The sequence below is a fragment of the Dendrobates tinctorius genome, unplaced genomic scaffold (genome assembly GCF_039654945.1).
Source record: "Dendrobates tinctorius isolate UK_male_01 unplaced genomic scaffold, ASM3965494v1 ptg000143l, whole genome shotgun sequence".
In the NCBI taxonomy this organism is placed as follows: Eukaryota; Metazoa; Chordata; class Amphibia; order Anura; family Dendrobatidae; genus Dendrobates; species Dendrobates tinctorius.
Genome location: NW_027361810.1, coordinates 31,226,241 through 31,370,419, shown reverse-complemented (window position 1 = coordinate 31,370,419; position 144,179 = coordinate 31,226,241). Strand labels below are relative to the sequence as shown.

The 144,179-nt window shown below is 44.2% G+C and overlaps 1 protein-coding gene across 1 annotated transcript; it reads left to right on the top strand.

Annotated features, from left to right (window-relative positions):
• The first annotated feature begins 44,749 nt into the window (after nt 1–44,749).
• On the top strand, nt 44,750–128,146 carry ITGB6 (integrin subunit beta 6). The gene is made up of 15 exons (XM_073545718.1): nt 44,750–45,878; nt 48,915–48,994; nt 53,705–53,909; nt 56,504–56,750; nt 57,700–57,862; nt 59,842–60,003; nt 61,133–61,228; nt 78,530–78,619; nt 90,317–90,451; nt 91,530–91,938; nt 94,199–94,421; nt 97,110–97,225; nt 98,974–99,093; nt 120,545–120,708; nt 123,960–128,146. The coding sequence occupies exons 1-15, from the start codon at nt 45,818–45,820 to the stop codon at nt 124,038–124,040; spliced, it is 2,352 nt and encodes a 783-aa protein (XP_073401819.1). The 5' UTR covers nt 44,750–45,817; the 3' UTR covers nt 124,041–128,146.
• The last annotated feature ends 16,033 nt before the right edge of the window (nt 128,147–144,179 follow it).

Sequence of the window (144,179 nt, the reverse complement as noted above, 5' to 3'; positions counted from 1 at the left end):
ATGTGACAGATCAGCGATCTGTCACAGGACAGTGATGTCCCACCTGGGACATTGTAATAGAGTTAAAAAAAAAAAAAAAGTGTAAAAATAATTTTAAAAAAATCGCTAAATAAATTAGTAAAAAAAAAAAAAAAAATTCCCCAATAAATTCATTTTTTGAAAATAATAATAAAAAAAACAATAAAAGTACACATATTTGGTATCGCCGCGTCCGTAGCGACCCGCCCTCTAAAACTGTCCCATTAGGTAACACCTTTAGTGAACTCCTTAAAAAATAAAAATAAAAAACAAAGCAAAAAATAATGATTTATTATCATACCGCTGAAAAAAAAGTGCAATAACACGCGATCAAAAAGACGCATATAAATATCCATGGTACCGCTGAAAACGTCATCTTGTCCCACAAAAAACGAGTCACCATACAGCATCATCAGCAAAAAAATAAAAAAGTTATAGCTCGCAGAATAAAGCGATGCAAAAATAATTATTTTTTATATAAAATAGTTTTCATGGCATAAAAGCGCCAAAACATAAAAAAAGACAAAAATGAGGTATTGCTGTAACCGTAGTCACCCGAAGAATATAACCGCTTTATCAATTTTACCGCACGCGGAACGGTGTAAACGCACCCCCCAAAAGAAATTCATGAAACGCTGGTTTTTATTCATTCTGCGCCCCAAAAATCAGAATAAAAAGCGATCAAAAAATGTCACGTGCCCGAAAATGGTACCAAAAAAACCTCAACTCGTCCCGCAAAGAATAAGACCTCACATGACTCGGTGGTCAAAATACGGAAAAATTATAGCTCTCAATATGTGGTGATGCAAAAACTATTTTTTACCATAAAAAGCGTCTTTTAGCGTGTGACAGCTGCCAAACATAAACACCGCCATAAATAGTAAATCAAACCCCCCGTTATCACCCCCTTAGTTAGGGAAAAATAATAAAACTAAAAGAAAATGTATTTATTTCCATTTTCCCATTAGGGTTAGGGCTGAGATTAGGGATAGGGGTGTGTTGGAGTTAGGGTTGGAGTTAGAATTGGGGGTTTCCACTGTTTGGGCACATCAGGTGTTCTCCAAACACAACATGGCATCTGATCTTAATTCCAGCCAATTCTGCGTTGAAAAAGTCAAATGGTGCTCCTTCCCTTCCAAGCTCTGCCATGCGCCCAAACAGTGTTTTACCCCCACATATAGGGTATCAGCATACTCAGGACAAATTGCAAAACAACTTTTGGGGTCCAATTTCTCCTGTTACCCTTAGGAAAATAAAAAATTGGGGGCAAAAATATCATTTTTGTGGAAAAAAATGATTTTTTTTATTTTCACGCCCAGGCGTTATAAACTTCTGTGAAGCACTTGGGGGTTCAAAGTGCTCACCACACATCTAGAAAAGTTCCGTGGGGGGTCTAGTTTCCAAAATGGGGTCACTTGTGGGGAGTTTCAATAGTTTAGGTACATCAGGGGCTCTCCAAACGCACATGACACCCGCAGACCATTCCATCAAAGTCTGCATTCCAAAACGTCACTACTTCCCTTCTGAGCCCCGACGTGTGCCCATACAGTAGTTTTCTCCCACATATGGGGTATCAGCATACTCAGGACAAATTGGACAACAACTTTTGGGGTCCAATTTCTCCTGTTACCCTTGGAAAAATAAAAAAAATGGGGACTAAAAGATCATGTTTGTTGAAAAAATACGATATTTTTATTTTCACGCCCGGTCGTTATAAACTTCTGTGAAGCACTGGGGGGTTCAAAGTGCTCACCACACATCTAGATAAGTTCCTTGGGGGGATCTAGTTTCCAAAATGGTGTCATTTGTGGGGGGTTTCTACTGTTTTGGTACATCAGGGGCTTTCCAAACGCGACATGGTGTCTGATCTCAATTCCAGCCAAAAACGTCAAATGGCGCTACTTCCCTTCCGAGCTCTGTCATGCGCCCAAATAGTCATTTACACCCACATATGGGGTATCAGCATACTCAGGACAAATTGCACAATAACTTTTAGGGTCCTGTTACCTTTGGGAAAATAAAAATTGGGGGTGAAAAGATCATTTTTGTGGAAAAAATATGATTTTTTAATTGTACCGCTGTACTTTATAAACTTCTGTGAAGCTCTTGTGGGTTCAAAGTTCTCACCACATATCTAGATAAGTTCCTTGGGGGGTCTAGTTTCCAAAATGGGGTCACTTGGGGGGGTTTCCACTGTTTAGGCACATCAGGGGCTCTCCAAACGCGACATGGCGTCCGATCTGAATTCCAGCCAATTTTGCATTGAAAAAGTCAAACGGCGCTCCTTCCCTTCTGAGCTCTGCCATGCGCCGAAACAGTGGTTTCCCCCCACATATCAGGTATCAGCGTACTCAGGACAAATTGCACAATAACTTTTGCAGTCCAACTTCTCCTGTTACCCTTGGTAAAATAAAAAAAATTGAACCTGAAGTATTTTTTTGGTGAAAAAAAAGTTAAATGTTCATTTTTTTTCAAATATTAAAAAAATTCCTGTGACGCACCTAAAGGGTTAATAAACTTCTTGAATGTGGTTTTGAGCACCTTAAGGGGTGCAGTTTTTAGAATGGTGTCACGTTTGGGTATTTTCTATCATATAGACCCCTCAAAGTGGCTTCAAATGTGATGTGGTCCGTAAAAATAAAATGGTGTTGCAAAAATGAGAAATCGCTGGTCAATTTTTAACCCTTATAACTTCCTAATAAAAAAAAATTTTGGTTCCAAAATTGTGCTGATGTAAAGTAAACATGTGGGAAATGTTACTTATCAAGTTTTTTGTGTGTCGTATCTCTGTGATTTAAGGGTATAACAATTCAAAGTTGGAAAATTGCGAAATTTTCAAAATTTTTGCCAAATTTCCGGTTTTTTCACAAATAAACGCAAGTTATATGAATTAAATTTTACCACTAACATGAAGTACAATATGTCACGAGAAAACAATGTCAGAATCACCAGGATCCATGGAAGCGTTTCAGAGTTATTACCTCATAAAGGGACAGTGGTCAGAATTGTAAAAATTGGCCCGGTCATGAACGTGCAAACCACCCTTGGGGTTTAATGGGTTAAACTCACCATAAAAGTAAAAAAAATAATCGAAAAAAAAACAAGAAAAACAACACTTTGGAATGGAAAAAATGAGCCCTTGTACGTGTCTATCAGCTAGAGGATAAATAAGTTAGGGGGTCTCAGAAAATGGTGACGCAGAGCAAATTTTTCTCGAACAAAGTTCAGATTATTCTTTAAAAGCTAAAATAATAAGTTTGTTCTCGCTGTGATAGTACTAACTGGGAGAATCATGTCGTCATGTCATTTTTCAAAGAACGCCATTAAAACAGAACCCAAAAATAATGTTCTTGTTTTTTTCATCATTACACCTTACTTGGATTTTTTTTCTCCATTTTTCAGTACATCATAAAGTAAAGTGAATGGTGTCATTCAAAGCTACAACTCATGCTGTGAAAATACGAGCCCTAATATCGCTATGTCAATGGAAAAAAAAAACAGCCTAATGGTTCTTGGCAGAAAATGTGAAATAAAAAAACAACGCAAAGAAAATTGGCCATGTGTTTAAGGGGTTAAATTATAAATGAGCCCAAATCACATCACAAAGCCATTATGCCTTCCACCTGAATATTTCTTCGCACACGCAATTATAGTATTTGCACGAGAAATGAGTGAGGAATTATCAATGTGCAACCTTGTGGCTCCAAACATGAACCCTGACGTCTTGTCTCGTTCTTGAGGAAATTGTAAAAGGACGAAATCGGTGCCAAGATACGCTGCTCAAATAAAGACGTCTACAAGGCCGAGGCTAGGATTATACCAGCACACATGAAACTCGCCTCCACCCACCCAGCTCCTCCGTAAGGTAGACAGTGACTCACCGCTCCAGATTAATCTCGAAGCTGTACCGATCGTTACATGCTTACCTGTGCGTAATCCGTCTCCTCTCGCCACATTTAAAGGGGAACGGCGTGACTTTTTTTTTTACCCCTCCCTTTATTGCATGTATTTAGGGCTCAAAAACATTTTTGCAATTAGGTTTCATTATGAATTTTGCACCATTTTGCTTTCACGAGGTCTTTGCTTCCCTCCGCATTCAACTTTGAAGTGATCTGTGGTCATAAATCAGCTGAGGGGGGCCCAGAAAAAAAGACCATGTTCACACTATAAGTATTTGGTCAGAATTTTACATCAGTATTTGTAAACCAAAATCAGAAGTGGGGGATAAATACAGAAGTGGTGATGGGTTTCCTATGATACTTTTCCTCTAATTGTTCCACTCCTGGTTTTGACTAACAGATACAAATAACTGAGTGTTACTATTCTCCTTGTGATATAGGTGTGTCCCTATTGATAAAAATAATAGTAAGACCCGGATATGAATGTATTTATACATTTCCAGGAGGAATAACAGGGGTTGCAACATTCTGAGAAAGGATTCTCTAGAATTATTTCAAGGTTATTCAAAATATAGTAAGTTATCCCCTAAATTACTGATTCTTGGGGGTTCAACTGCTGAGAACCCCTGTAATCCTGACAACAGTATTCTTGAAACCGGTAACTGAGCTCTGTAGAATCCCACCGTGAGAAGCATGCTTGACCTCCACTCTGTCCACTGTGTGTAGGACTATAGGCAATACCGTTATATCCAGTCCTGTGGATGTGCACTACTATTCCTTACTTTTGCATGGCTGGAGCTTTCGACATCGGAGGAGCTTCCAGCAGTCAGAGATCCAGTAATCCTACATTTATTACCTATCCTGTGGATGCACTGCTGGTCCTCACTTATGGAACTGGACATCGGAGGAGCTTCCAGCAGTCGGACCTCCAGTAATCCTACATTTATTACCTATCCTGTGGAAGAACTGCTGGTCCTCACTTATGGGATCGGGGATTGGTGGAGCTTCCAGCAGTCAGACCTCCAGTAATCCTACATTTATTACCTATTCTGTAGATGCACTGCTGCTTCTCACTTATGGGATTGGACATCGGTTGAGCTTCCAGCAGTCGGACCTCCAGTAATCATACATTTATTACCTATCCTGTAGATGCACTGCTGGTTCTCACTTATGGGATCGGACATCGGTTGAGCTTCCAGCAGTCAGACCTCCAGTAATCATACATTTATTACCTATCCTGTGGAAGGACTGCTGGTCCTCATTTATGGGATAGGGCATCGGTTGAGCTTCAGGCAGTCAGGCCTCCAGATGCACTGCTGGGCCTCACTTATGGGATCGGGCATTGGTGGAGCTTCCTGTAGTCAGACCTCCAGTAATCATACATTTATTACCTATCCTGTGGATGCACTGCTGGTCCTCACTTATGGGATTGGGCATCAGAAGAGCTTCCAGCAGTCAGACCTCCAGTAATCCTACATTTATTACCTATCCTGTGGATGCACTGCTGGTCCTCACTTATGGGATTGGGCATCAGAAGAGCTTCCTGTAGTCAGACCTCCAGTAATCCTACATTTATTACCTATCCTGTGGATGCACTGCTGGGCCTCACTTATGGGATCGGGCATTGGTGGAGCTTCCAGCAGTCAGACCTCCAGTAATCCTACATTTATTACCTATCCTGTGGATGCACTGCTGGTCCTCACTTATGGGATTGGACATCAGAAGAGCTTCCAGCAGTCAGACCTCCAGTAATCCTACATTTATTACCTATCCTGTAGATTGTGCCCTGCTGGTCCTCACTTATGGGACTGGGCATAGGTGGAGCTTCCAGCCGTCAGACCTCCAGTAATCCTGCATTTATTTACTATCATGTCTATAGGTGATACATTTAGTGGAAAAAAAATCCTTTTAAGGCTTCAAGATTTAGAACAAGCAATGACAGACATCCTTCCATTTTTTTTCATCCACCCTCAATAGAATAATCTGTATTTTCAGAGACCGTAGAGTCTGAGATTAGCACTGTCCCTAAATATCTAACACAAATGAAACTTTTGAAAATAAGATTTAGAATATTTCCTTAGGTCCTAAGTTAATACAAATACTGGACGGGCAGACAAATCACATAATTCTTCAGCCAGATGAAACACAATGCATTAGCCGAAGCAATCGCTTATCTCGGGGGACCTGTCAGTCACGACTGTGTATGGCTCTGATGTCTGTAAAGACTGTGTTACAGGACGAAAATTCTCATTGATTTTTATGATAATGGAGGCACAGGGAAATAGATGAGAGAAATACATTAATGTTGAATAGGCACGTCCATAGCATTGATTTATTGTAGTCAGAGCCTACGTCATGGAAGGACAAGCGGAACTGCTGTCAATAGCCCAGGACAATAAGGGGCACGTATTTATTTGTGGGCTGCCACTCACCCACTACCCATTAGTCGCTGCATGGGAGCTACAAAAAAAATTTCCGGTCCCTGTGTAATAGGTATTATAAGGTTTAACCACCTTTCGTAACTTTTTTTTCTTGCTTAAATGCAAGAATTTTGGGCTAAAAATCATTGTTACAATTGGGTTTAATTAAAAATGTTGCACCACTTGTCTTTTACCGGCTCTTTGTTTCCCAGCATATTCAACTATAATGTGTTCTGTGATCATAAATCAGCTGAGAGGAGCTCAGAAAAAGACAGATAAGAGACTTGCAAACACCGTATCAGACCATCAGAATGAGCTCACTGATGGATCCTCAGTGAACCCATTATGAAGCCAGAAATGGACAGTGCAGCATAGAAGCACCAAAAGGCAAACGATGCAACATTTTTCATTAAACCCAATTGTAAAAATGATACATACATTAAGTAAAATGTTCTAAAGATGGACAACTCCTTTATTGAGCAAATTTGGTTCCCAACATGGTGCCATTTCTAGTTATTATTCCTCCCCCGTAGACCCATTAAATGTGGTATAGAGGCTGTAAAAGTAGTGTACTAATTAGTAATTCATTTCAACATCAGTGAATGGGTAACTACTTTCCTCAGCAGCCCACTAACTGTATTCAATGCGGCACAAGAAGGAGATTCATGCACTTAAAGGGAGTCTAGAAGGAGTTTTGATCCCTCAAACACAGAGTTAGACAGAGGATGGGGAGAGAGAGGTGTAAACGTATTTGGGTTGATGGTCATACAGGATCATGAATTAATTTTAATGCCTCTTGGTGCCATGATTGCAAGTCCCCAGAAGGTAGTCTTTTTAAAGTGAATCTGTCACATATTTTTTCACATATAAGATGCGGCCACCGCCATCAGGGGCTTATCTACAGCATTCTGTAATGCTGTAGATAAGCCCCCGATGTAACCTGAAAGATAAGAAAAATTAGTTATATTATACTCACCAGGGGGGCGGTCTGGTCTGGTCCGGGTCCGATGGGTGTTGCAGTCTGGGTCCTGCGCCTCCCATCTTATAGCGATGACGTCCTCTTCTTTGCTTCCCGTCGTGGCTCCGGTGCAGACGTACTGCTCTGCCCTGTCGGGGGCAGAGCAGAGTACTGCAGTGCGCAGGCACTGGACCTCTCTGGCCTCTTCCGGCACCTGCACACTGTAGTACTCTGCTTCTTTCAATTTTATGACTTATTTCCTGTATTTTTCACCAGTTTTCCCTCTCTGCAGCCTTTATCACCAATTTTCAGTTGTCTCTGAGCTAGTGCTTGCTGACTAGCTGATATGACGTCTGGTAAACACAGCACACACAGACATGACTGTGTCTGGTACATATTCAGAAGGAGCAGCAGCATGAAGGACATTATGCAGCAGTACTGAGCAATGTAGCTGTGAATTCAGCACTCGGGTGGAATAAAAAATAAAACAGAAAGCTACAGAACTATCTGTTTTTCTACCTATTCTGTCATTCTGCTCCTCCCCCTCCCTTCTCCAAAAACTTTAATAGGCAGTTATAATCTGACATCTTTTTTGTCCAAGATGATTATTTTTCTGTATTTTAAAGTGCATGATAAATTCAGAAGACAAGGGGATAGGGGTAAAAATGGCTCATAAGTGAAGAAATAAGTATATTTTTCTATTTTTCTGATATAGTACAAAGCTTCTTGTATTATTGATTTATGCGCCATCTGTTGAAGCGGAAGTGACCGTTTAAAGGGTTTATCTGCGATAACAAAAACTTGGCTACTTTCAGGCTTAAAACAATCCTCTCCGGTCTATCAGCTATGTAGGAAAATGCAGATTAACCCAATATAGTCAACATGCAATACTAAACACAGCCTGCAGACAAAAGTGGCGCTGTTTCTGTATAAAGCAGTTATGTTTCTATATGTGTTTGTTTTTACTCTTTTCTACAACTTCTTTAATGTTTGGAGCTTTTCTTTAATTTTCCTATGAATCCCAGAATTCTGGTTGTAGAAATGAAGGCGGTTTACGAGACCCATCAAGCTATTGTAAATCCTTTTGCTATTTTTTGCATCTTCTTCTATATTCCCACAATGCCAACAATTCAGGTCGACAAAACACTAAAAGCGCCGAGACCTCTGTAGTCATTGACTCTGACAGAGAGATATGGGACTGTAATGAAATAGGGGGGCCGTTATAGATGAGGCTCAGACAGGTAGACTGCTCTTTAGCCGCATACTTATTCATGAGCTGGGACGCCATTTCCCTGAAGTGTTTTAGAAGACTGATGGATCGCAGCAGCCATTTCTCACATTCTCCACTCGTAATGTTGTGGTCAGATCCATTGATTGTCTCTTTAGCAGTTCAACGATGAAAAAGAAAGGTCAAGGCGACGCAGGCGGCAGCACATGGAGAGGACATGTCTACAGTACAGTAGTGCTTTCACCAAATGAGGAGGCCAAGAAAAAATAGGGAGAAATATGGAGATCAATGTCTTCAAGAAAGTGTATGGACTTTAATTAAAGACATTGCCCAATAAACATTTATCACCAAGATGAAAAATCTATGAGCGCTCCGGTTCATGCAGATGCTGAGAATGGGAGTCCAAAGTCACCTGTGTCAATGTGTGACCAACACTCCTATAAATGGTGGTTGCACATGCTCAGTATTGCTCCATTCTTGGGATCGATGGGAATCTCAATGGTTGAAGTCCAAGTGATCATCCAAGAATGGTGCAGTAATGAGCATGTGCAACCCAAGCTCCAATCACAGTCTATGGAAGTGGTGGTCACACATGCTCACGACTGCTATACTCACACAAGTGACTTTGGATTCCCACTTTTGGGATCGGTGGGAGTCTCGGCAGTCAGCGCCCCAGCGATAGTACATTTATACCCTATCTTGTGCATAGGTGATGTATGCTGTTTATCATTACTCTTTGCGTTGGTGTATAGGACTTTGTTTTGTTATGGTAACCATTATCACAAAAAAAAATACAGTCCGGTGCCAGAGTAATGGTGCACAACTAATAGTGTCCAAATGGGGCCATACACATTAGATAATGTTGGTCAAACCAATTCGCCCAGATGTGATTTATTGACCATCTAAAGTGCATGGCAGCCTCTCACCTCTCCACCGCATTCCCCCGATGGCAGATGTGTCAAAAAAATGCAGTTGGATTTATTGCATTAGAAAAGCTCCATTTTTTTTGTGAAATGTCCTTCAGTGACGGCGTTCCAAGTCAAATGTACATGACCACTGCAGCCAATCAATGGCCTGAGTTATGAGCGCGGTCGGCAAACGACTGGCTGCAGAAGCTATTTTCGTTTGGTCCGTATGTTTTCTCGTCAAGACAGTTCACAAAGAACTGCGGTACCACCAGAGTGGTGGCACTGGAACAAAGGAGGATTGAGCAGTTGAGTATAAATGATGTTTTAATACATTTTCTGCTTTGTGGCCAAAGATGCTGGGACTAGGCCTTCTAAATGCCTGCCTCTTTCTGACCAAGTCTACACAGCAAAGCTGACAACTGATATGCAGAAAACAGGAAGGAAGTCTAAACTTAAAGTTGTTGCTGTTACACTGCTGTGGAATTAAGTTTGACTTTTAAACATTTTGTCCTTTCTCTCTCCCTGTAGCCCAGCTCTGATATTAGTAACCCTTCTCTTCTTCTTGCTCCTTTGTTATTGTTTGTCATCTCTATTTACTTCTGGTTCAGAAGGGTTTTTTTTAACCTCCTGCAGCTGTACAGCTACTGCTACTGTAATTATGCATAGTTAAAAGAATTCAGATCTAAAATAAACCTCTGGAATCTTCATACATGCCTCTAGAATCGAGTTGAAGCTATCTGATGAAGTTTCTAGGTGTGAGTACTGGCTCAATACAGACACCCATGGAAACACTGTCTCACGAGACTCACACTCACAGCCTAGCTATGGAGTTCAAATATTTGTAGTATGTGATTATCCCAGTGTGTGTATTGAGTCTTAACTCAGGGGTAGTCTGACTTCAGGAACTCCATTGAACAAGAGAACTAAGGTCCCCAATTCGCTTGTGTGAATTGATCAGTAGTGTGATCATCGCTCCATTCATTGTCTTTGTGACTGACAGACAGGGGACACTGTGCTTTGTAATCTATGAAATATGGTCTTTACACCAAACACTACAGAAACAACTATCTATCCCACTGAGTTATTAAAACTCAGCAGAATTATGAATGCAGCTCGGAAGTATAATAATCACACAAGATAAGTAAAACAAAGTGTTCACAAAGTAACTCAACTTGGTTTCACAGTTTATATCTAAACATAATCTTTGCATAGAATACTATGGTGGACATTCCCTTTATTACATTTTTGTCTTTGCTTCCAGTGTCTCCAAGTTTACAAATAAAAAAAAAAAAAAAAAAACAAGTCTGTCTGCTCCAAAATCTAATTTCTGGCATCGTCTGTGAGCCTTGTCTGGAGAACAGCTGACACATGTCCATTCTGTTTGAGAAATATTGCAGCAGTAAGGAAAAAAACAAAGTAAACCCGACATGTAGAGTGAAATGTGTACGATTTAGTCACTGATGCCTTACGGCACTATGTTAATATTTGTCTGATTGACGTAGTCATCCAAGTGCATGTATCCAGCCAAAAGCTGTTTCATTTGCCAATAATAAAGTGACAGCGATATTTCTTACCAAAGAAGGAGGTCCATAAATCCCTCAAATAAAGAAACAAGTGTTAACCTCACATATAAACTCATTATTACATAACGCGCAAAAATATTATTATTTAGAACATTATTTAACCCCTTTGTACCTAAAGTAAACTGATACATGTTCTAACAACTTATTTTAAATATAAATGTTTTATAGTCACCAACGAGCGCTCAGCGTTTAATTTTTCCAATGCAGTTTAGGATATTAAAGGGGTTGTCCCATGTGGGTCATTTATGGGGTTTTGATAAGATATACCATATATGTCTGATAGATTTATAGATACATAGATGAGTTCCCACTGAGTGGCAATTTTAAGGGCTTCCCTAGAGATAAATGTCGAGAGCTGCGTATGTGAAGTGCTTTTTTTGGCTGCACAATCCAACTGGAAGCACATGTAAGCTCTGGTCATGATGACATCATCATGGATCCTTCTGCACTTCTAGTTGGTGCCTGCTTACTATTGGTCGGCGTCATACAAGAGGAAGAAGTACACACCCCCAATGAAAACTGCCTAACACCACCCATCTGGAGTTACCTAAAGTTAACTCATTAGGGGCCAAATCTTTGATTCCTAATATCTCAGGAATGGAGAGGTAAAATTAAAAACAAATACAAACATTTTATTCCGCTCTGAAGACACTATTTTATGGTGTGTCCAGTTCAGTATGAAAAATTTGGTGGAAGGTTCTCTTTTTTTAAAGGCGAGCTCTTTTAAGAACTTACAATATAAACGCTTTACATTATGGACTAGATCTCTAAGACCTGATGAGGTTGGTGTACTTACTTTGTAAATCTATGTCAGGCCATCTGTATAATCCAGATATCAAAATGAGCATGTTATGAGTCCAGCTGGAACTTGACTAATAGAACGCTTAATATAATATTAGGCGAGAATACATTACTAAAGAGTTATACAGCCATTCTGACATGGGTTTTGAAAGTAAATGCACCAAGCAACATTAGGTCTAAGAGATCAATGAAATAAATCATGCAGTTTGCAGTGTTTAATTTGATTATAGATCTACCTCCAGACCGTTCAATTGAGAGATGGGGCCTCTATGGGTCGAACAATGTGTCCACAGTTCGCGTGTGCACGGGTGTAAAGCATAGGTGGACATTGAGCGTGATGTCATAATTACAGCTTACAACACGGTCATTGAGGAAGTAATTAGGCAGGTACAGATCTATTCAAAGTTTGAGGTGCCCTTTAAGATACATTTTGTACAAAACATCGGTCATTCCAAATGAGAAGTCCTTGACATGATACTTTTGTGATCGCACCTTTAATCCTCACATCTGTTATGTGCCGTTTCGGGTTTTTAACTAAACATCTGTGTAAACATCATTAATAATGCAGGCAATATTAGATAATTCTGCAAGATAAACATATTTTCCTGTGTCGAATTCCTCAGCTGTAACAGTCATCCGCCCCCAAAGTTGACTTCTTTAATTTCCTTTAAACTTTATGAAAATGTTAAATAAAATGTCCTAGATTTAGAAGAGAGATAAATCCGAGTGTTAGCACAGCGTGTATCGCATCCAGGTACAGAAGATTTAGGTTGCATGCACGGGCCAGTTCTCACAACAGTGAGGAATTTTAGAACTTCAAAACCGCACATTAAAGATGTACTTAAAGTTACAAGGCTGAATCCTGACACTGTTCTTACCCAGTTTCCCCATGACAACACTTCTTGGCATTTGATCTAGAAGCTCAGCTTTGACAAAGGTATAATAGGAAGCTTCGATAAGATTACGTTTCATACGCCAGTCTAAGAATGCATTTAATAGATCTCTTAGACCTGATGGTGTGTACTTACTTTGTAAATCCCTGTCAGAATAGATGTATAGTCCGGATATTAATATAAGCATTTATGAGTGTAGCTGAAGCTGGACTTATAAATAGTTCAGTTTACATATTAGGCAGGAGTAAGTTAATAAATGATTATATGGCCATTGTGACATTATTTTTCAAAGTAAATACACCAGCCTCATCAGTCTAATTAATGTATACACTTTTGTACTGTAAAATCTGGTAATAGATCTGCTTTATGAAATGGATTCAAGCAATGGACGCTGTGGAGGGACAAGACCCGTTCCTCCCACATCACTAATGTGACGTAACTACACAGGCACAGCACTCCGGCGCCCCCTTTGTCTCTCAGGTCAGTAAGGGAACTGCACCTAGAGCAAATGGCCGCCGGGGAGGATGTCCTGTTAGCCGCTGGGTATTCTAAGATTCGTAATCAGAGTAAAAGCATCAGCCCAAGATTAATTTTATGGTTTAATTGCCTTAAGGGCGCACTAGATAATTACAGAAATATACAGTAAGCTATACAATGGAATTACAGTGGATTTGCAGTCAGAATAAAATATAACAATAAGGTTACAAGACTTAAAGATATTAAGCTGGAGGTCAATTTACCAGATTGTAGGTTGCATGTGGGTGCCGGGAGCTCTGCGGTCCACAGGTACAAGAATCTTAGTTGCCGGACAGACCCCAAAGTGTGGCCGCTGCTCCCCTTGGCAGATCTGTCCCCAGTTCCTTCTTAGATCATCATCATCTGGTTCTTCTGAGAGAGAGAGAGTGTCTCTGCCATGTGCTGCTGTTCTTAAGCATGCTGGGTGCCTCCCCCTGTGTCAGAGGGTGGGCTAATAATCTCCACCCTTTAGCTCCCTGCAGAACTTATTCCCAATATCTAAGAAAGGGGGTAACTTTCAACAGCATGATCGGATCAGGACATGAGAGGTACCAGTGAATGCGGTTTGTTTTGCTTGTCGTGTGGAGAGCAAACATTGCCCCATTGGGTCGCTGTGGAGGGCCAATCTCTATATCTCAGGTCCCAGAGCCTTCACCGACTCAGGAGTCACACTGCCAGATGCGCGATTTCCTCAGGGTCATGCGGATATTTTTCATGAGTCCATAACTCGAAAGATGTGCTCATAATCCATGATCCTAGGATGGAGTCAGGGCAGCTGGGAGAGACAATGGATGTGTATTTCTGTGTCTAGCTGACAGGTATATTCTAATTGAAGCCCCCAAGCCCCTTCCTGCCCCATGCTGGCGTGGCACCTACTCAAGCTTTGAAGTTCTGTTTTGGGCCTTATCTCATTATCATACTAAAAGGCCTTGCTATTCAACATTGGAGCACTAAATCCTGTTTTCTTCAATATGCTTACAGGCCCTGGGGGGTAGGAGCAGTTAACTCCTTCATCACAGACACGCGGTACTAGTTTGCACTTGCACTGGTACAAACTTATGGCTGTTCTAAACACAGAAATTGATACATTTGTTGGGTTCACGGTTGCCCCAAAGTCTCCAGTTAAGGGTGCTTTCACACCACATTTAGTGGTCCCGCTGGGGCTTACATCTGAACCCCCTTCAAAACAGGATTTAGGCGTATATTGTCTATAGTCAAGTGGTGGTGTTTGATCCTATGGAATTACCAATATACCGAGACGTTTTGAAAATCAAAGCAAATGAAGTACCATAAATCAAGAGATACAGGTCCTAGTAAGAATTGCACAGATTATAGGAATATACACAAGCAAAAAATCCAAAACATTTAGAGGAAAAGATTCAAGAATTGTCTTTTAGATGCAGATCTTGTATTTTGCGCCAACATTCTGTGCTCCATTTATTTTTTTAATAAATCTTTATAGTGGTTGGAACTCATTTTTGTGAAAGTTTAAAATATTCTGCCTATACAGAATTAAATGATAACATTTTACGTAGAGTTTGCAGATGGAGCTGAATGATAAAGCAGAAGGCAGTGAGCTTAAAAGCTACCCCTAATAGAGGATACAGGCAGTCAGCATTTTATTGTTTAAAGGGGTAGCCTGAAACTAATATTGAGTTTCATCCTAAAGGTCTATTTATTTTAGTAATACAGCTGGAGAAATAAATATTGAACATTTCACAAATTTTCTAAATAAATATTTTTAAAGGTGCTTTTGACATGAAAATCTCACCAGATGTCGGTAACAATCCATCGAATCCACATTGGCAAAGAAATGACCACAGATGGCCATAAATTATGTGTAATATCAAGAAATGACACAGAGAAAAAGTATTGAACACAGTTACTGAAATTAATTTAATACTTTATACAAAAGCCTTTATTGGTGATGAAGGCTTAAGACTCCTCATGTATGGAGAAACTAGTCGCAGGCATTGCTCAGTTGTGATTTTGGTCCATTCTTTCACACAAATGCTCTTCACATCCTGAAGGTCCCTTGGGCTCCTTGTATTAAGCTTTAGCTCTTTTCATAGATTTTCTATTGGATACAGGTCCGGTGATTGGCTCAGTCATTGTAGCAGCTTTATTTTCTATCTCTGAAACCAATTGAAACCAATTCCTTGGCTGTTTGTTTGGGATCATTGTCTTGCTGAAATGTTCATCTTCATCCTCCTGGTAGATGGCAGCAAATTTTTATCAAGAATGTCTCGGTACATTTGTAAATTCATCCGTCCTTCATTGTATGAAGCTCAGTCACCCAAACTCTCTTCCCTGCGCCCCTCAAAAAAGCTACACGTGAAACCCGCGTCGGGGTATCCAGCCTGCACCACATAGGTAATGTGCCTGCACTATTTGCTTTATACTTTCTTTTAGGTTACTTCTTATTTTCAAACTTGCCTTTAACTTTACTGAATCTTCTTTAAGCAATTAGCATGCATTATTTTGCATCACTTATTTAACCCCTTAAGCCCCAAGGGTGGTTTGCACGTTCATGACCGGGCCAATTTTTACAATTCTGACCACTGTCCCTTTATGAGGTTATAACTCTGAAACACTTCCATGGATCCCGGTGACTCTGACATTGTTTTCTCGTGACATATTGTATTTCATGTTAGTGGTAAAATTTCATTCATATAACTTGCGTTTATTTGTGAAAAAACAGAAATTTGGCAAAAATTTTGCAATTTTCCAAATTTGAATTTTTATGCCCTTAAATCACAGAGATACGGCACACAAAAAACTTAATAAATAACATTTCATACATGGTTACTTTACATCAGCACAATTTTGGAACCAAAATTTTTTTTTTGTTAGGAAGTTATAAGGGTTAAAAATTGACCAGCGATACCTCATTTTTGCAACACCATTTTATTTTTACGGACCACATCACATTTGAAGCCACTTTGAGGGGTCTATATGATAGAAAATACCCAAAAGTGGCACCATTCTAAAAACTGCACCCCTTAAGGTGCTCAAAACCACATTCAAGAAGTTTATTAACCCTTTAGGTGCGTCACAGAAATTTTTTGAATATTTAAAAAAAAATGAACATTTAACTTTTTTTCACAAAAAAAATATTTCAGATTCAATTTTTTTTATTTTACCAAGGGTAACAGCAGAAATTGGACTGCAAAAGTTATTGTGCAATTTGTCCTGAGTACGCTGATACCTGATATGTGGGGGGGGAACCACTGTTTCGGCGCATGGCAGACCTCAGAAGGGATGGAGCGCCGTTTGACTTTTTCAATGCAAAATAGACAGGAATTCAGATCGGACGCCATGTCGCGTTTGGAGAGCCCCTGATGTACCTAAACAGTGGAAACCCCCCACAAGTGACCCCATTTTGGAAACTAGACCCCCCAAGGAACTTATCTAGATATGTGGTGAGAACTTTGAACCCACAAGGGCTTCACAGAAGTTTATAACGTACAGCGGTACAATTAAAAAATCACATTTTTTCCACAAAAATTATCTTTTCACCCCCAATTTTTATTTTTCCAAGGGTAACAGGACCCTAAAAGGTATTGTGCAATTTGTCCTGAGTACGCTGATACCCCATATGTGGGTGTAAATGACTATTTGGGTGCATGGCAGAGCTCGGAAGGGAAGCAGCGCCATTTGACGTTTTTGGCTGGAATTGAGATCGGACACCATGTCGCGGTTGGAAAACCCCTAATGTACCAAAACAGTGGAAACCCCCCACAAATGACACCATTTTGGAAACTAGACCCCCCAAGGAACTTATCTAGATGTGTGGTGAGAACTTTGAACCCCCAAGGGCTTCACAGAAGTTTATAACATACAGCTGTACAATTAAAAAATCATATATTTTCCACAAAAATGATCTTTTTACCCTCAATTCTTATTTTTTCAAGGGTAACAGGACCCTAAAAGATATTGTGCAATTTGTCCTGAGTGCGCTGATACCCCACATGTGGGGGTAAACCACTATTTGGGCGCATGGCAGAGCTCGGAAGGGAAGCAGCGCCATTTGACGTTTTTGGCTGGAATTGAGATCGGACACCATGTCGCGTTTCGAAAGCCCCTGATGTACCAAAACAGTAGAAACCCCCCCCACAAATGACACCATTTTGGAAACTAGACCCCCCAAGGAACTTATCTAGATGTGTGGTGAGCACTTTAAACCCCCCAGTGCTTCACAGAAGTTTATAACGCCCCGGCATGAAAATAAAAAAATCGTATTTTTTCCACAAACATGATCAATTAGTCTCCAATTTTTTTTATTTTCCCAAGGGTACAAGGAGAAATTGAACCCCAAAAGTTGTTGTCCAATTTGTCCTGAGTACGCTGATACCTCATATGTGGGAGAAAACTACTGCATGGGCACACGTCGGGACTCGGAAGGGAAGTAGTGACGTTTTGGAATGCAGACTTTGATGGATTGGTCTGCGGGTGTCATGTGCGTTTGGAGCGCACCTGATGTACCTAAACTATTGAAACTCCCCAAAAGTGACCCCATTTTGGAAACTAGACCCCCCACGGAACTTATCTAGATGTGTGGTGAGCAGTTTGAAGCCCCAAGTGCTTCACAGAAGTTTATAACGCCTGGGCGTGAAAATAAAAAAAATATTTTTTTCCACAAAAATGATAATTTTGCCCCCAATTTTTTATTTTCCTAAGGGTAACAGGAGAAATTGGACCCCAAAAGTTGTTTTGCAATTTGTTCTGAGTATGCTGATACCCTATATGTGGGGATAAAACACTGTTTGGGCGCATGGCAGAGCTTGGAAGGGAAGGAGCACCATTTGACTTTTTCAACGCAGAATTGGCTGTAATTGAGATCAGATGCCATGTTGCATTTGGAGAGCACCTGATTTGCCCAAACAGTGGAAACCCCCCAATTATAACTCCAACCCTAACCCCAACACACCCCTAACCCTAATCTCAGCCCTAACCCTAGCCCTAGCCCTAACCCTAACCCTAATGGGAAAATGTAAAAAAATACTTTTTTTATTATTTTTCCCTAACTAAGGGGGTGATAACGGGGGGTTTGATTTACTATTTATGGCGGTTTTTATATTTGGCAGCTGTCACACGCTAAAAGACGCTTTTTATTGTAAAAATAGTTTTTGCATCACCACATATTGAGAGCTATAATTTTTCCGTATTTTGACCCACTGAGTCAGGTGAGATCTTATTTTTTGCGGGACAAGTTGACAATTTTATTGGTACCATTTTCGGGCACGTGACATTTTTTGATCGCTTTTTATTCTGATTTTTGGGACGCAGAATGAACTAAAACCAGAGATTTATGAATTTCTTTTGGGGGGGTGCGTTTACACCGTTCCGCGTGCTGTAAAATTGATAAAACAGTTTTATTCTACGGGTCAGTACAGTTACAGCGATACCTCATTTAGGTCTTTTTTTATGTTTTGTCAGTTTTATGCAATGAAAAGTATTTTATATAAAAAATAATTATTTTTGCATCGCTTTATTCTGCGAGCTATAACTTTTTTATTTTTTTGCGGTTGACGCTGTATGGCGGCTCGTTTTTTGCGGGACAAGCTGACATTTTCAGCGGTACCATGGATAGTTATATGCGTCTTTTTGATCGCGCGTTATTGCACTTTTTGTTCGGTGGTATGATAATAAATCATTATTTTTTGCTTTGTTTTTTATTTTTATTTTTTAAGGGGTTCGTTAAAGGGGTTAACTAATGGGACAGTTTTATAGGGCGGGTCGTTACGGACGCGGCAATACCAAATATGTGTACTTTTATTGGTTTTTTTTTCTTTTCAAAAAATGAATTTATTAGGGAATATTTTTTTTTTTTTACTAATTTATTTAGCGATTTTTTTTAAAATTATTTTTACACTTTTTTTTTAACTTTATTACATTGTCCCGGGTGGGACATCACTGTCCTGTGACAGATCGCTGATCTGTCACATCACAGATCACTGTGACAGATCAGTGATCTGTCACAGGCACTGCTGCAGACTTCCTCATGCCTGCACTTTGCAGGCAGTGAGGAAGTCATCTCCCTACAGGCCCCCGAAGGTCCCCATTGCCATCTTGGATCCGGGGCCCTGTAGGGAAAGAGCCCCCCGCAGCAGCGCTGCACATTGCGCTGCCGTGGGGGGCTCAGGGAAGCACGGAGGGAGCCCCCTCCCTGCCGATGCTTCCCTTTAGCCCCCGGTACACCGCGATCGTGTTTGATCGCAGTGTACAAGGGGTTAACGTGTTGGGGGCGGTCCGTGACCGCCCCTGACACATTGTGCCGGGTGTCAGCTGTGATAATCAGCTGACACCCGGCCGCGATCAGCGGCGCTCACCACGTGGGCGCCGCTGATCGCTATGACGTACTATCCCGTCCCTGGGAATTAAGTCCCAGGGCACATGGATGGGATAGTACGTCTACTGGCAGAAAGGGGTTAATACTTTGCACATGCATAGATTTACTTTATGTATATTGTGAATTGCTGTTTTCTGTCACTAGATCTTTTTGGTAATATATTAATTACTTACCTGGCCTTTGTAATCTTAACAGGTTTGCCAACCCCTGATTTAACCCTTTATGGCCTTTTACTTAACCATATACCTCCAATGACATCTGCTAAAAAAAAATTTTGTTTTGTTTAAAACTATTTTGTACTTTATTGGTAACCTTTTGGCACATCATCGCTTTGGTGCGGCTTTTTCCATTTGCACATTGTGTCCTCATTATTTTATTATGGGTCGTTGTTTTATACAAAAAACTATTTTAAACTAATTTAAATAAAGTTGAAATTTTTTTTAAGGTATATAGCTTCTTTTTCTTCCTTTGATGTTATTATATGCTTGAAGTTACCTTTCCTAGGCGTTTAATACATTTTCGAACTGTTTCCTTCATTATATGAAGTTTGCCAGTGCCGTATGCTGAAAAACAGCCCCACATCAGGATGATCCCACCTTCAAACTTCACTTTTAGTATCGTATTTTTGGGGTAGTATGTAGTACATTTTGGCCTCCAATCATGGTGTGTATTATGGCACCCAAAGAGTTCAATTCTGGTCTCACCTGACCAGACTATATTCTCCCAGTTTTTCTAAATGTTGTTGAGTAAACTTTAAACAAGCTTGATCATGCTTTTTGTTCAGCAATGGAGTCTTGTATGGTGAGTGTGAATACAGGTCATGGAGGTTCAGTGCATTACTTAATGTTTTCTTTGACACAATTGTACCTGCTGACTCCAGGTCTTTCTGTACCACTCCTCAGGTGGTCCTTTGCTCTTGGAAAACTCTTCTGACAATTTTTTTCACTCCTCTATCTGAAATTTTGCTGGGAGCACCTGGTCGTGACCGATTTATGGTGAAATGCTGTTCCGTCCACTTCTGCATTATGACCCCAACAGGGCTCATGGAACCTTTATTAGCTTAGAAATTCTTCTGTAACCAATGCCATCAATCTGTTTTGCAACTATAAGGTTGCAAAGGTCTTGAGACAGCTCACTGATTTTACCCATCATGAGATGTTTCTTGAGTGGCATCTTAGATTAGTGAGACACCTTTTTATAGGTTATCAATTGAACCAGCTGATATTATATTTAACTAAGTGTCAGGAGTGCTTTCTAATTACTGATAGATTTCAGCTGGTGTCATGACTTTCCATGACTTTTTACTCCTCTCTTTCGTCATGTGTTCAATACTTTTTCCCTATGTCATTTCTCATTATTACGCATAGCTTAATTTATGGACATCTATGGTTGTTACCGACATTCTGGTGAGAATTTAATGTCAATAGTACCTATAGAAATATATTTACTTAGAAAATTAGTGACTTTTCGATACCTATTTCATCCGCTGTGTAATAGTTTTTCTGATATGGTTTAATTAACAAATTCCTATCCTTCCCTCCCTAATCCAACTTGCTTTATTTTTTTAATCTATTTCCGTTTTAATGATGCTTTGTTTGAGAATCCCCAGCGCATGCTGGGATACTCAAAAAAGCACATCATCAGGTAGCAGAGACTGCAATCACTGCCACAGCCTCTGTCCCCATCCTGAAACTAACCATCATCAGTACCATCCATTTCCGTGCCAATGCACTCCCTCGCAACCCAGCAACAGAGCTTCCTGACAGTGCACATTGTAAGGAGATTACCAGGAAAAACAGAGACCAGCCCTGCCCCAGTTGACATTGGTTTTGAGGACAGGGCTGGACTCTGCTCACCGGGAAATCTCCTTACAATGCCCACTGACAGTGCTCTTTTTTGCCATCTCATCACTTCTAATTAGAGCAAGCGAGGGAGCGCACTGTCACTGTGCACTGAGAAGAATATTACAATGACACTTTATTTATGCAGCAATGCGAAGCTCTGTTTTAGAAAATAAATATATGCTTATGGATCCAGAAGCAGAGAATTTATCCAATATATAGTTGATAAATAATTATGGCTGGAATACCTCTTTAATCACACAGAGGGTTTATAATATTCAAGTTGTTGTGGTTGCAGGTTATACACTTGACTTAGCATTCATTACATTTTAACTCAACACATCATCATCATACCTTTAACAGTGAAGGTTCTGTTACAGTGGAAATTACCAGTTAAAGGGAATATGTCTTCAGACAATTACCTAATGTCTCAAGCAAGATTTTATGGTAAATGCTTTTTTTTTAAATTTTGATGATGTTTGTTTCACTTTACTATCTTAATTAAAAAGACAATGACCACTAGTATTGGGCTCCTACTTAATGTTCAGCACATGCGCATTAGCAACAATAGACTAACTTTGGTACTAACTGAATTATATTGAAGTTTAATTTGTATTATTTGATCAAAGTTAAATTAATTGTGAAGGGATGGGGAGCAAGTGAGCTGTGATATCGCCTATTGCGAATGGTGGATCCTGTGTTATCTACTGTAGATATAGGTGCTACCTTTCATTTTAATCCTGCCTGTGAAGATAATGAGACTTCAGAAAAGTCTGAACAAAACAGGAAGCGTGAGCCTAGTATAGGGCCTAGTGGCCAGTGTGAAAATTGCAATATTTCTCTTTTTTAATAGGTCTAATTATGAAATAAAGGGGCCAGGAATATGCATGTTCTCAAAACTAATTAAAAGTTAATGAATTTATAGAGAACACAACCCTAAATTGTTTTCTAGACTGGCAGTCCTCTCAAAGACACTGGTGCCCTTTTCAACTAACCTCATAGTAGGTTGAAATTTCAGTATGGAAAAATATTTTTTCAGGTAAGGTTGTTTTTATTAAAAAATTGTCCTATTGAATAAGCAAAGGCGCCCCATCCACTTGCAGAATCAAAATAATACTCCTAAGAAGAGCTCACATAACACAGGCATAGAGTCCTCATATAATTCTGCAATTCAGTCTGATTAATACTACTACTAAATAATATTAAGTGATTTTAGATTGGTCATTGGGATACCCCAAAAAACAGATGTGCCCTTAGGATGTTGAATGGACATCGAACACTGGCCCACTGCATGGTCTCTTGCAGGTTCTGACATTATGGGCAATAGTGATACTTTTACAGAATGGTTTCCATATGTGTCCAGAGTTGCTATGTAGTAGATGGGCTCTTTATTGTTAACGATAGGAAACATCCCAGCCTGATGCCATTCATCTTGCTTCTCATTGTGATATTATGCGGTAGCACATAGTCATTGCTCTTCTCTCACATGGCTTATCCAATATTGTGCAGTTTTTTTTATGAACTAGAACAAGAACTCATTTGCTTGCTCCCTATGGCACCAAACCCGCAATAACATACAGTGTATTACAATTCTTTATTATATATTGAATGAATGAATCAATGAATGAACAGTGCAATCCATAGTTTACATGTTGGGGGACTCTGCATCTATTCATTAGGATTCATCCACTATAGGATCTGTACAGGATGCATCAACCCCCATCACTTAGCCTGTGCAGTGTCTCCTCTCCCTCCCTGCTGACAGTGCCTCCACTCCCGTTGTGCTGCACAGAGTCTCCTCTATCTCCCTGCTGCAGAGTCTCCTCTTCTTCCCTGCTGCACAGTGTCTCCTCTCCCTCCCTGCTGCACAGTGTCTCCTCTCCCTCCCTGCTGCACAGTGTCTCCTCTCCCTCCCTGCTGCACAGTGTCTCCTCTCCCTCCCTGCTGTAGTGTCTCCCCTCCCTCCTTGCTGCATAGTGTCTCCCCTCCCTCCCTGCTGCACAGTGCCTCCACTCCCGTTGTGCTGCACGGAGTCTCCTCTTCTTCCCTGCTGCACAGTGTCTCCTCTCCCTCCCTGCTGTAGTGTCTCCCCTCCCTCCTTGCTGCATAGTGTCTCCCCTCCCTCCCTGCTGCACAGTGCCTCCACTCCCGTTGTGCTGCACGGAGTCTCCTCTTCTTCCCTGCTGCACAGTGTCTCCTCTCCCTCCCTGCTGTAGTGTCTCCCCTCCCTCCTTGCTGCATAGTGTCTCCCCTCCCTCCCTGCTGCACAGTGCCTCCACTCCCGTTGTGCTGCACGGAGTCTCCTCTTCTTCCCTGCTGCACAGTGTCTCCTCTCCCGCCCTGCTGTAGTGTCTCCCCTCCCTCCATGCTGCAGTGTTTCCTCTCCCTCCTTGCTGTGTTATGATTGAGTCACCGTAGGAGGCAAAAGCAGAAATACAAGCTAAGTCAAGAAAACCAGAGAAGTTGGCAACTATCAGATTGCAGACCCCTGAACCTATCAACACAACTAGCAGTAGCCGTGGGGGGTTCCTACGATGCCCTAGACCCCTCGATCACAGCCGGAGAAATACATAGGCCTAAAGAAAGAAAGGGGAAATCTAAACTGCCCCAGAGCAGACCCCAAAGCAATAGGCAGCCCCCAACATATAATGACGGTGAAGCAAGATGAAAATACTAACACAGACAGAAAGATAGACTGAGCAAAGACGGGGCCCCAAAACTACCTAGATAGGAAAGGAAAGGAAGGCTGTTGTCTGCAATCTGCCAAAACCCTATCAAAGACAAAAGCCAACCAGCTGATATGAAAAAGGCCCTGAAGCAGCTAGGCTTCAAAAACTGAATCAGCACTCAGGTATTTTCAGAAGACAGAGCTAAATGAATTCAGCACACCCCAGCAGGGAATGGCAAAATCCAGAAAAACAAAGCAAAAACAAAATCAAAGCACAAAAGCAAAAGGCTGAGCAGCAAACTTAGCTTTGGAGGAGCAGGAATTCAGACTGGTCTCCAAGGATCCCACAGAGAAATCACCCGCAGGGCAGAAGGGCGTCAGCAGCATTATATCCAGTCCGTAACTCCACTCAGCCAGTCACAATCATCAGCCTCAGGTGTTTGACAATCAGGCTCACTACCTTTCTTTACCAGAAGAGGGAGTTCCTCGGGCCTCAGTAATGAAGGGGAAAATGAACTCACAACATTGCTGCATAGTGTCTCCTATCCCTCCCTGCTGCACAGTCTCCTCTTCCTCCCTGCTAAAGTGTCTACTCTCCCTCCCTACTGCACAGTATCTCCTCTCCCTCCCTGCTGCACAGTCTCCTCTCCCCCTCTGTTGCACAGTCTACACTCACTCCTTGCTGCACAGTGTCTCCTGTCCTTCTATGCTGCACGGTGTCTCTGCTCCCTTCCTGCTGTAGAGTCTCCTCTCCCTCCCTGCTGCAAAGTGCCCCTTTTCCCTCCCTGCTGCACAGTGTCTCCTCTTCCTCCCTGCTGCACAGTATCTCCTCTTCCTCCCTGCTGCACAGTGTCTCCTCTTCCTCCCTGCGGCGCAGTGTCGCCTCTCCCTCTCTGCTGCACAGTGTCTCCTCTACCTCCCTGCTGCACAGTGTCTCCTCTTCCTCCCTGCTGCACAGTGTCACCTCTTCCTCTTTGCTGCAATGTCTCCTCTTCCTCCCTGCTGCACAGTGTCTCCTCTCCCTTTCTGCTGCACAATCTACTCTCATTCCTTGCTGCAGTGTCTCCTCTTCTTCCCTGCTGCACAGTGTCTCTTTTCCCTCCCTGCTGCACAGTGTCTCCTCTTCCTCCCTGCTGCACAGTATCTCCTCTTCCTCCCTGCTGCACAGTGTCTCCTCTTCCTCCCTGTGGCGCAGTGTCGCCTCTCCCTCTCTGCTGCACAGTGTCTCCTCGCCCTCTCTGCTGCACAGTGACTCCTCTACCTCCCTGCTGCACAGTGTCTCCTCTTCCTCCCTGCTGCACAGTGTCACCTCTTCCTCTTTGCTGCAGTGTCTCCTCTTCCGTCCTGCTGCACAGTGTCTCCTCTCCCTGCCTGCTGCACAGTGTCTCATCTCCCTCTCTGCTGCAGTGTCTCCTCTTCCTCCTTGCTGCACAGTGTCACCTCTCCCTTTCTGCTGCACAATCTACTCTCATTCCTTGCTGCAGTGTCTCCTCTTCCTCCTTGCTGCACAGTGTCTCCTCTCCCTCCCTGCTGCACAGTGTCTCCTCTCCCTCCCTGCTGCACAGCGTCTCCTCTCCCTCCCTGCTGCACAGTGTCGCCTCTTCCTCTCTGCTGCACAGTGTCTCCTCTACCTCCCTGCTGCACAGTAAACCAAAAGAGGCTAATATGTCTTAGCTCATCCACCACAACGAGAAATGATACCCAAAAAAAGATGGAGTAAGGAGCAATAAAGTAAAAATATATACTTTTATTATTATCTTCCAAAATAAATAATAAAATACAAATAATAAATCAATCAATCAAAAATTACAATATGTGGGGGAATCAGCGACACTTAGTATCCACATATACAGTCATATGTTAAAGTTTGGGCACCCCTATTAATGTTAACCTTTTTTCTTTATAACAATTTTGGTTTTTGCAACAGCTATTTCAGTTTCATATATCTAATAACTGATGGACTCAGTTATATTTCTGGATTCAAATTAGGTTTATTGTACTAACAGAAAATGTGCAATCTGCATTTAAACAAAATTTGACCGGTGCAAAAGTTTGGGCACCCTTATCATTTTCTTGATTTGAACACTCCTAACTACTTTTTACTGACTTCCTGAAGCACTAAATTGGTTTTGTAACCTCATTGAGCTTTGAACTTCATAGCCTGGTGTATCAAATCATGAGAAAAGGTATTTAAGGTGGCCACTTGCAAGTAGTTCTCCTATTTGATTCTCCTATGAAGAGTGGCATCATGGGCTCCTCAAAACAACTCTCAAATGATCTGAAAACAAAGATTATTCAACATAGCTTTTCAGGGGAAGGATACAAAAGGTTGTCTCAGAGATTTAACCTGTCAGTTTCCACTGTGAGGAACATAGTAAGGAAATGGAAGAACACAGGTACAGTTCTTGTTAAGCCCAGAAGTTGCAGGCCAAGAAAAATATCAGAAAGGCAGAGAAGAAGAATGGTGAGAAGAGTCAAGGACAATCCACAGACCACCTCCAAAGACCTGCAGCATCATCTTGCTGCAGATGGTGTCACTGTGCATCGGTCAACAATACAGCGCACTTTGCACAAGGAGAAGCTGTATGGGAGAGTGATGCGAAAGAAGCCGTTTCTGCAAGCACGCCACAAACAGAGTCGCCTGAGGTATGCAAAAGCACATTTGGACAAGCCAGTTACATTTTGGAAGAAAGTCCTGTGGACTGATGAATCAAAGATTGAGTTGTTTGGTCATACAAAAAGGCGTTATGCATGGAGGCTAAAAAACACAGCATTCCAAGAAAAACACCACAGTAAAATTTGGTGGCGGTTCCATCATGCTTTGGGGCTGTGTGGCCAATGCCGTCACCGCGAATCTTGTCAAAGTTGAGGGTCGCATGGATTCAACTCAGTATCAGCAGATTCTTGACAATAATGTGCAAGAATCAGTGACGAAGTTGAAGTTACGCAGGGGATGGATATTTCAGCAAGACAATGATCCAAAACACCGCTCCAAATCTACTCAGGCATTCATGCAGAGGAACAATTACAATGTTCTGGAATGGCCATCCCAGTCCCCAGACCTGAATATCATTGAACATCTGTGGGATGATTTGAAGCGGGCTGTCCATGCTCGGCGACCATCAAACTTAACTGAACTGGAATTGTTTTGTAAACAGGAATGGTCACAAATACCTTCATCCAGGATCCAGGAACTCATTAATAGCTACAGGAAGCGACTAGAGGCTGTTATTTTTTGCAAAAGGAGGATCTACGAAATATTAATCTCACTTTTATGTTGAGGTGCCCATACTTTTGCACTGGTCAAATTTTGTTTAAATGCAGATTGCACATTTTCTGTTAGTACAATAAACCTCATTTGAATCCAGAAATATAACTGAGTCCATCAGTTATTAGATATATGAAACTGAAATAGCTGTTGCAAAAACCAAAATTGTTATAAAGAAAAAAGGTTACCATTAATAGGGGTGCCCAAACTTTAACATATGACTGTAGATAAGAAAGGGTATCCAGTTGGCAAATATAAGGACAATTGCACGAAGATTGGCTTAATATGACATATACATACACATATGATTAAATATATAATAATAATGCAAAGTTGCAAGTTTTGACAAATATATATGTATATATAGAAAAAGAGAAGATTTTTATCTCCAACTAGCTGAAGAGCCCGGCGCTGCCCGGGCATAGTAACTACAGTAACTGTGGTTAGTTATAGCAAATTATAATTATCCTCCATCCCATAGTCCCGTGCCCATATACCCATCATACATATCCACCATCCCATAGGCCCGTGCCCATATACCCATCATACATATCCTCCATCCCATAGTCGAATGCCCATATACCCATCACACATCCTCCATCCCATAGTCCCATGCCCATATACCCATCACACATCCTCCATCCCATAGTCCCATGCCCATATACCCATCATACATATCCGCCATCCCATAGTCGAGTGCCCATATACCCATCACACATCCTTCATCTCATAGTCCCGTGCCCATACACCCATCATACATATCCTCCATCCCATAGTCCCGTGCCCATATACCCATCATACATATCCGCCATCCCATAGTCCCGTGCCCATATACCCGTCATACATATCCTCCATCCCATAGTCCAGTGTCCATATACCCATCACACATCCTCCATCCCATAGTCCAGTGTCCATATACCCATCAGACATCCTCCATCCCATAGTCAACCGTCAACCATTATGACATCATAATGAGCAGCGGGGCTTGCAACCTATGATGACATCAGCATCGCCATGGCAACCATTATGACATCATAATGAGGGGCGGGGCTTGATACACACACACACTTTTTCCCCATTATGTAGATAAGGGCAAAATTATTTGGTGAATTGGAACGCGCGGGGTTAAAATTTCGCCTCACAACATAGCCTAGGACACTCTCGGGGTCCAGATGTGTGACTGTGCCAAATTTTGTGGCTGTAGCTGCGACGGTGCGGATGCCAATCCCGGACAAAAACATACACACATACACACATACATACACACATACATACACACTTTGAGCTTTATATATTAGATAAGAGATTAAAGTGCAATACTGCATAAAGACAATTTGTCCTAATATATCCATAGGTCTACATAGGTCTACAACAAATAAAGCGATCCTGAAAGCACGTTTCCCCCCAAGGAAGCTAAATAGCGTAACGTGCGTTGGGGTCCCGCTCTCCACTATATAGTAAGTTTGGATCTTGGTTTATTTTTTTGGATACATTTACTTTTGCACTTGTGTATTAATTTTGGCTCTATTACAATTAGTAGCCTGATATACTACTATTGGCATATGATTAAGTCCTCTGTTTTCTGATGTCTACATGGCAGATCTGCTTTCAGGATCGCTTTATTTGTTGCAGACCTATGGATATATTAGGAAAAATTGTCTTTATGCACTATTGCACTTTAATCTCTTATTGGAGGTAAAAATCTTCTCTTTTTCAATATATACATATATATTTGTCAAAACTTGCAACTTTGCATTATTATTATATATTTAATCATATACAGTTGTGGCCAAAAGTATTGACACCCCTGCAATTCTGTCAGATAATACTCAGTTTCTTCCTGAAAATGATTGCAAACACAAATTCTTTGGTATTATTATCTTCATTTAATTTGTCTTAAACGAAAAAACACAAAAGAGAATGAAGCAAAAAGCAAAACATTGATCATTTCACACAAAACTCCAAAAATGGGCCAGACAAAAGTATTGGCACCCTCAGCCTAATACTTGATTGCACAACCTTTAGCCAAAATAACTGCGACCAACCGCTTCTGGCAACCATCAATGAGTTTTTTACAATGCTCTGCTGCAATTTTAGACCATTCTTCTTTAGCAAACTGCTCCAGGTCCCTGATATTTCAAGGGTGCCTTCTCCAAACTGCCATTTTTAGATCTCTCCACGGGTGTTCTATGGGATTCAGGTCTGGACTCATTGCTGGCCACCTTAGAATCTCCAGTGCTTTCTCTCAAACCATTTTCTAGTGCTTTTTGAAGTGTTTTGGGTCATTGTCCTGCTGGAAGACTCATGACCTCTGAGGGAGACCCAGCTTTCTCACACTGGGCCCTACATTATGCTGCAAAATTTGTTGGTAGTCTTCAGACTTCATAAGCCATGCACATGGTCAAGCAGTCCAGTGCCAGAGGCAGCAAAGCAACCCCAAAACATCAGGGAACCTCCGCCATGTTTGACTGTAGGGACCGTGTTCTTTTCTTTGAATGCCTCTTTTTTTCTCCTGTAAACTCTATGTTGATGCCTTTGCCCAAAAAGCTCTACTTTTGTCTCATCTGACCAGAGAACATTCTTCCAAAACGTTTTAGGCTTTTTCAGGTAGGTTTTGGCAAACTCCAGCCTGGCTTTTTTATGTCTCGGGGTAAGAAGTGGGGTCTTCCTGGGTCTCCTACCATACAGTCCCTTTTCATTCAGACGCCGACGGATAGTACGGGTTGACACTGTTGTACCCTCGGACTGCAGGGCAGCTTGAACTTGTTTGGATGTTAGTCGAGGTTCTTTATCCAACATCCGCACAATCTTGCGTTGAAATCTCTTGTCAATTTTTCTTTTCCATCCACATCTAGGGAGGTTAGCCACTGTGCCATGGGCTTTAAACTTCTTGATGACACTGCGCACGGTAGACACAGGAACATTCAGGTCTTTGGAGATGGACTTGTAGCCTTGAGATTGCTCATGCTTCCTCACAATTTGGTTTCTCAAGTCCTCAGACAGTTCTTTGGTCTTCTTTCTTTTCTCCATGCTCAATGTGGTACACACAAGGACACAGGACAGAGGTTGAGTCAACTTTAATCCATGTCAACTGGCTGCAAGTGTGATTTAGTTATTGCCAACACCTGTTAGGTGCCACAGGTAAGTTACAGGTGCTGCTAATTACACAAATTAGAGACGCATCACATGATTTTTCGAACAGTGCCAATACTTTTGTCCACCCTCTTTTTTATGTTTGGTGTGGAATTATATCCAATTTAGCTTTAGGACAATTCTTTTTGTGTTTTTTAATTTAAGACAAATTAAATGAAGATAATAATACCAAAGAATTTGTGTTTGCAAACATTTTCAGGAAGAAACTGAGTATTATCTGACAGAATTGCAGGGGTGTCAATACTTTTGGCCACAACTGTATGTCATATTAAGCCAATCTTTGTGCAGTTGTCTTTATATTTGCCAACTGGATACCCTTTCTTATCTATGGTATATGTGGATACTAAGTGTCGCTGATTCCCTCACATATTGTAATTTTTTATTGATTTTTTTATTTGTATTTTATTATTTATTTTGGAAGATAATAATAGAAGTGTATATTTTTACTTTATTGCTCCTTACTCCATCTTTTTTTGGGTATCTTCTCCCTGCTGCACAGTGTCTTCTCACCCTCCCTGCTGCACAGTGTCCCCTCTCCCTCCGTGCTGCACAGTGTCTCCTCTCTTTTCTTGCAGGCAGCCTTCTCCTGACATTCCTCTCCTACCCCTGTGTCTGTATACTGTATACTGGGATGATTTAGCGATTCCTGCTTTGAGCAGGGGGTTGGACCAGATGGCCCAGGAGGTCCCTTCCAACTCTACCATTCTATGATTCTAAGGATGCTGTGCAGCCGGAGACCCATGTTTATTCTTGTTTGATAGATACTGTGATAAATAAACAATGCAAATCTCTTAATTTAGAAATTATGTTTTCTTGCCCCCACAAAAATACGTCTACAGTTACGGACACTCTTTTCTGTCTTACTATCTGCCCACTGCTTTTGTCATGTGTAATACATATCTAGCAGCAGAGTAACGGAGGATTCCAGGAGGTGTAGGTGGGTCTTTGTCCCTCAGCTCCTGCTCTCCTGTCTGTGAAATTGCATACACCTAAGTAAAGCAGAAGCAAACTATTAGTTCAGGTTAGGTAAGCCATTAGGCAGTGACAAGATCAATGCATTCTGGAAATTGAGGGAAAGTAAATTACAGTTCTTATAGTACTGGTGGAACGTAAAGTCGAGACTGCTCACTGAATAGGCATGGATGACAAATAACAACAGTTATAGAATATTCAAAGCACAATACAAAAGGCTGCAACAAACACTAAAATTGGAATAAAAGCCTCTCTATCAAATTTTCAAGGGAGCCAGTTCTATGAAGAAGCAAAAAGTTCACAAAGAACATTGACAGAATAAAATAATGAGATTAGGGTCGCTCAACATTATCACAGTCTGAATGATGTCATAAAAACTCACAGACCACCAACTTTTGTCCTAATTCTGGCGGATCTTCTAAACAGCCAGCATCCTTTTAGAATAGATATTGAATTGTGGCTTTACACTTGGAGGTTGTTTTCAATGTCTAAATTATTATTCTCCAAATAAACTGCTCAATTGTCTCTAAATCAGATTAGCCAAAACATAGTAATCGGCAAAGATTCAGATTCCTCTCCCAGAACCTCCCAACACTGACCCTCCAGGACCTTGCTCTCTGACCCCTCCAGGAACACAGTCTCTCACTGACCCTGGTCACTGCAACACAGACTCCTGTCTGTTACCTACTGGTGTCAGCCCCACAGGTTCGGCGCATAAGATAGTCATTGCATCAATTTAATCCAATATTCAAAATTATAACCATATGCTCAGAGTCCTGCACAATCCAGGGTTTCGCCCTTTCGGATTCTTCTGGGGGTATTAAAGCCAGGATGTTGAGTGCATGGTTATATTTTCTGATATTGGACTAAACTGATTAGCTGAGTATGCTATGCTGCTTTGCAAGTTTGCTAATTGTGTCTTATGACATTTTTCATTGCTGGAGATATTAGACTCCTATGTGCACCAAGAGCAGTTTTATATATTGGGGGATAAGGGCAGCAAGACCGTGCTTTTCCACAGGTTTTGTGTGAATGAGCAAGAGCACTTTGAGTTAAACAGGAGCACCCATTATTTATTATTATTTACATACTTGAATGTTTTGAAGTCCGAGACTGGGACATTTAAACTCTGCCCTTGCAAACACCCCCTAAACCACCCAGGAGGTCCCCCACAATTGCACTTTTGTGTAGGCTGTGCATCTTTACGACCCAAGTCACCGATTTTGTGACGCAGCAGTGATATTGCTAGCGATATCGCTATGTTTGATACCTCCAACCGCTCCCCCGCTGGTTATCGCTGATCGCGCGAGAACATCCTGGGCCGTTTCTCATTGGCTGCTTCCTGCTGGCGCCGACGAGCGACGCGTGGACGCAGACGGGAGGATGTCTTCATCGCCGCGTCTGACAGGTAAGTAACGACCGTCGACCGCTGCTGCATCGCTGGTGAGATCTGCCTGTTTGGCAGCTCACTAGCGACCATTTACTGATGCTCCAGCGATCCTGACCGGGTCGTATCGTTGTCGGGATCGCTGGTGCATCGCTAAATGTGACGGTACCCTTACCCTGATCAAATGGTGACTGTCGGCAAATATTCTTTTAAAATCAGAAAGATGCACATTCATAGAGGAAAATCATGGTTATGCATTTCCGACTATTACAATTTGTAGTCTGAGCCAATTAAGTTGCACATAGTGATCGCCCCCTACTGGCAGCTATGTAAGTCTATGTATGTGTAGCGGGAAGCGGAGAATTTGAAAATATCTGTAAGCATGAAGTACTCTGCTGTCACAGTCTTCCACTTTTAGCAGGGATGTCATGTCACTACTGCAGCCAATCAGTGGCCTCAGCGTTTATGAACTTAACGACGCTGTGTCTACTGATTGCTGTGACGCTTTCGCATTGCACGAGGTAGGAGATAATGGTGCAGCACGGGAGCATTGGACCCATTTATAAAATCAAAACAGAGGTGGATAAGTTCTTTAATGGCACACACTGCACATAACAATATAGCAAGATAGCATTAACAAGTAGCACATATTGTAATGTCTAGTTAATGCTGACTAGTGCGCAAACATTCAGTTCAAGTGCACATTTAGTGTAAGGGCTCCTATATACAGGTGCTCCTCACAAAATTAGAATATCATCAAAAAGTTAATTTCTTTCAGTTCTTCAATACAAAAAGTGAAACTCATGTACAGTATTATATAGAGTCATTACAGAGTGATCTATTTCACGTGCTAATGTTGATGATTATGGCTTACAGCCAATGAAAACCCAAAAGTCATTATATCCCAGTAAATTAGAATAATTAACAAAAAACACCTGCAAAGGCTTCCTAAGCTTTTATAAAGGTCCCTTAGTCTGTTTCAGTAGACTCCAGGGTTAGGGTCAGGGATACAGATAGCGCTAAAATATTGAAGTAATTCTATTAAAAAAGCAAAAAAAATAAATCTAAAAATAATATAACCATGTATAACTTTTTATTTTTTAAATTTGATTTCAGCAAAGCACAGAAAAAAAAAACTAGTGGATCAAAGAGACAAAACTATAATTACTCTACATCAGTATTTTCCTAAAATACAATATATGCGTTTGGGGGATAAGTCTTCAATACTTGACTGGCGGGAGGGGTACAATGAGTGCTTCTTATAGGGCAGCTCTCTGTTTTGGCTCATAGATGGTAATGCCAAGCTGAGACCCTTCTGTATGGTTTAGACAAGCTTTTATTGGGCATATTCACATAGAACTGCAGGAGCATATAAAATTCTATCGGTGACACATGATAATCCATACAATCCCTATCCAGATTGCAACCATGAGCCTTTTGTCTAAAATGCACCTGGTTTGATTAGAGACTCAGTTTGTTGCTTTGTCTTTACTCCTTGCTTTGCACTGCAGCTCAGATTTTTCAGATTAGCTGCTCAGTATAATTCCATAATAACATCATAGGAAAAAAGTGTTGATTTCCATTAGAATATGTACCTCTCAGAGACTCATTTGAGACTCAAGTTGTTGCTCTCCTAGATATTCAGATTGTTTTGTCTGTTCCTACTTCAGGCTTTATGCAGCTTTTATCTTTCTTATTGGAAATAATTAGAATTTTATCATGGGCTAAAAAGAAAAAAAAAGTAATGATTTTCATTAATATATGTATTTCCAAATGTTACTTGCTGTCAGATTACTTCTCTGTCCCTGTGCCATTCTTTACACTTTATCTGCTAACAATATATTTGCAAACAAAATAACTAAACCAAGTGATCCTCATCTTAGAGAGAGAATGTAGAGATAAAAAAATGTTATGAAATAATCTGCAATGTTCTTTATTTTCTCGCACTGTGCGGTAGAGGTGACTTTCTAGCAAGGTTTCACTCAGTGAAAGGTAACTGAATCTCATCCCATATGCTCAGGAAAACCATTAGTCTTTCATGTTTATATCATTGCGATCAGTCTAAAAGGTTTCACAACGTGACTGTCTGTTTCATCTCAGATAGTTTACTGTTTATCAGCTGCCAAAAATGGACGGTCATCTCAAGTGAGAACGCACTTGTCTAAACGGGTTCATCGAAGTTACGTCTAGTTTCTTGCTCCCATCTGTCTTACGGGAAAGACATCAGAATGGAGAAAAACGCTCTGAGGGTTGACACAAGGTATAAAATAATAGGGTAAGATGAAGGAAATCAGGGAGAGTAATGTTGTAAAACTGGAAGATGGATGGTAAAAGGGTTTAAATAATAAATTAAACTAAAGGGAATCCGTCAAGCAGCATGCTGTAGGGGTTAAAGCACAAATTTCAGGGATGTCTCACTTATCAAGCTGTGTGGTTTTGCTTACTTGCAATGATTCTTTTAGCACCAGGAGCTTATCATTGCTGGACACAGCAGCGCCTGCATGCTAGTCTAACACGCCCCCTCCTGTGATGTGTAGCTCACTGTTTACTGTATAAACAAAGCCTGGTGGGGGAGGAGCTAGCTTCCTCAGCTCTGCTATATTGCTAAATCTAAAAACTCTGATTATCTCAGAACTGCTGCACCCAATAAACTAAGTGATACATCAATGGATTCAGCTTCTCTATGCCTACGTCATGCTGCTCTCAGACTAGGTCACAAAAACCTGCAGAGAGATTCTCTTTAAAGGAGTTGTCCAGGATTACTAAAATGAAAATCCCATATCCACCACCAATAAATGGCAGAAAGAGAGGCATAGCTTAAAATTACAACAATGTTTATTACATAACAATTTTCACAAAATTCATATTCAACAAGGTAAGTACACATAAATTAGTGCCATGGGTACATATAAAGAAACACTGTGAGGACAAAATTGTATACAGGACTAATACCAATAATGTCTCAATGAGATTGGAAAAATTGAACAAAAACTTTCATAGGTATTAAATTAGCACCACAAAATATCAGATGCATATTATCAAGAGATTATTTCTGTGAATCCACACTAGATCTAAAACATTTTTTTCAACTGGTCCAATCTCCACATAATGAGAATTAATTGTATCCACAGCACTACAAGCTCTAGTACCAAAAGCAATGTTTCAGATCATGTGCATTTAATTGCTGCAATACAAAAGAAGCACATAATGCAAGTCCAGAAAGGTGAGGGGAATTTCCATTACTGCAATACACTTGCTAGCCACCACATTATAAAAAAAAAAAAAAGTCCTTCACTTACATGTGCAATGCCACTTAGATAAGCGCCCACAGCCATCCCTGACAGCGCCGTTTCGCCAAATAGGCTTCCGCCATGACGGCACTGTCAGGGGTGGCTGTGGGCGCTTATCTAAGAGGCATTGCACATGTAAGTGAAGGACTTTTTTTTTTCATAATGTGGTGGCTAGCAAGTGTATTGCAGTAACCAACGCCAGCAGAAACTTCAACTGGATGTGCATTCACACATGTGAGTAAAGCTTTGGAAATACAGACCTTGGTGCCTTCGTCTTGTCCCCTTTGCAGAAAATCACCCCCAAATTATGATATTTTTCCCCCACCATGCTTCACAGTTGGGACAGTGTTCTTGGGGTTGTACTCACCATTCTTCCTCCGAACATGGTGAGTGGAGTTGATACCAAAAAGTTCTATTTTGGTGTCATCTAATCACATGACCTTCTCCCGTGCCTCTTCTGGATCATCCCGATGTTCATTGGTGAACTTCAAACGGGCCTGGACATGTGCTTGTATGTCCTTATTTTAATCAATGACGGCATAGATGCAGGGGGCTCTTGGGAAAGCCGATGAAAGACACCAGAAAAAAGTCCGTTGTCAGATCACTTTCTCCCAGAAAACTAACATTCTTTCCATCTGCAATCATTCTCACAATCGGATTGGATATAGTGTGGTGCGCTCAGAGGTAAAGGAGATGAAGAATGATAACAAAAAGGGGCAAATATGATTCTATATACACACAGTATAGATGTGCTCTACAGTTACTATAAAGCCTCATTCACACATCAGTATTTTTGATCAGTATTTGATCAGTATTTGTATGCAAAAACCCAGAGTGTCTCCAAAACCCTGAACAGGTATAAAACTTTCAATTATAGTTTTTATCTGTAAGTTCCACGCCTGGTTTTCACATATACTGATTCGGCTTATGCATTTACACAGAAATGAAGTAAAGGGCACCATGTTGGGAACCTCGTTTGCCCACCACTACTCATCAAATCAGACAAATCATTTTACCAGAAAAAATTTCATAGCGCCCATGTAGCATCTCATGGGTAGTGGGCATGTGGCAGTCCACAGGTAAATTTATGCCCCTTGTTTATCAGGGTCCTGATAGCAGTAAGACTTGTACTGCCACGATAATGTCCTTGTCACTATAATATTGAAGTGGAAAATGGGAAGGATAAAAGCACAAAAGGGTCTTTTATCCTGGCAATAAGTGGGAAAAATGTGGGCAATCGTGCTCACCTGTTCAGGTTGTGTGCTCACAACCACTGAAAAAGCTCAGGTTGCTGCAGACTCATAGTATTGGAATTGCAATAGACTGGAAACAAATCAGTTAAAACTGGAATCCTAGATTGCAGTTTATTAGTCAACGCACTTCGAAGTTTCAAACTTCTTCATCAGGACAAACCACGAGGCTTGATGAATAAGTTTGAAACTTCAAAACGCGTCGATCAATAAACCGCAATCTTGGATTCCTGTTTCGTCGTCATGTTTCCTATAGCAGCACAGTTGTAACCCATTTGTTTCCAGCCTCTTGCAATATAATATTGAAAGCTGTTATTTCTGCAATTCCCTCCCATGTTACTGTAGTTACAGAGACGCTTTGACGTTGAGTTTTTGTTTGCTTTACTACATCGCATTTGCAACTGTTTTCACATAAAGGCAGCGGCTTAGCATGGGTGAGGGCAAAAGGGCATTTGCCCCATGCTCCAATGTCTCTGGGGTACAACATTTTGCACACCCACTGTCAAATTAATGATGCCTGCAAGCTCCCCTTTTTGGAGTGGCTAAATGTGTGCCTGCCCAGAGCTGCTTATGCAGACTGAAGCAGTCGAGATGAGTTTGCATCAGCCGCTGCACCCTGCATAAGCATTTACCATGATGACAGACGATGAGCAGCTAATGAAGTCAGTATTGAATCTTGCTCACTGCTGTCTTCAGAGCTGCTTATACTTTTTTTTACACTTTATCCATCCCAACTAGGGTTAGGCTTATGGATAGAGTTAGGCCCAAGGATAGGGTTAGGCCTAGAGCTAGGGAATTGGCTAGAGTATGAGACAAGGATAGGGTTAGGGTTAACTTACGTTAAGGATGGGTTGGATAGGGTTAGGGCTAAGGGTAGGGTTGGGTTGAGTTGAAGATAGGATGGATGTGTGTATATATATATATATATATTGTGAGAATCATGTGGGAATAATGGATGAGGGCAGGTATATCTCGCCCAGATTCCTTTCCTATGTGGCCTAGTCTGGTCAGTATCGCACCTGCTTACTAATGAATAATGGGAGGTGGATATAAAAGGATGCCAGGTGGTTGTGTGAGTGTCTCAGCCTGGGAACACAGAGAGCCTGTCTGTGTGAGAGACACACGTGAGTGAAAGCAGTGCCCACTGCAACTGTGGTTTGGCTGGACGGGAGAAGCCCGCCAGTTGGTAGTTAGGTTGTCCATTGTTTAGTTAGTGCCGGACAGGCAAGGATTTGTTTTATGTTTTATTTCTTTATGCATTGCTTTCACCATTAATAAACCTGACCCAGTGTCAGTTATACCCGAATCCCAGCTCTGCGCCTGAGTTTCATGCTGAACGCACGTGACCTTTGACCCCAGCCAAGGCGATCCCGGAGTGTTTTATCACATTGTGGTGGAGAACGCGGGCATCACATTGCAAGCATGAGCATGGAGGACGTGGTGAAAGCGCTGGTACAGTCCACCGCCGTCCAGCAAGAAGCTAATAGGGTGATGATGGCCCAGCTGAAGGAGTTGGTGGACATGACAGTTACCGATCGTTCGCTTCTCCAGCAGGTGGTGCAGCGCTTGGCAAGCTTACCTGTGCTTAACCTGGAAGCCGAGTCGAGAGTGATTCACGTGAGTCGGTACTGGCAGAAAATGACGACCGAAGATGACGTCGAGGCATACCTGACCACGTTTGAACAGACGGCGGTGCGAGAAAAATGGCCGAAGGCACGATGGGCCGGCCTGATTGCCCCGTTTCTTTCCGGTGAGGCCCAAAAGGCTTATTATGACTTAGAGCCTGAAGCCGCGCAGGACTTTGACAAATTGAAAGCCGAGATCTTGGCCCGGCTGGGAGTGACGACCGCTGTCCGTGCACAGAGAGTGCATCAATGGACTTATCAGCCGGATAAACCACCGCAGTCACAGATGTTCGACCTGATCCACGTGACGAAGAAGTGGCTACAACCCGAGGTGCTGACAGCGCCAGAGATAATCCAGAGAGTCATCATGGACAAGTACCTGAGAGCTCTACCGCCAGCCCTGAGGAAGTGGGTAAGCCATGGAAATCCTACGACGGCAGATCAACTGGTGGATCTGGTTGAACGTTACTCCGTGGCGGAAGGACTCCGAGACGACGCTACCCCACCTCGTTCTTCATCATCTCCACGGGGAACCGGTAAGACTGTTCCAGGGAGTAGGGGAGATGGAAAAATCCCTAAGACAGTGGGGGAGGAAAACGGGACTGCCCGCACTGCGAGGCCGAGAGTAATGAACTATGGTCTAAGCAAGGGGCCCGTTAGGTGTTTCCGCTGCCAAGAGATGGGACATATTGCTGTGAACTGTCCGGTCACTACTGAACCCATGCAGTGCGACCTCACAGACTCTAAAAACCGCATGTCTATGGTTGCACGGGTAGTGAGTGTGAATGCCGGTCAAAAGGATGTGGAAAAACACTTGTGTGATTTAACTGTTGATGGCAAAAAGGTGGTGGCATTGTTAGACTCGGGAAGTGTTGTGACTCTGGTGAAGGCCAGTCTGGTGTCAGCCCCGACTGGACCATCAGACAAATTTTCTGTAAAGTGTGTGCATGGAGACACCTGTTCATACCTCACCACGGTCATATGCATTACTACTTCCTATGGGTCTGTGCAACATAAAGTGGGACTCGTCCCGGCGTTATTGCATGATGTTATCCTGGGCCGGGATTTTTCCCACTTCTGGCAATTGTGGGAGAATCAGTTGATACCCCAGGGTAATAGTGTACATGATTCTTCTCCCAGGGCGCGTGTGGGTCCCGAACCCCTGGAAGAGGTCTCCCCGGAAGACTCTGGGGAAGAGTCTGCGGGAAATGACCTGCAGTTCCCGTTTTCAGTCATGGCGGGTGATACGGAGGAGACCGGGGAAGAGGAGGAGGCCGACAGCCGTCCACCTCCCCGTTTGCCGGATTTAGAAGTTCAGAAAGATGACTTCCAAAGCGAGCAAATAAAGGATCCTACCCTTTCTCAGGCTAGGACAAATGTAAAAGTGATAAATGGGGTACCCGTAGAACCTGGCTCTAGGCTGGCATATCCTTACATGGTTCTGGAGAATGATTTACTCTATCAGATAGAGAAAAAGGGGGAAGATACGGTGCAACTATTAGTCGTGCCAAAACCCTACCGGCGGCAGGTGCTGGACCTGGCCCACGGACATGTGATGGGAGGTCACCTGGGAGTCCAGAAAACCACCGAAAGGATATTACACTGTTTTGTTTGGTCAGGCATGCATCACGATATTCGAGTATATTGTGAGTCTTGTCCTGACTGCCAAGCCTCTGCACCTAAGCCTCGGTTCTGTAGCCCTTTGGTACCCCTACCTATTATTGAAGTCCCGTTTGAGAGGATTGGGATGGATTTAGTTGGGCCCCTTCCACGGTCTGCACGTGGACACCAACATATCCTGGTCATCTTGGATTATGCCACTCGTTACCCGGAGGCCATCCCTTTGCGTAACACGGCCACCAAGACGATTGCCAAGGAACTGGTGCATGTGTTTAGTCGGGTCGGTATACCAAAACAGATACTCACCGACCAGGGGACCCCCTTTATGTCCAGGGTAATGAAGGAGCTCTGCTGATTGTTACAAATCGAACCGTTACGCATGTCCGTGTATCACCCTCAAACAGACGGGTTGGTCGAACGGTTCAATAAAACTCTGAAGCAAATGCTGAGAAAGGTGATAGACAAGGATGGGAAGAACTGGGACTATTTACTTCCGTATTTGCTTTTTGCCATCAGGGAAGTATCCCAGTCTTCCACGGGATTCTCGCCTTTCAAGTTATTGTACGCCCGACGTCCTCGCGGACTATTAGACGTTGCAAAAGAAACCTGGGAGGGTCAGGTCACTCCGTTTAAAACAGTGATAGATCACGTCACACAAATGCAGGACCATATTGCGGCTGTTATGCCTATCGTCAAAGAACACATGATACAGGCTCAAGGAGCCCAAAAAAGAATCTATGATAGGGGCGCCAAGATCCGTACTTTTGCACCCGGGGATAAGGTGTTGATCCTGGTCCCCACGGTGGACAGTAAGTTCCTGGCAAAGTGGCAGGGCCCCTTTGAGATTAAGGAAAGAGTTGGTGAAGTAAACTACAAGGTATACCAGGCAGGTAAACGGAAACCTGAACAGATTTATCATGTAAATCTGATAAAACCCTGGAAAGATCGGTCTGCCTTGTCAGCGGAGCTGGCCTGTCCCGTCTGCTCGCATACCGTACCGGAGGTACGGGTTGCAGAGACTCTCTCGGAGCGGCAAAAGACTGAGGTCAGGCAGTTTCTACTTCACAACCAAAAGTTTTTCTCAGAAAAACCCGGGCAGACTACGCTAATGAAACATGACATCGTAAAGGAACCTGGTGTCACAGTTCACGTAAAGCCCTACCGAATCCCGGAAGCGCGCCGTGAAGCCGTTTCCCGAGAAGTGAAGGCAATGTTAGAGTTAGGTGTCATTGAGGAATCGCACAGTGCTTGGTCCAGCCCGATTGTGCTAATTCCTAAACCGGACGGCACCATCCGGTTCTGCAATGACTTCAGGAAACTGAATGTGGTCTCAAAATTTGATGCCTATCCTATGCCCCGGGTCGACGAGTTAATAGATCGGTTAGGAAAAGCCCGGTATATTACGACCCTAGACCTAACAAAGGGGTATTGGCAGATCCCTCTGGCGGAGGCTGCCAGAGAAAAGACGGCATTTGCTACCCCAGAAGGTCTATTTCAGTATGTGTATGTCATGATCCAGTGTTGGATCTGGCGGTATTAAAAGCACAAAGTGAACTTTTTTTACTTTGGTTAAGTTCAAAGGTGTTTTGACTGTCCCCGGTGGTGGTAGTGGTATTGCACTTTAGGTTTTTGTGCACTTAATTATTTATCAGGTGTGACACCCTATAAAGGTGTGCTAGGGGTGTGCAATCACTGCCTGTGATATTGGGAGATTGGTTTCACTCTGAGTTTGAGAGCCTGGAGGAAGGATGGAGCTGGTGAGGAGTCCTGCGCAGCTTAGCCAGGGGGGACATGTTTTGGCTATGGTGTCTGGACGAAGGGCTGGCATGGCATGGTGGGGTCGCAGTGATGGTGTCAGCGGGAAGTGTCTGCATGGGCTGGTGGAGTGGCGACTATGGAGAGTGGCACTCACCATGTGGGACTTGGCTGCTGAACTGGACTCAAGCATGCTCGACTTCGTGTCAGAAGCTGAACTCATCCTTGTGACTCTGGTTCTAAGCAGCTGCAACTGGTGGTGGACTCTGCTCCAAGGCTGCACTAAGGTGAAGGATCCTGTTATGGTGATGGATCCGGGTGGAGGAGAAGACGCACGCAGGTGGAGGAGAAGACGCACGCAGGTGGAGGGCTCTGTTGCTGGGAGCGCACGCAGCAGAGCAAAGCTAAGTGGTGTTTCCCCTGTATTGTCTCTTTCCTCATGTGTGTTATTAGTGCAGTGGTGGGATTGGTCTCCGCACCGACCCATTCCCTAGTGAGGGTTTAGGGTCAGGGTGAGCAAGGGCGTTAAGGTACGCGTGCGGCGACAGGTGCGGAGCCTGTATAGGGAATGTAAGGAGTGCAGGGACACTGGCTCAGGGGAGCTTAGGAGGTCTCCATGTCCCCATTCCCTATCGCAGGGCCCACCATTGTTAAAGTTTCCCAGGTTCCCCCTTTATTATTTGATTATTGTATGTATAACGTGTAATACCTAAATTCGCCAGGTGGAGGCGGCGTATCCACCTGCACGTTTTATTATTTAAATGCGCCCCACTGGAGGCGGTGTATCCAGGGTCACGTGTGTTATGGGTCCGCCTTGCGGAAACATCTGCGTCCTGACACACTTGATCATGACAGTGTATATGCCGTTTAGACTGCACGGAGCACCGGCGACCTTCCAGAGACTGATGGATCAAGTCCTGAGGCCACATAGGCAGTACGCTTCGGCCTATTTGGACGACATTGTCATTTACAGCTTGGACTGGGAGACTCATCTCCAGAAAGTACAAGCTGTGATTGACGACCTGTGGGAGGCAGGTCTAACCGCGAACCCCAAGAAATGTCACATCGGGCTAGAAGAAGCCCGGTATTTGGGGTATGTAATTGGGAGGGGTGTTGTTAAACCCCAGGTTGATAAGATTCAGGCGGTTCAGGACTGGCCACAACCTGTCAACAAGAAGCAGGCGCAAGCCTTCCTGGGGATCGCCGGCTATTATCGCCGGTTCATACCCAATTTTGCAGCAATCGCTACCCCCCTAACGGATCTTACAAAGGGGAAGGACTCCGTCATGATTAAATGGAGTTTAGCGGCTGAAGAAGCCTTCCATGGCCTAAAACGGGCACTTTGCTCTCAGCCCGTGCTGGTGACTCCGGACTTCCGCAGCGAGTTTGTGGTACAAACGGATGCCTCTGATACCGGTATCGGGGCCGTACTCTCACAAGTGAGGGACGGAGTGGAACACCCAGTCCTCTATCTCAGCAGGAAGCTGAATAAACACCAGCAAAGGTATGCAGTCGTAGAAAAAGAGTGCCTCGCCATTAAGTGGGCTCTAGAGGCTCTCAAATATTACCTGGTGGCCGAAAGTTCAGGCTGATCACTGACCATGCCCCTCTCAAGTGGATGCACTTGAACAAGGAACGGAATAGCCGGGTGACCCGGTGGTTCCTTGCCCTGCAGGCCTACACTTTTACGCTGGAGCACCGCCCAGGGGTACAGATGGGAAATGCAGATGCCCTGTCCCGAGTGCACTGTTTGGCGGGTGTCATTGCTCGACCGGAGTGGTCTGAGCAGAGGGGGGGGGTATGTGAGAATCATGTGGGAATAGTGGATGAGGGCAGGTATATCTCGCCCAGATTCCTTTCCTATGTGGCCTAGTCTGGTCAGTATCGCACCTGCTTACTAATGAATAATGGGAGGTGGATATAAAAGGATGCCAGGTGGTTGTGTGAGTGTCTCAGCCTGGGAACACAGAGAGCCTGTCTGTGTGAGAGACACACGTGAGTGAAAGCAGTGCCCACTGCAACTGTGGTTTGGCTGGACGGGAGAAGCCCGCCAGTTGGTAGTTAGGTTGTCCATTGTTTAGTTAGTGCCGGACAGGCAAGGATTTGTTTTATGTTTTATTTCTTTATGCATTGCTTTCACCATTAATAAACCTGACCCAGTGTCAGTTATACCCGAATCCCAGCTCTGCGCCTGAGTTTCATGCTGAACGCACTTGACCTTTGACCCCAGCCAAGGCGATCCCGGAGTGTTTTATCACAATATATATATATAAATAAAGTAAAAAAACAGGGCAAAGAGCAAAGAATAATTCATTAATGGGTTCAATAATGGCCTCAGGTATAGCTAACGGTTCACAACTTACTTTCCTTGCTCCAGTCGCTGGCAACTTGCATAGATAGAGGGGAACCATGGTATCTATTGTCATACAACTCATTTGGCGGAATATGAGGAAGATTTGCCAGGCAGGCAGAGGCTTAGACTTTCAGTAATTTTCAGTCTGTCATATGCTTGGTATCAAGAGGATCCCTGTGTATTCAGGCAGTGTACAGAGATGTAGATCCTATTAACAGTCGGCATGATGCCATCTTCAGTATAGGACGGCATCTACACTTGGCACATCCACAAAATAAAAGAAAACAGTAAAAAATTCCACTAATCTTCTTTGGCCTATCTGCTTATAAACATCATTTTCTCCTCGGCTCATGCGCCATAAAGTCATCTCGCCCAGAATTAAATTGATCTGCATCACATGTTGGTCTTATTAAATCTGGCACGCACAGAAGCAATCATAATAGATTCATGTGCATTGCCGCTCAGGGCTTGATATAGTAAAAAAAAAAAAAATAAATAATAATAATATCCTTCACCATCTTGGCTAGAGCTTAATGCGATCTTCACTTTTAACCCTTAGTCTTCATCTGAGCACTTAAGAAAACTATGTTTGCAGAAAAGAAAAATCCGCATTCCTACCCGGATTGAAAGTGTAAGAACAAAGTTTTGACTGTGCTGATTGAAATGTGAGCTGCAGTCTTAAGACCGTGCCAAGGGGCAGGTTGACGAAGCACATGTAGACTTTAGGACCGTGAGAATGTCTTTTTACATGGCCGGGCGTCCACACCTTCTTTAGGTAGTGTACCTGGATTCCTTATAAGGAAAACAAGGAAGTGCATCCGTCCAAGTTGAAAGGTGTTCGTACCTGTTTGGAAACTTTCATTCTTTGTACACTTCCATTCTTAGTTCACTCAACCTGTTTTCTTGAGCACTCGTATGTTCTGAAACAAGGAATATACGTAATGTTATTTAGGAACCAGTTTCTGCTTCGAGAATTTATTTTTGCAACATAAAACAATTGAAATTTTTTTTCTTTTCTTTTCTTTTTCCATATCTTTATCCAGCCCGAAGTAAAAACGAATGGGGATTGAATTGATTTGGCTCTTAGCTTTAATTCTGCATGGAAAAACTCACGTACAAGGTAAGATTGGGGTTAAGTATTAAGGCAATATGCTGGAGTTTTATAGCAGAGCTGAAGTGTGATGTGTTTTCTATTTTCTTACATAGGCCACTAAGTTCAAAGAGTTAAAGGGCAAATTCAGCACTGCTACATCTGCTCAATATTACATCTATCTTCATGTTTGATTATCCATCACTGCTACATCTGTATCAATATTAGATCTATCTTGATGTTTGATTACAAATATGATGGTCTAGGAATCAGTGGGTAAAACAGCTTCTGTTCTGTATATATGAGTCTCAGGATGTCACAGAAAGTGAATCGGGCCATGAAACTGCACATGTTAACTTTCATTCTGTTGTCACTCATTTTCAGCCTTATGTAATTATTAATGCAGTAATATTGCGGGATATCTTGGAAAACTACTGTTTAACAAATTTGTGTAAGATAATACCTAGGTCAGGGCTCAAACTCACGATGTTGTAACCTGTAAAAAATACAGCAAGAGCAAATAATCATCGTATTTTGCTCTAAGGGATTACATGCGGTCACAGAGTTGGCAATGAAAGCGAGAAAACATATATGCATACAGTTGTTAACATGAGGATGAAATTCAAACCCCTGGCAAGTTGTCAGTGTTTTTTATGTGTATGTATGTGTATATATATATATATATATATATATATATATATATATATATAATGTGTGCCATAAATTGGTCATAACCTTGTGCAATATACCATTTAAATAACTGTGCCATACAGTTGCTACATAATAGTGCCATACAGTACCCATATGGTGCCATGCATAGCCCCCCAAAAATATTCCTGCAGTACTAACATGAAGATGCTAATGTCCATATAATGAAAAAACAGAAACAGAAACCGGGACGTTCAATATTAACCTAGATTTACATATGGATTTTTTTTTTTCATGTAGAGGAAGTAAATATGAAAATTTCCATCACATCAAAAAAACTGTCAGGACTGGGACACAGAGATTCAGAATACATAAGTAATCTCCGAGTAGTGTGTATGGGCTGTAGAAATCATTGCTAGTGAATAATTAGGAATCGAGATCTAAAAATGTAAATACATTTTTACATAATAAAGTGTCCACATTATCCATATCAATCAGTGCCTTACTTTTCTCAATCTAGTGTAAAAAGTCAAATGAGAGCTCTGATTCACTGATTTGGGCATCTGGAAAACCTTAAGTCTGAGCACAGGCATATTTAAAAGGGCTGCAAACATAGCAGATACTATGGGGCTCAACAAATAAGGCCCCCCCCCACTCAAGGTTAAAAGTGTTGTTCACTAGTGTACAACCCAATGATATTATCTTCACTGCCATCATAAAATAAAAATGCTGCATACTTACCTCCTGGACCAGAGCCATTCCTCCGATTACAGGGCTGTGTATCCCAATAGTCTCATGACATTGTTATGTCACATAACCACTGCAGTAACTCAACAGTTACTGACTGGCTGCAGCTGGAAGAGACAGAGGCGTAGTCAGGTAATGGTCAGAGGTCAAAATACCGGGAGGATGGCGGATCTGAGCAAAGGGATTAAACAAACGGATGGTTAGAACATGGACCAAGCTCAGACAGCGATAGATCAACAAGTAAAACACTAGACACAGAGAAAACAAACCACACTGAGCTGAAGCAATGGCTGACAACTATCTCAGACTGCCAGCCCAGTTAAGTAGCTGAGTAATCAAGGGAACTGGGAGCACCTGAGGAGAGCTCAGCACATCCCAGTCTCAGATTTGATGGCCGATCTGTCAATCAAGACACAGATAGCTCAGCAGGCCCCTGCACTAGACTGGATAACTAAGCTGTCAATCACTAAGTGGTAAGACATACAGAGGAACTACATATACCCCTATGTATGCATTGGACTTGAGGAAGAGTAGAATCACCAAAATGTTATGAATATTGGAGGCCTTACTGCAAAAACATCCCACTCATAAATGAATGCATATATGTTAGGTCTTCTATGATACCCTATCGGGAAAAAAAGGATTGAATAGAGGGGGACGTGTTGATATCATGAATTTGATTTTGCATTTTAATGTAAAAATAAGTCTGAAAGTCTTGTTTCTCTCACCCACACAAAATGATTTTTGTCTTTTCCAGTATCAGCCTGTACTGTATAAAGGTCGACCTGTCAATCACAGTGTGTGGGCGGAGTGAGCAAAACTCACAGACTTTCTCTGCTTCCCAGCCACACACATGGTACACAGTGTATTTAAATTAAAACAACAAATCTGCCAAATACTTTATTTGGGCAGAGGAAACAGGACTCACAGACTTTCTCTATGAATCCAGGCAGTATTTATAGATGATTTTTTTAATCTAAACAGTGTAACTCCTACAATTTGTGCTGTTCCACTAGTTCTGGAACACTTTTTGTTATTCTTCTGTGCACCTCTGTTCCAACGTTTTCGCAACAGTAATAATGGTGCAAATTTTCCTTTCAGCCAATTGGGCGTATACCACAGAACTTCTCATGTGCGTTTGCTTCTTCTGCTTTGATGCTGGCCAATTAAAACACCGCCATGCCCACAGAGAAGTTCTGTGGTATACGCCCAATTGGATGAAAGGAAAATTTGAAAAGATTCACTACAGTTAAAACTCAAAAACTCTGTTATACTCATAGAAGTCAACCGTCCCGAATTTGCCAGGACTGTCACAATTTTTTAAATACAGTCTCACCAAATTTGGCCCCGCTCTGGATTGAAGAGGGCTGTATTTTTTGTAAATCCCACCCAAAAGTGCTGACCTTTGTGGATTGGGGACTTTATGGGATGGGAAATAAAAGGCCCTGTACTGCCAATAGTAATGTTGGTATCTATATCTAATGCAGGGCTACGACTTCTAACACTCGCTGTGGTCACTCCCTCAGGAGTTTTCCCTGGGATACCCCATAAAAGAGTATGATCCACCCAGAGACACTATTGATACATTTTCCATTTATTTCTCTGAAGTTTTGAATGACACTAATATTTTTATGACCCCCATATGTCCCTGTCTTCTGTACCGATATGTAGGCACTTGTTCTCTGGGAAGTACAATGACATGTGAAGACTGCCTGAAGTTAGGACCACACTGTGCATGGTGCTCTCAAAAGGTAAATCTGTGAACTCACGTAGCATGACCCGGGGTGTACTGTTATATTTTGTAACTATAAAATACTTCAGACACTGTTGGCCTCTTTGTTTTTTTTGTCAGCTTTCTTTGCAGCTGTCTTAGGTATTTTTATTTTTGCAGACACGTCCTAGATGCAGCAGGATAAATCGCCATCTACAGCCCTGAATAAGCGTCATATACTGCCAAATGCGTTTTAACATGTTACATATTCACAATGATCATCAGGCGGTTGCTGATTTCTGGTCTTTTTCCTTCCTGGTTTGGGGAAATGCACATTTTCTTTCTCTATGATTGCATAGTGGATGGCCTCTCTTAGGTATCATGTAAAAACTGGCATTCCAGCTAATCTGATATCCCCCTTTGCTGATCCCTCTTACCTCTCAAACCATGTAGGCTTACTGATATCCTGAGGAAGACATACTGCAGCCGCATCCCCCTCCTCTCCATGACTGCAGTGTAGATGAACTCTTCCAAGTATCATGTAAAAACTGTGATCCCAGCTAATCTGATATCCCCTTTTGCTGATCCTTCTTACTTCTCACAGCATTCAGTCTCACTGACCACCTGATCGTGAGATACTGCAGCTACATACCCCTCCTTTCCATGAGTGCATAATACATGGACTCTTTCAGGCGCTATGTAAAAACTGGGGTTCCAGCGAATTTGACACCTCCCTCTGCTGATTATTCTTTCCTCTCACAGCATGCAGTCTCATTGACATCCTGAGGGAGTGATACTGCAGCTGCATCCCCCTCCTCTCCATGATTACTGAGGAGATGAGCTCTTCAACCTTCTTTGCTAAGCCCCCATCCCTCTCACTACATGCATCCCATCCCCCTCATGATCTCAGAGTAAATGAGCTCTTTAGGGTATCATGTAGGCACTGTGATCCCAGCTAATCTTATATCCTATTCTGCTGATCCCTTTTCCCTCTCACAGCATGCAGTGTCATTGATATCCTGATTGAGAGATTCTGCAGCTGCATCCCCATCCTCTCCTTGACTGCTGAGTAGATGAGCTTTTCCAGGTGTTATATTCAAATGGTGATCCCAGCTAATCTAATATGCCCCTTTGCTGATTCCTTTCCCCTTTTATAGCGTGCAGTCTCTCTGACATCCCAAGGGAGACATACTGCAGCTGCATCCCCCTTCTCTCAAAGATTGCAGAGTACATGGGCTCTGTCAGGTAATATGTAAAATCTAGGATTCCTGCTAATCTGATATAACCTTCTTTGCTTATCCCTCTCCCTCTCATAGCCTGCTGTCTCACTGACATCCTGAGGGTGAGATACGGCAGCTGCATACCCCTCCTTTCCATGTTTGCTAAGTAGATGAGCTCTTCCAGGTATTATATAAAAACTGTGGCCCCAGCTAATCTGATATCCCCCTTTTGCCTTTCCCTCCCCCCCATAGCATGCAGCATTGACAGTCTGAGGGAAACATACTGCAGCTGCATCCCCCTCCTCCCCATGATTGCAGAGTAGATGTGCTCTTCTGGGTATCATGTAAAAACTGTGGCCCCAGCTAATCTGATATCCCCTTTTGCCTTTCCCTCCCCCCCATAGCATGCAGTCTCACTGATAGTCTGAGGAAAACATACTGCAGCTGCATCCCCCTCCTCCCCATGATTGCAGAGTAGATGTGCTCTTCTGGGTATCATGTTAAAACTGTGATCCCAGCTAATCTGATCTCTCTTCCTTCTCACAGCATGCAGTCTCATTGACAAACTGAAGGTGAGATACTGCAGCTACATCCCCTTCCTCCCCCACTTCTCTGTTACATTTTTACACTAGCTGAATTAATTTCAAGGGCCTAGTGTGACATCAAAGTTGAGCAACGATGGGTTCCATAAAATCACAAATGTAAACCTCAGCTTAATATATGTATAAATGACTCCTCTGGAAAAAAAAATGGACAAACCTTGCTCATATGGACATCATGGATACAGTAGCTAGTCATGGGATTCTCTGGGAGACTAGTCCGATCTTTGGTTTAGTGACCTGTGCATATATTCCTCTTACAAAATTAAAGTGGAAGAGAGTAGGAGATCAGAGTCACTTTCCCTTCTGGGTCGATGGTGCCAAAGTTACTTGGATGATACCCAATTAATTTACAGTTATTTTGAGATATTGTCCAATATTCACACAGTCCTGGTATTCCTGCCAGTCATCGGACATGAAGTTTTTATTACAGCATCTTTCTGGCTTATATACAGTGAATATCTTCCATCAGACAAAACAGTGGGAGGAATTTGTTTGGCCATTTAAGGGCACTCGCTGCGAGATTCACTTCCTGCCTCAGAAAAAAAACATTCATCTAATACAACAGAATTAAACTTTGAGATTGCTTTAGAGATAAATGGAAAATGAATCAATATTATCGTCTGGGCGGAAGTCAAGGAGTGCCCCCGAGATGTCCAGACCTCATCCACGCAGGATTTTACCATCTCCGCGTACTGCTGGGAAATGAGATATCGAGAGTTAGGATTCCCTATGGCTATATAGAATATGAACATAAAAGCCTATGATCACCGAGGATTGGATTTTTTTGTATGAACCAGTTATAATGTAGGGTGGTTTTTTTTTTTATGGAAGCTCAGAATAACTTTCAGATTTGTTACCTATGTCTATATGCACAAACCTTTTGAAATATCATCATAACTGGGATTAAAAAGCTCTATGATCCAGATGATAATCCGAGGCACAAATTAATAAATAGTCTGATAAGCAACAATGGTAGAATTGCTATGGGAGAGACCTGTCAATCACCTGCAGATGCACTGGGAGGCGCCGTCTGCACTAGTCTGGTCTCTGGCTAGGAGATCTTCTCATTTGTCACTGAAACACTAGATCTTAAAGACGACCTGTTACTAGAGTTGGGGATAAAAGGTTTGCAGGACCCTGGTCCAGTGGCTAATTTAGTCCATGGCCACAGAACCAGAGCCTTTAGAAACTCCTTTTACATGCCGGCGTCTCCGGCTGGACCAGGGTTCTGCAAATTTTTTAGCTCAACTCTCCAAAAGGGGTTGATTACGTGTGAAACCGTTGATCTTCTCACGCCTTTACTAGCAAAAAAGACCCATTTAAATGTGAGCGGGAACATATATCCACTCTCTCAGATGAACAATATCAAGAACATTTACTGTGTTTTACACAAACGGGTTCATCCGAAGTCTGAAGATGGGGAAAGAGGGAGAGGTGACAACAAAAGACTTTCATAATTTCATAGTTTTCAAGGTTGAGGTTAGACTGAAGTCCATTGAGTTCAACCTATGGCGTAAGCCCTGTTTCACACATCCATTTTTTGTGTCCGCCAAACCGATCCGTTTCCGTTTTTTGCCACTAACGGATTCTAACGGATCCGTTTGGATCCGTTTTTTTGACGGATCCGCGGTAGCCGCTAATGCAAGTCTATAGGGAAAAAAAACGGATCCGCCAAAAACGTGGCGGATCCGTTTTTTAACGGAAAACGACGGATTTGGATGGATTTAAAAAAACGGAAGTGTGATCCAGGCTTAACGTGTTGACCACAGAACTTTCTCTCCGCTCTCACTTTGAATCTCCTCCTCCTTCTCCCCTACACAGATACAGAACCGGGAAGTAAAAGTTTCCATTCTGCATTTTCATTCTAAATTTTTGCATCTTTTCATCCTGTTATCTTTGAAGTCAATGATGGACTATAATATGATACCTAGATCTAAGCCTGACCTCTCGCCACGACTATTGTCAATTGTCATAATATCTTATGTACGTTGTAGGCAGTGAAAGTGATGGCCAAAGTGCTGCTTTTTTATCCATTCTACAGTCATGCTATAGCTGGTGGTTCATTGATGTCAGCTGTGACTCACTGATCATTCACTATGGTCACAGCCTTAGTACTCAACAGGCAATATCTTGGTTTTGACATATTAGTGGGTTGAAATGAGAACCTTACCCTAAATCTCTTTAAAAAAAAAAAGTATGAACAATACATGGACCCCACTGTTGCCCACTGAGCTTGCACTTTCATTTCATTGCTTGACATGAATTACTGTTTACATTGTTGCGGTGGGAAAAAAAAACTGGTGACCTAGTTAGATTGAGACTATAATAATAATAATATTATTTCTATAGCGCCGACATATTCCGCAGCACTTTACATTTCAGAGGGGACTTGTACAGACAATAGACATTACAGCATAACAATAATCACATAGATCATAACAGATACCAAGAGGAACGAGGGCCCTGCTCGCAAGCTTACAGTCTATGTATATGCTTTACCTTTTAGTGCCATTACATTACTACACAGTGTTAATAAATTGCACAAGACACTCTTATATATTGTCATTTTATGAGTTAGTAATTAGAGAGGAGATATACACTGGTTCAAGAAATGTAATGTCCCAAACAAGTTACAGCAGAACTGTGCTGCCACCAGAATAAGGACTATAAGATACGAGTATGCTGAGCTGCTGGCAAAGTGACACGGAGAATGTTGTAGTGAGATGGAGTAGCTGCTGAGGGAAGTGTCGGCAGATTGTCACAAGCGTACAGCCTACTGACGCAATTGACTGCTGTGTATATTTAGTCAAGTCATCTGTTGCCTATACTGAGATTGTTCAACCATCAAGCTTGCTGCCTCCTTGTGAGATATACACTTTCTGATGACGTCTGCTTGTCCCTGAATCCTTTCACCATGTGCTTCTACAGAATTTCACTGATCCTTTGGGAGTCCCAGCTCGGTGTGACACTCCTGAAGTGCTGCTATCTAAAGGATGCCTTGCAAACCACATTGAATTTCCTGTATCCAAAGTAGAAACCCACAGGAGGAATCCCCTTACGGAAGGAGCGCAGAAAAACAGTGATCATGTAAGACAGATCACTCCACAAAAGCTTGTCCTGAAACTCAGGCCAGGTAAGCTATGCGTAAGGTGCCCATATACCTTAGATACAGTGTACCTAAGGCTCTTTCGTCTATCGGGTCTCTCTCCCAAACCGTCATACACATGAATGCTTGGTTTTGGCAAAAATGTATAAGTTCTCTAAGAGACGGGTCAGGTAGCGACTTATTTCCAAAAAGAGCAAGAGGACCTGCATTTGATGTAAAACTGTCTGATCCTTTTCTCCTCCAAAATCATCTGTCAGCAGGCCCCATGTATATGAGATGACTGGGGAGAGAAGGGGAAACCATCGAGAGACACATCTAGCATCAGATTACTTACCGGGAGAACAAAAAAAAATATTATACTGTCCTAATCCTTGTCTCCCACCAACATCGGTTGGGACGCCCCCATACACACCACCAAAGTCATTGAGTTTCACCACCTTTAAGGTTTCAAAGGGCTTTATGTAATAGCTGGGGTTTCCGTCACCAGGGTAATGACTTTCGTCCATTACCATTAAAGGGAAGCGATCATCAGAAAATGCCGAATTCTTTAAATCAAGTTTTTGTGATACGTGTATTTTTTTTTTAATTTGGCACTTTTTTTTCTTCATATTATGATCTCTATAAAAAAAGAAATAAAATTAGTAATTGTGCAATTTTCACACTGGTCACTGGGGCTTAATCAGACTCCTACCTCCTGTCCTACCAGGAAGAGTTAACATTTTGTATCAGCAGAGGCAGCATTACAGTAACCACTATCACTTCTATACACAGCTGATCACACAGGGTCCACTAATCAGAATAAGGGTGCATTCTGGCACCCCTTCAGTGGCCCCAACAGGGCTTACTACCAAATCCCCCACCTCCATTTGGTGTATACACCCGAAAATGATGCACTGGCACATCTCACGTTCACTCTATTGGCACCATTGTAGTCTATGGCCCCATCGGCACATACGTCCGAATCCGTTTTCCAGGGGGATTGGATGTAAACCCTGACGGGGCCAAAAATCTAATGTCTGAATGCAATGTGCAAGCACCCTAAGCAATGTCACAGCTGAGCCTGCTCTCCTTTGCTTCACAATGACCTTTGCACACGCTCATTAGACACTTCAATATAAAAGAAGATGTTGGGATCTGACCATTGAGCATAATGTACATGTGTTGTTTTCGGAAATATAAGTCTAAAACAAATGCCCCAGCGGCCAGTATGAAACGTTCTATTTTTTATTTTTCATGCAAATTATGCAATGTAAAATTTAATAATTTGCCAAAAATGTATAAAAAAAATACTTTTAGCAAAAAAAAATTTAATCAATAGGTCATTTTCTGTTGATAGTTTCCCTTTAATATAAATACCCTAGGCAAGACAAACTAGCTGTCTGATACCTGCCGCCCGGCCAGCACCCATAGAGTGTGGCCACCGGCCCATTTTCATCCCTGAATTGTTTTACAATATGTATACACTTTTTATAGTTTTTTCTATCTAGCAGAGTGACTTTTGCGTCCCTCATAAGTAATAGTTAAGTCTTTTCTGTAGCTACAACCCTGATGAATGTCAGTCTAATCACAGTCCGTTATGTCAGCCTGTCACCTACTGGCTCATACGTGGTAGTTGTGACTTCTATGTTCAATAGTCACCTGCATTACAGGAGTTGGCCGAGGTCCATTAATAGTTAAAATTGCAAAGTGCTTATAAAAACAAGCAACTTTGTAACTTACCTCCTATTAAAAAAATTCTTCCCATTCTCAAGAAAGGAGGGAATTTTAATTCTATGGTTTACTGTTAGTTTCCCAGGTTACCAGTCACTTCAGAAAGGACTTGGTTTATAGGCAAGGAGAGCGCACAAACTGTTTGCTATCCTCTTTGCAAGTGCAGCTCTGAAGTTGACTGGGTCCGGTCAGGTTAAAGGGGTTTTGCAGGGTTGCGTGACTGCAGACTAGTGAATCCTCACAGCAAGCACAGTGCGCGCTGTCAGGATTCTCCGATGATAGTGCAGCAAATGAGCTCATGGATGCAATTTGCTTATTTCAGGACACATTCAAGCTAGACGTATCCGGCCTCACTCTGTTCACGTGTATTCAGCAGGCCCTTCATGACTAGTTGGCACCTGACAACAAGTATTCAAATCGTATTCTTGCGTTCACACACTTGTCAGCCCCTGGAGAATCCTGACAGCTGACTGCTCTCACACTGTGAGGCTTGACAAGTCTGCAGTCACATAAGAGTGACTGCTGACTTCAACCCCGAGCCTGGACACAGCCCCTTTAAATGTCCTCCTGCGCTACTCTGATTTTGTAGAGGCGATTCTGCCTCTTCTTGCAGCATCAGAGCGCACAGTTCAGACCACTGGTGCGATTGTGCTGCAGTTCCAAACTTTTATTCGCCGGATTTCCTGCAAATAGATGAAACAACCCCTTCAATCCATCATCCAGTAATCCAGAAGAAATCCTAATCCTTCTGCCTTTGTTTTTAGCTAATAACTTCTATATGACGTGAAATTAACAAATAATGCAAAGTCTCTAGTCCAATTTAAATGAACGATACTGTATTCTCACTATTATTATTGAACCCCAAACCAACACAGATACCAATATTCTAACTCTCCATCCAATAATTCCAGGGAATGCAATTACTTTTCAAGTTGATGTCCGTCAAAGTGAAGATTACCCGGTCGACTTGTATTACTTAATGGACCTCTCGGCCTCCATGAGGGACGATCTGAAAACCATACAACAACTTGGATCTACACTTTCGAAGGAAATGTCCAATCTGACCAGTAACTTTCGCCTGGGATTTGGAACTTTTGTAGAAAAGCCAGTCTCCCCGTATATAAATACTGTTCCGGAGTATATAAAGAACCCCTGCCAGTAAGAAACTTACTCACCCTTACTCATAATGTTCCTAGAACTGCTGACTGTGATTAACCAAAGTAATGCATAACGTGTTACTCATCTGTGACTTACCGAACGATGACCGTATAATGTCCGTAGCCAAAATGACATAACTTTTTTTTCCCCTATAAATAGATCCAAACACACTTTACAAAGTGGAACATAAATGACACATAATTTTTTTGGCTCTATATTATAGTTATCATACAAATAATGTTTTTTTTTTATTTGAAATCTACTGTTGTACTTAAAGGGGTTGTCCACCTTTTGGAACAGTTTTTTTTAACGGAAATAAAAATAAAAATAATTTTGGTAATAGGGTTCGATTAAAAAAATTGGCCTTCTATAACCTTAGTGTTGCACCGTCTATGTCTGGCTGCAGAATGAGTTAACTGAGAATCCCTCAGTCAGCTTGCTTGCAGTTTGACCGAGTGTTTGTTTCTCTTACCTGTCTTTTTATAGGCTCTGCTTAGCTGATTTATGATCACAGACCTCAATGTGCAATGAAATCCAAGTACCTGTAAAAGCCAAACAGTGCTACATTTTTAATGAAACACAATTAAATATATATCTTTTAATAAGTTTTTGTTTTTGTGCTTCAAACTTTTATGATAATATATTTCTTAATATATATATATTTACATGGCCAAGAGTTTTTCAAATCCTCTTAATATCTACAGCTTTGGAATCAAATAATACTTTTCTGCTAGAAAGCTAATAATTTTTTTTTTTATTTTATTTTATTCAATAATAATGTATAACTCTGTATGCAGTAAGCTCTAAAGCTCCCTCTAGTGGTGGCAGAGATTCAGAGGGATTTTACCAGAATCAAAGCTTAGCACATAAGTGGTGATCGTAACTTTAGAAGTAACTTACAATGCAAACATTTTATGTTACTGCAATGTCTGTTTTCGCTTTACCTTAGAGAATACCTGGACTGCTTACCCACCTTTGGCTATAAACATGTTTTATCACTGACTCACAATACAACAAATTTCAATGACATAGTGCAAAAGCAAAGAATATCAGCAAATATTGATACACCTGAAGGAGGATTTGATGCCATTATGCAGGCAGCAGTGTGCAAAGTAAGTGGATATTTATGTTGAATTCTTGCTACACCAGCACTTATGATAGTAGTAGTGGTAGCAAGAGTAGTAGTAAGAGTAATAGTAGTTACAGCAGGAGTAGTAGTAGTAAGATTAGTAGTAGTATTAGTAGTAGCAGCAGGAGTAGTAGTAGAAGTAGGAAGAGTAGAAGGAGTAGTATTAGTAGGAGGAGAAGCAGCAGCAAGAGTAGGAGTAGTAGGAGGAGCAGGAGTAAGAATTGTAGAATAGTAGTAGTAGGAGTAGTAGTAGCAGCAAGAGTAGTAGTAGGAGGAGGAGGAGCAGGAGTAGGAGGAGTGGTAGTAGTAGAATACGTAGAAGTAGTAGGAAAAGTAGAAGTAGGAGAAGTAGTAGTAATTGTGGTAGGAGTATGAGAAGTAGAGGTAGTAGTAGTAAGATTAAGGAGAGGTGGAGGAGAATCTGTGATATTTGAAGGAAATGTCCAGAAATACTCAAAGCAGTAGATATTTCATGTCTTGTAGCTCCTGCAATAGAGCAGCTTTTATGCTACTGTACATCCTCGGTCTGCTCTCTCCATTAGTAATGTTTGGCTATTTCAGTATAAGGCTGTGTTTTTTTAGCGGTTTTGCCAATAAAACCGCTAAAAATAAGCTTCCCATTAATTTCTATGCACTTTTTGTGCATATTGATTCGTTTTTACCGCGAAAAAAACGCATCGCGGTAAAAAACGTAGCATGCTCATTAATTTCGCAGATTTTTCCACATTTCTGGCTAGTTCAATGTGTTTTGAAAATGCGCCAGAAAAAACGCATCAAAACCGTGCGGTTTCTAGGAAGGGAGTCAGGTTTTTGAGCAGAAATTTTCTGCTACGTGTGCACTTAGCCTTATAGTGGGAACCGGACATGCAAAAAAAAACGTTATTTACTTGCAGATAAGGGGTTAATCTGTAAGTAACTAGCTGTAAACTATTGGCTCCTATTGACAGCTAACTGCACAGATGCTGCAGAATGAGTTTTCAATCAAAGTGTCGGGGAATGATTTACAGCCGCTGCTCACAGTGATGTGAGTGATGACTGCAATCGCTTCATACACATCCCCTATTACTGAAAGCAAGCGGTTCCCGGGAGGAGGATATAAGTTACTTTTCTCCCATTAGCCGTGCTTTTAGTAAGGCAGTCTGAAAACATTGTAACGCTATTTACATGCAAGTGAGTAGCGGAAGCGTTTTTCAACAAGCCAGGTTCCCTTTAAAGAGTTTCTGTCCTTTCACATCTTGTCTTGCTGCTCTTATCTCTGCTTTTAGTGCTCATGCCAGGCTAATATGTTCAGGAACAGTCTAGATTCTCATGCTCTGTTATTTGTCAATCACTCTTTTGGAGAAGGCAGTTCTTTTCTAGATCAGCATTCTAACAGCACTACAGGTGATGGAACTTCTTTTCCTTCACTTCCCAGCATGCATCGCTCCTGCCATTGTCCAGTAGCTTCCCTGCCCCAAAGTGAAGGCCCTGCCTCTCTATTATACATTTAGACAAATAGAAGAGCAGGAGTAGCGAGACCACGACGCGCGCCCACTTCCTGTTACCAATCTCCATGCTTCTGCTGCTAGAGACTGAAACCGCTGGATAGAAGGCAATGGGCGTAGGTTTAAAAATTCCTTTAAAAACAAGGAGTTTTTTTTTTATTGTCTTCAATATGAAGAAAATCTGCGGATAATGAAGTGCGCTTGTTTTTTAAAGCGCCGGAGCACGAGAATTTTTAATACTACGGTTATTTTATCCTATTTTGAATGACCTATTTGCTATGTTAGATGTATCCTCTGTCTCCTTGAAGGCACTTACTGCTAATTAACCCAAAATTACACCCAACAAATACAGAGGTAAGCACTTTAATTGCATTTTTATGCAGTTGCTTTGTCTCGGCACCTTGGAGTGACTTTTTGGAGCGATCATTTAAGCAGCTTCTTAGCAGCAATATGTCAAAATATCTTCCTTCCATTGTAGGAGCGAATCGGATGGAGAAACAGATCAATGCATTTGCTGGTATTTGTGACTGATGAAGATTCTCACTACGGCATGGACAGCAAATTGGCCGGTATTGTGATTCCAAATGACTGTCAATGCCACCTAGACAGCAGGAACGAATATTACATGTCTACTATCCAGGTAAAGTCAACTTCTACTCAACGCAATTACTGGACTATTCAATACGTTCTAGTAAAGATGCGGTCACTTATTAATGTAATGTATCATGCAAATGTTCTTGATCCGCAAAACTAAACCTTGGGTTATTCTCATGTTCTCCGTCCAGAAGTGCATCACTTCCCTGCCTCCTCCCAGCTTTCTGCATATTGACTGTAAGTATGGCTGTGCTTTTTCTTAAAGTGTATCTGTCACTAGAATTTTGCTATGTAATCTGAGAGCATCATAATGTAGAGGCAGAGACCTTGATTCCAGCGATGTATCACTTACTGGGCTGCTTTGTATGGTTTTAATAAAATCCGTTTTCTCTGCTGCAGATCTAGCAGTTCTCTAAATGCTGATTCTGATTGACAGCTTTCTGTCTACACTGCGCATAGGCAGAAAGCTACCAATCAGTGGTAAGGGTGGGGTTACACAGACCAGGAGGACTACGTGACACGAGATGGCTATTTCTGCAGCGATAGTCTCCTGCTGATAAAACACTGATTTTATTGAACCAACAGCAAGCAGTCCAGAAAATGATACATCGTTGGAATCAGGGTCTCTGTCCTTACATGATGCTGCGCTCAGATTAAATAGCAAACGCCTGATGACAGATTCCCTTTAACAATATGTTCTTCTATCCTGCAAACAGAGGCAGCTTTGCCTCTGCAGTATCAAAGAGCAGCCGCACCGAGGCTGGCCAGATTCAGTGATCCGACTAGCTTCATAGCAGCGCTCATCGGCTCTAAAGAAAAGAGACTGCAAGCGCATGCTCTTTGGCTAGGAAACTGCAGAGGCAATGAGCAGTAAACTATAGAATTTAAAAATATCACTCGAAAAGGATTTTTAATATTCAATATAGTTTTTTCAAGCACCTTGCAATTTTGCCAATTTATCACAGTGCGAAAATCCCTTCAATATATTTTATATAAGACCCAGAGAGGCGAGGAATGGAACTGACAACTTCTTTGTATATGTTTCTGACTTATTTTATTCCACCCTCACTACTAAGAGGCTCCATATATAAGAGACGAGAACATGGATCGGAATGCGTAGGATGACTCTCGTAGCTTTAGAACCAGTCAATGCATCTTCTAATTGTTTCTTCCAGGAATATCCAACACTTGGTCAACTGATAGAAAAGTTGGTGGAGAATAATATTCTGCTTATTTTTGCTGTCACTCAAAATCAAGTCGCCCTCTACCAGGTAAGAGCGAAACACTCCTCAACATTGGGTTTCGCATACCGCAGCTGGTTGATCTTTCATGATTAAAGAGATATTCCTCTCTTGTACATTTATGGAATGTCCTATGGATATGCCATAAATGTGTATTACATAGGGGTCCCCGTGAATCGGACCCACATCTATAGCCTTATGTCAGTGGAGACATGGTCGGCGTTCCTAGCCAAATTCATTGGAATTGCGATCACCTTTCCAGCTTGAATCAGGGCCTCATTGCCGATCATTGGTGAGATCAGCATCTAATATACATTTATTCTATATCTTGTGGATATGCCATAAATGTAAAATGATGTACAATATGGGAATCCCTCATTTAGGTATTGGGTATTCTATGGAGGAACCAGCTCATGTTAAGGTGAAAGCATGCCAATATAGTCCGGTGGCCCCAATTCAGGTTCGTTCCAATCTGTTTCGCAATGGAAGAGAAAAAGAGGAAAGATCAAGGGACACCAGTCTGTCCATATCGGTACACTACTGAAATGTTCCCACGAGGTTGTATGATTCGTGTGAGTGCGCTCATCTAATATGTCATCGCTTTATGGTTGGTGGGAGTCTGACGTTTGGTGACCCACCTTATCTTGAGTATTTGACCAGTGTAGTGCCACTGAATAGCATCTGGTCCCATCCACTTGAATGACGCAGCCCTGTAGTTCTCCTGTACAACCAGTCGGCAGATGTGTCAAAGTTAGAGTTGAGCGAAACGAGTCGAAAAAATTCAAAAGTCGCCGACTTTTGGCAAAGTTGGGTTTCATGAAACGAAACCCGACCCTAGGATGAGGTCGGCCACGAGGTCGGCGACTTACGCGCCAAAGTCGCGTTTCAAAAGTTTGTTTTGCGCTCTTTTTCAGCCAATCAGGATCCACGGACACTGTGGGCAACGTGATGACATAGGCACGGGTCACCACCATCTTTCAGAAGGGCATGCAAGTGATTGGCTTGCTTTGGTGGGCGTCACAGGGGGTATAAAAGGGCGTGCACGCCGACCGCCATCTTACTTCTGCCGATCTTAGTATAGGGAGAGGTTGCTGCTGATTCTGTAGGGAGAGCGTTAGGCAGGGAAGAAGACAAAAAAACTGCTTCTGCTGCTAGCGATTTGGCCTGCACAACACACCAGTCACTGTGTGTGCAGTGCAAGGGGAGGCTATATAGTGGTGTATCAGTGGTGTTGGTTGTTGGGCTGCCTTCTAAGGCTTCCTGACATTCCTGCATTGCTGTTTACCCACTGCTCCGCAAACTGCTTTTTTAAAAGCAATCCCAATTTTTTTTTTTGTCCTGCTGAGAAGACAAAAAAACTGCTTCTGCTGCTAGCAATTTGGCCTGCACAACACACCAGTCACTGTGTGTGCAGTGCAAGGGGAGGCTATATAGTGGTGTATCAGTGGTGTTGGTTGTTGGGCTGCCTTCTAAGGCTTCCTGACATTCCTGCATTGCTGTTTACCCACTGCTCCGCAAACTGCTTTTTTAAAAGCAATCCAATCTCCCTTATCCTCTAGTCACTTTTGTCACAGCTGTGCCATCGAGCCTGTCACATAGCGCTCAGATATCAGTGGGCCTCACACAATCCAAAAGTGTCCATCCAGTGTCCAAAAGTGTGTGCAGAGATTCAAAATCTCCCTTATCCTCTAGTCACTTTGGTCACAGCTGTGCCATCGAGCCTGTCACATAGCGCTCAGATATCAGTGGGCCTCACACAATCCAAAAGTGTCCATCCAGTGTCCAAAAGTGTGTGCAGAGATTCAAAATCTCCCTTATCCTCTAGTCACTTTGGTCACAGCTGTGCCATCGAGCCTGTCACATAGCGCTCAGATATCAGTGGGCCTCACACAATCCAAAAGTGTCCAGTGTCCAAAAGTGTGTGCAGAGATTCAAAATCTCCCTTATCCTCTAGTCACTTTTGTCACAGCTGTGCCATCGAGCCTGTCACATAGCGCTCAGATATCAGTGGGCCTCACACAATCCAAAAGTGTCCATCCAGTGTCCAAAAGTGTGTGCAGAGATTCAAAATCTCCCTTATCCTCTAGTCACTTTTGTCACAGCTGTGCCATCGAGCCTGTCACATAGCGCTCAGATATTCATTGGGCCTCACACAATCCAAAAGTGTCCATCCAGTGTCCAAAAGTGTGTGCAGAGATTCAAAATCTCCCTTATCCTCTAGTCACTTTGGTCACAGCTGTGCCATCGAGCCTGTCACATAGCGCTCAGATATTAGTGGGCCTCACACAATCCAAAAGTGTCCATCCAGTGTCCAAAAGTGTGTGCAGAGATTCAAAATCTCCCTTATCCTCTAGTCACTTTTGTCACAGCTGTGCCATCGAGCCTGTCACATAGCGCTCAGATATTCATTGGGCCTCACACAATCCAAAAGTGTCCAGTGTCCAAAAGTGTGTGCAGAGATTCAAAATCTCCCTTATCCTCTAGTCACTTTGGTCACAGCTGTGCCATCGAGCCTGTCACATAGCGCTCAGATATCAGTGGGCCTCACACAATCCAAAAGTGTCCATCCAGTGTCCAAAAGTGTGTGCAGAGATTCAAAATCTCCCTTATCCTCTAGTCACTTTGGTCACAGCTGTGCCATCGAGCCTGTCACATAGTGCTCAGATATCAGTGGGCCTCACACAATCCAAAAGTGTCCATCCAGTGTCCAAAAGTGTGTGCAGAGATTCAAAATCTCCCTTATCCTCTAGTCACTTTGGTCACAGCTGTGCCATCGAGCCTGTCACATAGCGCTCAGATATCAGTGGGCCTCACACAATCCAAAAGTGTCCAGTGTCCACAAGTGTCTGCAGAAATTCAAAATCTCCCCTGTCCTATAGACACCTTGTACCTTGTTTTACATTACTATATAGTTTGTTGGATTTTGTCTACATTTCTACCAAAAATGAGGAAGGCTGGTGGAAGAGGCCGTGGAATTGGGCGGGGGTTGGCAGCTGGTAATGATGGTGTTGGTGGTGGATCTGATGGTAGTGGCAAGAGCAAAATAGGACCGAATGCAGGAGGTGCTGACCCTGCGTCATCGTCTGGCTACATAAGGCCTCGAACGCTTAGTTTTCTAGGAGTTGGCAAACCGCTTTTAAAGCCAGAGCATCAGGAAAAAGTTTTGTCTTACATTGCTTACTCAGCCTCCAGCTTTATCGCCTCCTCTTCTTCAGTTGTAAAAAGTAAAAGCACTGAGTCGTCATTGGAGGCTCATGTTCATGAACCACACCTTTCCTTGTGTCCTTCACCCCAACCAAGATTGAAGGATGATGCAGGCCATACTACTGATTACTCCATGGAGCTGTTTTCACATACCATGCCTGGATTATCAAGTGAAATGGTGAATTACCCAGGCCAAGATGAATCTGACATGGAGTGCACTGATGCACAGCCGCTGATGGATGATTCTGCTGGTACATTCACTCAGAGCACTACATTGTCCTTGCAGTGTACAGAGCCAGATTCTGACCCTGATGAGACTCAGGTGCCCCTTCCCGCACACTATACCACCATACACGGTGACACAGAGGAAGGTGCACATGACATAGAAGAGGAGGTGATGGATGACCCAGTTGTTGACCCAGATTGGCATCCATTGGGGGAAGAGGGTGCTGCTTCCAATAGCTCAGATGAGGAGCATCCACAGCAGACATCGACATCGCAACAGCTGTTATCTGGCAGGCCCGGAGCACTCCAAAGACAGGTTCCAAACATCAAAAGAGTTGCTGGACAGCTTGTCCAGAGGGTCAAAAGATCACAGCGTGCTAGGCCGCAAAATGTCTGCCAAAGTAGGAAGAGTGCAGTGTGGCACTTTTTTGAACAAAATCCTCATGATCAGGCCAAGGTTATCTGTAAGAAGTGCACAAAGACCTTTAGCCGAGGGAAAAATCTGAAAAATTTGAATACCAGTTGCATGCTTAGACATTTAACCAGCATGCACTTGCAAGCGTGGACACAACACCAAACCTCAAGTGCCACATGTGCAACTGATCACAACGAAGGTAGTCAGCAACGCTACATTGTTTCCCCCACTGTAAGCCCACCGGTTAGCACAGCAGCAAATGTTGAGGTGTCGTTGCAAGACCACAGCAGTCAGGGAATCCCACTGTTATATCAACGAAAGACTGATTCTAGGCCATCAGAAAGAACACCAACTCCATCACCATCATCAACCCTCTCTCAGTCCGCCCTGTCCACCGCTACTTCCACCATATGCAGCTCTCAAGTCCAGCTCACCCTCCCAGACACTATGAGTAGGTCAAGAAAGTACTCAGTCTCTCATCCGCGTACACTGGGTTTGAACGCCCACATTGCCAAACTAATCTCGTTTGAGATGATGCCCTTTCGGTTGGTGGAAAGCATAGCTTTCCGCGAACTCATGGCCTATGCAGTACCACGCTATGACCTACCCAGTCGCCACTTCTTCTCTCGCAAAGCCATCCCAGCCCTCCACCATCATGTGAAAGACCGCATTGTCCATGCACTCAAGCAGTCAGTGAGCGGAAAGGTGCACCTCACAACTGATGCATGGTCCAGTCGGCATGGCCAGGGCCGTTACGTGTCCATCACTGCGCACTGGGTTAATGTGGTGGATGCAGGGTCCACAGGGGACAGCGGTGGTGGGACAGTGCTGCCTAGCCCACGGTATAGGAAACAGTTGGCTGTAGGCGTTCGACCCTCCTCCTCCTCCTCCAGAAGCGAAAGCTCGTCCACAGAGCGCAGTCGTACGAGCACTCCATCTGCAGCTGCCACTGTTGCACACGATGTGTCCCCCTATCGAGCAGCTAGTGGAAAGCGTCAGCAGGCTGTGTTGCAGATGATGTGTTTGGGCGACAGACACACCGCCGAGGTGCTGGCCGAGTACTTGAAGCGACAAACTGAGTCATGGCTGGGCAGTGTACATCTTGAGGCAGGCAAGTTAGTTAGTGATAACGGCCGTAATTTTGTGTCAGCCATAGCCCTTTCAAAACTCAGCCACATACCTTGCTTGGCTCACACCTTGAACCTGGTGGTGCAGTGCTTCCTCAAAAATTATCCGGAGTTAACAGCCCTGCTCCAGAAGGTGCGAAGACTGTGCGCGCACATCCGCCGGTCGCCTGTACACTCCGTTCGTATGCAGAAGCTGCAGCGATTGCTCCACCTTCCCAACCACCGCCTCATTATCGACATTGCAACAAGGTGGAACTCCACCCTGCACATGGTGGAGCGGCTGTGCGAGCAGAGGCAGGCCATAATGCATTTGTGGGAGGATAAAAGAGGGGGAGAAGCCAGCGCTGCTTGTGGTCAGAACGTAGTACATAAAGTGTGAAAACACACATTGGTTTCTATCTGCATTCAAAAATGAGACATATAGCAAAAAATTGATCAATTGTTTGAGCTACCCCGCCACGTCAAGGCAGTCTCGTATGGGGAGTCCTACTCTACGTTTTTTATGTTCACTGTGCCATTACGGCCTCCTAAATGTATAAAAGCAAGACCTCATTACATGCACACTGTACCTCAAGCATTTCAGAATCGCTCCTATGGCACCAGAGAGGACAAGCGCAGGTAAAGGTTAGCCAGGTCCATGCAGACATTTCAGGTCCAACCTCCACACTGCCTGACCAGCACCACAGATAAAGGACGATCCAGGCCCAGATACAGGTGCGTAATCAAATAAAGCCTAGGGTAGGGCAGGGCAGGGCTGCCGTTAATGTGAACAGCAGCCTAGATCAATCACTAAGAAAACAGAAAGAATGGCGTACATGACCCAGCGCGCACGGCTACAGTGGTGGTCAGCCACAAAACCAATATCAAGAAAAAAGAGGGGGAGAAGCCAGCGCTGCTTGTGGTCAGAACGTAATACATAAAGTGTGAAAACACACATTGGTTTCTATCTGCATTCAAAAATGAGACATATAGCAAAAAATTGATCAATTGTTTGAGCTACCTCGCCACGTCAAGGCAGTCTCGTATGGGGAGTCCTACTCTACGTTTTTTATGTTCGCTGTGCCATTACGGCCTCCTAAATGTATAAAAGCAAGACCTCATTACATGCACACTGTACCTCAAGCATTTCAGAATCGCTCCTATGGCACCAGAGAGGACAAGCGCAGGTAAAGGTTAGCCAGGTCCATGCAGACATTTCAGGTCCAACCTCCACACTGCCTGACCAGCACCACAGATAAAGGACGATCCAGGCCCAGATACAGGTGCGTAATCAAATAAAGCCTAGGGCAGGGCAGGGCTGCCGTTAATGTGAACAGCAGCCTAGATCAATCACTAAGAAAACAGGTCTTGCTTTTATACATTTAGGAGGCCGCAATGGCACAGCGAACATAAAAAACGTAGAGTAGGACTCCCCATACGAGACTGCCTTGGCGTGGCGGGGTAGCTCAAACAATTGATCAATTTTTTGCTAAATGTCTCATTTTTGAATACAGATAGAAACCAATGTGTGTTTTCACACTTTATGTATTACGTTCTGACCACAAGCAGCGCTGGCTTCTCCTCCTCTTTTTTCTTGATATTGGTTTTGTGGCTGACCACCACTGTAGCCATGCGCGCTGGGTCATGTACGTTATTCTTTCTGTTTTCTTAGTGATTGATCTAGGCTGCTGTTCACATTAACAGCGGCCCTGCCCTGCCCTAGGCTTTATTTGATTACGCACCTGTATCTGGGCCTGGATCGTCCTTTATCTGTGGTGCTGGTCAGGCAGTGTGGAGGTTGGACCTGAAATGTCTGCATGGACCTGGCTAACCATTATCTGCGCTTGTCCTCTCTGGTGCCATAGGAGCGATTCTGAAATGCTTGAGGTACAGTGTGCATGTAATGAGGTCTTGCTTTTATACATTTAGGAGGCCGCAATGGCACAGCGAACATAAAAAACGTAGAGTAGGACTCCCCATACGAGACTGCCTTGACGTGGCGGGGTAGCTCAAACAATTGATCAATTTTTTGCTAAATGTCTCATTTTTGAATACAGATAGAAACCAATGTGTGTTTTCACACTTTATGTATTACGTTCTGACCACAAGCAGCGCTGGCTTCTCCCCCTCATTTGTGGGAGGATACACGGCCAGGCACTTTGAGAGCAGACATGGAGTTGACAGGTGTGCAGTGGTCGAAGCTGAAAGACCTTTGTAAAGTCCTTCAGTGTTTTGAGGAATGCACACGGCTGGTAAGCGCAGACGACGCCATCCTAAGCATGAGCATCCCACTTATGCGTCTGCTCATGCAAACTTTGACGCACCTTAAGGAGCAGGCGTCTGCAGCCAATGTTGATGAGGAGGAAGAGGAGGAGGGAATCCTTGATGACATTCAGCCATTGTCTGCTCAGGGACCTCTCCTGGACGAGGTGGAGGAAGAAGAGGAGGAGGAGGATGATGATGGGGATGATTACTTAGGGGAGGAGGATGCATCTCGTGGGGCAAGTGAAAATGTTGGCGTGGCAAGGTCTGGTACAGGGTTTGTGCGTGACTGGAGGGATGTGGATTTGCCAGAAAGTGCTCCTCCACCCAGCACTCGCAGTGCATCATTGACACCGGGAACATTGGCCCACATGTCAGATTATGCCTTGCGGATCCTAAAAAGGGACCCCCGCATTGCCAAAATGATGAACGATGACGACTACTGGTTGGCCAGCATCCTGGATCCACGCTATAAAGGCAAATTACAAAACATCATGCCACAGGAGAACCTTGACCTAATATTGGCTAATAAACAAGCAACTCTGGTAAATCGGTTGCTTGAGGCATTCCCAGCACACAGCAGCGGTGATGGTTCTCACACGAGCCGTACGGGCCGGGGCAGCTTGGCAGAGGTGTTCGTGGTGCACACAGCAGAAGTGGCGTTGGAGACAGGGGTTTCATGACAATGTTGTGGACTGATTTTTCAAATACCGCTCACACAACTGGTAATACTGCATCGATGGAAAGTGACAGGAGACAGCAGTTGTCAACTATGGTTACAAACTACTTTTCCTCCCATATCGATGTTCTCCCACACAGGTCATTCCCCTTTGACTATTGGGCCGCTAAACTGGACACCTGGCCTGAATTGGCCCAATATGCCTTACAGGAGCTCGCTTGCCCAGCTGCAAGTGTGCTATCGGAAAGAGTCTTCAGTGCAGCTGGATCAATCCTGACAGAAAAAAGGACCCGTCTGTCAACCCAAAATGTGGATGATCTAACCTTCATTAAAATGAACCACGCATGGGTTTCCAAGGATTTTGTCCCACCTTCCCCTGATGACACATAGGGTGACAGAAAAATGGCTTGCTTTGGTCCACCTCTTCCTGGTACATCACCTATTTCGCCTTTTGCATCAGCTGAATGTCCAACATCAACATATGCCACTTTCTAAAACTCCCTAACTGTGCTGCCTCCCCCCCCATGGCCGGGGTCACCACCTAGCGCACGACACCGTGCGAGTGCCGTTGCCCTGGACAGGTGGGTAGGCCGACTCTTGGGCGCGGGCACTGGCACAGGGTCCCTCATAGTGCAATCAAGTGTCTCTGACGGTGGTGGTGCACACCCGCCGTCAGACACACCGCTGTACTATGAGGGGCCCAGTGCCAGTACCGACGCCCACGAGTGGGCCCCCCTTGCTTGGGCAGGGCCCCAGCATTTGCAATCTTTACCTCTCCCTGCTCCTCCGCTGTGTAATCTGGGCCGTCAAATCCATACTGTGCCTGACACCGTCTGAGCCTGCCTCCTGATGTATAGACATATATTTTGAATGTGTACGCTATCCATACATGTTATCCGGGGATACGGTACCCTTTCTAACCTTTGTGCAATCACGTGCAATCCATACTGGGCCTAACACCGTCTGAGCCTGCCTCCTGAGACATATATTTTGAATGTGTACGCTATCCATACATGTTATCCGGGGAAACGGTACCCTTTCTAACCTTTGTGCAATCACGTGCAATCCATACTGGGCCTAACACCGTCTGAGCCTGCCTCCTGATGTATAAACATATATTTTGAATGTGTACGCTATCCATACATGTTATCTGGGGATACGGTACCCTTTCTAACCTTTGTGCAATCACGTGCAATCCATACTGGGCCTAACACCGTCTGAGCCTGCCTCCTGAGACATATATTTTGAATGTGTACGCTATCCATACATGTTATCTGGGGATACGGTACCCTTTCTAACCTTTGTGTAATCACGTGCAATCCATACTGGGCCTAACACCGTCTGAGCCTGCCTCCTGAGACATATATTTTGAATGTGTACGCTATCCATACATGTTATCCAGGGATACGGTACCCTTTCTAACCTTTGTGCAATCACGTGCAATCCATACTGGGCCTAACACCGTCTGAGCCTGCCTCCTGAGACATATATTTTGAATGTGTACGCTATCCATACATGTTATCTGGGGATACGGTACCCTTTCTAACCTTTGTGCAATCACGTGCAATCCATACTGGGCCTAACACCGTCTGAGCCTGCCTCCTGAGACATATATTTTGAATGTGTACGCTATCCATACATGTTATCCGGGGATACGGTACCCTTTCTAACCTTTGTGCAATCACGTGCAATCCATACTGGGCCTAACACCGTCTGAGCCTGCCTCCTGAGACATATATTTTGAATGTGTACGCTATCCATACATGTTATCTGGGGATACGGTACCCTTTCTAACCTTTGTGCAATCACGTGCAATCCATACTGGGCCTAACACCGTCTGAGAATGATAGATGGGGCCCACCATACACTGGAACATTCCAAAGGTGGACATCAGACACTGGAGCAGCATTTACAGGGCCCATTATACACTAGAGCATTAGAAATGGGGCCCATTATGTTTGGAGCATTATTTGGGCCCATAAGACAGAGCTTCATCCATGGGGACCAACATATACTGTAGCATTATGTGGAGCTCATCATATACTGTTTCAAACATTATATGGGACCAATGATTCTGTATGGAGAAATAGATGGGCCTCGTCATGAGATGTAAAAAGTGAGGTATTTTTCATTGTACTATACCGCTATTTCTCTGCCGTATCGGAGCATGATGAGTTGTGGTATGTGTTAAAGGGGCGCTCTTTCGCCCAGGGCACATGAAAACCTGGAGCCAGCCCTCCCCCCCCACAGTCTGTAGCCAAATAACCCCCATTTTTCAGTGCGTAACTTGTATTATGAAGTTAATTAAGGTTGACAAGCTTAAGTAAGAAGAATTGATGCTTTTGGCATTCAAATGGGCACTGTTGGTGTGTTTCCTGTCCTCCTCTCACTGCCGACTTTTATTCCCCATTGACTTACATTGGGTTTCGTGTTTCGGGACGACCCCGACTTTTCCCTATAATCGGACGATCTTGCTCGACCCGACTTTTGGAAAAGTCGGGTTTCACGAAACGAAACGCGACCCTAAAAAACCAAAAGTCGCTCAACTCTAGTCAAAGTACAAGGAAAGACTGTGATGGGGCTGACCGCTGTGACCCCATTTTATCCCATGCTGGATCATCATGGCTTAATTCACATCTATTGCAGATTTAGCTGGTCTATCAGTCCCAGAGAAGTAAATAGATTGGTGATCAAGCATGCTCAGTACCGTTCCATTCTCTTTGGGGTCTTTCGGAACCCCATTTTTTTTTGGAATCAGTGGACATTCCCCTAGTGATCAGACAATTCTAACCTATCCCACTAACCCATTAACGTGTAGATATCTGATAGACGTTTTGAGTGAAACACATCCTTCAGAAACTGCAATTTCAGCAATGCTTGCTCCTTTTTTTTTTTTTTATAAACGTTTATTTTTTTTTAGACCAATTTTTGCACAATTAAGAATTTAACTGAAAGGTTCCAGATTTCAGAATAGCTTTCATCCTAATGGTAAATCACCTGGCTTTTTGCAGTCTGCACATTACGCATTCTGTGGGGATGGTTTGCCGTTTCTGTGCTTCTTGTGCTGCTCTGGTGCATTTAGCCTACACAGTGATTTAATATGGAGAATTGCATTAGCCTTTGATTAATGGTGTTTCTTCCCTGGGATGAGCTGGGTCTAAGCTTAAATGAGAATATAATGAGCAATATTTCCTGTGCCTGTGTAATCAGTAAGGAATAGGATGGCTTGTGTTGTGCAGAATCAAGCAAAGGCAAGATACAAACAATCTAAGATCTTATATTCTAGTGAACAGATGTCTTATCTCCCATTAAGCTGTGTGCAAGCCACTATATGGCGGCATATCTGCCATTATATAGTTGTGATTTGGGTAGCCTGTCGGAGATGGTCTTGGCTTGCAAAATTAGTGGAATACAGGGGAACACCTATGAACATGCCTCTAAAGGGGACCTTTCACATTAAACAAATACTCTAGAGCCAGGTGGCCAAGGAGCAGATTAATATATAGGATTATGGTAATTTAATGATTAAAAGGCAATATACACCATAGCACAATTTTTGTATTGTTCACTGCTTCCTATATGCAGAGTTAAGCAACTTTCTAAATCACTTACTATTTTGCTGCTGCAGTATGTCTGTATTGATAACTTCATTATCTAGCTGAGTCCTCTGCAAAAATGTTACAAATCTGTCAGAACTCCTGGCTCCGATAGCTCTTTCTGCTCTCCTAACTCCCTCCTCTCAGTGTTAGGGCTCATTCACACGACAGTATTTTTGGTGCGAGTGCCGTCTGTGAAAAAACAGGCAGCACTCAGACCAACATTATTCAATGGGGCAGTGCAAATTAGCGATTATTTTTTTTTCACTGACCGAATCTGCGTGTGGAAAAAAAAAAATCGCCGCATGCACTAGTTTCTTCTGTAAATCGGATGAGACTCAACCATTTAAGTCTAAGGGCGCATGAAAAAAAATCGCATGCCATGCCAAGAAACAGTATAGCGTCCAATTTTTATGGATTCATTGCAATTTTGTGACATAGGAAACTGTAAATGATTAATAGCTGCTGTAAAAAAAACAAAAAACAGATTACATACGGATAAAAAGTAAGAAAAAAAAAACCTCCCATTTGTCTGGATGTTATTCTGAACTTTTTTAATATGTTCATGTGAACCTGCTAGAATGAGGGTCGGAGAGGAGTATGTACACAGCTATGCAGTGGAGAGGGAGAAACCATGTACAGTCTCAAGTTTCAGAGAGGGCAGAGCAAATAAACCAAATACAAGAAGAAAATTACATTAAGATAAATAACTTATTAAGAGCCCAAAAAGTCAAGAGCACGAGGAATGTGTAGAAAATATATCAAAATTTTTTATTAATACCTCAAATACCAAAGTATATAATGGATGCTACTTGTCAGACTAGAGAAATTAAACAGCAAGTTGACACATTCAATACAGGATAATGCTGTTATTAATAAGCTCAGTGGTTTCACAAGTACGGTACATATAATATCCAGATTAAAGAAACAGGACAAACAAAAATACAAAAAAATGGATAGTATAAAAAAAACAGGAATTAATCCCACTGAAAAGGCAGACTATCCACCATGTAAAAAGGTCATAGTGCCATTTACCAAAAGGTATAATGCAATAATTTGCACACATGCCGAAACATTATATGTTAGTACATATTGATGGTAAAAGTCTACCATATCCAATAGAAAACAACTGTCCTGATGCTAAAGTGCCTAAGTGCATGTAAACAAGAGAATATGCCAAGTAAAGTTTACTCTGAAGCACCCTGAATACAATGGAACCACGTATTATGTGCATAAATTATACTGAATACCTGAATTATGTGCCAAAACTGCTGCATCTACCCCGGCGCGCGTTTTGTCGATTCTTCTTCCAGGGGTGGTTCTGATAGCTCTTAGGGGTACTTCACACATAGCGAGATCGCTGAAACGTCACAGGTTTTGTGATGCAACAGCGACCTCGCTAGCGACCTCGCAACGTGTGACACATAGCTGCAACCAAACCCCCCGCTGCGATATCGCTGATCGTGCTCGAATGTCCTAGGCCATTTTTTGATCGTTGGTGTCCCGCTGGCCAGCATGCATCGCTGTGTTTGACACCATAACAACGACGAGCGACCTCGTTGGCGACTCAGAACTCACGCCTATCGAGCTGCTGTTTGACAAGGTCCCAACGACCGCCGAGGTCATTATATGGATCGCCATATTGTTGCTGCATCATTGAGTAGATCTGCTTGTTTGACAGCTTACTAGCGACCATGTAGCGACGCACCAGCGATCCTTACCAGGTCGTATCGTTGTCCGGATCGCTGGAGTGTCGCTATGTGTAACGGTACCCTTACTCCTCTGCGGAAAGCAAAGGATTCTCCAATCACAATGACATTTTTACACACTCATTAGACACCTCAGTACAAAAGATAGGGTTGAGACTATTTCGGCTATGTACATTTGTAATTTCCAGAAACAATAAGAAGTTAGAATCTAAAAAAGCCCCTATGACCCGTATAAAAATTACAAGATTTCTAGTTTTATCTTTAATACAAATTGTGATATGTAAAAAAAACCAAGTTAAGGCTGGTTTCACATTAGCGCATTTTCAGCGCGCGCACGGCCGGGGGTAGCTCCGCCCCCGATCCGGCTCTCTGCCCGGCGTGCCCGCCCCTTCCTTGTAGCGCCGCCTCCTAGCGGACAGCGGCGCCTGCGATCGGCGCACCCTATCTTTAGCATAGGGTGCACCGATCGTGCGCAGGCCGTGCGCTAGTTGCGCTTTGACCTGCGCTGCGCACTTTTGACGGTGCGCCGTGCGCGCCAAAATCCGAAAAGTTTGATTTTGCGCTAATGTGAAACCAGCCTAAGCCAGTTTCTGGAAGAAAAAAAAACATCTGCTTTGTACAACAATTTAATTACAAGTTTGCAATTTTTTGGCTTCTGCAGCCTGTATGTATCACAGTACATAACTGGTGACAAAAACGTTAACGAAGAATACTTTTGGTGCCCAAATAAAATACTTTTTTTCTCCATTTCTTAAAAATTTGATGTGTCTATGATTTTTCTGAAGCTGAAGGAATTTGTACAGATTATTATGATCGGAATGGTATTCATTTAACAGCTCACAGTGAGTGTTGATGATGGGTTCATATCAGTATTCTAGGGTAAAGATATACCATATGTTGCCTATAAGTTTTATGGGTTTTTTTTATAGGTCTTCAATGGGTTTGTAAACAATGTTACCTGTTTTCCCGAAAACAAAAAAAAAAATCAAGTTGACTAACCTGGCATATAGCAATCTAACATATCCAGAAACTGTTTTGATTCTCATGATCTGCAACTCTTCATATGCATTCTGCCAGCACTATAGGTGCCATAACTTCTTTTTTTTCTTCACCTTCTAGAATGCGTTGTTCATGCCAATGCTCAATTCCTTGGCTGCCCTGGACTGATAGCCAGTCTCTCTGTTATGTCTGAATGCAGTTTTACAGACAGTAAAGCACAAGCAGAAAGACAAATCTTCATCTATATTTCTTTTAATCTGTCTTGGGGTTTCTGCTGCTAGGAATGGATAACACTTGGCAACAGGCAGTGGACAGCAAATTACACAGAAAGGAGGCTGTTATGAGCTCATTTTCTGTTCCACCAGTTGAGAGTTCTCCTTCCGTTCTCCCTCTGGTGGTGACAGGAGGTAGTGAGGTTGGTTTAATTGGTAGTGATCTGCCACCTGGTGAGGAAGATAACGATTGGATCTCTGGAGTATCAGACTGGATATAAGACAGCCGACGCCCTATCCTGGTGCTGGTGATTCAGTCTGCTTCTCAGGTCTTGGACTCAGCTCTGTTCCAGTCTTCTCAAGTTAAGTTGGTTTTTGCTAATGTTCACACTTGCTCTTGTTGGTCAATTCAGTTTTTTGTGTGGTCAGCCAGCCCGGCAGGGCTGTGCTGAATTTCCACTCTTATTTATCTGTATTTGCCAAATTGCCTTTTTTTTGTCCCTTATTAGATTGGCCTCTTTTTGCTCTGTATCAGAATATTTCAAAGTGCTGATATAGTGGGAGAAGTCTAGTGACTTCAGGGTTAATTTTGCTATCAGTTGTGTTGGACATTTTGGTAGGGTTTTTGGCAGATTGCAGACAGTATCTTTCGTTTCCTGTCCTTTCTAGTTAGTTTGACCCCATCGTTTGCTCAGCCTATTTTCCTGCCTTTGTTTGTGTTTTCATCTTGTTTCACCGTCAATACATGTGGGGGGCTGTCTTTCCTTTGGGGTCTGCTCTGGGGCAGTTAGTTTTCCTCTTTTCCTGCTTTAGGCTTATTTAGCTCTCCGGTTGTGACGAGGCGTCTCGGACCACCGTAGGAACGCTCCACGACTGCTGCTAGTTGCGTGTTAGGATCAGGGGTCTGCAGTCTGCATAGTTACCAACCTCTTTGGTTTTCTTAGACTTAACTTGTGTTGTTTTTTATTTCCTCCTCGGCGACCCGTTCATAACAGGAGGCAGCTAGTTGCTACCATTTTGGGATGACCATTTTCCAGTATAGATCTATAGATCAAATGAGATCAAGTGGTAAGAAAGTACAGTAATCATTGGAAAAAAAAAACATCTGAAAAGGCCAATACTTTGAGCACCTGCTATACAGTAATCACTGAGTTCCTAAAACCAAAAATATGACCGCATTTGCCAAAATGTAAGATGCTTTATCTAAGAGAAGTTCTTGAATAGAAACTTGATCCATTTTATCTACAACTATCCCTACGCTGACGGCCCAAGTAGATGACACATTGAAATATTAGGAAATATTTGTATTTTCAGAGTAGCTTGGAAATAACTTCAGGCTGAGCTCCAAGTTAAACAATAACGATGTCGTTGGGAGAATATTCAAGGAATGCTGGCAGAAAGACATTCTCAAGTATTGCTTCAGAAGCGATCACATGATATAGAAAGTATATAACTCAGGACTATAAAGCCCAGCTCTGTGATCACAAAACTTTCTTGTTTGGTTCCATTGTACAATTTTATGAGATATAATATGTAGTTCAATCTCCTTCTCATGGAGTTACTTCAAGTATAACTAAAGTTTCACAAGATTTCTTGTACACATTTTAGAGGACTTTAAACGTCCTGTAGATCAGCAGAGGTCTAGGTCTCGAAAACCCCAAGATTGCGCCCAAAAAATTGTGCGAAAAGCTCACATTAGCAGCAAGAAGACTTTCTACTGCTGCTGCTGTGTGCACCCTCATGTAGGAGATGAATGCTTTAATTAATGTCTTAAAAGCTTTGGACACCTTTGCGCATGCATGTAAGCTTTTTTTTCTTCTGCAGCTTACATGTTTTACAATGCAAGCTGCTTGATGCTGTTTAGTGTCAATCCCAAGTGCCATGTTCTCTCTGACCCAGTCTTCAGACTATCTTCTAAACTTTGGAACATGCATCTATGCTAAAATCAAACCAGATTTCAGTTTAGATGAGCATTTGGGAGATTAGAGAAGGGCTTACGACTGAGGTATCTGGTAGTGGAGATTGAGACTAAACAGAATCAAGCAGCTTGCAAGGTATTGTAATATATGCAAGCTGCAGAAGACAGACTGTTTCATATAACTCAAAGAATGCAAAATAGCAGTAGCCTACTATTAATACATTTCACACGGTAGTAACTAGTTGGCTTTACAATGAATGTAAAGAAATGTGATTTGAATTAAGATGTCAGATGAGTCTACTTACATGCTGGAAATATTCCCAGAGGAGCATTGCGGCTTTAAGTCTCCTCATCTCGGCATGCTTAGCATGCCATTCTCCGCAAGGAGAGATTATACTTCTTGGATATCGGTCAGGCGCCTCTCTCACAGCCAAGCCAGATCTCACACTTTGCACTGATGAGGGGCAGTACCCCGAAACACAGTGTCTGCAAATTGAGATTCTGGCTTGGCTTTTATCCTAAGTCATGTAACAAGGCTCGTTAAAGGGTCGACATTGACTCTTAGGATTGCTACTTTAAATAGGTGGCACTAGAGTTCTAGTCCGCCTCGTCTCTGAAGAGACAATTTGCATAATTAGCATGCTGGAAATATGAAATAATAGTGGTACTTCAGAAACTGTTTTTAATCTGTATGGGAATTTCTTCTACTGTATATTGGGGAGGGCTGGCACCGTTTTTGGACCATATACTGGGACCAGAGTCATAAAGATGAAGATTTACAGCAGATTAACCTGCTGAATGTCAAAAATGCTATTGTGCCATCGGCAGTATAGGTAAGTGCCATTGTCTATATGGAGTACCCTAAGTCAATAAGTTCTTGGATTCTTCCCAACTGTCAAATATGCCAAAATATACCTCCTATAAATACTGTATATTACGTGAGGAAAGTTTACAGTTTTCACTTTAGAACAAACTTAGTATATTGCTTTTTCCTTCCTCATTACAGAAATATGCCAAACTCATACCTGGAGCCACTGTGGGACTACTGAACAAAGACTCTGGAAATGTATTACAATTGATTTTATCAGCATACAAAGTAAGATTTCATATTTTAATACATTATATGGATATTTTATATATGTATATATTATATATATATGCCTCACTGCATACAGAGGTACTATGTGAGGGCTCATACTGTACATAGAGGCTATGTGGGGGTCACACTTTATATAGGATGCCATGTGGGGGCTTACATTGTATATAGGAGCTATGTGGGGCTCATACTGCAAATATGGGGACTATGTGGGAGCTCATACTGTATATAGGAGGCTAGGTGGGCCCATGCTGTATATAGAGGGGATATCTGGGGGCTCATATTGTATATAGAAGGGCTATGGGGGGGCTCATTTTGAGTATAGGAGCTATATGGGGCTTATACTGTATGTAGGGAGTTATGTGGGTCTCAAACTGTATAGAGAGTCTATGTGGATGCTCACATTGTATATAGAGGGGCTCAAAGTGTGTGTGTGTATACATATATATATATATATATATATATATATATATATTATATAAAGCTCAAGTGTGTGTATGTATGTATGTATGTATATATATATGTCCGGGATTGGCATCCGCACCGTCGCAACTACAGCCACAAAATTTGGCACAGTCACACGTCTGGACCCCGAGAGTGTCCTAAGCTATGTTGTGAGGCAAAATTTTAACCCCACGCGTTCCAATTCACCAAAGAATTTTGCCCCTATCTACATAATGGGGAAAAAGTGTGTGCGTGTCAAGCCCCACCCCTCATTATGATGTCATAATGGTTGCCATGGCGACGCTGACGTCATCATAGGTTGCAAGCCCCGCCGCTCACTATGATGTCATAATGGTTGACTATGGGATGGAGGATGTGTGATGGGTATATGGGCGCTGGACTATTGGATGGAGGATATGTATGACGGGTATATGGGCACGGGACTATGGGATGGCGGATATGTATGATGGGTATATGTGCACGGGACTATGGGATGGAGGATATGTATGATGGGTATATGGGCATGGGACTATGAGATGAAGGATGTGTGATGGGTATATGGGCATGAGACTATGGGATGGAGGATGTGTGATGGGTATATGGGCACTCGACTATGGGATGGAGGATATGTATGATGGGTATATGGGCACGGGCCTATGGGATCGTGGATATGTATGATGGGTATATGGGCATGGGACTATGGGATGGAAGATATGTATGATGGGTATATGGGCACGGGCCTATGGGATCGTGGATATGTATGATGGGTATATGGGCATGGTACTATGGGATGGAGGATGTGTGATGGGTATATGGGCATGAGACTATGGGATGGAGGATGTGTGATGGATATATGGGCACTCGACTATGGGATGGAGGATATGTATGACGGGTATATGGGCACGGGACTATGGGATGGCGGATATGTATGATGGGTATATGTGCATGGGACTATGGGATGGAGGATATGTATGATGGGTATATGGGCATGGGACTATGAGATGAAGGATGTGTGATGGGTATATGGGCATGAGACTATGGGATGAGGATGTGTGATGGGTATATGGGCACTCGACTATGGGATGGAGGATATGTATGATGGGTATATGGGCACGGGCCTATGGGATCGTGGATATGTATGATGGGTATATGGGCATGGGACTATGGGATGGAAGATATGTATGATGGGTATATGGGCACGGGCCTATGGGATCGTGGATATGTATGATGGGTATATGGGCATGGTACTATGGGATGGAGGATGTGTGATGGGTATATGGGCATGAGACTATGGGATGGAGGATGTGTGATGGATATATGGGCACTCGACTATGGGATGGAGGATATGTATGATGGGTATATGGGCACAGGCCTATGGGATGGAGGATAATTATAATTTGCTATAACTAACCACAGTTAGTTACTATGCCCGGGCAGCGCCGGGCTCTTCAGCTAGTATATATATATATATATATATATATATATATATATATATATATATATATATACAGTACAGACCAAAAGTTTGGACACACCTTCTCATTCAAAGAGTTTTCCTTATTTTCATGACTATGAATATTGTAGAATCACTCTGAAGGCATCAAAACTATGAATTAACATGTGTGGAATTATATAATTACCAAAAAGTGTGAAACAACTGAAAATGTGTCTTATATTCTAGGTTCTTCAAAGTAGCCACCTATTGCTTTGATTACTGTTTTGCACACTCTTGGCATTCTCTTGATGAGCTTCAAGAGGTAGTCACCGGAAATGTTTTTCAGTTCACAGGTGTGCCCTGTCAGGTTTAATAAGTGGGATTTCTTGCCTTATAAATGGGGTTGGGACCATCAGTTGTGTTGTGCAGAAGTCTGGTGGATACACAGCTGATAGTCCTACTAAATAGACTGTTAGAATTTGTATTATGGCAAGAAAAAAGCAGCTAAGTAACAAAAAACGAGTGGCCATCATTACTTTAAGAAATGAAGGTCAGTCAGTCTGAAAAATTGGGAAAACTTTGAAAGTGTTCCTAAATGCAGTGGCAAAAACCATCAAATGCTACAAAGAAACTGGCTCACATGAGGACCGCCCCAGGAAAGGAAGACCAAGAGTCACCTCTGCTACGGAGGATAAGTTCATCCGAGTCACCAGCCTCAGAAATCGCAGGTTAACAGCAGCTCAGATTAGAGACCAGGTCAATGCCACACAGAGTTCTAGCAGCAGACACATCTCTACAACAACTGTTGAGAGGAGACTTTGTGCAGCAGGCCTTCATGGTAAGATAACTGCTAGGAAACCACTGCTAAGGACAGGCAACAAGCAGAAGAGACTTGTTTGGGCTAAAGAACACAAGGAATGGACATTAGACCAGTGGAAATCTGTGCTTTGGTCTGATGAGTCCAAATTTGAGATCTTTGGTTCCAACCACAGTGTTTTTGTGCAACGCAGAAAAGGTGAACGGATGGACTCTACATGCCTGGTTCCCACCGTGAAGCATGGAGGAGGAGGTGTGATGGTGTGGGGGTGCTTTGCTGGTGACACTGTTGGGGATTTTTTCAAAATTGAAGGCATACTGAACCAGCATGGCTACCACAGCATCTTGCAGCGGCATGCTATTCCATCCGGTTTGTGTTTAGTTGGACCATCATTTATTTTTCAACAGGACAATGACCCCAAATACACCTCCAGGTGGTGTAAGGGCTATTTGACCAAGAAGGAAAGTGATGGGGTGCTATGCCAGATGACTTGGCCTCCACAGTCACCAGACCTGAACCCAATCGAGATGGTTTGGGGTGAGCTGGACCGCAGAGTGAAGGCAAAAGGGCCAACTAGTGCTAAGCATCTCTGGGAACTCCTTCAAGACTGTTGGAAGACCATTTCCGGTGGCTACCTCTTGAAGTTCATCAAGAGAATGCCAAGAGTTTGCAAAGCAGTAATCAAAGCAAAAGGTGGCTACTTTGAAGAACCTAGAATATAAGACATATTTTCAGTTGTTTCACACTTTGCTAATTATATAATTCCACATGTGTTAATTCATAGTGTTGATGCCTTCAGGGTGAATCTACAATTTTCATAGTCCTGAAAATAAAGAAAACTCTTTGAATGAGAAGGTGTGTCCAAACTTTTGGTCTGTACTATATATATATATATATATATATATATATGTACACTGCTCAAAAAAATAAAGGGAACACATAAACAACAGAATATAACTCAAAGTAAATCAAACTTCTGTGAAATCAAACTGTCCACTTAGGAAGCAACACTGATTGACAATGTTACATTTGTGGCCTGCTGGAGGTCATTTTGCAGGGCTCTGGCAGTGCTTCTCCTGTTCCTCCTTGCACAAAGGTGTAGGTAGCGGTCCTACTGCTGGGTTGTTGCCCTCCTACGGCCCCCTCCACATCTCCTGGTGTACTGGCCTGTCTCTTTGGTAGCGCCTCCAGCCTCTGGACACTATGCTGACAGACACAGCAAACCTTCTTGCCACAGATCGCATTGATGTGCCATCTTGGATGAGCTGCAATACCTGAGCTACTTGTGTGGGTTGTAGAGTCTGTCTCATAATACCACGAGTGTGAAAGCACAACCAACATTCAAAAGTGACCAAAACATCAGCCAGAAAGCATTGGTACTGAGATGTGGTCTGTGGTCCCCACCTGCAGAACCACTCCTTTATTGAGGGTGTCTTGATAATTGCCAATAATTTCCATCTGTTGTCTATTCCATTTGCACAACAGCATGTGAAATTGATTGTCAATCAGTGTTGCTTCCTAAGTGGACAGTTTGATTTCAACAGAAGTTTGATTTACTTGGAGTTATATTCTGCTGTTTAAGTGTTCCCTTTATTTTTTGAGCAATGTATATATATATATATATATATTTATATATATATATATATATATATATATATATATATTTTTATATATATATATATATAATTTCAATTTATTTATTTTTGTAAATGGGTTTATAGTTCATGGTTGATAAAGTATTAAACACATCTTTGTGGCTTACTCCAATAGCCTGTTGGCTCTCATGTTACCCTAAGCCCCTGTTTAATCCATCCTTGCCTTGACAAACACAGGGCTGCTTAGAGGGCCCAATCTCATCGCAAGTCGCTCTGCCACTAAAGCCCCCGTTACACTAAACGATGTCCCAGCGATCCCACCAACGATCCGACATGATGGGATCACTGGGACATCGTTAGACAGCCCCAGCGATCAGGACCAGCGACGCTGGACGCTGGTTTCTAATGTAAGTGTTGGGTATCTAGGAGCCGCGCGACTCCTGGATACCCGACGTTTACATTAGAAACCAGCGTCGCTGATCGCTGGTCTCTTGCTGCCACACGCAGTGATGCGTGCTGGGCAGCGGGAGACCAACGATCGAAAAACGGCCATGGCCGCTCGAGCACAATCAACGATAACTGGCAGGGGGGCCGGTCGCTGATCCCCGTCACACACAGCGATCTCGCTAGCGAGATCGCTCTGTATGACAGGACACGAACTCGTGAAAGCGAATCTTACTGCTGGCAGTGGTAACCCCCATTAGTTATTTTTATCCGGGAATTCATAATTTTAAAGGGATTGTCCATTTTGGGCAATTCCTTTTAGTCGCTTGGCCTTTGCATGATTATAGCAAAGTGAGAATCGTGCTCATCGAGATCATATGTCGGTCAGGGGGAAAAAAACAAAGTTTTTATTTTTTTCTGCATTAATCTATCGAAATATGAGTTTCTATGTCAATGTGTCTCCTTACGCTAGCAGGAAAGCCTAACTTACAGCCAAGCTTAAAAAAAAACCATAAAATTAATTACAATTGCATTTTAATTAAGCCCTGTTCATTCTATGACATGTCTATTTCTACTTTACTAAATATTCTATCTATAAGAAATTCTGGAGCATCTTTTTTATAACTTTTCTTTGTGCCATTCTTTTGTTTTTCCTCCTAAAACTTTATCAATAAATTGTCAACTGGGTGTTAACAGTTGGGGGCGTGTCCCTGCACTGTATCCAATCAGTAATAACTCTGCATGACTGTACATGGACACACCTCTTTGACACCCAGTTTTTAATGTATTCATACTGTAAATATACAGAGGGAACAGGGGAAAGGCACAATGCAGAGTTATGATAATGTAGAAATTATTTTTTTGTAGAGTGAAAGTATTTACTAAAATGGACATATCAGGGTGGGGTACCCTTTAAATGTTTTGTGGATGTGACAAAAAATGTTTTCATTGTGAACACATACTTAAAATGCTTGAACCAATAGCTATTAATACATAGAACGGGTATTTGGCAGACTAGGCACCCAGAGCAAAAGATAAAGGAGCACCAGGAAAATAAGGCAGAGCCAAAAACATGTAAAAGGAAGTAAATAAATATAAATAAATCTCATCATTGTAAATATTAAATACAACCATAAAAATGTAAAAAAAAAAAATCTGAAAAGTACAAAAGATGTACATAAAAGAAAAAACAGTCATAATCTGTAAGTCTCACAATTCACCCCAAGTACTAATGTTATAGACTAGAGCAGAGCTGGGCAAAGTGCGGCCCGCTAACCACATCAGGCCGATGCCTTCGCCCGCTGCCTCTCCACCGCGGCTCGCTTCCCAATGTCATGCGCTGTCCACATCTTCAGGATGTGCGGAGAGTGAGTGCATTGGAGACAGAAGCAGAGCACTGGGGGAACTCTAGCAAGGTGGGTATGTTTTTTTCATATGTATATGGAATCTTTGCATGTACTTAACAGGCTAAGCGGGAGGCTCACATTGTACTTAGGGGGCTCACACTATATATAGAGGGGCTATGTGAGGGCTCGTACTGTTTATTGGAGGCTATGTGGAGGTTTACACTGTACACAGTGAGGCTGAGGGGCTTCATACTGCAAATAGTGGGCTATGTGGGGCTCACACTGTATGTAGGAGGCTATGTGAGGGCACACACTGTATATATTAGGCTATGTGGGGACTTATACTGCATATGGAGGGGCTAAGTGAGAACTCATGCTTTTTATGGAGGAACTATGTGAGAGCTCATACTGTATATAGAGGCTATGTGGATGCTCACAATGTGTGTAGAGGGGCCCATACTGTATGTAGAGGAGCTATGTGGGGGCTCATACTGTATATAAAGGGGCTATGTGGGGGTTCAGGCTGGATATAGAGGGGCTGTATGAGACTCATACTGTATGTAGGGGCTGTATTGGGGGCTCATACTGTATATAGGGTGGCTATGTGGGGATCATACTGTATGTAGGGAGCTGTATGGGGGCTCATACTGTATATAGGGTGGCTATGTGGGGCTCATACTGTATGTAGGGACCTGTATGGGGGCTCATACTGTATATAGGGGGCTGTGTGCCAGCTCATATGGTATATAGGGGGATGTCAGCATACTTAATTCTGCTCAATATTAAGTTACACAATTCATATTAAATAATTAGAATTAATATGTTACTATTAATACTGAGCAGAATTCATTGCAGCTTATTGGTTTGGCCCTCCACAAGAGTCACGGTCTCTCACGTGGCCCCCTCGGAAAAATTAATTGAGCAATAATAAACAAAAATAAAATAATTCTACACAGACCATAAGAAATCGCTAACAATGAAGCATTTCCCTATGAAAAAAGAAATGTCACAAATCATACAAAGAAACAATCTCTCAAAAAATATAAAGTGTGACTATGCAATAAAAAAAAAAACAATTGATAGTGTAAGGAACATAGGACTATGATGGTAAGATGAATAATACCAAGTTCAAGGCTCCAAACAAAGAATGAATATATGGTACTTAAAATGGGAATACATTGCTTTCCTGGCTCTCGCCGTGCTTCCGCAGCACTAATATAAGCTATAAATGTTATCTCAAAGGATACATGACAAGATAAAATAGGATAATATAAGACAAATGTGTCTTCCTCTGCTAGGTATGAGGGCCATTCCCTTATCCCATGCATTGCTATGCTCATCACTTTGGTGAAAACTGGGTTAAAAACTCCATTACTGGACTATTTTGTTTCATGTGGATCCAGATGATACAAATCGCTTTTCTGTTTAAGTGCTACAGTGGCAAAACCAATATGGATATGTCGAATCATGCAGCGTTAGTAATGAACTCAAGCCTTGTGCTTTACAGGCTTGCATTAGCCACCAGCCTTCTCTCCTTCCTATCTTGGCTATGTAATCACATTTGACATTAATGGCTGTATAATATGACACACTATTTTATCAGCAGCAGCTGGTTAATGGCCCAGACTTACAAAATAAAGCCGGCCATGACTAAGACTATTATAATGCTGTTAAGTCAGTATGATGCCAGGCAGAGGGGAAATTTAATTTACCAATGCAAAGCAAACTCTCATGTAAAGGGAAGAAGAAGATGGGACATTAGTCTGCAGAGTGCTTCTCCAATACCAAGTGTCAGAGCTACAGGAGTTGGTTTTAGAGGACTTCATTACATTACTTTGGTTGGAGAGCCCCGGGAGCCTGCAATAGAATTAGGAAAAACCTACAATATTAAGAAATATATTCCTAATTTCTTAGCAATTTGCCAAAGATCTGCAGTTTGTTATAACGTACCAAACACAGAAGGGGGGGGAATGTAACGTAGTCCGTCATTCGGATGCCTCAAAACAGGGAAATACATTTTGTTAAAAGGGGATGTATTAACTAAATCTGAACTTGTATTTATAACCAGATACGGAAACATAGTCTTTTATCACTTGTTTTTATTTTCTGATCTGAATTCAACAGCCCCATTCACATTTATCTCAGACTATTGCGTTCAGGTCAGAAGACCCATGGCTGACCAAGAAATCATGGTCAGTATACAGACTATGAAACTCGGACATGTGAAGCCAGCCTTTAACAGCGTAAGACTGAAATGATTCACGTGGTTCAATGAGGCTGCTCTTTTTGGACTATACTTTTGCACTATACCTTTTAAAGGTGTGCTTTAAGTGGCTGCCTACTCTGCCTTACCTTCTTTTTGGCCATGACCACCAATTCTCATCCGACACCAACATGTAATCCATGGCCACACAATCACACTTCTCTACCATTCTGGCGTTTAGTCTGCTCAATAACTGAACCCCTTGAACATGTCCTTAGTCTTTTCTGTACTGAGCAGATTCTTGTATGATTGAGCAGGTGCAGAGGTGACCTAATATAATGGGACGACAACCATGGACATTCTTGGTTTTGGAAATAAATACAAGTCCAGATGTGACAATATCATGGTTCACTTTCTGACTCCTCCATGACTTTGTTGTGTTGTGGATCTGCCGGCGATAGCTATATGCTCTGATGGTTTCTATGCCTCGGGGGCATAACATTCTTAGTAATCCACCAGGTCAACATGCTGGAGCTTGACTGAAATTCCTTCATTACAGATGGTTCCATAAGAAAACAATCTTACTTTCTATGTCGTCTAATCTATGGAGTGTTTTCCTCCTGTATCGAAACTTCCTATTATGACATTCTTCTCCGGCTCGGGAAAAATATGTTGTATACAATAAGTTTTGTTCAGACCAATATGGAATGTAACAAGGTGGAACTTGAGGAGTTGAGACTTTACAAGTCGGAAATAAGGTTATGAAACTATAGAGAAAAGAAGGTGTCCAAATTACCCTGCAGATGAGGTGTGGCATTACTTCCAAAAAGGGAGGTAACGGTGACTTGCATACTTCCCACACCCAGCCATATTAGGCAAAGATGTGCCAATCTCAGAAATGCCTATTCATATGTGTCAGGGGAATATCCCGGGAGCCCTACTGATATGTGCCAGCTATGTTAATGCCTATCCAAATGTAACTCCCACAGCGGTGCCCATGCAAATATCTTAGACCCCTAAATTTGGCAACTAAATCCTATTCAAATGTTCTAGCCATAGTATGCTTAAAAATGTGCTAGCCACGGCAAAGCCAGTACAATGTGATAGTCGTAATAGACCCCAAAAGTGCCAGTCAGGCAGCAGCGAGTGAGAGGCCACCTTCATGCTGCAAGTTTAGAGACAGAGCAAGTCTTTTAAAAATGGAGGACAGGTGTGGTATAGAATGGCTACTACATCTTCTAGATCTTCTAGTGGGGGGAGACATCATTAAATGTCTGTTGATCTGCATCATCCACCATTAGGCCACGCTCACATGTTCAGTATTTGGTCAGTATTTTACCAGGAGCTGGTGATAAATACAGAAGTGGTGACGTGTTTCTATTGGACTTTTCCTCTGATTGTTCCTCTCCTGGTTTTGCCTTACAAATACCGATGTAAAATACTGACCACATACTGAGAGTGAACGAGGCCTAAGAGACATTCATATTGTGCAAAATGAGGATGAATCAACTCATGGAGATCAACAGCCAATACTGCGGAGACACCATCACATGTTTCTCAACGCAGTGATTCTAGAGCACTGCCCCCATCCCTTATGGGAAATATGTAAAAATATGCAAAACACAAGCCACGGAGACACCATAACATGTTTCTCAACGCAAGCAACAACTAGCCAAGTCTTTCCCCGGGAAGGAACAACCACGGGAAGGGCAGTCTCCAATTAAGGAGACCACCTATGCCAAAACATGGTATCCATCCACAGACAGCTGTTTCGGGGTATTGCCCCTCATCAGTGTGGAGTAGGAAACTGGCCAGTAGGAACAATGCCTAGCGGAAGACTGTGAAAAATGAGGATGAATGAACTCATGGATATCAACATCAACACTGCGGAGACACCATCACGTTTCTCAACGCAGTGATTCTAGAGCAAAGCCCCCATCCCTTATGGGAAATATGTAAAAATATGCAAAACACAAGCCGCGGAGACACCATCACATGTTTCTCAACGCAAGCAATGACTAGCCAGGTCTTTCCCCGGGAAGGAACAACCACGGGAAGGGCAGTCTCCAATCAAGGAGACCACCTATGCCAAAACATGGTATCCACCCACAGACAGCTGTTTCGGGGTATTGCCCCTCATCAAGCCGCGGCATTGTTCCTACTGGCCAGTTTCCTACTCCACACTGATGAGGGGCAATACCCGGAAACAGCTGTCTGTGGATGGATACCATGTTTTGGCATAGGTGGTCTCCTTCATTGGAGACTGCCCTTCCCGTGGTTGTTCCTTCCCGGGGAAAGACCTGGCTAGTCATTGCTTGCGTTGAGAAACATATGATGGTGTCTCCGCGGCTTGTGTTTTGCATAAGAGACATTCATATTGACGGTGCAGATTGACTCTCTGTTTCTGTGTGTGTGTGTTTGCATTTCAGTCCCTGGGTAGAGAGTGATGGGTATGCAATAAAAACATCCACTGCAGTCCTTATGACTTCCTGATCAAGTGATTAGTATGTCCCAAAAACCAAAATAGATAAATAGAGCGAGAGACAGATACTGCAGATAAGATATATAGAAAATGGATACCGGTACATAAAATTTAAATTATAGATAGATAGATAAAAGAAATAAAAGAACTGCACCTAACAAAAATACCAACGGTTGGGTGCAGAGCTTCAGAGATGCATACCACTCCTTATAAAAAAAAAAAAAAGGAAGCTGTACACCATTTCTTTAGTGCAAAAAAGCTGTTTTAATGGCCCATTTATGCAACGATTTTGCTCTGTGTAAGAGAGAAGCAAGAAGGCTCACACACAGAGCCGAAACATGCATAAATGGGCCACTAAAACAGCTTTTTTGCACTAAAGAAATGGTGTGCTGCTTCCTTATTTTTCTAACTAGATAGATAACAAATAGATACATTTATAGATAGATAGAGAGATAGATAATAGATGATAAATAATAGATAAATAATAGATAGATGATAGATAGATAGATAGATTTATAGATAGATGATAGATGAATGATAGATGACAGAGGTAGATACAATTATAGATAAATTAATAGATGCTTTCACATGGGAAAAATGTTAATACTTGTATGTTTTCTAAAATATTATATCTAATAGATAAAATGTTGCTTTTTTGGATATTGTGTTCCCATAGAACCTTTTGCTGTGGGTTAACTCCCATTATTTTTTCGTGGGGTTTCATTTTCCACAGTGTAAACAGCGCGGTGCAAATAATGTAGAAAGTGCTTACTCTTTTTTTCCCAGTAATGCCATCCTGGCAGTGATTAAGGCTCCAGTGACTCACATACACATTCACAAGGGGCCGCCAGAAATTGCTGACCTTTTGGCAGATAGTAGCTAAATGTTAATGTTTCACTGCAATATTGCTGAATCACATCTCTTTGCTTAGGAACTGAGGTCGGAAATTGAGCTTGAGGTGTCAGGAGACACGGATGGACTTAACCTTTTCTTTACTGCAAACTGTAACAATGAAACAATCATCCCGAATAGTAAAAAGTGCCAGAGAATCAAAGTTGGAGATCGGGTAAGTAAAGTATCAAGTTAAAAAAAACACATAACTATGTATAATTTTTAACTATCAGTGTATCTATGCATTTATCTTATCAATGGTTTCTTATCTTGAAGTTTGTGGCCCTTAACTATTGCAAGTCTTTACTAGTAATAGTCTTTTTATATGGGTCAAAGGGACCTTTTAGGCCCCACAGCCTCCAGGTGTGATTGCAACCTCTGCACCGATTATAATTATGCCCCTGGCATTTATCTATCTGCTTCTCTATCTATCTACCCATCTATCTGTCTAGCACTTATGTTTCCTCATATGTCTTGTGGCTCGGAGCACCACGCATGAACCTACCTCTGCCATCCTCTCTAAAGTGACATATCCTGGAGTTTTTTTTCTTTTTTTTTTGTGCCATATGTCATACAAAATCCCAAAAGAAGAACAAAGTTTTTTCCAACCCGTCCCCCCCCCAAAAAAAAAACAAAAAAAAAAAAAACATTGCAGAAGACCCTTAGATTACGGGACCTGCTACATCTCTTAAAGGCACAATTAGGTTTCAGGTGGCAGTGTCGAAGATGCTACATCTGGAAGTTCAGTCCAATAGGCCACATATATCACCTATCTACAGCATAGATCATAAATGTATGTTCACTAGGGGTTTGTCCATTGTTACCCCAACCAATCATGGGAGCTTCCAAAATCTGTGTAAATGGAGCAAAGCATGTACAGACACTACTCCATAGGAGAGGTGGTCACAAATGCTCACTACAGCTTCCCAGGATCATTGAGGGTCTCAGCAGCCAGTCTGAGACAGGTCACAAATGTTATTTATGGTCCAATACTTTTCCTACCAGCTTTAGGTTTAATGATAAAATTTTCTTTATCTGCCTCTGCCACTAGGGGGAGCTCAATGTATACAGATTTCTAAAGCTTCCTATTGAGCTCAATGCACGCTATATAAATCTATGTGCAGACAGCTCCCCCTAGGGGGCAGATGACGTCAATGGTGGTCTTTCCCATTACTTTTTAGAAACACTTATAGGGAATGTGCATTAATAAAAGGAAACAAGTTCATGTATTATATTATTGTGTTTATTTCCAGGTTTCCTTCAATGTGACCGTGAGCTCAACCTCCTGTGAAAAACACACAAGGCATGTTATAATAAAGCCTGTAGGTCTTCAGGACAGCCTGGAGATTGAGATTCAGCCTGAATGCTCGTGTTCTTGTAAAGCGGAGGCAGAAGAGGCCAGCGCCGAGTGCAGCCAGGGCAGCGGCTCTTTACAGTGCGGCGTTTGCGTCTGTAAACCTGGATTCTTAGGAGCCCAATGTGAATGCAACGAAGCCTCGCTGAACAATAGCTCCTGTAAAGAGCTGGACACGTGCTCCGGACGGGGGGAGTGCTTTTGTGGACAATGTATCTGCAACCCCTCTGTGTATGGACGAGTTTATGGACCTCGCTGTGAATGTGATGACTTTTCATGTGTCAGGCACGGAGGACTGATTTGTGGAGGTAAATAGTAACCACTAGAAGTAATGAAAAATTACAACTGTGCAAAAATGCAAATTCCCTGCTTACTTCACCCATTTGTGCCCACAATCTAAATTCCAAATTAGCGTAGGTAAATAGTTTTCCCTTGAAGGAAACATGGGGAGAACATACTAATTTCGTGCAGATGTTGTACCTGGTCTGATGTGACTCCAGATCCCAGGCAACAGTGATAACCACTGAGCCACTGGGCTTCACATAGTCGTAATTATACCTCCCAACCATCCTGGATCCAGAGGGACAGGCCCAAATTTTTGAAAGCCATTGCACTATCCCGGGAGGTCGGGGGCATGTCCTGACTATAATTATATCTGTGTCCTCAGAACAGAGATACAGCTTAATAAAATGGTGGAGTAAGGAGCCATAGGGGGTAGGGGTCCATCATGTTTTGTCCTCTTCTGAGCACTATACTTATTAGAACAAGCTCCTGCAGCTGCTTATCCCCAGAGTTAGTGACAAAGGTGCTGAGCTGACCTTCACTGCCATCATCTGTACTCCAAAGGAGTAAGGTCTGATATCAATGCACCTAAAGGCAGAAAACAGACTTGGGAAAATCCAGGGTTTGGAAGCCACTTATATGCATTTGTTACAGGAATGAAGACACATTCCCTAATAAAGTGATTTACAGAGTTTCATTACTTTGCATGCTGCACAGAATCTTAATATATACTTACCTTGTAATGTCTTCACATCCTGTTCCGTCCAGATGTCTCAGGATCCCAGGATTCCAAGCGGCGGAAGTTCACTGAGCACCATATTGGGACACCCAAGTGATGGGTGTCTCAATATGGAAACAGCTGGTGGTACCAGCCTCTTGCGCGGTACCACCAGCGGAACACTGTCGCACCACACACACACACACACACACTGTATATGCCTTATGCACCACACACACACAGTATACGCCGTACTCACCACACACACACACTGTATATGCTGTATGCAGCCTCTTGCGCCGTACCACCAGCGGAGCACCGTCGCAAACACGCCGCCGCTGGGATCAGCGTTATCTGTCTGCACAAAGATGGCGGCAGTCTGATTTACTGCGCCTGCGTGAATTCTGAGCAGGTGCAGTGAATCATTCGGCTGATCCCGGCAGCAGATGCGTGACGTGTCTACAGGCAGAGGAAGCCGGTCACATTAAAGGGATTTTCCCACGAACGAAAGTTCATTTTAAAAATTGTCTGTGTCTGACCATGTACGGAGCAGACCACATCTCCTGGGCAGGGGAGGAAGCAAAAAACAATACTGACATTACAGCAGGGGATCACAGAGGATTCATACGCAGAGGAGACTAGCGTCTCTGCTATAGAAATGTACATGCTGCGGCTCGTGAACCCGCACCGCAGCTGAGTTTATGCAGCGTTAAATAGAAGCACAGTGGGCATGGGATTTCTATAAATCCCATCCACTGTGCTTATAATGTACACAGAATGCAGCGTTTTGGAGGCAGCTAAAATACGCTCCAAAATGCTACGTTTCCTGATCGTGGGCATGTACCCTAATAGGTGCAGAAAATCTGCAGCATCAAAAACTCTCCTAAAGCTCAAAGTGGGTACATAGCCTAAAGGTTCCAGAGGTCTTAAAGGGATATTCACATGTCAACCATTCATAGACGAGATGGGAATATGTATCTGTGTGCAGTGACTACAAGTGGTCTGCACTACAGAAGCAGCCAAGTGGTCTGCACTACAGAAGCAGCCAAGTGGTCTGCACTACAGAAGCAGCCAAATGGTCTGCACTACAGAAGCAGCCAAGTGATCGGCACTACAGAAGCAGCCAAGTGATCTGCACTACAGAAGCAGCCAAGCAATCTGCACTACAGAAGTAGCCACGTGGTCTGCACTACAGAAGCAGCCATGTGGTCTGCACTATGCAGTTTCCATAACACTTATAGAAGTGAATGGGAGTTACAGAAACAGCCCAGCACAGTGAGCTAGACTCTTTCCCTAAATTCCAGCAGCGTTGCGGCCACTTGGCTGTTTCCATGGTGCCAACCACTTCTGGTCACCGCACCCAGATGTTCTCATCACAGCCATGAACTGCTGACCTATGAATACCCCTTAAAATAAGAACTTGTTTCAAAACTTTTATTACCTAAAAAGAAAAATCTGTGATAGGGAGGGGACAGGGAGTTATAATGTTGGGCATTATAGTTTTTCTGCAACCATCGAAGCACAGGTAGCCCGCCAGTAATAGTGTTGTGTTATCGTCGTATCTATAGGTCATGGTATCTGTGATTGTGGAGAGTGCGTCTGTCAGAGCGGCTGGACCGGACAGTACTGCAACTGCACGTCAAGTATCGACTCCTGCATCTCAGAAACTGGAACCCTGTGCAGTGGCCGAGGAAGGTGTGAATGTGGCAAGTGCATCTGTAACAGCCCTGGCGTCTCCGGAGATACTTGTGAAAAGTGTCCAACTTGTGGGGATCCCTGCAGTTCGCAAAGGTAAAGTCTCACCCCTGTGAATTCCACATGTGCACTGTTCGTTTATCTAACCCTAAAAGAAGGATATTGTATAGGTCCAAATATTTATAATAAAATGTATATATAGCAAACATTTTAACAAAAATTTCATTTGGGAATTAATGCTTTAATAAAATGCTTAGTGCAATAAATACAAAGAAATAGTAGTCCAGAATTGAATCACTCTCATAAATGTATCCATATGTAATGGGCTCCATGCACTGAATATATATCACATATAGGTATTAAACTAACAGCATGATTTGTAGAGTTTAATATATGCCCATATGTTCAGGTCCTCTATGGTGCAACAAATAAATACTGTAGGCTGACAATAAGCACGGTGGCATCTCCTCCTGCTAGAATTGTACTACAAAGTCTCGACGTGCGTTTCGGGGTCTGCCTTCGAGTGGGGGAGGGCATAAGACACTTATCATGTCATGACTCGGTTTCAGTACTCAATCCGGTGACCTTTTGCTGCATGGTCGGTTTCCTCATCTGCTGTGCTACAGTCCTTTTCATCTCTGTCCAAATGGTGATGGTTTCTTTTGTCTTGGTTTTCCTTTCTTGGGTGATTTCTCCCCAGGTGTTTTCCATTTTTCCTTTTGGACCTGTCCTATCACATTTTTGGATGAGCTGTATATGTTCTACCTTCACTTACCTCACTTGCTATATCTATACTAAATATCTATACTTCCATATAGATTGGTGTTTGAAGTTCCAGCTCCTCAGCTAGGGGGTTTACTTTGTCCGGTAAGCCCCAGTTATTTTTCCTGCTGCAAATCTTTTCCTCCCCAGCACCTTTTCCTTCTTCTCCATTTTTGAGGGTCTGGGAGGTTTCACTTATTCTGTTTGGTTTTGGTTCTTCTTATTTATCCCTATCCATCCTTTGTGAATTTTTTGTAGTTTCTCACCCTGGGTTCTCATGTCTCACTGCACACTTTCCTCAACTTTTGTTGGATTTGTGATGTGGCCTCCGTTCTGGTTCCTCAGGAGGTACAATAACTCCCTCAATGGCCTTTTAGGGAGTCAGGTCCGAATAGCTGTATTTAGCTGTGCGGCTAGGGCCTTTTCTAGTCTGTACAGGGACCAGTTGGGTACAGGTGCGGCTTCTCTCTTTGGTAGTCCTTTCCTTTTCCTGGTCCCCCGTGTGAGTGTGTGAGCACGATGATAACATATGACAGATATACATACGAAACAGCAGGGGCTCACAGTTGCTGCTTTCTGATGTAATAAACTTCCATGCCTAAGGTAACACATTTTCCCTGCCTGTTTTATCACAGGAGTGAGTGTTTCTGACACATCTCCATCCCTCTGAGCTCATCATAAATCAAATCCGTGACATAAGAGCTCCAGTGGCCACTGAGATAACATGTCATTGTCTTGATTTATGATGAGCTCAAAGGACTGGTGATGTATCAGAAACACTCACTCCTTTGATAAGAACGAGAAATGTGTTTATTCAGAAAGCAGCAGCTATGAGTCCCTGCTGTTTCATCTATATACTCACTTATCATAAGTGACTTATGTTTCCCTCCTCACCTGGAGCTGTGGTATGTTCCGACCATGAACTGGAGCAGCTCTGCATGGTCAGACACAGACATTACACAGTACATAGCAGGGGCACGTTTATTAGATTATTTCAGCACAGGAACTTTTTTTAACACATACAATTGTAAAAATGATTATAATTACTATTCCAAAATCTGTTAATTAAAATCTACCTTTAATGAGTTATTCCCAACATTGAAAGCTATCACCTATCCACAACATTGTTGATACATTTCTGATCGGCGGGGATCCAACCGCTGGGATCTATTCCTATAATTAGAATGGGGATGTGAAATGCTCTACCTGAAATCAACATTGGCTACACATGCATGTCTCGCCTCTACTCATGCATCGTCACTGATAACGTAGTACAAAGCTGCGCCTCCTCCAACAGTCCCATAGAGAATGGTTGGAGTGTTGGCGGCATATTCCAATGGAGCATTTCAAAGTCTGTTCTAGGGATCAGTGAATGTTGCAGTGTTCGGACCCCAGACCCCGCCAATCAGCTGACCACGGAAATGTAAGATTTAAGACTTGATTCCAGCTATCAAGGGTGTATGTAGCCCAATAGGTCACCAGCGATGGAGCATGGGAGAAAATAGAATATGTACTTTGTGAAATCACAGAAATGAAACGCATAGAAATATCGTCATTCCTAGGTTATAGCCCCTCTCCAAGATCCTAAAGCAAAGTCCTGTCAGTATAACCACTCATGTATTCCCAGTACGGGCCAGTATACAAGATCTTTCCATGACCTAGTAGAGTTGAATACATCCCTGATGAACTTAGCGCCTCCAGGCATTGAAAAGGGCAAGGTCACAAATCAGGAGGTGACATCTGAGTCCTAAAAAATGACTGTGCATGAGCTTCAGGTACGATGACTAAAGCGTAATTTATTATACAGCACTGTCTGACTTATGTAGCCCCCAGGACTGTCTCAGAAACATATGGAAGGACGGAAAGAAATGTGAGACGGGGAAGGGGGATATTTTTCAGGACAATGAATATTGTACATCGGTGGAATGTTCTCAGCAGAGAACTTATGACTTTTGTATGTTCACTTTTTCATTGTGCTTGGTGACAGGCGGAGATAAATGACCTGCTTGTTCCTTTATGCAGACCCTGCGTTGAATGCCATCTGCTTTCAGAAGAGCAGCAACCTGGGGTATGTGCAGAGACATGTAACCTGATGGATGCCACCGTCGGCAGAGACGACGCATCCAGGAATCCAGAATGTAAGCCTATAATTGCTTCTAATGAGCCCATAACAGGTCCCTGAAATATTTTACCTGGAAATCATCCCAGTTGGATAAAAACATGTATTATTTTTTTTTATAATTAGTTTATGTGACATATATATAGCATGAGAGACATCATAGAAAGAACACAAACCGAATACCTCCAACTGGAGACAGCCAACATACTGCTATTATTTATCTATCTATGGTTTATTCTATCCAGTGAATGACTACAGCAGCTCTTCTGTACATCACTACTTAATATAAAGTGGATCCGTCTCTACGCTTTATGTAAGACACTTGTAACCCTACGAAAGCAACAATTCAAGTGGCAGGTTGAGTTGCGTTTTATTGTGATTTCCATAACAACAAAAAAACCGCACATAATAATACATGAATAAGTGTCGAAAATATGAGTGGATTTTAGATGCAGAAGCGCTGCAGGTTTTAGTCTCGAAATTTGCGTAAAATCCACACCAAATACACAACATTCCGTACAGATTTCGTCCTTTACCGTTGCAAGAGGCGAAATCCACGCTGATTCTGTACAAAGAATTGACATGCTTTGGATTCAAAACGTGCAACAAGCAATTTCCGCAACAAATCAAAACGCAGCTTGTGGATAAGATCGACCTTTACTTTGCTGGTGCTGCAAAATGCTGTGGATTTAATGTGCAGAAAATCCACTCGAAAATCCAGACCAAATACAGGATGTGTGAAACTAGCCTAAGGGTCTGCAATCTGTGCATTAGCTAACGAGGACGCCACCGATGATCTGATGACACCCAAGACTTGTGACCGCACATCACAATACTATTATTGAGCAGTACTAATTGTATAGCACTATTATTAAACTGCCCACTGCGAATGTATCTGCCATATATTTGCTGGGTGAAAACCATAACAGCATCTTTCACATCGCTTTTACCAGCATACTGTTTTAATGAACAGTCATTTTGGAAGAACCTGCGAGCTTGTAAAGTAGAGTAATTTTTGGACATTTAAATTAATGGATTTTGCCATGGTAGTATATAGATGGAGGTGATAGTTTTTGGACATGTAAATTAATGGATTTTCACATGGTAGGATATAGATGGAGGTAATAATTTTGGGGTGTTTTATATCCTCATCAAATTCAGGAGTCCATCAGCACCCAGTTGCCACCAAGCATAGAAAGATCTTACCCATAAACATTTTTCTTCACCTAGCGAGTCACATTACACCGAGCCGACATTCCTTGTTTTCTTAACATAACTGATTCCAACTGTTGTGACAACGTACGCCAAGCCATGCATAGTAAGAGGCCGCCCCGGGGTATCTCAGTGCTTCCATAGAAGAATTTCTATCTTTGCTCCAGTGTCTTCAGGTAACTGGAAAGTAATGGAGAACACAGTTTCCTTTACACAAAAATGAGGCCATTATGTGCCCCGAGCCCTTTACGAGGCCCATAGTCGAGGTGCTTTGAATGGCGGAGCCATTTTCGCACCGTTGAATACATTACACGGTCGATGGTGACTGACATATGCTGGATATACTTAGACAAGAATAATCTAAGCCTGGCTGAGACTTTATCCCTCCAAGCCAAGGAAAAGACAAGAAAATATTGAACGTTCTGTAGCAATTTCATCTATGGACTTCTGTCTCAACCATTGGCGAGCCGGCTGTGACATGACAATCCATCAAGGCTGTTGTGTCGATGTCATGCATTTTATTTGTCCTGTCTCTTTCTCTTCTCTTCCCTTCAGATTTCTCAGAGGATAAATCTATTTTCTGCACCATGCAAGGTGAAAATGAATGTACTATTACATTTAGGATGGCGACGGATGAGGAAGGAAAGAAAGTCATTTATAACATTCGCCAAAATGGTAGGCATTTAATATTGTCTGTCAGGGATTTTAATGTAAGGAGGGAAAATGTGACAAATGATTTCTGCCTAACAAAATAGTTTGCAAACACAATATGAGCATTTAAAGCATAGATCTTGTCATATTTGATGCTGACAAGAGGAACAGGATTGGGCTGTAGCGGGTTTGGTCATTAACAAGTATATGGAGATGTATATCATAGGAGAAAAATCTAATAACACTCCAAAAACCATCCGTACACAGGTCAGCCCTGTCCATGCAATAAAGCCTTTCTTACGAAGGGCTCATAGAGATGACCTTATCACACCAGATCTGAGTATTCCGGATCTGTAATATGGCGGTATTACCTTATCACACCAGATCTGAATAATACAGATCTGTAATATGGAGGTATGATCTTATCACACCAGATCTGAGTACTACGGATCTGTAATATGGCGGTATGTGCTTATCACACCAGATCTGAGTATTACGGATCTGTAATATTGTATGGCGGTATGTCCTTATCACACCAGATCTGAGTATTACAGATCTGTAATATGGAGGTATGATCTTATCACACCAGATCTGAGTACTACGGATCTGTAATATGGCGGTATGTGCTTATCACACCAGATCTGAGTATTACGGATCTGTAATATTGTATGGCGGTATGTCCTTATCACACCAGATCTGAGTATTACAGATCTGTAATATGGAGGTATGATCTTATCACACCAGATCTGAGTATTCTGGATCTGTAATATGGCGGTATGACCTTATCACATGAGATCTGAGTATTACAGATCTGTAATATGGCGGTATGACCTTATCACACCAGATCTGAGTATTCCGGATCTGTAATATGGTGGTATGATTAACAGCATGTACGCGGGATGCAGTGACGAGACGCGAGACTGGGTTGAACTTTGACTAAAGAAACTTTTATAAATTTGAGCCGCTAGGGTTATGCTAAGCAACCAAACCAAAACAATAACAGATATTGTCCTCGCAGGGACTATGCACAAACAAGCACTCTAAATGAGAACACGGCTAATCCGGCAACAGCCGGTTGCTATAGTGCCGCGATATGGCCGACCATGGATCCCTATTTTCTAAAGTGTCACTTATCCGTCCTGACGTCCCTCGGCGTCTCTGATGAGGCTGCGTTGGCGTAGACGCAACAGGGTTTGGCTTGTGAGCGAGTTTAATGAGACTCCAGTCTCCAAGCAGGGTTGTGTCGCAGTTCCCAGGAGTGGCGGTTGGCAGGCCACGTGCACGGCCCAGGCCAAGAGTTCCCCTGTAGGCGGGGAGTAGGCCCCAACTGCCGACTGCGGCGGGGTGACGTCCACTGTGGCCGATGATGAAGAGGCGGGGCGGCAGCAGGCAGGCCACAGCCGCGGGCTGGAGTGAAGTGGCAGCGGCTGGGTGGGAGGGACGGCGGACCAGCCGCAACAGGCTGAAGCACAGAGGTAACAGCTGCGGACGACCGTGGGCAGGGAGCGACCCCGGATTGGAGTAAAGCGCAAGTCTCTGGTTGGTAGGTTCGTCGCTTACTCTCCACAGGCCACTGAAAGTCTCCCCTCTGCCGCTGGTCTTTTCTCAAGTCACCGTCTGTCGCTCTGGTTCTCCCAAAGTCCCGCAGTCTCTTGCTTTGTGTCTGCCGTTCAGCCAACTGACTCCCCTGCGCGCTCCCTGTCCCTTTTATACTCGCCCCTCCCCTTGCCGTCCTGTCACTTTCAGCAGCCCACTCTCCTCCTTCATTCCCCGGGTACTGTTCCCTTAGGAACCTAGATGGCGGTCCCCATGGTTCCGGCCCACTCTGCGGGGGCCCTCCTCCCTACACTCTCCCATCCTGTATACTCGCCAGTCCTTGCGCGAGGGCCTCAGTATACTTGGGTTGGTCTGCGGAGGTGTCAGTTTTTGTTGCCATATGAACTGATCCTGTTCATATCGTTCGGGGGGTTTGCCAGCTGTTCACCACTCGTAGCGTCTTAGTTCGACTAGGGTGGAGTCTTCTGCGGTGGTGGATGGTGGTGGACTAGCTGTTTCGGCCAGGCTAATTGTGTCAGTTGGTTTGTCATTGAGTAGAGAGTCTCTGGATCTTGTGGGGAAGTCTTCTTCATCGTCTGGGTCCCAGTACACAGGCAATGGTTCGGAGATCTGAGGAGTAGGTTCAGGTTGTTTCGGGTCGGTGGAAATACATGGGCGTAACATATTATGGTGCACAATGCGAGTAGGCAGCGTGTCGTCTTTCTCGGGTCGTATCTCGTACACAGGTCCTTCAGGGTTTATACGACATAGGACCCAATAGGGGCTCTCTTCCCAGTGTGGCTCTAATTTGTTTTGGGGGCGTTGGTCAAGTACGAGCACTCGGTCTCCGCTTTGGAGGTTGGGAGGTGGAGATACATTCTTTCCTGGGTGTTCTAAGTCTTGGAGTTTAGTATGTACGATTCAATGAAGAGTTTGCAGCCGGTGCCGGTGATTTCGGACCCATGATGATACCCCGGTCCAGGGCCGAGGTTCCCCTGGGTCCAACTCTACCTCCGTAATCCCTTTGCCTTCTCATCCGAATAACAGGGAGTAGGGGGTATAGCCAGTAACCCGATGTACTCGGTTGCTATAAACCCATACTAATTCAGGGACATATTCGGGCCAACGGGCCTTCTTGTCACTCTCCAAAGTACGCAACATTTGAATTAATGTCCGATTAAATCATTCGCAGGCCCCGTTTCCCTGCGGGTGGTATGGCGTGGTCCGAGATTTGTCAGTACCGTAGAGATGGTGTAGTTCCTCCATAATCTTTCCCAAAAAACATGCTCTTTGATCGGAATGTATCCATTGAGGGCAGCCATAAACTTGTATAAAGTTTCTACAAATTGCAGAGGCGGCCGACTCCGCGGTCTGGTCTCGAGTGGGAGTGTCCACAGCGAACTTAGTGAAATGGTCTACCATGACGAGGCAGTGTTCATCCCCCTGAAATGCGGGCCCAATGGTCAGGTAATCCACCGTCAGAAGCTCGAGGGGTACTGAGATCACGATTGTTTGTACTGAGGCTTGCTGGGCGGGCGCTTTGGCTAATTCGCATAGGCGGCAGGCCCGGCAAGTCTCGTCCACAACAGCATGCAAGCGTGGGTGGTAAGTTATCTGTTGTAACCATTGTAAGGTCTTTTGAGCTCCGAAATGAGCCCCTTTTTTCGTGGGCTTCTCGAGCCAGTTCGTTAAGTTGGGCTCCAGGCGCAACTACCTGCCAAATCGTCATAGATGTTGTTCTTGATGTCATTTTACGATACAATAGTCCTTTTCGGATAACCAGCCTCTCCCATTGTCATAACATCAGCGACATGTCCTGAGTCAAAGTCTGTCTTTGGGAGTCAGTGGGCAGTTTGCCAGCAGCGACCCATGTCCGGAGAAGTCCAATTTCTTCGTCTTCTTGCTGCTGTTGAATCCATCTATCACGGGATTGCTCCAGCATGCCCCTTAGGGTCTTCAAGGGGAGTGCTTTCTGGGAGGCAGCTGTGAGCACGGCAGCGGTGAGGGCGAACGGTATCTCTTCCCCTTCTAGTTCATCATCTCGACTCTTCTCTGGGGTTGTATGTCGAATCCTGGAGTGGGCGTCAGCGTGTACATTCTCGGCCCCCCTTTTGTAGATAATTTTATAGTTGAACTTCACCATCCGGGCCACCCATCTTTGTTCCAGAGCCCCCAGTTTGTCGTTTTTCAGATGGGCCAGCGGGTTATTGTCGGTCCGCACGCCAGGTACTCTGCGAACCGCTCCATTATGGCCCACACTACTGCGAGGAGCTCAAGCTTAAAGGATCTGTAATTGTCAGGGTTGCGCTCGGAATCATGGAGTGAGAGGCTTCCATACGCGATCACTCTCTCCCGGCCGTCTTGAACTTGTGACAACACAGCCCCAAGCCCATGAAGACTCCCGTCAGTGTGTAGGATGAACAGCTGCTAGAAATCCGCATAGGCTAACACCGGAGAATCCGAGAGCACAGCCTTAAGGTCTTGGAAGGCCTCTTCTTGAGGTTGTAGCCACTGGATTTTTCGTCCATTTTCCCCAGCGGGAGCCCCCTTTAGCAGGTCGTGCAGGGCTCGAGCTCGACATGCAAAATTCTTTACGAAACGACGGTAGTGTCCAGCCAACCCCAGGAAGGCCCGCACGTCTTTTATCGTCTTGGGGGTAGGCCATCCCTGAATGACAGCAACCTTTTCTCAGGACGGCCTTACGCCCTCTGCCGAGACGACATGGCCCAGATATTCAATCTGGGTGCCAAATAAATGGCATTTTTGGGGTTTTACCTTCAACCCATACTTTTGCAGCCTGCCGAGTACGTGCCCCAACCGCTTCAGGTGGTCCTCAAACGTGGCAGCATAGATGATAATGTCATCTAGGTATATCAACGTGGCCTCAAAATTGAGATCTCCCAGACACCGCTCCATCAACCACTGAAAGGCTGAAAGGTTCCTGGGGCGTTAGCCAGTCCGAATGGCATACGATTGAACTCAAATAGTCCCATAGGAAGTATGAATGCCATCTTAGCCCTGTCTTCTTCAGACATGGGCACCTGCCAGTACCCACAGGCCAGGTCCAAAGTTGAAAAATACGTCACCTTCCCCAAGGCGGACAAAGATTTTTCTATTCGGGGTAGTGGATACGAGTCTTTGATGGTGCAAGCATTCAGCTTTCGATAGTCCACGCAGAATCGTAAGGTGCCATCCTTTTTGCGGACCAACACAATGGGAGCCGCCCAGGGGCTTTGGCTTTCTCAAATAACTCTCTTTCGCAACATTTGGGCCAGCAAAGTTTTCACCTCTTGGTAGAGTTGTGGAGGTATTTGTCGATATCGTTCTCGGATGGGGGCCGCTCCTGCCGTGGGAATTCCATGGGTGATGGCGGTGGTACATCAAAAATCTTCCTCATGACTAGCAAATACTTTGTGGTACTGTCCGAGCAGTGTTTTTATCTGGGAAAGCTCGGCCCGCATTTGTTCCAATGTTTCGGCCCTTCTCCTGAGTCGAGATTTCAGTAGCCTGTAGAGTCTGGATAGTTACTTCCCAAGGGACCTCGGATTGCACTCTCAATTAAAGTAGACCGCAAGGGCCGGCAGCACTTCTTCCAAAGGCCTTACTAGCTTGGCCAGTTCGGTCCGAGCTTTCAGGACGATGTCTTGGTCTTCAAGGTTGACGCAGCGCATCAGGACGGTCCCTTTTTGCACTGTGGTCAGGGAGCGGGCCACCAGTATGCCAGAAGGCAAGCGCTCCGAGTAGCATGGCTGCACCTGCATCTCTACGCCCTCCAAGGGTATCGAGGCTCGAATTGGCAGGGCCATCACCGTCTGCCCAGGAGGCAGTACAAGCAGGGGAGCCGCTGGCGCGATGACTTTGCCCAGAGCCTCACCCTCCCGGCAGTCCTGATGTACTCGCGCTTCCCGCACCAACTGCTGGAATACCTGTCCTTGGGCTGTGCGGGAACCCCACTTCTTCAGGATCTTGTGCGTGGAATCATTGAGGAGCAGATTGCCGATCTCCCGTAGTATGTTCATGCCCAGAATGACTGGATGCTGCTTATCGGTTTCCCCTTGAGTAAGTACCACTCCTCTGCGACCAAGGGATTTACCGCACAGTGTCACCTGTATCCACACCACCCTGGCAACAGGTACCGGTAGTTGATTGGTGGCTACTAGTCTGACCATGGATCTCCACTGGAGTCTCGCTGCCTCGGGGAAATTTTGCCGGAAATACATTGCAGGCATAGTTGTCACTTGTGACCCCGTGTCCACTAGGCACCGGACGGCCCGGCCCTCTACTTCTGCCCATACCACCGGACATTTTACAACCAAATCTTCGGGACTTCCACCACCCCTAATCATGGTTTCTGGCTCCGAGCGGCGTCCCCCCAGCCCGGAGCCCTCTAGTTTAATGGCCGCCGAGGTGGGTATCTCCCACGCCACGGACACTCTCGGGCGAAGTGGCCTGGCTCCCCACACTCATAGCACCGGTTCTGCGCAGATCGACCGCCCTGGGTGGAGCGGGACCCCCAGGGATCGGGATTAAAACTAGGCCGACCAGTCCCAGACTCAGTCCTTCTCTTCACTTCGGCCAACTCGCCCTTGATGTTCTTCAATTATTGTTTCATCTCCTCCACCCATTGAGGCTCCTCAACTGTGTTCACGGAAGCCTACACACTCCGGACCTTTCCCACAGGGACCGCAATCCCCTGCTCTTGCTTTTGAGCGCGTGCTTGACTTCCCACCTCTGAAAAGTCTATACGGGGATTCATTCTGACCTGCTCCCGTAATGCCTGCTTTATTAACGGGTCCCGCAGTCCAGTCACCAACAGGTCGCATAAGGTAATGTCAATAGGTCCTACACCTACATCGTCCTTTCTTTCGACGGCCGTATGCAACTCTTAGAAAACATTGACTGAACAACCGGGTCCTTAACTCTCCCACATTGGTTGGGTCCCCATGGGTCTGTTCTAAAAGCTGTAAAATTTTATCAAAGGTGTTGCGGTGTCCCGGGGGCCTCAACATTACTGAATTCCGAGCCTCTCCGTCTAATGCCATAAGAGCTATTTCGGCTTCTAGGTCGGGAGTCATCGGGTGCATCCGAAAGAGCCCCCGCATCTGTTCTGTCCAACTCCATAGCATGGTATTAGAGCCGGAATACCTAGGCAGGTTGCTTAGCATAGCCCCCAACGAAATGCTGGAGCGGGGGCCCTCACCCATTGAGGCTTCTCAACTGTGTTCACGGAAGCCTACACACTCCGGACCTTTCCCACAGGGACCGCAATCCCCTGCTCTTGCTTTTGAGCGCGTGCTTGACTTCCCACCTCTGAAAAGTCTATACGGGGATTCATTCTGACCTGCTCCCGTAATGCCTGCTTTATTAACGGGTCCCGCAGTCCAGTCACCAACAGGTCGCATAAGGTAATGTCAATAGGTCCTACACCTACATCGTCCTTTCTTTCGACGGCCGTATGCAACTCTTAGAAAACATTGACTGAACAACCGGGTCCTTAACTCTCCCACATTGGTTGGGTCCCCATGGGTCTGTTCTAAAAGCTCTAAAACTTTATCAAAGGTGTTGCGGTGTCCCGGGGGCCTCAACATTACTGAATTCCGAGCCTCCCTGTCTAATGCCATAAGAGCTATTTCGGCTTCTAGGTCGGGAGTCATCGGGTGCATCTGAAAGAGCCCCCGCATCCGTTCTGTCCAACTCCATAGCATGGTATTAGAGCCGGAAAACCTAGGCAGGTTGCTTAGCATAGCCCCCAACGAAATGCTGGAGCGGGGGCCCTCACTATCTGTCGAGTTCACGGACCTGCCCTGGTCTGGGGCGTCGTTGTCTGCACTCGGAGACTGCATCCTGCTGACTACGCCAAATGTAGGTAACAGCAAGTACGCAGGATGCAGTGACGAGACGCAAGACTGGGTTGAACTTTGACTAAAGAAACTTTTATAAATTTGAGCCGCTAGGGCTATGCTAAGCAACCAAACCAAAACAATAACAGATATTGTCCTCGCAGGGACTATGCACAAACAAGCACTTTTAATGAGAACACGACTAATCCGGCAACAGCCAGTTGCTATAGTGCCGCGATATGGCCGACTACGGGTCCCTATTTTCTAAAGTGTCTCTTATCCGTCCTGACATCCCTCGGCGTCTCTGATGAGGCTGCGTTAGCGTCGCAGCCGCTGGGCCCAGCTGCTGAAGATCCGTCGTAGTCTTCGGGCGCCCCAGCGCCCAGGAGGAGTTGGGGCCCAACAGGCCCAGAAGGAGTCCTTTGATGAGGTGACCCCTTGTAGACACAGCGGGGTTCGGCTTGTGAGCGAGTTTAATGAGACTCCAGTCTCCAAGCAGGGTTGTGTCACAGTTCCCAGGAGTGGCGGTTGGCAGGCCACGTGCACGGCCTAGGCAAAGAGTTCCCTTGTAGGCGGGGAGTAGGCCCCAACTGCCGACTGCGGTGGGGTGACATCCACTGTGGCCGATGATGAAGAGGCCGCAGTCGCGGACTGAGGCGGGGCGGCAGCAGGCAGGTCGCAGCCGCGGGCTGGAGTGAAGTGGCAGCGGCTGCGAGGAGCAGCGGACCAGCCGCAACAGGCTGAAGCACAGAGGTAACAGCTGCGGACGACCGTGGGCAGGGAGCGACCCCGGATTGGAGAAAAGCGCAAGTCTCTGGTTGGTAGGTTCATCGCTTACTCTCCGCAGGCCACTGAAAGTCTCCCCTCTGCCACTGGTCTCTTCTCAGGTCACCGTCTGTCACTCTGGTTCTCCCAAAGTCCCGCAGTCTCTTGCTTCGTGTCTGCCGTTCAGCCAACTGACTCCCCTGCGCGCTCCCTGTCCCTTTTATACTCGCCCCTCCCCTTGCCGTCCTGTCACTTTCAGCAGCCCACTCTCCTCCTTCGTTCCCCGGGTACTGTTCCCTTAGGAACCTAGATGGCGGTCCCCTTGGTTCCGGCCCAGACACTCTGCGGGGGCCTTCCTCCGTACAACCTTATCACACCAGATCTGAGTATTCCGAATCTTTAATATGGCGGTATGTCCTTATCACACCACATCTGAGTATTACAGATTTGTAATACTGTATGGCGGCATGTCCTTATCACACCAGATCTGCGTTTTCCGGATCTGTAATATGGTGGTATGACCTTATCACACCAGATCTGAGTATTCCGGATCTGTAATATGGCGATATGACCTTATCACACCAGATCTGAGTATTACAGATCTGTAATATGGCGGTATGACCTTATCACACCAGATCTGAGTACTACAGATCTGTAATATGGTGGTATGTCCTTATCACACCAGATCTAAGTATTACGAATCTGTAATATGGTGGTATGACCTTATCACACCAGATTTGAGTACTATGGATCTGTAACATGGCGGTATGACCTTATCACACCAGATCTGAGTATTACAGTTCTGTTATATGGTGGTATGTCCTTATCACACCAGATCTGAGTATTACGAATTTGTAATATGGTGGTATGACCTTATCACACCAGATCTGAGTATTACAGATCTGTAATATGGTGGTATGTCCTTATCACACCAGATTTGAGTACTATGGATCTATGAATATGGTGGTATGACCTTATCACACCAGATTTTAGTATTGCGGATCTGTAGTATGGCGGTATGTCCTTATCACACCAGATCTGAGTAGTACGGATCTGTAATATGGCGGAATGACCTTATCACACCAGATCTGAGTACTACGGATCTGTAATATGGCGGTATGACCTTATCACACCAGATCTGAGTATTACGAATCTGTAATATGGTGGTATGTCCTTATCACACCAGATTTGAGTACTATGGATCTGTAATATGGTGGTATGACCTTATCACACCAGATTTGAGTACTATGGATCTGTAATATGGCGGTATGACCTTATCACACCAGATCTGAGTATTACGAATCTGTAATATGGCGGTATGACCTTATCACACCACATCTAAGAATTACAGATCTGTAATATGGCGGTATGTCCTTATCACAACAGATTTTAGTATTACGGATCTGTAATATGGCGGTGTGTCCTTATCACACCAGATCTGAGTACTACGGATCTGTAATATGGCGGTATGATCTTATCACACCAGATCTCAGTATTACAGATCAGTAATATGGCGGTATGACCTTATCACACCAGATCTGAGTATTCCGGATCTGTAATATGGCGGTATGACCTTATCACACCAGATCTGAGTATTACAGATCTGTAATATGGCGGTATGACCTTATCACACCAGATCTGAGTATTACGAATCTGTAATATGGTGGTATGTCCTTATCACACCAGATTTGAGTACTATGGATCTGTAATATGGTGGTATGTCCTTATCACTCCAGATTTTAGTACTACGGGTCTGTAATATGGAGGTATGGTCTTATCACACCACATCTAAGAATTACAGATCTGTAATATGGCGGTATGACCTTATCACACCAGATCTGAGTATTCCGGATCTGTAATATGGCGGTATGACCTTATCACACCAGATCTGAGTATTACAGATCTGTAATATGGCGGTATGACCTTATCACACCAGATCTGAGTATTACAGATCTGTAATATGGCGGTATGACCTTATCACACCAGATCTGAGTAAAACGGATCTGTAATATGACGGCATGACCTCATCACACCAGATCTGAGTATTACGAATCTGTAATATGGTGGTATGTCCTTATCACTCCAGATTTTAGTACTACGGGTCTGTAATATGGAGGTATGATCTTATCACACCACATCTAGAATTACAGATCTGTAATATGGCGGTATGACCTTATCACACCAGATCTGAGTATTCCGGATCTGTAATATGGCGGTATGACCTTATCACACCAGATCTGAGTATTACAGATCTGTAATATGGCGGTATGACCTTATCACACCAGATCTGAGTATTACGAATCTGTAATATGGTGGTATGTCCTTATCACACCAGATTTGAGTACTATGGATCTGTAATATGGTGGTATGTCCTTATCACTCCAGATTTTAGTACTACGGGTCTGTAATATGGAGGTATGGTCTTATCACACCACATCTAAGAATTACAGATCTGTAATATGGCGGTATGACCTTATCACACCAGATCTGAGTATTCCGGATCTGTAATATGGCGGTATGACCTTATCACACCAGATCTGAGTATTACAGATCTGTAATATGGCGGTATGACCTTATCACACCAGATCTGAGTATTACAGATCTGTAATATGGCGGTATGACCTTATCACACCAGATCTGAGTAAAACGGATCTGTAATATGACGGTATGACCTCATCACACCAGATCTGAGTATTCAGGATCTGTAATATGGTGGTATGTCCTTATCACACCAAATTTGAGTACTATGGATCTGTAATATGGTGGTATGTCCTTATCACACCAGATTTTAGTATTGTGGATCTGTAATATGGCGGTATGACCTTATCACACCAGATCTGAGTACTACGGATCTGTAATATGGCGGTATGACCTTATCACATCAGATCTGAGTATTACAGATCTGTAATATGGCGGTATTACCTTATCACACCAGATCGGAGTATTAGAGATCTTTAATATAGCGGTATGACCTTATCACACCAGATCTGAGTACTAAGGATCTGTAATATGGCGGTAATGGTAACCTACGCGGGCTTCTGACAGTGGCCGAGTTTGCACTCCCATTATGTGCCACTGTATGAAAAAATATTTTGCCATGCCCCATCAGGTTTGTAGAATGCTCATGTACGTATCTTCTACCCTGAAGCATATTTTATGGAAATGAGAAAGTTGTGAACAAAAACCAACCCCTTGTATCAGTGATAAAGAATATTAAACTTTTAGGGGTGGAATTCCAACTAATGGCTTATCCCGAGTGTAAAGTCCTGGAACACCCCTTTAAACATAATATCTGCCAAAGATAAATTGTCAATATGCACCTTGTGCACTATCATCTCTTCTTGATTGATTATTTAGCCGTTAAAGTAATGAAAGGCAGGAGCAATATCAGTTTGTGCACTATCCATGAACTGTGACATTATCCCTTTATTGTGACATTACAGTGTGTATCGTTCTTGTAATGTAATATCCTTTATATTAATCCTTTCCCATGACATCTCTGTATGGGTTATTCCTGTACTGTGACTCAAATGGGTTGTCCAAGCTTGGGGTTCAAGTCTGCAGTTACTCCATGTGACTGCAGACTTGCTAATCCTCATAGTGCGCACTGTGCGCTGTCAGGATTCTTCAGTGCCACCACCAGATGAATTTTATACATGCAGTCACGTGCTGACTAGACTTGCGTGGCCTCACTCAATACAAGTGTTTTGAGCAAGGTTGTATACGTCTAGTCAGAATGTGGCCGGAAGTGTGTATATTGCATACTTGTGGTCACATGATGACCTCCCAGTCCTGGCACAGGAGAATCCTGACAGCACAGACTGTGCGTTCTGTGAGAATTCATAAGTCTGCAATCACATACAGTAGAATGACTGTAGACTTTATGCCTGAGCATAGACAACCCCTTTAAGGTTGTACATTATTTCTGTAGTGTGACATCATGGTGTAAATTACTTGTGTACTATGCATCACTGTATACATTATTCCTGTACTCTTACATGACAGTGTGCATTACCCTGTACTATGACATCACAGTGTACATTATTCTTGTATTGTCACATCTGCATTTTTTTCCCATACTGTGCCATCACTGTGTGCATTATTTCTGCACTGTGCCATCATTGTGTGCATTATTTCTGTATGGTGACATCATTGTGTGCATCAGCTTATACTGTGCATACACTGGGTATTTACACTTTTGTGTATTTGCACATTCAGCAGCTTATTCATTCTGTAATGAGGAGTAATGACGGTATGAAAACACTTCAACACCTTTACCGGAAAAGGCGATTTTTTGCCTCCCCCCCCCCATTGTCACGCTCGCGCCTTGGCTGAATGGCGCGAGCCGGGGGGTTGTGGCCCCACTGTGCCACAAACCAGACTACCCTGGAAGGGGCGTAACTATGGCAGCTTCCTTGGTCTTCACTGGAGCTTCTGATGGTGAGGTCAGGCTTGTGCGGCAGGTAGCTGCCGGGTGCCACTCCAGGGTGGTGTCTGGCTGTGGCTGCTGATCCCACTCGGGAACAGGACACCTTGACAGAGGCTATAGACAGGCAGGCAGGTGGATACGACAGGCACGGCTGAGACACAGGGCAGGCGGGCACGGCTTGGAGACACAGGACAGGCGGGCACGGCTTGGAGACACAGGACAGGCGGGCACGGCTTGGAGACACCGGACAGATTGGCGTGGTATGAAAAGGAGCAGGTAGGGACCTGTTCACACAGCAGGTGTAGGCAGGAGGGAGTGGTGTATGCTGGAACAGGATCTGGACCTGTTCACACAGGAGGTACAGGTATGGATCTAGGCAGGAAGGAATGGAGTATGAAGGAACAGGTTTGGGCCTGTTCACACAGGAGGTGCGGAGCAGGCAGAGCCGCAAGAGTGCGGAGCAGGCAGAGCCGCAAGAGTGCGGAGCAGGCAGAGCCGCAAGAGTGCGGAGCAGGCAGAGCCGCAAGGGAGCCGTGCAGGCAGAGCCGCAAGGGAGCAGTGCAGGCAGAGCCGCAAGGGAGCCGTGCAGGCAGAGCCGCAAGGGAGCCGTGCAGGCAGAGCCGCAAGGGAGCCGTGCAGGCAGAGCCACAAGGGAGCCGTGCAGGCAGAGCCGCTAGGGAGCCGTGCAGGCAGAGCCGCTAGGGAGCCGTGCAGATGCACAGATAAAGAGGACACAAGGAAAGACACGGCAGGGAAGGAACCACAAACAAGGAGACAGACAGACAGAGGTAAGACTGAGGCACAGGGACAAAGACACAAGGACCAGGATATTCAGCCTCCTGGCAGGCAGACAGAGTATGGACAAGGTACAGGGAACAAGACTCAAGGGCCAGGATATTCAGCCTCCCGTCAGGCAGACAGGATACAAAGCAAGACTAGAGTAATCCTCCAAAGAAGGAGACAGACAGAACAGGGCCTGGCTTCCTCAGCAGCGGAATACTAACTGAGTATAGACATTGCTCAGGCAATGTTTCAGTGGGAGTGGCGAAACTAAATAGTCAAGGGCTCCAGGTGGTTGGTCAGGGACAGATTACCCAGGTGCACCCAGACTGCATAAGAACCAGAGAGTTCAGGCGCCGCCCCCCTATACACACAGTCAGGAAACATGGAGAGCAAGCAGGAAAACAAGAGGCATAGCACATGGAGCTCAGGGCTGGCAACAGACAGATTTCACAGCATGGTTTGAAGGAGAAAGTAAGTTGGTGCGCGGGGGATGGGAGGTCATGCCGTGATGCCAGCAGGGTTGTTACAGTACCCCCCCCCCTTTACGGCCCCTCTTCCTCAAGCCTGCCAGAATGACCTGAAGAAGGAGTATGGGACCACACACAGTCCAGGTTGACACGACATCCTTCACGTAGGGTGGAATATGTGTGCCATCAGGAATCCCAGAGTGCCAAGCTTCTTGGTGCCCGATGGAGTCAGCTTCCAACACCGAGGGTATAAGGACTTGGATCTCTTCCTTCAGAGTGGAAGAAAGCAGGGACCTGGAAGCCTCAGACTTGACCCCTACATCAGCCGGCCAGCTGGAAACCGAAGAGACCTTTACCGAGTCCAACTTCAGCCCGATATCCCAAGAAAATTGGACCTCCTCCTCCAGACAGGTAAAAAACAGAGATGCAAAGGCCACTGTTCTCACCTCTTCATTCACCTGCCACATGGAAGTTGGAGGCATACATACGGGGAGCCACCTCCGCCTGTTACCCGGAACAGACTGGACCACTTCTTTCAAGTAGGCGAACGAGTACTGCTTAATCCTGGGACCTTCACCCACAGACCATAGAGGAGCCAAGGGCATCCACTCAGGATCAATCTTCAGCCCATTATCCTGGGGAAGACTATCAAGTGTCAGGGATGTTCCTGAGGACTGGTCACTGGTATGGTCACCGGAGGTGTACGGAGAGGGCGCCACTGTTTTCTTTTCTTCAGTGACGTCAGTACACCATGGCTTGATAGCCGGCAGATCAGGTGGAGAAGGAGGCGATACAGAAGACTGACCTTGCAGTAATGGAACTAGACACCTCTGTTGGCTAGGCAGATCCAAATACAGCACCATGCTGGGTCTTTGGACCGGAAGGGGCAATAGAGTGCCCGGCTCAAAACGACCGGTGGGCAAGTTGGTCAGCAGGTGGAAGACAAATGTCTCTGTGTATAATGCTCCGATTAGGAGCTGTAGTTGACCCCTCAAGGCTGGACTGTTCATAAGTAGGGCTCGGCCATCACCAAACCCCCTGCATGGATTCTGGAGCGGTGGAGCAGGAACCATGCACAGACTTCGTCTGGCTTGTAGCTTGCATACATCTGCACGGCCGAAACTCCCACAAGGCACCGGAACAGTCACAGACTTTAGTAGCGAGGAGGTACTCTCACCAAGGGCAGTCTCTCCTACTGGCCCAAGGTTCTGGAGCTTTGGCTTCACAGGGATGAGACCATCAGGATGTTCCTTCTCAGGACTGGCCTCTGGCGACAACCTAGCCAGCCCCTTTTTCTTAGACCTCTTGGATCTTGCATGGGGGGCTGCTTTGGCAGGCTGAGGAACAGATGGGTCATGGATGGTCACAGACGGAGAAGATGAATTGGCCACAGGTCTCTTTTGTCCGATCCGTTTCTGGAAGCTAGGAGGGGAAGACTTTTCAGGAGACACTGTACCAGGCTTGTCAAAGGCTTTGCAGAAGGCCACCAGGAAGGCCGGTAAGCTCGAGGTGATGGGATCCCCTGCTTCCCAAAGGGGGTTGAGCCACTGCAACGCATCTCCTGTTAGGTAGGACATTAGTAATCCTACCTTTACCCGATCGCTGGCGAAGTAGGGAGCATGCCATTGAAAATAGCGTAGGCACTGCTCCATAAAGGCACGACACTGCTTGGGGTTCCCATCATATCTTGGCGGGTCCGAGGGAGGTTCAACTTTAGGTATGCCAGCCTCTAGTTGAGCAAACAGTCTATTGGAGACCACAATGGTGGGTGGAGCAGTGAAGGATTGGGCTTCAGACCGGGTAAATTTATTTGGTTGCCCATACTGGCAAAAAAGTTAATCTTGCTCCGAGGGCGAAAGGACATGGGACTCAGCGGGGACCATGGCCTGAGCAAACTGTCACGCTCACGCCTTGGCTGAATGGCGCGAGCCGGGGGGTTGTGTCCCCACTGTGCCACAAACCAGACTACCCTGGAAGGGGCGCAACTACGGCAGCTTCCTTGGTCTTCACTGGAGCCTCTGATGGTGAGGTCAGGCTTGTGCGGCAGGTAGCTGCCGGGTGCCACTCCAGGGTGGTGTCTGGCTGTGGCTGCTGATCCCACTCGGGAACAGGACACCTTGACAGAGGCTATAGACAGGCAGGCAGGTGGATACGACAGGCACGGCTGAGACACAGGGCAGGCGGGCACGGCTTGGAGACACAGGACAGGCGGGCACGGCTTGGAGACACAGGACAGGCGGGCACGGCTTGGAGACACAGGACAGGCGGGCACGGCTTGGAGACACCAGACAGGCGGGCACGGCTTGGAGACACCGGACAGATTGGCGTGGTATGAAAAGGAGCAGGTAGGGACCTGTTCACACAGCAGGTGTAGGCAGGAGGGAGTGGTGTATGCTGGAACAGGATCTGGACCTGTTCACACAGGAGGTACAGGTATGGATCTAGGCAGGAAGGAATGGAATATGAAGGAACAGGTTTGGGCCTGTTCACGCAGGAGGTGCAGGTATGGATCTAGGCAGGAAGGAATGGAGTATGAAGGAACAGGTTTGGGCCTGTTCACGCAGGAGGTGCGGAGCAGGCAGAGCCGCAGGAGGTGCGGAGCAGGCAGAGCCGCAGGAGGTGCGGAGCAGGCAGAGCCGCAGGAGGTGCGGAGCAGGCAGAGCCGCAGGAGGTGCGGAGCAGGCAGAGCGGCTAGGGAGCCGTGCAGGCAGAGCGGCTAGGGAGCCGTGCAGATGCACAGATAAAGAGGACACAAGGAAAGACACGGCAGGGAAGGAACCACAAACAAGGAGACAGACAGACAGAGGTAAGACTGAGTTCAGACAGAGGCACAGGGACAAAGACACAAGGACCAGGATATTCAGCCTCCTGGCAGGCAGACAGAGTATGGACAAGGTACAGGGAACAAGACTCAAGGGCCAGGATATTAAGCCTCCCGTCAGGCAGACAGGATACAAAGCAAGACTAGAGTAATCCTCCAAAGAAGGAGACAGACAGAACAGGGCCTGGCTTCCTCAGCAGCAGAATACTAACTGAGTATAGACATTGCTCAGGCAATGTTTCAGTGGGAGTGGCGAAACTAAATAGTTAAGGGCTCCAGGTGGTTGGTCAGGGACAGATTACCCAGGTGCACCCAGACTGCATAAGAACCAGAGAGTTCAGGCGCCGCCCCCCTATACACACAGTCAGGAAACATGGAGAGCAAGCAGGAAAACAAGAGGCATAGCACATGGAGCTCAGGGCTGGCAACAGACAGATTTCACAGCATGGTTTGAAGGAGAAAGTAAGTTGGTGCGCGGGGGATGGGAGGCCATGCCGTGATGCCAGCAGGGTTGTTACACCCATCTTTTCTAGTTTTTGTCAACATAAACATATGAGTGTTTATTTTTTTTCTGCAGGACATTTTTTTGTTATTTTTTTTAAATACACTGTGTATTTCTGTATGGTGACATCACTGTGTGCATTATTTCTGTAAAGAGACATCACAGTATGCATTATTTCTGTATGGTGACATCACTTTGTGCATTATTTCTGTACAGAGACATCACAGTGTGCATTATTTCTGTATGGTGACATCACTTTGTGCATTATTTCTGTACAGAGACGAGACATCGCAGTGTGCATTATTTCTGTATGGAGACATCAATGTGTGCATTACTCTGTGCAGTAACTGTACAGCGTGCTTTATTTCTGTACAGTGACATCACTGTGTGCATTATTTCTGTAAATTGACATCACTGTGTGTATTATTTCTGTATAGAGACATCACTTTGTGCATTATTTCTGTACGGAGACATCACTGTGTGCATTATTTCTGTACGGTGACATCACTGTGTGCGTTATTTCTGTACGGAAACATCACTGTGTGCATTATTTGTGTACAGTGACATCACTGTGTGCATTATTTCTCTATGGAGAAATCACTGTGTGCATTATTTCTGTACAGAGACATCACTGTGTGCATTATTTCTGTACAGAGACATCACTGTGTGCATTATTTCTGTACGGTGACATCACTGTGTGCATTACCCTGTGCTGTAACTTTACAGCGTGCATTAAGGAGACCAAAATAACAACAATTTTCAATTTTCTGAAGTTCCAGCTCTAGGTGCTCATAGTGCAGTAATACTCATTTCCAGGTTTTGGTATAGCAATGTAATGTATCAGCCTACAAAGTAGCCATCATACTCACTATAAAAATAGTCCTTTGTCAGTTTTAAGACTAACCAACATCTATAAAAGAGGCATCAAATGTTCTTTAAATCTATTTTAGTCATCTAATAATGTATCTAGTTGTCATCATTATCAGTAAGCTCACCCATGGTGTTAGCACAAGATATCACATATCAGTCCGCCCCTGTACATGTCCATACGTTACACCCATAGGAATAACAAAAATCCCAGATACATATTAAATGCCAGGGTGGTGACCAAAAGTGTGACCCACCCCTGACCAAATAGCACCAACTCCAATATACATGGGAGCAAAGAGGAGGACTAGGAGCAACAGGTGAAGTATGGTAACATGAAAAGTAAATTTCATTAATCATTATAACAAGGTAAAACAACACATAACACAGTGACAAGAGCACCAAGACAATGCAGAGAAATACGAGGTCACCCAACAAGAGCAAAAGTCCAAGTATAAATATATATATATATATATATATATATATATATCTCAAATAAGCAGTGTGAAAATAGTATTAGTAACCAGGCAAGCTAAGAAAAAAAGGTCCCAAAACCGGGGCATGCGAGAGCCAAAAACATGGCAAAAAGTGGATCAAAATTACAAAGCTTACTGGTAAATTAGATGGGTGACCAGAGACCGGATATGAGACCCGATGCGCGTTTCGCGTTTCGAAACGGCCGTCGTCCTCTAACCATGCACATTGCTCCCCTGCTGAAGATTTTATATATGAAATAAAGGTGGATTTTATAAACGGTGAGTGCCATCCTTATTTTTCTTTTGCTTGGATCCTTTTATTCTTAGCTTGCCTGGTTACTGATACTGTTTTCACACTGCTTATTTGATATATATATATATATATTTATACTTGGACTTTTACTCTAACTGGGTGACCTCGTATTTTTCTGCATTGTCTTGGTGCTCTTGTCACGGTGTTATGTGTTGTTTTACCTTGTTATAATGATTAATAAAATTTACTTTTGATTTTATCACACTTCGCCTGTTGCTCCTAGTCCTCCTCTTTGCTCCCTTACACCCATAGGGTGACATTCCCATTCGTATGATCAGATGATTCCATGATTCCCCCTGCCGCTCGCCGCTCCATCCATTAATACATTTCATGCTAATCGGGCAGCGAGCTGCAGCAGCAGCAGCATTTGTCTCGGGAAGCGCTTTGAAATGTATTTCTGTAAATCTCAGTCTTTCCCTGGCATTGTTTGACACCGAATCCCAGGAGAAATCATCAGTCTGTTCGTTTGTCAGCATTCCCCAGCTGTCTTCTAAAGCAAAGGTGTCATATGGCGCATTGATCAAATCCTACAGCTCCAAAATGAGACCCTTTGAGCTCAGGGAATGTTGTGCAACCGTTTCGCTACCTCCGTAGAATGAGGACAGCCGTCAAACACATCTTTTTCTCAACATTGCATTAAAATTCACTTTTTACATCCTACTTCTTATTGGAGCCTATGATGTGTTTCATCTAAATTGCTCTTGAAAAGCAAGTTGGATCCGAGATCCATCTACATGTCTTATCCTTTACGGGACTCTATCAGCACATATTTCCATAGAGAAGTAGCGATATGGGTACGTAGACTCTTGTCGTAAAATAGCAGTGATACCTTCTTTATAAAGATCCAATGCGGCAGTAATGAGAAATCTGGCTTAGAAGTAATATGCAAATCAGACTGGAACTGCACCAGGGGTGTGTCAGTGCCCTTGGAGGATTGTTTCTTCCAAGTGCATTGACACGCCCCCAGTGCACTTATGGCTTCCACACTACATTTCTCATGACTGGCACATCGGATCTTTACAAGAAAAGTATCCTTTTTATCGGGGGACAAGCAGCTCTTCAGCCATAACACTACTTAAATATACTGCTAAAAAAAAAAAAAAAGAACACTAAGAATACATTGTATTGTTTAGTGTTCCCTTTATTTTTTTTGAGCAGTATATATCAAAAATTGCTCACAAGTTCCCTTTAAAGTGCATTTCTTGTTTTGTCATTGGGTAATAATTAGCGCCTTTGTATAAGTGTACACCTATCTTAGAAAGTATAAATAAAAATATCATTTTGCAGTGATTAATGCCTTTTAATGGCTATCTGAAAAGATGCTCACTAATAACTCTCATGTTTTATTTTTTTTTTTGTTTTCCATCTGCTGGCTAATATGGTAAAAAGATATACGGTTCCTAAAACTAATTGAAACAATAATTGAATGAAATTTAGTCCAATTGTCCATCCGGTATTATATTTGTGACTTTTGTTATTCTCTAATTATGTTCATGTTTTTTTGGTTTGTCCCTTTAATGTATCACATATAAATTTAAGAAATTAGCTTGTGAATTGTGTCCTGTGCTCCATGCACAAAGGGAAGTTGTCACCAAATAACCATTTCTCTATTCATGTAGCTAGTGACTAGTGACATCTAGTGGTCATTTTCTGAATAACCCTACAACAACCAGCTCATATCAGTCCAGTGGCGGAAATATCGTTCGTACAACCTTAGCTGTCACACAGGGCCCCAAGAGCTAATGAGGCCCTTTTCCTGCTCCAAAGCAGGTGAAGTTGTGCATTATGATAAGCTATTGAACTGCAAAGCCTCCATATATTGTTGTTGCACAGGAAGGAACCCTCTGCATATGTCTGTGTCCGATACTGGATCAATCTATATCCATATGTCCTGTTAGGACATATAGATACCATAGATGGGACTCCTATAGCCAAAACTGATACACCCCAGGTAGAGGAAGAACCAGAGAGAGAGAGGCAAATACACACAAACTGTGTTTTTGCTTTCTAGTAAGTGTTTATCTCAATCCAATATGCAAATTACCTTTTCAAAGAGGAAGAGGACTTGAACTCTATAGCGCCACCTGTTGGAGGCAGCAATCATACAATTCACTATCGATCCTTTAACAGGTCTTGAAATGTGACTTAGGATAAAAGCCAAATCAGAATCTCAATTTGCAGACACGGTGTTTCGGGGTAATGTCCCTCATCATTGATAAATATGAGATCCGATTTGGCTAGATGAGAGGCTCTCAAGTGAGGTTTAAGGGGTAACGTCTCTCCTTGCAGAGAGTGACATACCGGCTCTGGCATGCCAATGCAATCCAGTATCTCAGTCCAGTAATGGATTCACATCTACACTGCTCAGTATTGCTGTATAGTATCTTCCATGCTGCTGCGGCTTCTTCACATGTGCAACGTAGAAATTGGAGAGGAGGAAACCCTCACGTCACGTCTGTGTGTGCTGTGTATGGGAGACATAATCACTGCTTGTCTCTACCCACTAGCTTGGAGAGAACTGAAAAATAGATACCCAACCTGCAATAGGGAAACTGGTGACAGTTGGAAAATGTAAATCATATATTGGCCATAAACAGTGTTATTGCCTGTGTACATAATGTGTTTTATAACGACAGGGCATTTTGATCATTTTAATTTTGTGCCTTTCTTTTTCAGATTGTCCATCCCCACCAAACATCCCCATGATCCTTGTGGGCGTCTCAATCGCTATTGCACTGATCGGTATCGTTTTGCTGTGTATATGGAAACTGTTCGTGTCGTATCATGATCGTAAAGAAGTTGCTAAATTTGAAGCAGAAAGGGCAAAGGCCAGTTGGCCGGTATGTATATATTATGTACTGGGCAGGGGTAAAGCAGAATACCAAGTACAATTTAATGCCCACAAATCAGCACAGAGGTCATAATTCAGCACAGAAAGAGACAGATTAAAGAGTTACAAACTCACTGTCAGAAGGAGCTCACTGATGGATTCTTAAGGCCCCGTTACACGCATCAATGTCCCAGTGATCCCACCATTGATCCGACGTGGATGGGATCCCTGGGCCATAGATAGCTGATCGCTGGTGAGCTGTCACATAGACAGCCCCTCCAGCGATCAGAACCAGCCTGCACGCTGGTTTCCAATATAAACAGCGGGTATCTAAGAGCCGCGCGGCTCTTAGATACCCGCTGTTTACCTTGGAAACCAGTGTCCAGCTGTAGGGGTGGCGGCGAGGGCGACAGGGCCCAGGCAAATTAGGTGGTGGTGCTGCTGATGTTGATAGGCGGGGAAGGTGTGCTGTGCTTAGGTGGTGCTGATCCAACAGGCTGGGGGGGTGACCCATCTCTTGACGCAGACACACTGGAGATTGAGACAGGAAAGCATATTCAACAGGTCCGTATTTTATTCACCAACTCCTTTAACAACCTCCACAGACCATGACAGGACTTTTGGGAATTGCTTCTCACACAGACCCGGGTACCTTTACTTGTTCTGTGTGTCACCGTCATGGTGTCCCCTGTGGTTCTCTTCTCTGTGGCTGCCCTAAGCACCTTCACCACAGCGCTTCACCACCGAGAGTACACTGTTGTCCTCACCCTCAGGGTGTCGCTGTGTGCTGCTACCGTCTATTGGGTCACCCCCTGTGACCGTCTTCACTGTCAGGCTCTCTGCTGCCTCTCTCCTAAAAGCAGACCCTCCCTTCTTGTTAGCTCCCCTGGCTGACTGAAGCTTCTAGAAGCTTACCTCAGTCTTTATACTCACAGCCAAGGTAGCCCCGCCCACTGTCACCTGACAGTCACCTCTGACCAATGAGAATGACCTCGACCTCTGGCAGTTACATAACCTCTCTCATGGCAGTTATATACCTACCCTTTACAAGCTCCCCACTGCCCTCTAATGGTCACTCTCAATATGGCACCCTCTTACTTGATCTGAGTGCCTCTGTAAGGTCAACCTCCCCACACAGCGTCGCTGATCGTTGCTCTCCCGCTGTCACACGCAGCGATGTGCGCTGGTCAGCGGGAGACCAACGGTCAAAAAATGGCCCAGGACATTCGAGCGCGATCAGCGATACCCGGCAGGGGGGCCGGTCGCTGATACATGTCACACACAGCGATATCGCTGGCAAGATCGCTGTGGCGTCACAAAATCAGCGATCTTGCTGTGTGTGACGGGGCCCTTAGATAACTCATTCTGCAGTCAGCAATAGATGATGCCACACAGAGACTATAAAAGGTAACAGCGTGAATATTTTAATGAAACCCGTTGGCAATAAAATATTTTTAGCCCAAAATTAATGCATTTAAAAGGGTTGTCCTGCTTCAATGATTTTCCTGGCATTGTGTTTCAAGCAGCAGACTGGTAAACTATGAAATTGCGTTCCATTAATTTTGTCCTCCTGATCAGGGCCCAGAGGTAATGTGGCTAGGCAAGGGCTTGCTGTCAATCATGTGATCGATTACGTCAAAAGTGCTGCCTTTTCAATGGGATGTCAAGTCAGACATTCCTCCCTTCTGGGTTGGTGTACCTTTTGGATTCTGAAGTTGGATTCGGGGGATGAGTTGCAAAGTACTAAGAAAAGTGACTACTACTAAGAATCAACCTCAGCTCTCCTGGACTGCCACTTTGAACATTTTAGATGGTCAAATGGATAAACAGGACAATCCCTTTAACCGAAAAAAAAATGTTCCCAAAAGTGTCCATATCGTTTAAAGCTAGGTTTTATACATCATGCAAAAAATCTCCAAAACTTCATTTTGAAAAATCATACATCACTGTACTAGATATCCCCATCTATATAAATGTAGTACGGACTTCAACTGAACAGAAACAAAAAAGGTGGAGAAAAGTCCACTACTAAAAGGTACAACTTTATTATAGTAATACAAAAAGACACACGTGAGAACAAGATCCATTAAAAACATCACATGAAAAATGTAAGACAATGACGACAGTGAGTGATCACTACCCAGATGTGATACCGACCAGGTGCTAACCCAAAAATGTATGAGGAAGCAAACCTGTGGGTTTGTGAAACGTACGTCGGGGTCCAACCGGTGCGCCCAAATGTTGCGTCACAATGGGTAAAGTTTACTCTGCTTCCTAAAATATGTACTTCTTCAGGGAATGTGTTTCATTTAGGGCTGCTGGAATATGCCAGACTAGCGCTTCCCTGTGATGTTGTTAGACCTTTTTTTAAGGGGGCATGATGCAATTACTTGTACCTGTATGCACTTGCTATTATTTGAGCCACTTGTTACTGCCCTTTCAGCAGGGGTTTTAACCCCCTGAGTCCCATAGTGGATTAAGGACTGAGCAGTTATTGATTAGCTCTTTTTGACTTTGCCCTTATGCTTCTACATACATTTTATAATAAAGTTGTACCTTTTAGTAGTGGAATTTTCTCCTCCTTTTTTGTTTTATACATCATGCATAGTTTCTTTAATCCAGACCTTAGAATTATTCCAGACACCAAATGTAGACCTCAAACAAAACCCTCTAATGTAGACTTCCCAGACTAAGCCACAAAATCAAGACCCTAGGCGAAAACCTATTTTTCAGATTCCAAACAAAACCCTATAATACAGATCCCATGTTGGACTTCAGAACCTAAAATTTAGAATTCAGACCCAAATTTAAATACTAAGGATATTAATCAGATGTAAGACCGGCCCCCAAAATTCTGACGTTTTAAACTATTCACATTCGACATTTGTTTCTTCTGATGATTTGGCGCTTATACCCATGACATCCTGAGCCGGGAGCAGAATGGGAAGTATACCTAATATTAGTTGTATCATTCAATGGTGTAGTTGCCAACTGTGGCAGGACTCCTCCTGGGCGGAAAGCAGCCAAAACCCAGCCCCAAAGTGGGCATTTCAGGTGCATTCATTGGAGGGATGGGTCGTTCCCAGGAGGGGAGTTGGAGCTTAAGTGTCACCAGAAATTTTGGAAACTATGCAATAAGTTATGGAACATTTAAATAAAATGCTTGCGAATGATTGTTCTTATCTTAGGGATAGTGTCATCTTTAGGTGAAAATCTTTATACTGTAATGTCTGTAATTTTTCTTTTTTTTTTCTTTTTTAGGAGGGAATGAACCCATTGTACAAAGGCTCTACTACTACCTTTAAAAATGTCACCTACAAACCAACAAATGGGATAATGTGACAATATCCACACCCCGGTCATCTCCGTGCACTTCAAAGCTCAAGATTGTATTTATGCTAGAGGGACTACTGATAACCATAGTGTTATACTGGCATTCTGAAAATCTCAAAGCTTAGGTTATAGCAGCTGCCTGCAGATGTCAGCTCCTGCTGCTTCTGAAGATGTGCCAGATAGAGACGGGAGAGCAGGAATCCCTCATGTCTGTGCGTAAAAGACGTCATAGCAGCTAGGCAGGATATGCTGAGAGTTGTAGTTCTGCAACAACTGGTTAGAAAAAAGAGCATAAATCTATGATATGTGGCGCCCTCTACAGGCGCTGACCCTTTAAGAAAAAAATTGTACAGACTTTTTACAGTCTGACTCTGATCCTAATGCTTTTTTTTTTGGCTTGGTTCAGATCTTGTGAGCAGATTTGCCAGACTTGAAGAATGATGCTGCCCCATAATCTATCCTTACCGGAACCGACCGCCATCAGCAATATGATCATGGAAACCATGATGGTGTCCTAATGGGCCGCAGTAAGAGTAAAGGGGCTTTATAGGATTACACTGCATTACTGGTCATATTGACCTATTCCGGTCCTGACTTCTTCACCATGCAGCCTAATTTTGGTCTAGAGTCTGGGTATGTAATATGTGGCATTGAAAAAAGTGGAACGAGATTACGAAAAATGTTGAATGTCTTTTTCCCAAAAAGCAACACATGATCACCTGACCTGCAATACCTGACTTGGCCTATTGCCAATAGTGGCGCTGTTTCTGGAAGATTGCAGTCAATTTTTTTGCAATCTCTCACAAACCCTTTATCGAACTGACTTTGACTTTCAGGTCGAAATTTAGCGTTTTATTCTGAGGCTTCTCTGTAGACCGAGGACTTTGTTGAATATATTAAGAGACCAATTCATCAAGCAGATTACGCTATTTTTCCCGCATAAAACTACTTCAAAGGTTGGAAAATGTTTGTATAAATCATACCTGCGCAATAATTTTGCCACATTTGGCATTTTTATGCCAGTCCTAGACACCTCTGCCCATTTCCATGTGTTTTCGATCATTTTTGGACCCAGTCATTATTGCATTTGCATCTGTTTTTTGTTGAGTTTTTGGTGTTTTGCGCATTTTTTTTTTATTTGCACCAAATAAATCTTTCTATTCGCACTTTTTTAATTTATTTTATATGCGGTTGCCTGTTTTTTGTGGGGTTTTTTTGTTCACCACTATGGGCAGGGTTTAGAGTTCCCAGATGTTTTAGACCGATTCACCATTTGTGACTTTTTAGGAAAATCTATCCCAAGTATACCTCAGTGCTCCCCATGGAATGCTTTTATGTACACCACAAATTTTTCAGCAGTTTTTAAAACATTTTTTTTCTCTTGCAAAACTTTTTTTACTCTAAAAAATCATCAAAATGGATGACAGGAAAAAAAAAAAAAAAGAACATTTGACTTTGCACAAGATTCATGAACCCCGTGCGCCATTTTGATGAATTTGGCACAAAAACAGTCAATGAATACCAATTGTCAGTATAAATAAAAAACGCAAATGATGAGTTGGGCCCTTTATGGTCACCACTCTGAATGAAACAAATGGGTGTAAAATAAAACATCTCTGTGCAGATGCGGCCTACAGATTTGTGTACAAAGCTCCTATACAATCCTATGTGTCTCCATGGTTACGGACTACAAACATAACCTATATGTAGTCAGATCAAGCTGTCACTCACTAAATGGGGAGTCAGAGGAGGATGAAGACCACATGACTACAGTTAGTGGTTGTAGTCTGTTACCATGGAGATAAAGATGTCTGCAGTGCTGAGGACACAAAATGATAGGACGGTTTTAATCAAAATTATGCGAAGTTTCCTCAATTTTTAGTTTACGTGAAACAAGACGAATTTGGATAGAAGAAATGTTAGTTTTAGGATTCTAAACCCCGTCTCCTTTTTCTAAGGACAATCTCTGTGAGTCAGTACAGAGAGCCTGGGCAAAAATAAGGGGCTCATGCTTCACGTACATGGTTGCCCATTTATTTGACTGGTTTTCCTTTGGTAGTCCTTGGCTACCAGAAAAGAGCCCAGTGAATCTCCTCCTACCGGCCGGCGTCTCCTGAGCCTCTTCTGGTTAGTAGGCCCCTCGCGACATCATCATTGAAGTATGACTTTGCTTTGGGTCTACTAATCAGAAGAAGTCAGTAAGTAGGAGGAGGTTTGGACTACCGGCATGGCCACTGAAACCAGGTTCCTGCTAAAAAAAAAAAATCTTGTAGTTTTTTCCGTTTCTCTGGTGATGGCTTTGGGTTATTTGAGACCGGATGGTTGCTATGGATACACTGCCTAACAACTACAGTCCTTTATTTCGGGTTGCTAGGCAGTTTGCGTCTAGCAACCAGTCTTTCTGGTGACATTAGCACTGAGACAATGATGGAGGAAAGGCGCAGAAGATTTGGGATACCCAGCTCGGATAGTTCTCTGTATACCAGTCAGACATTTGTAGACAGGAATCCAGGTGAAGACGCTGAGGATTCTTGCTGGTCAGTTATTTATGAATTTCCTAAAGTTATTTGTTTTTCTTTACAGTCTATAAAATAACTCAAAATGACAACATGATAATAAAAAAAAATGTGGGGTTGAGCAAGCTTAAAATAAAGGGGTCTCCAATTTTCAGTGCCACTTTTGCCCATAGGTTGTGTCTCATATGGCTGCTAATTCATCTGAAAGAAACATTTTAACACTAAACCTACTTTATACCATATAATACTATATATATATATATATATATATATATATATATATACAGAGAGAGACAGTGTAAAACATTTCCAAAATAGCTTAGGTTTATGAGAACTTGTTCCTTAAAGAGGTATTCCCATCTACAAAATAATAATAATAATATTAGCAAATACCTCCAATTAGAAATGTAGTATAGTTCTTCTGATTCGCTATGTCTCTTTCCTCATGTGCAGGGCATTGCAGTATGCTAGGTATCCATGGATACGACCACTCATTGTGACAGATAATTAGCTGTTAGTGGTCATATGCATGGATACCTAAGCTACTGCAATGCCCTACATATGGGGTAAGCAACATAGCAAATCAGAAGAACTATACTGCATTTCTAATTGGAGGTATTTGCTGATCTTATTATTAGACCTACTACATATTGAGATAGGATCTTGGAGATGAGAGTACCCCTTTAAGCTGTGCACCGCTCCTCTGCCTCACAGCTTCTTGCTTTCCGGGGGTGGTGTGCTCCTGACAGTTCGGACATGCAGCATGGCTGCACCGCTGGTCCAGAACTGTGCTTTCTCCCCTACAGCTTGTAGCGGTGTGCGCTCCCTGCCTAGGTAACCGACTACTCGGTAACTGCAGTGGTGGCTGGTAACCTAGCCGATGATCTGCACACAACAGAATAACAAATCCTTCCCTTGTTGATAACACAGAGGGTTTTTAATAAGAAGGAAACCGCAGAGTTCTTTTTTTGCAAGCATTTTGCAATTTTACCCATTTAATGAATGCAATATCACAGCCATGGATCACCTCCTTTTAATATTTTAGAATATGACTACTTCAGGGCCTAAGTTGGCGGTGCATGACAGAGAGCATCAATGGCGGGATCTAGGTGTCGTCAGCCTCCTAGGCCATGCAAGTGGCATAAAAATGTGTTACATTTTGGGGCTGCCCCCCCCCCCCCCATGTTTCATCAGCAAAAACTTTTTTTTTTCTAAAACCATAAATCCGTTGATACATTTTTTATACCCTCGTCATCATATCACAGTTGTTTCTAATACCAGCGACCCTTGTCGTATCTGCAAAATAATCAATCCTTGTAAAACATGGAGAGACAGATAAGACCGGATTGTATGGACGCTGGTTAGAGCGGAGCGCTGCGCCGGACGTCTCGCCGGACTGCTGTACAGCACTGACTACTGTGTTTCCGTTGTGTGATCAGTCGATCATTTACTGTAGATATGCTGCAGTTCATTTCTGTGATATTTTTTACATTTTTGACTGGAGGCAGGACCTCGGTTAAAGTCAGAAAATGCGAGTTTTGTAACACGTCTGTATTTTGTATGTTGATTAGTTTACATGAAATAAACGCTTCAAAAGAATTTTTATGTTTTGTGCTGTATTTTTTTTTTATTAAAAACAATTATAAATGCGGTAGAAAAACCATTAAAAAAATATGAAATTATTTTTAAAAAAAAGTTCATCGGCTCTGTTCACATGTCCATTAGCGTCCAGTGCATTCCTAGTTCAAATGGAAGCAGAGGGGCCCCATTGATCTATATCGGGTCCGTCTGCTTTCTGTTGTATGTTTAGAATGGGATAAAAAAAACTAAATAATACTGAATACTAGATAATAATAATACTAAATAATCTGTTTGATTTGTCTCTTCTAAATGGAAAACACAAACAGAAAACATTAAACCAATGTGAATAGTGCCTAACAAACTCAATATAAACCCTCCAAGACAATTTTGATACATGAGACCAAAAAAGGCCCGTCACTCCAAGATTAGTGTTGGAGGGGTGAACAGAAAGGGATACCAGTCCCGGTAATATATAGAAGAAAATCCGGCACTCCCTTTGCAGGAAAAAATATGAATTCTTTATTCACAATGTAGAAATCCACAAGGTTTATATTAAAGTAACATTTCGGTCACAATCTGGACCTTCTTCAGACCATATAAACCTTCAAAGCTGCCCCGTGTGTCCCCTCGTACAATGAATAGGTGAGACCGCCTGTTTCGGCACATGCGTCTGTCAAAACTGGGGTACTCGTTCTGTCCACGCCAAACGGGAGTGTGGGTAATCCGCTGTATGAAAGGGCGCCCTTTCTTACAGCGGATTATTTGGTCTGAAGAAGGTCCAGATTGTGACCGAAACGTTACTTTAAAATAAACCTGTCATGTCGGACGCTGTTCACACCACAGCGTCCGGCAGGCAGAGGTAGTTCCACCTCCAGCCACTATAGCCTCAGTGGCGCCGGCTTGATCTTCAGGCTCTCGGGGGTTAATCCTGCTGGAGACCAGGTTGGAAGGTTAGTCACGCCCACGGTCTTTAAATAGTCTTACTGGCATATGGGCGTCGCCGATTATAGCTTGTGTTTCATACCAAGTGGTTCCGGTCTGGAGTGGAGGTGTTCAAGAGAGAGAGAGATTCATATCTGGTGTCGTATGATCCGTCGTTATCCTTTCTCCTTCCCATATTTGTGTTTAGTTGTGCCCTGTTCACATTACTGTTTATTCCTGTGTGTGTGTGTGGCGCAGTGCAGTTTAAGTTCTCCCTGTCTGTCATTATATGTGTGGGAGCTTTGGTGGTGTGATTCCTCACTGGGTGGAGGGTGGAGGGTTAAGTGCAGGGCTGAGCAGGAGATAAGGAAAGGTCGGAGGCTCAGGCATTTGCACCTTCAGCAAAAACCCTGGGTTGAGGGTCAGACAGGGTTTCCCCTAGTAAAAGGGACACCACAGGGGCCCCGGGTATTTCAGCCTTAGTTGAACTAAGCCCCCGTGACATTATAATCGGCCCACATTTTTTCAGGAGTCCATGGATCCATTAGATTCCATAACCCGCCAGTTGGCGGCGCTGTCCATACAGGTCTCCGAGTTGAATGGGGCAGTTCAGCAGCAGGGCCTGGTAGTAGCAAAGGTGCAAACGGCATCTGCAGGTATCGGTGCAGAGCCGAAGTTTCCGCTGCCAGAACGATTTTCAGGCGATCGCAGCAAATTTGTTGTATTTCGGGAGGCCTGCAAATTATACTTCCGCATGCGGCCAATATCCTCAGGTAATGAGGCCCAGCGAGTAGGGCTGGTGTTGTCATTACTGAGTGGTGACCCCCAAGCATGGGCATTTTCCTTACCAGCTGACTCTGCTACATTTCATTCGGTCGATAATGTTTTTTCTGCCCTCGGGCTCATTTACGATGACCCTGACCGACTGGCTCTAGCGGAATCTAAAATCCGCGCCCTCCGCCAGGGGGAGCACTTGGCAGAAGACTATTGTTCGGAATTTCGCCGCTGGGCTGTAGACACACAGTGGAATGACCCAGCACTGCGGAGCCAGTTTATTCATGGGGTATCAGGGAGGGTGAAACAAGCCCTCCTGATGTATGAGACTCCGGCATCATTGGAGTCTGCCATGAGTTTGGTGATACGTATTGATCGCCGTTTTCGTCAGGGGGCACAGGAGACGCTACCTCTGGGGGAAAACAGAGGTGCAGGTGTGGTTGAAGTAGATGAGTCCCCTGAACTTATGCAGATTGCTGGCGTGGCACAGGTTCAGCCTCGCGCTCCGGGATTCTGGAAGCCCGGAGCATGTTTCTACTGTGGTAAAGGAGGTCATTATGTTAACGTTTGCCCGGTACTACCTAAGAGGGTCACACCGGCGGAAAACTGTTAAGCTCAGAGGGTATGGAGGAGACCCAACTGAGCGTATGCATATCCTCCATGATGGTATCTCAATGTATGCTCCCTGCTAAGGTTATTATCGCCGGCAGAGAGCTACCTATATCAGTATTTGTGGATAGCGGTTCCGCCACCAATCTCATAGATGAGGAGTTTGCACACACTGCCGGGTTTAAGATCGAAAAACTTCCTCACCCCATACAGGTGGTGACCATTAATGCTGTTCCCCTCCCTCAAGGGGAGATTACTGAGTTTGTGGCAGAGGTGAAACTCCACATTGGGGTCCTACATTCTGAGTCGGTTACATGTAGGGTCCTCCGTAATCTCCCAGCTCAAATGGTCCTGGGTTTTCCATGGCTGTCCAGGCACAACCCGGTAATTGATTGGAAAACTCAGGACATAGTACAATGGAGTGGTTTCTGCCAAGACAATTGCTTGGCCACATGTGTGTCCGCCGTGACGCCCAGCCTGCCGGAGGCTTTGCAGGATTTCGCGGATGTTTTCTCTGAGAAGGGTTGCTCAGAACTGCCTCCACATAGAGCCTATGACTGTGCGATTAGGTTAAAACCCGGGGCCAAATTACCTAAGGCCAGGATGTTTAATATTTCTGGTCCTGAGAGACAGGCTCTGAAAGACTACATCGCGGAGAGTCTGAGCAAAGGTCACATCCGGCCTTCGTCCTCGCCTGTAGCCGCGGGGTTTTTCTTCATTAAGAAGAAAGATGGGGGGTTACGCCCGTGTCTGGATTTCCGAGAGTTAAACCAGATTACTATCCGTGATCCCTACCCAATGCCGTTGATCCCGGATTTGTTCAACCAGGTAGCGGGGGCGAAATGGTTTTCCAAGCTGGACCTCAGGGGGGCGTATAACCTCATAAGGGTCCGTCAGGGGGATGAGTGGAAGACGGCGTTTAACACTCCTGAGGGTCATTTTGAGAGTCTGGTTATGCCGTTTGGGTTGACCACCGCGCCTGCCGTTTTCCAACATTTTATTAATGATGTATTTGCTCATGTCCTGGGGAGATTTGTGATTGTATACCTGGATGATATCCTCATTTATTCTAGCGATCGGGACACTCATTTGGAGCATGTTAGGCAGGTGTTACAGTTGCTCCGGGAGAACCAGCTCTATGCTAAGCTGGAAAAATGTTTATTTTTTGTCCAGGAGTTGCCCTTTTTGGGATATATTGTGTCCGCAGCCGGTTTTAAAATGGACAGCGCTAAGGTGCAAGCGGTGCTGCAATGGGAGAGGCCGGAGAGTCTGAAAGCACTCCAGCGGTTCCTTGGGTTTGCGAATTATTATAGGAAATTTATAAAACACTTTTCGACTGTCGCCAAACCGCTCACGGACATGACAAAAAAGGGTGCCAATCTGGCGAACTGGCCTGAGGTGGCTATACGTGCATTTGAGCGTCTGAAGAATAGTTTTGCTTCAGCCCCCATTCTGGTGCAACCAGACGTGACTAAACCTTTTGTGGTAGAGGTTGATGCGTCGGAGGTGGGAGTGGGGGCAGTACTGTCTCAAGGCTCGTCCTTGAGCGAGATGCATCCATGCGCCTACTTCTCCAAGAAGCTGTCACCGGCCGAACGGAATTATGATATCGGCAACAGGGAGTTGTTGGCCATCAAACTGGCTTTTGAGGAATGGCGACACTTCTTGGAGGGGGCGGCTCACCAGGTCACAGTTATCACTGACCATAAGAATCTGCTCTACCTGGAGTCGGCCAAGCGTCTGTCTCCTAGGCAGGCTCGCTGGGCATTGTTTTTTACTCGTTTCAATTTTCTTGTGACGTACCGTCCCGGGGCTAAAAACACCAAGGCGGATGCTTTGTCTAGGTGTTTTCCGGGGGGAGAACCTCGGGAAGAGCCGGTACCCATCCTCCAGAAAGGGGTAGTGGTCTCGGCTCTCACGACTGAGGTAGAGGCGGAGATTGCCGAGGCCCAAGAGGAGGTACCACCAGGTCTTCCCGCCAACAAATCATTTGTACCCCTGCATCTTCGGCTTAAGGTGTTGAAGGAACACCACGATTCGGTACTGGCTGGTCACCCAGGGGTGAAGGGCACCTTAGAGCTGGTATCGCGTCGTTTCTGGTGGCCCAAAATCCGGCAGGACGTGGTCACGTACGTGGCAGCTTGCATCACGTGCGCTAGGGCTAAGTCACCCCGAACCCGTCCTGCTGGCACGCTACAGCCTCTGGGGGTACCCAATAGGCCATGGACAGAAATCTCCATGGATTTTATCACTGACTTGCCAGCCTCGGCAGGGAACACGGTCATCCTGGTGGTGGTTGACCGTTTTTCAAAGATGGCGCATTTTGTGGCGTTGTCTTCTTTGCCCAATGCTAAGACGTTGGCTCAGGTATTTGTGAAGGAGGTGGTCAGACTCCACGGAGTACCGTCTGACATAGTATCTGATAGGGGTACGCAATTTGTGGCGAGGTTTTGGAAAGCTTTTTGCTCAAGGTTGGGGATCAAGTTGTCACATTCATCGGCGTTTCATCCACAGTCTAATGGACAAACTGAGCGCATGAACCAAAATCTTGAACAGTATTTACGATGCTTTGTGTCCGACAACCAGGAGGAGTGGTCTACTTTCCTTCCTCTGGCCGAATTCGCGTTAAATAATCACCGCCAAGAGTCATCAGGAGAGTCTCCATTCTTTTGTGTGTACGGTCAACATCCTCAGTTTTGTACCTTACGTCAGGGTGACTCCGGGGGTGTCCCGGAGGAGGATCAGCTAGGAGCCCAATTGTCATCAGTCTGGAGGCGGGTGAAACAGCGTTTGTTGAGCATGAGTGCCAGGTACAAACGGGTGGCTGACAGTAGACGCGTGCCAGGTCCGGACCTGTGTGTGGGTGAATGGGTGTGGTTAGCTACGAAGAACATAAAACTCAAAATCCCATCTTTAAAACTGGGTCCAAGGTTTATTGGGCCTTTTAGGATTGCTGCCATCATTAACCCAGTGGCTTATCGGTTGGAACTTCCTGCGGTGTACAGAATACATAACGTTTTTCACAGGGCTTTATTGAAAAAGGTGGTAGGCTTGGTGGACACGACGCCGATGCCACCTCCAGTCATGGTGGATGGCGATTTAGAGTTCGAGGTCGCCAAGGTAGTGGACTCTCGAGTAGTACGCCGTACTCTTCAGTATTTGGTGCACTGGCGGGGGTATGGTCCGGAGGAGAGGTCTTGGGTTCCAGCCTCAGACATACATGCGGATCGGCTGGTCAGTTCTTTTCACCGTCGTCATCCGGACAAGCCGGGTCCTATGAGTCTTGAGGGCCCTGGGGTCCCTCGTAGAAGACGGGGTACTGTCATGTCGGACGCTGTTCACACCACAGCGTCCGGCAGGCAGAGGTAGTTCCACCTCCAGCCACTATAGCCTCAGTGGCGCCGGCTTGATCTTCAGGCTCTCGGGGGTTAATCCTGCTGGAGACCAGGTTGGAAGGTTAGTCACGCCCACGGTCTTTAAATAGTCTTACTGGCATATGGGCGTCGCCGATTATAGCTTGTGTTTCATACCAAGTGGTTCCGGTCTGGAGTGGAGGTGTTCAAGAGAGAGAGAGATTCATATCTGGTGTCGTATGATCCGTCGTTATCCTTTCTCCTTCCCATATTTGTGTTTAGTTGTGCCCTGTTCACATTACTGTTTATTCCTGTGTGTGTGTGTGGCGCAGTGCAGTTTAAGTTCTCCCTGTCTGTCATTATATGTGTGGGAGCTTTGGTGGTGTGATTCCTCACTGGGTGGAGGGTGGAGGGTTAAGTGCAGGGCTGAGCAGGAGATAAGGAAAGGTCGGAGGCTCAGGCATTTGCACCTTCAGCAAAAACCCTGGGTTGAGGGTCAGACAGGGTTTCCCCTAGTAAAAGGGACACCACAGGGGCCCCGGGTATTTCAGCCTTAGTTGAACTAAGCCCCCGTGACAAAACCTTGTGGATTTCTACATGGTGAATAAAGAATTCATATTTTTTCCTGCAAAGGGAGTGCCGAATTTTCTTCTATAAATTTTGATACATGAGGTCAATAATGAAAAAAAGCTATCCATATGTATACTGAGATAGCAAAAAAGGAGGGTCAGTCACCATATTTCACAGTACAAACTGCTCATATTACTATATTAATGTCTTAGACTTAATGAAGTTGGAGCACTGAAAGAGTGACACTGTTTGTAAATGTTTTATATGTATATACATGTATATATGTACACGTGCATATATATCTATATCCATAGTTATATATAAAGAGAGAGAGAGTGATGCATTTACACATTGCTGAGCTAAGAGATGACAGTTGGTGTTCACAAGATTCTATGGAGATTCTATGGAGAGTAGTGGAGGAGGCAGACAGACATTCTGAACTATACTTTTTGATTTTCCTGCCTTTATTGGATTCATAAAATGCATACATTTTAATATCAGATAGGAAAGGATTAATATGAACATTCTGACATGGATTTCGAAAGGAAATACACCAGTCTCAGCAGGTCTACAAGATATATTAACATCATGGGTGCAAGCCTTCAGATTTCAGTCTTCAAATCTCCAGACAATAATTCAAAATAATAATTCAAAATAATATGAACGGCAGCACACCAAAAAAGAGGTGCAAAATTAATGGGTCTACTTAGCCCATCTGCCACAATTGAGCCCTATTCACATGGAGTAAAACATCGCTCCTGGGCTAAATAAAGTCCATTTCTTTTGGACAGCAGCCGTCCTTGTAATTTTAGGTCACTCTAGCCATCCATCTGCAGCATCTATCTATTTATATATATATATATATATATATATATATATATATATATATATATATATATATATATATATATATATACACTCACTGGCCACTTTATTAGGTACACCTGTCCAACTGTGTGTTAAGACTTAATTTCTAATCAGCCAATCACATGGCGGCAACTCAGTGCATTTAGGCATGTAGACATGGTCAAGACAATCTCCTGCAGTTCAAACCGAGCATCAGTATGGGGAAGAAAGGTGATTTGAGTGCCTTTGACCGTGGCATGATTGTTGGTGCCAGAAGGGCTGGTCTGAGAATTTCAGAAACTGCTGATCTACTGGGATTTTCACGCACAACCATCTCTAGGGTTTACAGAGAATGGTCCGAAAAAGAAAAAAAATCCAGTGAGCGGCAGTTCTGTGGCCGGAAATGCCATGTTGATGCCAGAGGTCAGAGGAGAATGGGCAGACTGGTTCGAGCTGATAGAAAGGCAACAGTGACTCAAATTGCCACCCGTTACAACCAAGGTAGGCAGAAGAGCATCTCTGAACGCACAGTGCGTCGAACTTTGAGGCAGATGGGGTACAGCAGCAGAAGACCACACTGGGTACCACTCCTCTCAGCTAAGAACAGGAAACTGAGGCTACAATTTGCACAAGCTCATCGAAATTGGACAGTAGAAGATTGGAAAAACGTTGCCTGGTCTGATGAGTCTCGATTTCTGCTGCGACATTCGGATGGTAGGGTCAGAATTTGGCGTAAACAACATGAAAGCATGGATCCATCCTGCCTTGTATCAACGGTTCAGGCTGGTGGTGGTGGTGTCATGGTGTGGGGAATTTTTTCTGGGCACTCTTTGGGCCCCTTGGTACCAATTGAGCATCGTTGCAACGCCACAGCCTACCTGAGTATTGTTGCTGACCATGTCCATCCCTTTATGACCACAATGTACCCAACATCTGATGGCTACTTTCAGCAGGATAATGCGCCATGTCATAAAGCTCGAATCATCTCAGATTGGTTTCTTGAACATGACAATGAGTTTACTGTACTCAAATGGCCTCCTCAGTCACCAGATCTCAATCCAATAGAGCATCTTTGGGATGTGGTGGAACGGGAGATTCGCATCAGGGATGTGCAGCCGACAAATCTGCGCCAACTGTGTGATGCCATCATGTCAATATGGTCCAAAATCTCTGAGGAATGCTTCCAGCACCTTGTTGAATCTCTGCCACGAAGAATTGAGGCAGTTCTGAAGGCAAAAGGGGGTCCAACCCCTTACTAGCATGGTGTACCTAATAAAGTGGCCAGTGAGTGTATATCTATCTAAATATTAATATACCGTACTTCGGGTACAGATCTTCCTCGAACAAAAACCCAATTGTACCAATAAAAAACAACGCCACAAAAAGCGCTAAAAAAGTCCACCTTTTTCGCACATTCAGCTATTATGCCGCCTCCTTTTCTTTTTTTCTGTTTATCTACTATCAATATCGATCAATCCATTCACTTATCTATCCATCATCAAATCTTTGCCGAAGTAAAGTGGCCAAAAGTTTTGAGACTGACACAATTTTTAGTTTATTTATTTTTTTCACAAGGTTTGCTGTTTCAGTTTTTCTAAGGGCAATTTGCATTCACTCTAGATTGTTATGAAAGGTAATCAGATGAATTGCACAAAATTACAAAGTCATTCCTTACCATAAAAATTAACTTAATCGTGAAAACACCATTCAGATAGATTGGTTCAATAGTTGTGAATGAGACTTCAGGGTACTCAAGAAAGTCCAGTAGCAGAACCTTCTCCTATAGGGGATTCAGATACAGGATCAGTTTAACACTTGTGAAGAGCTTGCTCTGGAATGGCAGCAGGCAGCTGTCAATCATCTGCATGCAGTGAAGCGACGACTTTTGGAGGATGGCCCCTTGTGTCAAGATCAGAAAAAAAATCTACTTTTCTGCAAGAAAAATATCAAGGAAAGACTGACATTCTGTAAGAAGTGCAGGGATTGGACTGCTGGGTAGTAGGGTACAGTTATTTTCTATGATGAAATCCTCTTCAGAATGTTTGATACATCTGGGAAAATGACTGTCTACCGTAAAGCATCCTGAGACCATTCATGTGTGGGGGGCTTCTAATCAATGGAGGGGGCTCACTCCTAAGTTAGCCTGTCCTGCCATAACTAAAGAATGGGATCTAAACATTTTCCAAAAGCAACTTCTCCAAACCATCCTGGAGCAATTAGGTGATGATGAACAATTCTTTTTTCCGGCATGATGGAGCACAATGTCACAAGACAAAAGTGATAACTAAGTGATTCGGTAAATAAAACTTTGACACTTTGGGTCAAAGGAAATTCAAAAAGCTGAAGACAAAAATAGAACCCTAAAAACTAACTTTTAATAATATGTTAAAAGCATGACTCATAACAAACATTAACATACGAATACCAATGTATAACAGAGATACGGCATCAGAGTAAATACAAAAAAGTCTCAATATACACTGTATATTTGATAGGGTATATAAACAATTAATAATATCCTGGTATTTCTTGGCAGTCATGCTGCCTTACGGCGGAGGTTGGAACCCTAATGTTTAACAGAGTAACAATGATCAAAATAAAGGATCGTGACATCATAGTGATCCCCCAGTATGGACCTCACATATAATCTATACAAAATATCATTTTACTTATTCCAGGTCGACACCTTCACAATATTAGCGGGAGCGCCATACCGGTAAACATTAGGGTGCTAACTTCTGCAGTAAGGAAGGGTGACTGCCAGGGAATACCAAGCTATTATTAATTGTTTATATACCCTATCAAATATACAGTATATGGACACTTTTTTGTATTTACCCTGATGCCGTATCTCTGTTATACATTGGTATTCGTATGTTAATGTTTGTTACGAGTCATGCTTTTAACATATTATTAAAAGTTAATTTTTATGGGTCTATTTTAGTCTTCAGATTTTCAAATTTATAGACCCTGCTCTCCATCGATTAGTAGGTATATCACACAGATAGAGAGGGCAGGCCAATAGAAAAGCGGCAGGCCAGACATACATTACAATAGCCGCAGGTGGCCGGAGCCTGCCGATATTTACTGTGGGAATTACAAAGGTGGGGGGGCGGACAAAAGGGGAATATCGTGTCCCCTCTGCCCAGGGCGCAGTCTGTGGGCTGATGCATTAGGGACATGCATCTCCCATGGAACCTATTATACATACATATAACTGCACAACATATTCTGGGTGCTGAGTGGTTCCGTAACACGTAACCCCAGTGTAACGGGGTCTACCCAGGCTGGGGTACCTCTTTCAGTACCACCCCGTGTTTTCGGAGGACCGCTCTGCGTTGGCTGGAGTCTGAATGAATGACGCTGGCTGGAATTCCTTGGTTACATGGGCGCATATAAAAGATCACTGCTTCTCCACGTATTTCCAGTCTGACAACACTTTACTCACAGGACACAGAATATATCACACAGATACAGAGGGCAGGCCAATAGAAAAGCGGCAGGCCAGACATGCATTACAAAAGCCGCAGGTGGCCGGAGCCTGCCGATGTTTACTGTGGGAATTACAAAGGTGGGAGGAGGGCGGACAAAAGGAGAATATCGTGTCCCCTCTGCCCAGGGTCGCAGCCTGTGGGCTGATGCATTAGGGACATGCATCTCACATAGAACCTATTATACATACATATAACTGCACAACATATTTTGGGCGCTGAGTGGTTCCGTAACACGTAACACGGCTCCCCCTTTTCAGCGACGCGATCTGCATACACAGTCTGATCCTCAACGGATCGGTTTGGGGATGACTGAAGTTTATGGGGTTGGTACAAGTTCCGTTTGTCGACTTAGTCCATCGGCGTTACCGTTTTGTTTGCCGGGTCTGTGGTGGACGGTGAAGTCCAGAGGTTGTAGGGCTAAACTCCACTGCAGCAATCTGGCGTTGTCTCCGGAGACCCGATTAAGCCAGACTAGGGGATTATGGTCCATTAGGAGGGAAAACTGTTGTCCATACAAATATGGTTGCAACTTCTTGAGTGCCCATACTACCGCCAGGCACTCCTTCTCGATGGCCGCATAGCTTACTTCACGGGGCAGTAGTTTCCGACTCAGGTAAGCTACCGGGTGATCTTGGCCGTCCGGCCCAACTTGGCTCAGTACTGCCCCCAATCCAAACATAGAAGCGTCTGTGTGAACAAGGAAACGTTTAGTTGGATCGGGTGCGGCCAATACAGGGGTATTGGTGAGGGCGTCCTTTAGTTGGCGGAAGGCTTCCTCACACTCTGAGGTCCAGGTTACCAGGCGGGGTTGGTTCTTATGGGTCAGATCAGTGAGGGGCTTGGCTACGCTGCTGTAATTGGGAACGAATTTCCTGTAATACCCCGCTGTCCCTAGAAACGCCATGACCTGGGTTTTAGTGCGTGGGATGGGCCATTTGGCTATGGCCTCAATCTTGGCTGGTTCTGGTCGCTGTTTCCCACTTCCCACCCAATGCCCTAAATACTGAACCTCTGCTTTGCCCACGTGACACTTGTTTGGGTTCAGGGTGATTCCGGCCTGGTGGATCCTGTCCAATACTGTCTCTAGGTGATTTAGATGCTCTTCCCATGTCGCACTGTAGATGGCGATGTCATCCAGGTAGGCACAAGCATAGTCCTGGAGACCATCCAGAAGCCGGTCAGCCAGCCTTTGGAAGGTCGCCGGGGCATTCTTCATCCCGAATGGCATAACTCGAGACTGGAATAAGCCGAACGAGGTGACAAATGCCGACTTGGGAATAGCGTCAGGACTAAGGGGAATCTGCCAGTAGCCTTTGCATAGATCGATGGGGGTCAAATACTTTGCCCCCACCAGCCGGTCTAACAATTCATCCACACGCGGCATGGGTATGCATCCGTCACTGTTTTCTCATTGAGCTTACGATAGTCTACACAAAACCGTGTAGTCCCATCCTTCTTGGGCACTAACACTACGGGGGATGCCCAGGGACTATCTGACTCTTCAATGACCCCTAAACGCAACATCTCTTGTATCTCTTGTCGCATCCCCTCTCGTACAGACTCAGGGACGCAGAAGGGGTTTTGTTGCAGGGGGGTCTGATCCTGGGTCTCAACCTTGTTTTGTGCCAGGCGAGTGTACCCCGGTGTCTCTGAAAACATCCTCTGTCGCAGCATCAACAACACCTTTGCCTGCTGTCTCTCCCGGGGGCCTAGGCTTCACCCAAGTGTACCTGGTCCCATGTTTTAGACTGAGTCCTTTCCCCTAAGACATCCGGCAAGGGAAGTCCGGCTAAATCCTCTGCTTCAGGTGCACAGATGACCACTACCTCTTCAGGGCGCTCCCGGTAGGGCTTCAGCATATTCACGTGGAACATGCGGATAACCCTGGGGTCGTCACAGTTGGCGACATTATAGGTTGTGTCGGCTATTTTCCCCACTACCTGGTAAGGCCCCTGCCATGCAGCTTGGAACTTGTTCTGCTTAGTGGGCTCTAGCACCAGGACCTTCTGTCCTATTTCCAAGGTGCGCTCTCTGGCCCTCTGATCGTACCATACGCGCTGGCGCCGCTGGGTCGCCTGCATGTTCTCACGTACAGCCTGGGTCAGCTCCTGTAGGCGGTCCCGGAATTCCAGCACATAGGGTACAATGGGTACCCCTTCTATGAGGCCCTCCCCTTCCCAGTGTTCTAGCACTAAGTCTAGGGGTCCCCTTACACGTCTCCCGTATACCAGCTCGAACGGGGAGAACCCTGTGGATTCTTGGGGCACCTCCCGATAGGCAAACAGGAGGTGTGGCAAGAATTTCTCCCAGTCCCTGTAGGTCCTGGTAAAAGTCCCAATGAGCTGTTTTAATGTCCCGTTAAAGCGTTCACACAACCCATTGGTTTGCGGGTGGTACGGGGCGCTTCTAATGGACTTTACGCCGCACAGCTTCCACAGTTGGTTGGTCACCTCTGCTGTAAACTGGGTACCCTGGTCCGAGATAATCTCCCGGGGAAATCCAACCCGTGAGAAAACCTGGAGCAGGGCGGCCGCCACCGTCTCTGCCAGTATGTTAGGTAACGCAACCGCCTCTGGATACCGTGTGGCATAATCTACCACTGTCAATATATACTTTTTCCCGGACGGACTGGGTTTGGCTAACGGCCCTATCAGATCGACCGCTACTCAGCTAAATGGCTCCTCCACATTGGCAAGAGGGGGCCCAGAATATGTTGTGCAGTTATATGTATGTATAATAGGTTCCATGGGAGATGCATGTCCCTAATGCATCAGCCCACAGGCTGCGCCCAGCCGCCCCCCCACCTTTGTAATTCCCACAGTAAATATCGGCAGGCTCCGGCCACCTGCGGCTATTGTAATGTATGTCTGGCCTGCCGCTTTTCTATTGGCCTGCCCTCTGTATCTGTGTGATATATTCTGTGTCCTGTGAGTAAAGTGTTGTCAGACTGGAAATACGTGGAGAAGCAGTGATCTTTTATATGCGCCCATGTAACCAAGGAATTCCAGCCAGCATCCTTCATTCAGACTCCAGCCAAAGCAGAGTGGACCTCCGGAAACACGAGGTGGTACTGAAAGAGGTACCCGAGATTGGAAGACCCAGTTACACTGGTGGCAGTGGTGGGATGTGATACCCCTTCTACAGGAGAAAAGGAATGAATGGAAAACAACTACCAGAAGTTAAAGAGGACTACATTAAAAGATCTGGTGGAAGCCCGAGGGTTGATCGCCAGCAACAAAACAAAAGCGGCTTTGATAGCAGCCATCATGGAACATGACAGTGCAGCGCCCCCCAATGTGAACGTGGAGGAGACTGAATTCCAGAGGGAGGTAAAGAACAGACTGGCGTTCTATGGCCCAAACCCTGCAGTAGAGATCATACTAGAAGTGATGGCTGATGTGCGTACTGATCTGAAGGAAAAGATGGCCGATCGGACCAGGATAGAGCTAGCCAAGATGGAGATGGCAGAGCGGACCAAAGTGGAGCTGGCCAAGATGGAGATGGCAGAGCGGAGAGAGGAGAGTCAGCGAGCAGGGGGAGCTCTGGCCTTCGACCAGGTACCTTCAACAGTAAGCCACAAAAAGATCCAGTATAATGCCTTCCGACAGTTGGGGGAGGCAGAGGAAGACATTGATGGTTTTCTGCAGGACTTTGAGCGGCAGTGTGCTCTTCATCAAGTAAAGCCGGAGGAACGGGTTCAGATTCTGGCCAGCAAGCTGGCAGGCCGGGCAGCGGACGCCTATCGCACGGTACCTGATGAGGACTGTATGGACTATGAGTGGATCAAAGAAGTGATCTTGGCCCGGTATGCGCTGACACCAGAGGCATACCGCCAAAAGTTCCGCGGACTTATAAAACGCGTAACCGATATCCACGCTGAATGGGCCTGTAAATTACGGCGGTCACTGCTACAGTGGGTACAAGGGAGCCAAGCAACCACTAAGGAGGACGTCCTCCAGCTCTTCTTGTTAGAACGATTCTTTAATGGACTAACCCCCGAGACACAGGAATGGCTTCGGGACAGGCGGCCAACGACTCTTGAGGAAGCCGCTCGTCTGGCCGATGAACATCATGATGCCAGGAGGCCTCAGTTGTCCGGATCAAAGATGGTTACTAGGGGCCCGCCCATGGACCTGGAGGGCCCCAAACCACCGAAAATTGTAGGGGGACCAGCTAGAAACCCGGCCTACCACAGTCCCCCTGGGGCGCGATGCCACACCTGCCGTCAGCTGGGCCACCTGCAAAGGCAATGTCCCAACCGGACTCAGCATACCCAGTGGCCAAAGGCGGGAACAGCTACCTTCAGCCGGGCTGCTGTACACTGCTACCAAGGCGAAGCTGACCCGGCATTGGGGGCTACGACTAACCAATGGGTGGAAGAGATGGAGGAAGTGCTGCATGAAGTAGACCCCGTGCAGGCAGCCCGGGCAGATAATCGACAACAGCATCGACAGGTCGTGTGGGACTAAGAGATTCCGGGGCAACTTTGACCCTTGTGAAGCCTCATCTCTTCCGGGACCAAGAGAAGACGGACCGGACAGTGGCAGTCCGTGTAGCAGGGGGAGCTATACATCGACTGCCCACTGCCAGGATTCACCTGAACTGGGGAGTCGGGGATGGCCTTGTTGAGGTCGGCTTGATGGAGGATTTGCCTGCAGACCTCTTGCTGGGAAGCGACTTGGGGACCATGTTGTCTGCATTCTCGGTTGCCCCTCTGGCTGAGACATATCCTGTGACCACCCGGAGACAAGCTCGAGCTGCGGAGGCGGAATCACACTCAGAGGAAGCCCAGGTAAGACATCCCAGCCCTACACGTATTCCCATAGCCAGACACATTTCTTGGGCCACCCCAGATGAATTTAAGAGGGAGTTACTTGAGGATCCTTCATTGGAGGGATATCGTGGGAAGGCACAGGAGGGGAGAGGGGTACTGGAAGGGGAACAGTTTGTATGGAAGCAGGGACTCCTCTACCAGATCACAGAGCAGCACCACACAGAGACGAGCTCCACTATAAAACGACAGCTGGTAGTTCCCAAGAAGTATAGGCAGGAGTTACTGCGAATCTCTCATGACATACCCTTGGCCGGGCACTTCGGCGTCAGTCGCACCAGGCATCGTCTGACACAAAACTTCTTTTGGCCGGGGGTAACCTATGATGTTCGTCAGTACTGCCAGACCTGTGACAGTTGCCAGCGCATTGGCAAGAGGGGGGATCGATGCAAGGCCAAATTACGCCCCCTCCCCATTGTGGAGGAACCATTTAGCCGAGTAGCGGTCGATCTGATAGGGCCATTAGCCAAACCCAGTCCATCAGGGAAAATGTATATATTGACAGTGATAGATTATGCCACACGATATCCAGAGGCAGTTGTGTTACCTAACATACTGGCGGGAGATAATCTCGGACCAGGGTACCCAGTTTACAGCAGAGGTGACCAACCAACTGTGGAAGCTGTGCGGTGTAAAGTCCATTAGAAGCGCCC

Bases quoted from the DNA above. Each gene is read 5' to 3' on its own strand.
- ITGB6 (XM_073545718.1), top strand. From the start codon at position 45,818: ATGGGGATTGAATTGATTTGGCTCTTAGCTTTAATTCTGCATGGAAAA. The intron at 53,910-56,503 runs GTAAGCTATGCG...CAATAATTCCAG, and splicing joins TGTCCTGAAACTCAGGCCAG to GGAATGCAATTACTTTTCAA. The intron at 61,229-78,529 runs GTAAGAGCGAAA...TCCTCATTACAG, and splicing joins ATCAAGTCGCCCTCTACCAG to AAATATGCCAAACTCATACC.